The sequence below is a fragment of the Dipodomys spectabilis genome, unplaced genomic scaffold, assembly GCF_019054845.1.
Source record: "Dipodomys spectabilis isolate Male_0828 unplaced genomic scaffold, ASM1905484v1 ptg000165l, whole genome shotgun sequence".
NCBI classification, from domain to species: domain Eukaryota; kingdom Metazoa; phylum Chordata; class Mammalia; order Rodentia; family Heteromyidae; genus Dipodomys; species Dipodomys spectabilis.
The window spans coordinates 2,110,717-2,231,285 of NW_024870842.1; the positions used below are offsets into that span (position 1 = coordinate 2,110,717).

The window sequence follows — 120,569 nt, forward strand, 5'->3', positions numbered from 1 at the left end:
CTCATGGGACTTTCCTGCTTGGGCTGCCTTCGAATTGTGATCCTTAGATCTCAGCCTCCTGAGTAGCTAGGATTACAGGCATGAGCCACTGGCATCAGGCTCTTTTTTCTTAATGTAGGTATTTATCAGTATAAACTCTTAGACATGTTTTTGTTTTGTTGGTGGTGGTGGTTGTGGGGCCTGAACTCTGGGCCTGGGCACTGTCCCTCAGCTCTTCAGCTCAAGGCGAGTGCTCTACCACTTGAACCACCACACCACTTCTGGCTTTTACTGCTTATGTGGTGCTGAGGAATCAAACCCAGGGCCTCATGCATGCAAGGCATGCACTCTACCACTGAGCCACCTTTCCAGCCCTTAGACATGCTTTTACTGCAGCCCATAAGATTTTTTGTTGTTGTTTTGCTTTTGTTGTTGTTATGGACTGTCACAAGATACTTTTTGATTTCCAGTTTGATTTGGTCAGGTGAGCACTTTTTTCATTTCCACAAGGTGAGAATTGTCAAGTTTTTTTTCCTCTTCTATTACTGACTTTAGTTTCATAGCATTAGATTTAAAAAGATACTTGATAAGATTTTGGCCTTTTAAAATCCATGAAGATTTGTTTTGTGGCCTAACTTATGACCTATCCTGGAGAACATTCTGTATACACTTGAAAGAATGTGTTTTTTGTACAGTTACTGTGCATGTCTGCCAGGCCCACTGGGTCTGTAGTGTCACACCAACTTGTGATTTCTTATCTGAATAGACAGACATTGAATAATGTTGAAAGAAATATATCGATGGTTCCTACAGTTACTGTATTAATTTCCCCTTGGCCCTGTTAATATTTGCTTTATTGTTTAGGGGCTCTGAAGTTGGGTGCATATATATATATATCTGCAAGTGTTATGTTCTTTTGATGAATTGACCCTTTAACTATTATAAAGTGGGCTTTGTTGTTGAATATGATGATTTTTTTTTACTTAATATCTCTTTTGTCTAGTGTAGGATTGGTAATCTCGCTCCTTTAATCCCTATTTCCTTGGAATATCAATCCCTATGAGAATCCTGAAGCTAAGGTAAAATAGCATATGTGTTGGTCTTCTTTAGGTCCCTCCCCCTTTTTTTTTGCTACCAGTACTGGGGTTTTAACTCAGAGCTTAGGCACTGTTCTTTGGCGTTTTCATTCAAAGCTGGTGCTCTACCATTTGAGTCATAGACCACTTTTGGCTTTTTGGTAGTTAAATTGGAGATGGCTTTGCCTGCGTCAGTTTTGAAACTTAATCCTCATATCTCATCCTCCTGAGAATCTAGGATTAAAGATGTTAGCCAGTGACACCTGGCTCACTGGGCCTTTTACTGGAGAATTGAATCTCTTAAAAGTTTAAATAGTTATTGATAGGCAAAGACCTGATATTGCCATTTTATAAGCTGTTTTTCTTATTGGTTGATAATTTCCTTGTTCTTTTCCCTCTTCTGTTGTCTTCATTTGTGATTTGAGAACTTTTCTTTTTGAGACAGGGCCTGATCTCAAACTCAAGACCCTCTAGGCTGAGCCTTCTGAGACCTGGGATTATAGCTGTGTGCCAGTGTGCCTGGTGATTTGAGCATGTCTTTTATACTGGTCTGCTTTAATTCTTTTATCTTTTTCTTTTATGGATACACTGCTATATTTTTATTGTGGTGATCATGAGTCTTCCACAAAATACCCTTCAGATCCCAATTAAAGGTGACAGAAGCTTAACTTCAACTTCATCAAAAACTCTACATTTTGCCTTCTGCTACACTCAGATTTTGTGTTTGTGATCTCACAATTTATATCTTTTACACATTATTAATGTAGCTTTAGCTATTTCAAACTTTTCTTCTTTTAACTTTTTTTGCTAGAGTTAAATGTGGCTAACATACCACTATTCAGTCTTAGAATGCTCTGATTTTGATTATTCTTTATTCATTATTTACACTTACATTTTCATGTTATTGGTTGACATTCTTTGATTTAAGCTGAAAGAATCTCCTTTAATATTTCCTTTATGCAGGTTGAATGGTTAAAAAATATCCCCACATCTTTTGTTTGTCTAGGAAAGACCTTTCTGTCCTTCTTTCAGAGGACAGCTTTGGTGTATATAATATTCTTGGTGGACAGTTTTCTCCCCTGAATTTTGTGTGTTTTAACATCTTCTCCTGGACTGTAAGATTCTGAGGAATCTGATGATAGTCTTATAAACGTTCCCTTGTGTATGATATGTTTCACTTTCTCTTGCTGCTTTCAAAACTGTCTCATTGACTTTTGAAAACTTATGTTCATGTTGGTGAATATCTCCTTATATTCTATATTTAAAGTCCTTTTCGGGTTCTTGAATGGACATGCTCATTTCCTTGTCTTATTTGGGGAGCTTTCTGTATTTCTTTAAATAAGCGTTCTGTCCCTTTCTCTGTTCTTTGTGGGGATTCTACGACATAGCATTAGAGTATTGTTTATTGATGCTGTCACATAGGCCTATTTCATTCTCTTTTCTTTCGGATCCTTTGGCTGGGTAACTTCAAATGGCCTATTTTTGAGCAGGCTGATTCTTTTGCTTGCCTGGGTCTCCATTGAGACCCTCTGTGGTATTTTTCAGTTGAGTCATGTGTTCTTTAGTTCCAGAATTTGTCTGGTTCTTCACTATTGTTTCTATCTCTATGTTGAACTTCTAATTTTGTTCATGTATTACTGTTCTCACATCATTTAGGGTCTATGTTGTCCTGTAGCCCCATAGGCTTCTTTAAGACAATTATTTTAAGTTCTTTATCAGGCAGTTCATGTATCTTCATTTCTTTAGAAATGATTCCTGGTGAGTTATTGTACTCTTTAATGGTGTCATATTTTCTCAACTATTTGTGATCTTTATAGTGATGCCTGTACACTGACTTAATAAACACCTCCTCCAGCCTCTGTAGACTGGCTCTGGCAGGGGAAGCCCTTTGCCAATCAGCTTATCCTACAGTCTGGGTTGGCAGGTGGTGGTAGGGTCCACAGGCAGGCTAGCCTGTGGAATCCTCAGGCTGGAATCCTCAGGCAGGCTGGCCATGTCCTTGGGTCAGGGAAGAGCTAGAAGCTAAGTCTTTGGAGCCAGGCTGATGTTGAGACAGACCTTAAACCAGGGGAGGATGGCCTCGTGTTGAGATTGTCCTAGTGCCTAAGTCCATGAGGGTGGGCCTGATCCTGATCTACAAGTGCCAGCCTGGTGCCAGGCTCTACTTGTGCCATAGAGTTGGGCCTGGGTCTGAGATCATGGAGGTCTCAATGATACCTGGGCCCAAGGACATTGTCTCTGTGCTAAAATCTGTTCATGTAGGCATGGACTATGGCCTGTCCATATGGCTATCACAAGAGCATTCTTGGACCTGGGGACTTCTTGACCCTGTGGCCACACATGTCTAATCAAGGATCAATGTCAGGCCAGACTGACATTGGGACCAGACTTTTCCTTGGGCCAAAGGAATAAGCTTGGTACTAGATGTGGTCTTGGAGCCTGGGCCTATAGGAATGGCCTGGTGCTGGAGCAGGCCTGGAGCCTGGGGCTAGAGGACCAGGCTGGTACTTGGATGGTCTTAAAATCTGGTACTAGGGTGTGTCTGGAGCCTGGACTTGTGAGGTCTAGCGTGGTTTGGGCAAGCATGTAGTCTGGACACTGGTATGGGCTTGGCACTGGGGAGGGGAGGATTGGAACGTGATTCTGTATGGCCCAACTTCTGGGCCTGTATGGCCAGCTTAGTGCTCTTGCAGGATGAGACTAGATCTTTAGGACCAGTGTGATGCTGGGGACCATCTGGAACCTGGAGCCTTGGTGGTGAGCCTGGCTCTGGAGCTCATGGGATGGGCCTGGTTCTGGGGCTTTGATCAAGTTACCTACTCGTTTACTTTCCTTCCCCCACAGAGGGGAATCCCTGTCCATTGTGCTATCCAGGGTTGGGGGAAGTGTAACATGCATAGCATGGAAGTGTCCTTCCTACCTCTGCAATAAGGATCTCTGTCTGTCTGTATCTCTCCCTGTCCCTGTCCCTGTCTCTTCCTCTCCCCCTCCTTCCTTCCCTCCCTCCTTTCTTCCTTCTCTCTCTCTCTCTCTCTCTCTCTCCCTCATTCTCTCTTTCTCTCTCTGTCTCCCCTATAATCTCTTTACCATCTCATCCAGTTTTGGCCATTCAAATATAGCTTCCCATGAATGAACTGCACTCCTAGCTCCTGAAGAGGGAAGATCCATTGCACATCTGGGGACAGATGACCACCATTGGTCCAATTGGTCATTAGAGGGATGGTGAGATGGTGGAGGGGGAAGATGTGCTGTCTGAGCAAGGAAATCCCTGTGGTCTGGGACCTCTGAGGCTGCAGTTTGCTAAAGACCCACCCAGCTCATGGTGGACCCTACTCTGGGAACCACTTGCCAGGCAGACCTGGGGTTAAGCCTGCACCTCACTTTGTAACCCTGGGCCAGTCTGTGTGCCCTAGAGCCTTGGGTTTATCCACTATTGAATGTGAAAAACACCCTGCCTCATAGGACTGCCGTGTAGGGTAGATAATGTCTGTGCATCTGTGCACATAGTAGGCCCCGCATGAACATGGGGTGACTTCAGTTTGAGGGAGGCAGTGCTGGGCTTCACTTTTCCAGTGTAGTGCTGTTGACTCATCAAGATAAAGGACAGATAAAGCTAGTGTCTCTGTCATATACTGTCACTTCAAGCCAGTCATCTGGTTGTTCCCTCCCAGTACCAGGAGCAAGAACTGGTTCAGTGCAGGAACTACTGGGTAAACAATAGTTTAGTAGCAGTTGAAGAAGAGGAGGAGGAGGGGGAGGAGGAGGAGGGGGAGGAGGAGGAGGGGGAGGAGGAAAAGTAAGAAAAACCTTCAGCAAATGGATTTGTTCTCTTTCTCTCTCTCTGCAGAAGTCTAATAATATCAGATATTTGCTTGTTTTTTGTTTTTCTTAAGACAGAATCTCACTATGTAGTCCACACTAGCCTGCTTCAGCTTCCCAAGTGCTTGGGATGACAGGCTTGCCCCACACATCTGGCTCAGGTGTTCTGATTTTAAGTGAGTAATGTTAGGTATCTGATATAGTTTTCAGCCTCTAAAAGATCTTCTGCAGTGCACAGGTAGCTCACACCTGTATCCTTAGCTACCTCCAAGCTGAGATCTGAGGATCAAATTTCAAAGCCAGCCCATGTAAGAATGTCTATGAGACTCTTATCTCCAATTAACCAGCAAAAAGCTGGAAGTAGAGCTGTGGCTCAAGGGGTAGAGCACGAACCTTGAGTGAAAAAAAAAACAACAACCAAGGCCCAGTAGTGGTGCGCACGCACGTGCATGCACACACACACACACACACACACACACACACACACACACACACAAAGAAATCTTTCAACCTTTGGATTAGTATTTAAATAAAGTCATTGAACCCTCCTCTGAGCTAGGCTGGGAGGCTGGGTGCCACTTGGAAAGCTGCTCGCTAGTGGAGCTCTGGTCCAAGCCTTGGACCAGCTACAGAACCTGGCCCTACCCCCTCCCCTCCTGCCACCCCCTCCTCCTCCGCCCACCCTCCCAGTGCCGTGCCAGGGATGACTTCAGCTGGAAGACAAAGGGGCCTTCATGTTCAAAGGCCGGCAAGACAGTTCATTCTCCATCCTCCACAAACAAACAGGGTGGCTTTGATCTGAGTGGGGGAGGAGGCTGCAGCTCCAATTAGGAGATCAGCCCATAACTGGGCTAAAGAATGTTTGTAATAAAATAAAAGATCTAAGTGGTTGTAATGAAGGGTAATAGAAAAATAGTGTCACTGGGCATTCTCTCCCAGTTGCCCTATTTGAAGTGGATTAGCCACTGGTACAGCGAGGGGTTGGGGTGAGGCCCCCCGCCCGCTCCATGCCAGGGTGGGGGCACTGCTGGGTGGGCACAAGGGGACGCCAGAACAGTGAGTCCTGCTGGGTTTGCTGTGCAGTCATTTGCGTCACAGTGTTCCCTTTTCATCTGACACATGTAAGTCAAGATTGTCCCCGGAGACCCTCCCTGGGAACACGGTCCTGCAGTCCTGGGCCTTAGTCTGCCTTGTCCCTTTACTCTTTGGAGCCTGCCCCTTGGAGTCAGAACTGCATTACAAGGGCTTGTTCTTCCCGTTGGTAGAAACTGTCATTCCCTGAGGCTGAGGACTTTGTAGACCCAGGGTAGATGGGGTGGCTTCCATCTTCTTCAGCTTCTGCACACACTGTACTCAGGAAGACCGATGGTTTTGAGGTATCTGATCACACAGAGAGAGGCCCCAGTGGGCTTTCCAATGTGGCATCACTTTGTATTCATCATCAGGGCTGCTGTGCAAGTATGCTTGGTCAGATGCGCACTGCACAACCCCAAAGGGATGCGATTCAGAACCAAGGCATTCCCATCCATTTTCCTGGATGAGAACACTGCATGACAGTATTTGGGGCCCCAAGTAGGGAAACCAAGGTTCAAGGAGGGTTGAATAATGGTATTCCCCCCCCCCCCCCACACACACACCCTGACAAAATGCCTGAGCCTCCTGGGCCTGCAATTGTTGTGTCACCAGCTCAGGAAGCAGCATGGAACAAGCATGCATTATGGGAGTTCTGGGGCTTTATGTAGCTTAACTGTGTGATCCTCACACACTTGGAAGGTGGTTATGATCACCACCCTCTCCATTTTACTCACTAGGAAGCTGGCAGAGCTGTGACTATTTCGGGCATCATGGTCACCCTATATGATCTTGTCACCTTGGGCCCAGCCCCCACAAGCTATAAGAACATGGGTAACTCATGAGGCCTCTCTTCAACTATTCCATTCTCTGAAAGTGGAGAGCAGCCAGTGCAGCAAATACACTGTGATCTGAAGTGCTAATGTATGCTCTGGGGGTATGGCTCAACTGGTAGAGAGGCTGCCTAGCAAGTTCAATCCCAGTACTGCCAAAAAAAAATAAAGTCATAAGCAGACATATAACCCTATATGTGGGTGGCAGAGATTGGGAGATCTTGCTTGGTACAGTTGTGTGGCTACCATCATGGAAAAGCCAAGTCAGAGGAAGTCAGCCTAGACTTGGCTGGAGCTGTGGGACTCTACCTCAAGAATAATCAGTGTTAAAAGGGACTGGAGGTGTGATGCAAGTTGTTGAATTAGCAGGAAGTCCTGAGTTCAAACCCCAGTTCTCAAGGCTGGAGATGGCGATCTGCAATTCCAGCTGGGTAAGAGGCAGGCAGGAGGATCAGGGCTCCACAGTATTATTTCCAGATATTATCAGGACCACGAGGAGATGCCTGTATGTAAATATAGTAAGGAGCCTGCAGGCTCAAGACCTGAGAAGAGCCCATGTTTCTGACCAAATCTCCAGCATCCCAGCAGGAGAGACTCCTTCCAGCTTAGCCTTTCTGCTCCTTCAGGTTTTCCACTGATTAGATAAGGCCCACCCACGTTGGGCAGGGCACTCTGCTTTACTCAGTCTATGGATTCCTATCTTAATGTCATCCAGAAACTCCCCCTCAGACACACTTAGGCCAGTAGCTGGGAGAATATCAGCACACCCTATGGCCCAGTCAAGTTGGTGCATAAAATTCTCCATCACAGCTGCTTTGGTAGCTGCTCCTCAGGCCCTTTTGCCTGTTGTTGCTGGAAAGCTGCCGAGGAGGGGCTGTGGAGGGAGGACAGGCTTGTGTCATTTTGGCCACCATTGTACCGTACGTAGCAGCTCCTACACCCCTCTCTTGCTCTCTTTCCTTGTTCCTTCCTCAGGCTCTCCCCCCTCCCCCCCAAAGTTGTCTACTCTCCCTCATTGCAGTCGCAGACCTTGGTCTCAAGAGGTCCCAGCCCCCTGCAGGAACTGAGGACACCTGCCATCGTATCCCACCTGGGCTGTGGGCTGGCCTGCAACCTTCTGTTTTCATGATAGAATCACCAGGTGTTGGAAGTGTAGGGACTTTGGTGACAATTGTGAAACAGTTGCAGAAAGGGGAAGCAGGAGCTGTTTGGGTTGCAGTCTGGTCTTCCCATGAGTCCCCAGAAACAGTGGATGTGAAGAAAGAGGGGTGAGTGTCATGATGGGAGTAGGTATGTGACAGTGTGCATGTCACGCGAATGGGAACCTGTGTCCTGCAGCCTGGCTTAGGCCAGCGGTATGCATGGGGCCTTGGCGTCTCCCTCCTGCAGACTCAGTGCCCTTTGGGCCACTCTCATGAGACTAAAAAGGGTGGTTCTTAGTAATCCTGAGAAGTAGAGTGGGGTCCAGGTTTTCCTGGGGATTGGTGGGCTGTTGAGAGGGAGCCCCAGGCCCAGCTCAGCTTTTCTGCTTCTAGCTGTGTGCCTCCTTGGAACTCAGCCCCTGGGCAAAGTTTCTCTTCTCTGAATAAGGAGGGTGTGGCAGGCTGGAGGCTTTTTCCAAACACCAACTCTCCGAGCCCACATCTGCCCCCTGGCCTTGGCAAATGAGACAAACAAGGACATTGTGGTGATTGTTCATAAAATTCAATGTGCTCATTTTAATGGACCTTCCCTTCTTCTCAGATGACGTCCTTCCTCTTTTTGATATTCCAGTGCCCTTTTAAAAATCAAATGATAGCTGGATTCTAGAGGCTCATGCCGGTTATCCTAGCTACTTAGGAGGCTGAGATCTGAGGGTTATGGTTTGAAACTAGCCCAGGCAGGAAAATCCATAGGACACTTATCACCAGTTAACACCAAAAAGTCAGAAGTAAAGCTGCTGGCCCAACTGGTAGAGCACCAGCCTTGAGCAAAAATGCTAAGGGAAAGAGTCCAGGTCCTGAGTTCAAGCCCTGGTACTGGTGCACATGCACATACACATGCATGCACAGACATAAAATGAAAATTCTGCGTGTTGGCGTTGGAGGTGTGGCTCAGTTGGTATATAGCATTAGCCAATGGGCCAAAGTGTCAGGTACCATGTTTGAGTCCTGCTCTTAGACCTAAAAAAGATTCTCTATGTACTTGTGGGTAGTTTTGACAAAAGGCAGCGTGGTAACAGGTGGTGCCTAGGTCTGTGAAGGCCTAGAGGTCCCCAAGACCCTTTCCGGGGGGCCCATAAGGTCACAGCCACTTCTGTGATGAAACTGAGCTGCCCCTTGTCCTCCCGCCTCACTGATACATGCTGGGATGGTATGGGAGTGACGGCAAATGTGCCTGCCGAAGTCCTGGCATGTACCGGGCCATGATGCTCACAGACAAACACCAGAAAAGGAGACCAGATCACCTCTGATGTCCTTGAAGCAGGAACATTTGTGAATCTGTTCATTTCTTTGACCCTGGAGGTTGGTCCATTTTACCATTCCGTGCAGCTAAGTGAAGCATGGAGCACTTTCCTGCATTCCAAAGCAGGAGGGTTGTCACAGGAAAGCACAGCGCAGCTGAGTTGGCAGCTGACCTTGCTGAACACCATTTACTTGAATAGAACAAAAATGACAAACAGAGAAATTATGTTGTTCAGACTCACGCATCGACAGACATTTCCTGAAGATGAATGAAATGTGCCTATCACTTCTAAGAAAATAATAGACTATGTGTATTTTCAAGGAGAGAATCAAGCTTCCAAGATAATTGAGAAGTGACCCCAGAGAGTTGACCCCCCCAAATACTGTCTCCCTTGCCCTATGTCTCTTCTCTCCTTTCCCGTGTTTATGGTGTTAAGTAGCTCCTCCATCCTGCCTGAAAGGGGTCTGAGGATTAGGGGTTACAATTGGAGGACATGTGGGGTAGGCCTAGGCCAACCTGCTGTAAGAATAGCTCCCAGGCCCAGCAACTTAAACCCAGGGCTCTTTCTCCAAGATGAAACTCCAGGTTAAGTGGGAGATGGTTGACTTGACTTCAAGAAGTAGCTCTGAGACCCCAGGAACTCCTTTGTCATCCTCTGCCTCCCCAGAGCCGAGTTCAAACTGGATTTCTGCTCCTGCCTCAGTGATAAGACCTGTTAGAGCACTCGCTGCTGCCAGGGAGCCTGTGTGGCCCCTCTGCTGCCGAAAAGAACAAGAGAGAGTATGTACCAGGAGACAATAGCATTCCTGCTTCAACAGGAATAGTAGAGGATCATGGAAAATGAACTGGCAAAATAAATGTGCCACTTTTGGCTCTCATAAATATGCTCAGGTGAAGGCTCAGAGAGGCCCAGGTTGACTCAGCATGTGGGTATGGCTGCCTTTCTCACCTAGTTGGTCTGTATGTATATCTAGACCAAGTGTCCTTACATTTCTCCAAGTTTCTGGAGAAACTTGTCAGGCCCCAGAGGGACATAAAGAGATCACCACCATCCTATAAGGGGGTGGGGACTACCATTCCCAAGCCCACAGCCTTCCTGCCACACTTTCACAGCTATTTCAGGAATGACTTATCAGGCCCAGGACCCCCTGGACAGACGAGTGACTCCCTACGCAAGATGACACCTGATTACCTTGACAAGTACTGACAACATTTTTTGTGTCAGTCCTGGCGCTTGAACTCAGAGCCTGTGCACTGTTCCTGAGCTTTTGTTCTCAAGCCTAACACTCTATCACTTGAGCTTGAACTGGAAATATGAGTCTCACAGACTTTTCTGTCCAGGCTGGCTTCAAACCATGATTCTTAGATCTCAGCTTCCTGAGTAGATAAATTACAGGTGTGGGCCACCAGTGTCTGACTTAATCATCAACATAGTTTAAGCAAGAAGATATGGGCTAATACAATAGGAAAGCAGCAGAAGGACATAGCTTCCATAGCTTCCAGAAGGTGACCTAGGGAGAGGGTTACCAGCCCTTTCCATTCACATGTCCACTCAAAGCCTTTTGGTTGTAGGTATAAAAACAAACACACACACACACACACAAACAAAACACCCTCATTTGAATGTGCTTACACAAGTAAGGAGGATTTTGTTTTTGCTCATCTACTAATTCAGTATTTTTAGGGCAGATCACTCCGTAGCCCATTCCTGGTACCAATTTCTCTATCACTTGTGGTCTCTGGTCAATGAGCAGCAGCCATATGCTGTGAGTCTTTGGGCTTCTGTTGGAGTGACCTGGGACCTTCAGACAGAGAACTGAGGAGAAATCCTTAAGATGCCTGGCAGTGAAGAGGCCACTGCCTAAGGTGTCCATTGCAGCCATCTCCTGCCCCTGAGAGCCGGACTGTGTGCCCACTGCAAGAAAAAGAGAATGTACTAAAGCAGGGAGACTATGACAGAAAAACAGTAACAGCAACAAAATAAACAATTTCCATCATGCCTGTTAACCTGCCATTTTTGTGTGTTCAATAGATTATGTTTTTATCTCAAGATTAAAGGTAAAACAAAACCTGATGAAGAGAGTGTATGTAGTGGGACGGAGGGCATACCGTTGTTAGAAAATTTTGGCCCAATACCTATTAACTATGTAACCTTGGCCAAGTTACTTCTCTAAGATTCAATTTCTTCCTCTTTAAAATGAGAATAAAAATTCCTTGTAGGGCTGGGAATGTGGCTTAGTGGTAGAGTGCTTGCTTCGCATGCATGAAGCCCTGGATTCGATTCCTCAGTACCATATAAACAGAAAAAGCTGGAAGTAGTGCTGTGGCTCAAGTGGTGGAGTGCTAGCCTTGAGCAAACAAAGCTTGGCGACAGTGCCCAGCCCTGAGTTCAAGCCCTAGGACTGGCAAAAACAAAACAAAACTTCCTTGTAGGATAGCTAATTAAGGTGCCAAGTACATGGGAAGAACTTGAAGTAGAATAAACATTGCAATAGATGGTGGTCATGTGTGTGTGTGTGTGTGTGTGTGTGTGTGTGTGTGTGTGTGTGTGTGTGTGTGTGTTGTGTGTGCACACATGCACCCGCACGCATGCGCATACCACTATTAGAACTTGAACTCTGAACCTCATACTCTCATTTGGTTTTTTCACTCAAGGTTGAAGGTCTACCATTTGAGGTACATCTCTACTTCCATCTTTTGGCTGGTTCATTGGAGATGAAGTGTCTAATGGACTTTTCTGCCTGAGTTGGCTTTGAACCGTGATCCTCTCTTCCCAACCTCCTGAATAGCTAGGATTATAGACATGAGGCACACCAGTACCTGGCTAGTGGTGATCCTTTTTATCATTGAAATTTTCTACATCTCCACTGTCTTAAGATGGGCTCCTAGAAGCATATCCTTGAAGGCTGAGAGAGCGGGGCAGGCAGGGAAACTGCCAAGCCTGGTCCCACAGAGGGCAATTTTGGCTTATTCCCACAGTTAAACTCTAGGGATATGATGTATAGTAGCTCAGAGCTGCAAAAGCAGAGACCAGAGCTGGGGTATTGACACTTCCAGGATGCCAGCCACTGGCAGAGATCCCTGGAAAGCTGAGGGCTGCTGTTGAGAATGGGACTTGGGTGCTGGCTACTCAGAGTCAAAGCATGTTACAGGGTAGAGAAAGGGGCAGAGGGGAGTTGGGTCTTCTTTCACAGACTTAAAGCAGGTATGGAGGTAAGTAAAGCTCAGCAGCCTCACTCCTCTGGGCCAGAGCTTACCTAAGGCTCCAGGGCTCTGCTTGGATCAGCTGATTTGCTCAACACTTACCAATAGGAAACTCATCAAACCCAGAGGCATGATGATATGCTCAAGTCAAAAACTGGGAGCATTTTTTTAAAGTCCCAAACAGGGCATGGTGGACCATATCTGTAAATCCCAACACTTAGGAGGCTGAGGCAGTGAGGACAGCCTGGACTATAATACTTACCCACGCTCACAACAACAGGCAAAACAAAATGCTTATTATCCCCATCCATGTTTGGAGGGGGTGGAGGCAGGTGGGGGTTCACAGCTGGCCACAGGCCACTAATGCTCCTTTGGTACTTCCTGAGCACCTGCTCTGAGCTCAGAGACAGGAAGGCCAGGTGCCTCTGGGCTGCTAAGGGACAAAGTGTCATTTCCCCACCGGGACACCAGGCAGGGCCTCAGGAAAGACATGGATTTTGCTTGTTCTTGAAAAGACCTGCATTTGCCCAGTTGGAAAGCAGTAATCAAAGGGGCTTTATTGGTCCCCTAGTCCCAACATTTGACATTCAGTTAATTCATTTTGATAATATTTATTTGTAAAGTACTCACAGATCATCTATTATATGCCAGAGAAAGTCTGAGGGCTTTATAAGCACAAACCAAGTTCGTACCTAGATGTGAGGGATGTTTATAGAGTTTAGACATCCTGTGCCTGTGTTCTGTCTTTCTCAATTGTCACATAGCTGTTGTCTTTCCCCATACTGGCTGGGCATGGTTACCAGGGGGGTGCTTTCCTCTCCAGAGAAGTCAAGAGATTTGGATTTTACTCCCAAATAGCAGTGACTTTAGGTCCTGTCAGTGGACAGATCCCCAGATCGGGCCTTCCTTTCCTCTATATCAAATCTGTGGCCTCTTCTGACCCTACCTACCTGCCTTTTCCTGCTTCCTGTCTATTAGTCTTAGTGAGATTTTACAGCTGCCTCTGTGCTCCTTTTTTTTTTTTTTTTGTCGGTCAGTGATGAGGCTTGAACTATGGGCCTGGGCACTGTCCCTCAGCTCTTCAGCTCAAGGCTAGCGCTCTACCACTTGAGCCACAGAGCCACTTCCGGTTTTTTGGTGGTTTATTGGAGATAAGAATCTCACAGTGTTTCCTGCGTGGGCTGGCTTTGAACCACGATCCTCAGATCTCAGCCTCCTGAGTAGCTAGGATTACAGGCATGAGCCACTGGTACCCAGCTTTTTTTTTTTTTTTTCCAAATCAGGGTTGTTACCAGATCCTTGACTGGTTCAGAAGCAGCTAGGAGATGGAGTATTTTCTTTGGTTAGTGGTTCTCAATTACCATCACCTGCTGTTACCAGTCAGCACTTGCTGTGGTTATGCTGTGTAACAAGCCAGGACCCCCCCAAAATGTTTATTTTTTGCCACTGCAAGTCTTTGATCAGCTGAGTTGACTGATGAACTTGACTAGTGTTGGTGGAGTACAGATCCAGCTGGGGGGCTGGGGTTGAAGACCCAAGATAAAAGGGCAGAATCTGTCTGCAGAGGCCTGCCATGGAAAATTGCAGAAAGGCCAGAGGACAGAATGGAAATATGCAGTGTCTCATAAGGCCACTTGGAACTGGTACCGTGTTCTTTCTATCCATACTGAATTGAGCAAAATGAGTCACATGGCTAATTCCACACACTGGAAGCCCCTGAGCACTGTGAGTCAATGAAGTAGACAAAGAAGAATTGGGGTAGAAGTGGCTTAATGGACCATACGAGTTTTCTCTCAATCTGACTCCTGGATTCCAACCTTCTGAGCAGAAAGTATGCATTTTGAAAAGGCACCCTAGTTATTCCAGTGTGCTCACCATGGGACAAGGGTTAAGTGTTCATTATGACAAGCCATGAGGGCTTTGAGCAGTTGAGAGACACTATCCATCCTGAGCTTGATAAATAATTCCAGGAAATAGAGTAAGGCTGATTGATCAGTTCATTAGCAAGCTGTTCCAGAAAAAACAGACTAGTTGATGGGAACTTGAACCCAGGGCTTTATATCCTTTGCTATATAATAAACCACCACAAAGTCCAGTGGCTTAAACAACACCTGGTTTATTAGCTCCTGGGACTTTGTGGATGGGCGGGGCTCACTGGTAGCTCTACTCTGTGTGATTGATGTCTTCTGGAGCCATGTCACTCAGGAACTCATTAGGGCTGGACACCCTAATGGCAGAGCATTCTCTGCCCACTTGATGTTTCCCTCTGTTGTCAAGGCCCAGGTCATGTGGTGAAGACGGTCTTAGGATTCTGAGCTTCCCTGAGATTGGCCCTTGCAGGGTAGCCAGGAGATGTTGTATGGTAAGAATCATCTTCCTGCTGGGCACATGGAAGTAATCCTAGCTATTCAGCAGACTGAGATCTGAGGATCGAGGTTCAAAGCCAGCCCAGTCAGGAAAGTCCATGAAACTCTTCTCTCCAATTAACTACCAGGATGCCAGATGTGATGCTGTGGCTCAAAGTGTTAGAGTGAACAAAAAAGCTCAGAGACAATGCCTGGGCCTGAATTCAAGTCCCATGACTGACAAAAATAAATAAACAAATAAATAAAAGAATGGTCTTCTTCCAGCTCCTTACTCTACTGGCTTTCCTTCAGGATCTATGGCTTCTGGTCTCAATGGCACCAGTGTTCTAGGGCTGAAAGTGATTGCTAAGTTGCTTCTAGGATGATTCACTCTCTTCTTCCTTAGTCTTGCCCAAGAGATCAAGTTCATCATTTAAAAACATGTCTTAAGCCAGGCATCAGTGGCTCATACCTGTAATCCTAGCTACTCAGGAGGCTGAGATCTGAGGATTATGGTTCAAAGCCAGCCCAGGCAGGAAAGCCCGTGAGACTCTTATCTCCAATAAACCACCAGAAAACCAGAAGTGGCTCCTATATGTAGTCATTGTTCTTTTCCTCTGAATGCCGGGTCATGGGGATTAGGTGTAGGGAAACGCATGGAGGCAGACAATCCCAGACTGTGTTCCAGGATCACCCTTAAAAAGCATGTGATTGTGCGAAAGCTGCTGCATAGGTTAGAGAATTACAATTCCACCTCCATAGAGTAGGGCTACTACCCTTCTGAAGGACCCTGAGTTCTGTGCATTGGAATAAGTCAATCAGGAGAACATTTGACCTTCTTCAGTAAGCCCTTGCTCCCTTCCCACTCTTTCCCTTGACCCACTTGCTCTTCCAATCCAGTACCTAGCTGAAGTGCAGCTGCCAATCAACTCCATTTGGAAACAGGCTTGAGCTGCTGACAGAAGTAGGAGCAATCAAACTCAAGTCCTGATTGGCCCACAAATGTATGCATGATCAAGGCACCAATCAGATTCTTTCTCAGATTCTCCATGAGTTGGGAAAGGATAGTTCTCTTTTTATATTCAACGTAAATTTATTAGGTTGTAAGTCTGAAGCTGTCCTCTCAACACCTGGGTCATAGGAACCCTCATGTTCCTTTTTGCTTGGGCTCATTTTAGTCACTGTATCTTACAATCCAAAAAATCCTGAGAAAATATTACTTTTGATGCTTAATGATAATAATAGAATGACAGCTACTTTTATTGTGTAACTGCTATTTTCTAGGATCTGTTCCAAGCTCTTGTATCCTCAGCTCATGGTTTATCTCAATCTGGGTTATTTGCATATGACCAGTGACATGTTCCCGCTGCCTTTTATCTCCTTGAGGTTGCTCTGTCCTAGTATTGCCCAGAACACCCCAGTCCATGGCCACCTAACTGACTTGTCAGTGGGTCATCTCAGACTTAGTGTGTATCAGCGATTGTGAGGTGAATGGGATATGGAGGTGGGCCTTGGACAAAGTTGGCTGAGAACTGATCTTTGGGGGAAGTGGTTGTATAAAAGTGGGTAAAGTCCTGTTCCTGCTCACCTGTAAACCCTACCTTCAGGCCTTCCTTTCCTAAGTTGGCTTTTCTACTATATTCATTTTTTCTGTTAAATTCATTCTATTATTTTTCTATTATATTCATTACATTTTTTCTATTAGACTCATATTTTTATTATATTCATCTTCATGGAAGTGGCGCTGTAGCTCAAGTGGTAGAGCGCTCGCCTTGAGCTGAAGAGTTGAGGGACAGCGCCCAGGCCCAGAGTTCAAGCCCCACGACCGACAAAAAAAAAAAAAAAGTACCTGAATAGCTATTATATTCATCTTCTGTTGCTTTAACAAAATACCAAAGGCTGGGCCATTTATCAAGAAAAGAGGTTTATTTAGCTCACAGTTTTGGAGAGCGAAAGTTCAAGATCACACAGCTCCATCTAGTGAGAGCCTCCTTGGCTATGTCACAGTATAGTAGGTAGCACCATAGTGAGGTGGCTGAGAGGGAAAGAGTAGTCTCATGGCAAGACAGGAGGGAAGAGAGACTCTGGGGCTAGGCTTACTCACCCTTCCTTCCTTCCTTCCTTCCTTGCTTCCTTGCTTCCTTCCTTCCTTCCTTGCTTCCTTCCTTCCTTCCTTTCTTTTCTCTTTCTTTCTTTTCTTTTACCTGTCCTGGGGCCTGGGTACTGTCTCTGAGCCTCTTTGTTTTCAAGGCTAGTGCTCTACCACTTGAGCCATAATGCTACTTCCAGCTTTTTCTGTGATTCATTGAGATAAAAGTCTCTCATACTATCCTGCCCAGGCTGGCTTTGAACCGTGATCCTCAGAGCTCAGCCTCCTGAGTGACTAGGATTACAGGTGTGAGTCACCAGCACCTGGCCTGCTCTTTTTCCATTTAAAATTTTTTTAAAAAAATTGTTATTATAAAGGTGTAACAGGGGTTACAGTTACATAAGCCAAGTAATGAGTACATTTCTTTTTGGACAATGCGACTCCTTCCCTCACTTTCCTAGTTTTTTCCTCCAGTCCCCGTTCACAAGTTGTACAATTCATTTTCAACATCGTGTTTAGTGGGTACCACTGCTACGTTTTTTCACCCTTTGTCCCTCCATTTCTGTGGCCGCTTACCCTCCCAAAGACAGAGACGTGAAAAGTAAGTCAAAGAAAAGAAAACAATAATAACAACAAAAAACTTTGTTTCCATTTCCTGTAGTTCATTGCGATAAATACCACAGAGGCACATAGGCTTTGCACCTTTGTGTTCTTCCCCTAGGAGTTCTAAAACCCAGCACTACCAAAAGGAAAAATTAGTTAAACTGTAAAAAAAGTTAAAACATGACTTATTTTTACCTAAAGCTAGAGATATCCAGACTGTTATGTGATCCTTAGAACATTGACTGTATACAATTAACTATTTTTAAAGTGTTTTTTTAATTATCATTAAGAGGGCCAGGACAATGTCTCAATGGTAGAGTGCTTGCCTTGCATGCATGAGGCCCTGGGTTCGATTCCTCAGCACCACTAAGCAGAAAAAGCCCGAATGGTGCTGTGGCTTAAGTGGTAGAGCACTTGCCTTGAGCTGAAGAGCTGAGGGACAGCGCCCAGGCTCAGAGTTCAGGCCCCATGATCCACACACACACACACACACACACACACAATTATCATTATGTAAAGAACAGGTTTGGTTTGGTTTTGTGTTCTAGTACTGGGACTTGAACTCAGAGTTTGGGCACTATCCCTTAGCTTTTTCGATCAAGGCTGGTGTTCTGCCACCTGAGCCACAGCTCCACTTCTGGCTGGTTAATTGGAGAGAAGAGTCTCAGGGATTTTCCTGCCTAGGCTGGCTTTCAACCTTGATTCTCAGATCTCAATCTCCTGAGTAGCTAGGAGTACAGGCATGAGCCATTGGTTCTCTGGTTTAGTGAGCAGTTTTGGGAGAGACTACAGCTCTCCCTGCTTGAAGCCCTGTCCAGGTGTCCTGTGCTGTTCTGTTTCACCTCCCAGGCATCTTGTGAATTCCAGGGCCTTTCCAAGATTCAATGTCCTTTCAAATGTCCCCCAGAGCTATCTGGGCCCCCTGCAGTTCCCAAGGACCATGATAGCTGATACTGTCCTCTGACTCTTATCTTCTGGCAGGGGGAGGCAAAGGTCCAGAGGAGCCACAGGGAGCAGTGGGGAGGGGCTCCAGGCCTGATTCCCAGAATGTCCTCTCCTCTGCCTTGGTCTCTTCTCTCTCTCTCTCTCTCTCTCTCTCTCTCTCTCTTTCTCCTTCCTTCCTTCCTTCCTTCCTTCCTTCCTTCCTTCCTTCCTTCCTTCCTTCCTTCTTTCCTTCCCTCCTCGGTCTCTCCTCTCTCTCTCTCTCTCTCTCTCTCTCTTCTCTTTTGGTTATTCTGTGGTTTGAACTCAGGATCTTATGTTTTCTAGGCAGGTGCTCTGCCACTTGAACCATGCCACCACCCACATTTTTGTTTTCATCCTGATTTTGACAAGATCTCACTGATACATTTTACTCAGGTTGACCCCAAACTTGCAGCCCTTCTGCCTCTGCCTCCTGAATAAATGGGATTACTGACATTGTTATATGGGAATTAGACTGCGAGATACAGACAAGCCACATTTTGAGACATTGAATTGGGAGTCTTTATTAGAGAGCCAGTGCCTATGAGCAGACACATCCCCCCAAAACTTATAGTCTTGAGTGCACTCAATACTCTTAGACAATTGAGTCACGACAGTAGTAAAGAGAGAGCAGAAAAACAATCTCAACAGGCCAGATCAACTCTAATGGAAAGTTGAAGAAGGACACTAAGGTGACCTGAGGAGAGTCAAGAGACAGGAGGCTTGACACAATAACTGCAGGGGTGGTGGGCCTAAATAAGGTCCCAGTCAGGGGGGCAGAAATTCAGACAGTCTCCCGAGTTTATGGTATATGTCTGGCAGGCCCAAGAACCTATTGTCTGTGTCCCTGCCCCCATTTCTAGGAATTTAGAGCCTATTACCAAAGGATAGGGGCAGAGAAGAGGAATTTCACCTCTAGGAGTTTTTGCAAAGTCCCCATCATCCACCAAGATGCCAAGACGGCACCAGTTAGATCCAGTATCCACAATTCTTTAGGAGCCACCCTGCTTGGCCTCCCCCTGTCTTTCTGAGGCCAGTTTGATTCTCTCTAGGCTTGACTTGTCCCCACACCTCCCCTGGAAAGATTCCAGCCAATGGGGGAAGGAGGCTGGGTCCTTGTCCCTGCTTTCTCTCTTCTCTCCCCCATTCTAGGATCTAGCACCTGAGGGGTAGAGCCTGGGCCCACCTCACTCCACAAGGCGTATAAGTCCGTCACTTTGCTTCTGTGTCACAACTACTAGAGAGATCTGCTGTGTTGTGCAGCCAGTGAGTTCCTGGAAGGAGTCATCTTGATGTCTGAAAGTGGGAGCCATGGAAGGTTGTATGCAGGACAGGGGCATGGGCCCTCCTGAGCACGGTTCCATGGCGATGATTATACTGACCAGCATCCGTGGCTGCTAACCGTCGGGAAGCTGACTCTAGGCCAGGCTCTGTATGTCATTTCACAGATGAAGGGAGTGAGAATGAACAGTCAGCTAGTGTCACCTGGCTGCCAGACACAAAGGTCAGAGCTACCTCATTTAGCCCAGAATCCCTCTCCCATGCCAGCAGGCCTGGGCATCCCATGGTAATCACGAAGATGGTGTGCCAGGCCTCATTTATAGATGGGATCACCAAGGGCAAAAGACTGCAGGTTTTCTGCTTTTCTTCAACACTTTGAGAGGCAGAAGGTCTAGGCAAAGCAGGATTGGAAGCAACACCTACACAGGAAAGAGGGGTCGAAGGGAAGCCCAGCCCCAGGGATTGTATATACCTCCATGAATGTGTCATTGAAGTTTGTCTGTTCTACCACAGGACTAGCATGAACAATATTAATATTTATTTATGTCAGTGCTGGGGTTTGAACTTAGGGCCTGGGTATTGTCCCTAGATTTTTTACTCAAGGCTGGTACTTTACCACTTGAGCCACATCTCAGCTTCCAGCTTTTTGCTGGTTAAGTAGAAATAGAGTCTCAGGGACATTTCTACCTGGGTTGGATTTCAACAGCTTGGCATGTTTTTTTCTTTGTTTGTTTTATTTTTCTAAGATAAAGTCTTATCTGGCCTTAAACTCACAATCCTCTGCTTCAGACTCCTGAGTGCTGGGATTTTATGTGCCACCACATTTGGCCACACTTTTTAAAGTGCTGTAATTTGAAGCTTGGGACATTTCATATAGAAACCCAGATTTTGTTACTCTTCAAGATCTGATGCTGAAGCAATGGAGGGCCCGCAACTAGCAGGTGGTCTGGGCAGCCATCGTCCCTGCATGCTGGGCATTTGCTGTCTAGTCTGCCACCAATCTTACCTGGTTGGCTGGACTCCATTGTTTGGGTTTTGTGCCCTCTCCTGGGGTGATTTGACCTACGGCTCCATGGAGCTTGTGGCAGGCCTACCAACCTCCTGGGCTTCAATTTGGCTGTTCATGATCAAACCATGGTCTGCATCTGTGTCACAAGTGCCCCTCACCAGGACAACCCACGGGGGTGCCCTCCAAACATGCCAGGCTCACAACCAAGCCTCCAGGGTGTCACCTAACCGATTCACTCTTCCTCCTCTGCCTTCATGAGCTAGCCCTCTGCCCGGCTTCGGGGGATGAAAACATACACACCGTTATTAGAAGCCCAGATCAAAGGCGGCATCCCACAGCCTCTTCTCAATGGTCTCTTTGTGTAGGAAAGCCTGCCAGAGAGTTAGAACCCAGGGAGAGAAGGAGGGGCAGGAAGGGGCACAGTACAAAGACACTTGTCACCCGAAGAAGTGGCAGAAGATGATGTTGAAGATGTGCCAGGTGGAGGTGTGCCCTGCTTGCTTGCTACTCAGCCATGCAAATGGGGAGTCCTCCTCAGTTTTGGGGGAGAAAGATGACTGGGCCCTGGGGCAGGGACAGCATCTGTTTCCCCTTGGTCCTCAAGTCTGTCAGAGTGTCAGAGAGGCAGTGACCTTGTCTTGGACACTGAATCAGAAGAAAGAAAATGACAAGTATGGAAGGGAGGGTGCTGGGAAGGAGGAGATGCCTTGGGGCTGGAGATGGTACGGTATGCCTTTGGTCAGATACATCTGTTCCCTTAACCATATGCCACAGCAGATCTTTCTAAAACCCTGCTGTGTGTCAGACGAGTATGGAGAAGGTGCAGTAAGGGGCAGAGCCACAGCGAGGGTGAGATTCTGTGCTGTGACCATGCATCGAGGGAACAGGTACCCACCACCCCCTGGCTTTTATCAGGCCTATCTCTAGGGCTGGAGGAACAAAGACTTGCTTTGAGAGCTCAGGTGGAGATCCAGGGCCTGTCTGGCCCCCTAGCTCCGGGGAGGAGGCTGGAGAGCAGGCTCTCCAGGAGGGAGAAGCCATGGAACCCAGTGGGGCCTAAGAAGAGCAGTGGAGACAGACTGGATCTATAAAGGCACTGGTGGTGACTTCTAACTTTTGCAGGCCCCCGGGCTCTATCCTGGACTCCCTTCTTCTCTTTGCCAGGGTTGGGTTTTCCGCTTACAATACCAGCTTGCGTCTGAAGCCCATGGATCTGAGTGCCAAGTGTGTGAGTGCACTTGATTCCGCAGCTCGGGCCCCCACAGGTTTCATGATATGCTCCAAATGTGCTCCTCATCTTCCTGGACCTGCAACCCACCTTGCCTCACCCGCCTACAGGCTTCAATGATTCTGTTAGTGGCATATCCTGCTGCCAACCAGGAGGCCGGTTTAACCTTGACATCCTCATTTTCCCTCCCACTCAGGGTCTGATGTATTAGCCACTCCCGCCACTTTGAAGTTCATTCAACACCCAGTGCCTTCCACCACCTCTGCTGCTCTCACCCTGTTCTAAGCCAGCACTGTTTTGAGCCTATTTCCTACTGTCACCTCTCAGTCAGGTACTCTGTTCTCCCGTGTAGTCCCCTCCAAAAGCTCCTGTTGCACTGGAGTAATGTGAGAGCCCTTGTTGAGGCTCCTGAGGGTCTCCTGATCTGACTCTATCAACTTCACTTCATTTTCCCCACCCCAAACCACATCACCTTGCCGTCAGACCCAGTGCCTTCTTTGCTGCTCCCAAAGCATTTGCAGCCTGTCCCTGCCTCAGGGCCCTTGTATTTGTTGTTGCCTTGGCCTCTGCCTGCTTTGCCCTGATTTCCTTATCCATGTGTGGACACAAAATTAGAAGACAAGTATATGTGGGGACTTGAGGAAGGCCAGGTGATCCTGTGGGATGGAATGGTGCCATCTTTGAGCATTTTCAAGTCTGCTCAAAGGTTGCCCTCTGTAACCTCCTACCTTGGTAGTTTCTCTTCTTCTTTCCAAGCGGGTTTTTTTCCCCCATAGATATATCATTGACTTGTTTATAATGCCTTCCTTGTTAACATAGAACTATTTTCATTTAGTGGAAGTCCTCCCACAGATACTCAATGGCACAACTTTATTCTTACTAAAAAGATACCTATATTTCTTGATTCCCCCTGCCCTGCCATCTGCCTCACCCCTAGGCCCTGAAGCTGTTACAGACTCTATGTGGAGATGAACTCCACAGCTCCAATAGAAAGCTTTCCTATCTACAACTTCAGCCCCACCTGGGAGTTCCTTAGCAATGCAGATTCTCAGGCCTTGCTGCACTGAATTTTAACAAGGACCCATACCTTTGCACACCCAATTCCAAAGAACCTTTGTCCAGGCTACTTAACACCAGTTTCTAAAAGGAGAAATACAGGGCTTCCAGGAACCCAAGGCCAGAACACAAAAGAGGCAATATCAGGGACAAAGACAGTTGTCTGCCCAGGTGTCTGTCTCCACATGGCTCACATCTGTGCTAGTCAGACTTTTGTTGCTGTGACAAAATGCCTGGCGTAAACAACTTATAAGGAGGAAAGGTTGTTTTGGCTGACAGTTTCAGAGGTCTCAGTCCATGCTCATTAGGCTCTGGGTTTCTGGGTAGAACATCATGGATGGAGGGGTATGGTGGAGGAAAACTGCTCACTTCATTAAAGCTAAGAGGCGGGAGGGTGGAGGGGGCGAGAAGGACTGGAGACCCCAAATAACCTTCAATGGTAGGCCACCTATGAGCTACGTCCTCCACCTAGACCCCGCCTCCTATCAGCCCATTCAGCTGTGAACTCACCAGTGGTCTACATGCTTATGATCCAATCATTTCTCAATAACACCACCAGCTGGGGACCAAGCCTTTAATACTTGAGTCTTTTGGGGGGACCCTTCATATCCAAACTATACCTCCATCTCTGTTCTTGTCTCTTTCGGTTTCTGTATTAACTCATATAGACTACAAGCAGCTACTCCATCCCCCTAGACTACCCAAAGCACTATTTACCACCACCCCCCATTCAAATTTTATGAAGAGATTTTTATTGGCTAAGCTGGTGGATGAGACATCCAATCAGCAGTGGCCAAGTTGTGAAGCAGTTAAAGGGTACCAATATGGTAGCTATATATTATGGGGTGGAAGCGGGGAGGGGTGAAGGAGCTGAGCTGGGAGGAAAGGCTGGCAATCTGGGCAAATCATCCGTGAGCTTTGCTGTGGTGATGGCTTTTCTTTCATTCTTCTAGGTGTGACCTAGAGATGCCTCACGTATCATCACAGAGGCTGAGGCACCAGAAGTGTAAGGTTTCTTAGCACCAGCAAGCTGTCCTAAAGCACAGTAACTGCAGACTGGTGATGCTCTCCCACAAGGAACCTTTCCTCCTCAGCTGTCTCCCCTGACCTGTCCTTCCTGCCAGGCCTAGCATAGTTCCTAGACTTGGTTCTTGGAAGGATGACTTCGAAGAAAGTTATCAGATATAGCATGTTCCATGAACACTTGGCCTGGCAGGTATAAGAACCCTTGCTTCTGATGCTTTCCTCTTAGAAAATTGAAACACTTGACTGATCATTGAAGGCTCTGACAAGTCCTGCAGAAAAAGAACTTGTCTCCCTGCAGCTAAGCCAGGGTGGCCCAAACTTTCTCATGGAGCTCTTTCTTTCACAAAATAGCATCTTTCCAAACCAGTGTCCAGTGGAACTCATTTTGAGAAATAGGATCCTTCCTTTGACATTACAGATGGTGACACTAGCTGTGGTAGGCAGGCCGAGGTTGGTTGCGTTTAATTGGCGAATACAGGCTTAAAAAGATGGCCTCTCCTTGTCTTTTGTAACAGCAGTGTGGAAATAGAGAGGGTACCATCACTAGGTGAGCTTCTGGCTGGGCAGGAGAACCTGTGTGAGAATGCACTGAGAACCTTCCCTACAAGTGGGAGCTGGTGCTACGAAAATCCAATGCAATTCAACCAAGGTTCCAACAATGCTTAGTAGCTATCTTCTGGGTTTTCTGTCTGTCTGTCTGTCTCTGTCTCTGTCTGTCTTTCTCTGTGTATACTGGTGCTGGGACTTGCACTCAGGGCTTTGCCTTCTTCCTTGTTTTCTTTCCCCTGCTCAAGGTTAGCCCTCTACTGCTCAAGCCACACCTCCACTTCCGCATTTTGCTGGTTAATTGGAGATAAGACTCGCATAGACTGATGGATGCCTCTTCTTCCTATCCTTTCTCCACTGGCCAACTGTACTCTGCCTGTGGCCTGGTGCTCTGTGGACGATCAGTGCTAAGCCATCTTTATGAGTCCTTCGTATTGTCCTGTGCCTCTAACTGGGGAATGTGGTTAGGATTTTTGTGAAGGGCTTGGAGCAGTGGATGGAGTTGATGACAGCTGCCAATTGCACAGCTTCTCCACCTCACAGGATACGCTCCTTCCCCAGCTCCTGTTTGTCTCTCTCTCTCTCCTCATACTCTGGTCTCCTGGAGACCCTTCTCTTACCTTCCCTAGATACTGCCTCCATCATCCCCTTCCAAAACCACATCTCCAGGCCACCTAGCAATGCCGAAGCTCCCCAAAGGATGGTGAAATGAAGTATCTCCAGACCCACTAGGAACCAGTGGGGACTTGGGAATGAATCTGTTCCTTTGTGTATTCCAGCTCACATTCCTGGCAGGCCTCTCATGGTCTTAGGGATCTCTTCATCCCCAGGCTAAGTGAAAGATTATGGTTCTCTCCTTCAATACAAAGTTCCACTATGGGTGAGGCTGTGTTGGGCACTACATCCAGATGTATACAAGCCATCCAAGAGGGTCTCTGGATGGGAGCAGCTTCTTCATGAAAAGTAAGGCGTGCATGCCTGTGGCTGACCCCCTGTAATCTTGGCTATTCAAGAGGCTGAGGCTTGAGGATTGAGGTTCAAAGGCAGTGTTAGAGTGTCAGTCTTGAGTGAAAAAGGACATAGCCTAGGCCCCGGATTCAAGCTTTCATGTACACACACACACACACACACACACACACACACGGAGGAAATGCCAAATGTGGGCAGGGAGGAGAGGGGAGGTAGGGGTGGGAGAAAAGAGGGGAGGGACTCCCCTGGCTGTTCTGATCAGAATTGAGCTTTTCAGGCTGGAAGGCCAAGGAGGGCTTCCTCTAGGAAGTGGCATTTGAAAGGGGCCACATCAGATGGCTTAAGTCAGGGTATGTGGGGAGCCAACCAGGGCCATGCAGATTAAAAAAAAAAACCATCTCCCAGCTCTTGTCTGACAGATTTCACCAAAACTAGGCTGGCTAAACCTCCAGCTCTGTGCAGCCGCCTGTTCTAATCTTTCCTTCTTATCTCTTTCTGGCCTTCCTCTCCCATCTTTTCCCCCAAAGGATGGTAAATCTTCAAAGAAAAAGACATGTCACTGTAAATATACAGACCAAGAAATGGGCTAGATAAATTATTAAAACACATAAAAGACACTGAGTTGTGGGGAGGGAAGCCCTTGAAGGCCACACGGCCACCCCAGTTGGATGGCACGTTGATGGCATCGGGGGCAGCCCCTCTTGAGAGTCCTGGTAACACTGCCCTGGTCCCACCCAGGCTCATCTTTCTGATTGCCACCCCAGGGCCAGGTGTGTATGGTGGTCACAATTACAGGAGATTGAAGTCCAGGTCCCTGCTGGTCTGGGATGTCCAGTGTCAAGGTAGAGAGGTAGAGTATGTGTGTGTGGAGGGTGGGGGGGGGGAGGAGGTGGGCTTTGTGTCTGGCTGGACTTATGGGATTTACTTCCCCCAAGACTCAAGCTGGTAACTGCAGTTTTAGTTCTTGCTTTTATCTCTTTTTGAACTGTAAAAAAGAAATTCCCAAGGGGAAGAAGGGATACTGTTTTCTCATGAAAGAAGAAAGCCATGGCTGGTTTAAGGAAGCAACCAACTTTCTAAGCATGATGAGAAAGAGTTTGGCTTTGATTTCCATGCACCCTGGCTCCAGTGGGATTGTGAAGGACAAGGAACAAGCTCTGTCTATCCTTGCAGGGGGCCTGTAGGCCCCTCCCACCGCGTCAGAAAAGCAGCCCCTAACCACAGCTAGGCTCTGCTCCATTCTACTCCATCTCCACAGGGCTCAAGGGCTCAGATTCCCACTGCTGGCGTTGGCCTCAGATCATTTCTTACTGGGGAGCTATCCTAGCTTCTACCTGCTGGATGTGTCCAGAAACTTCCAAAGATCTCTGGGGGTTAACTTGCTTTATAATTTCCCACACTATTTAACTATTCATTATGCTGGTTGTTTCTTGCCTGTCTTATACCCAGTACCCAGTCTGGCCCTATAAGAGTGGTATATGTCCATTTTGTTCTCTGATAGATCCTTTAAGAGCTTGACACGGCTTGCCAGGTAGCTGCCACTCATTTTTCTTTCCAGGTGTGGGGACTCACTCTTATGGTGGGATATTATTAGATTTGGAATGTGTTGAGGAAACCTGATCTAGCAAATAAGAGCATGAGTAATGTAATTAACAGATGGGTTTGGTTTGACCAGCTGTGTGACCTTAGGCAAATAACTCTGCCTCTCTGAGCCTAATAGGGCCCTTCCTTTTTGCAGTTACAAGTCTGCAGCAGAAAGTGGTTGTGATACAGGACAATGTCTAGCAATAGAAGTTACTGGATAAAGAATGACAATAGTACCACTGTCTTGTGGGATATCCCTCAGCATTGGAGTACCTACTAATAAGATTGGCTTTTACTTCCTCTGAACAAGGTGTGTAACAGAGCTTGAGGATGGAAGGAAAGGATTTAAAACATTTTTTTTATTGTGAAAATACTGTAGAGAGGGGTTACAGTTACATGAGCAAGGTAATGAGTACATTTCTTATCCAGCATTGTTGCCTCCTCCTTTGTTTTTCCCTTTCGTGCTCAGATAGATTGTTTAATATGGTAGTGAGTCCCTACCTGCTGAAGATCATTTGCAGTGTGCCTACTCTGGGTTTAAAGATGTGTGGTTTTTGTTATTGTTTTGTTTATCTAGATAGGGTCTTACTCTGTAGTCCCATTTGGCCTCCAACTTCCAAGCCTCCTGTCTCAGCCTCCCTAGTGCTGGATTAGACAGGTATGTACCACCAAAACACAGCTTGAGAAGTATTTTGAATATAAAATATACATGACACTTTAAAGGCAGTGGAAAAGAATGTAGAACGTAGTGCCTTATTATACATTGAAAGCATAGTTTGGGTATATTGGTTCAAATGAAATGTATTAATTTTACCTGCTTTAAAAAATTTTTTTTAAAGGTGGCCACTAGGAGGTTTAAAACCAGAAATGTGGCTCACATTACATTTCTATTGGCGCTTTAGAGTGTACGGAAAAGGAGCAGAGTCGCATCTCCATTTTACAGATCATAAAACTGAGGCTCACACGAAGACTTCATTCCAGAGGGTAGAGCCCAGTTGGGGGTTTTCTTTCCCACACCCAGGCTGCCTGATACCAGGGAGTTGCTCAGTACAGGCCTGCTGTGTCCTCAGCGGGGCAGGCATTCTCTCTGAGAACCACAAAGGTGGGGTGGAACCCCTTGATGTCGCCCTCCCCTTCGCAGAGACCTCCCCAGACAAAACAAACAAGCCCTTGGGTCTGGCGAACTTCAGCAGGGAGCGGAAACCAAGAAAGATCAAAGACCCAGCGGTTACCCTCTTCCCGGCCATGTAGCTTGGCAGCGCGCCCCCACCCCGGCCGGGCACCCACGGGTCCCTAGACGAGGAGGTCCGCCTCTGAATACTTGTCGTGTCCATGCTGGACTCGCACGGACCTGAGGAGCAGCTGGGGGGGGGGGGGGTCCGGGGCTCCCAAATTAAAAATTAAAGAGATTGGAGGAGGAGTATGGGGAGGAAAACACACCAACATTTCTGCAGAAGAAGGCAGAAGTGGAAGACTAGGAAGGAGGCACGCAGCAGCTGAGATCGGTTCTCCCTACCTCAGTTTCCCCACTTGTAAACTGGACTCCTGCCCTGCCACTCCGCGAAAAATGCAGAGAGGAGAGAAGGCGCTGTGCAGCGAATGAGGAAGTGGTTACTCGGTGGAGCTCTGCACCCCAGAGAGTATCGGTCCCAGGACGCCTCCGGGCTCGAGCCTCCGCACCCGGTCCCCACCCCGGCGGCTGGCCAGAGACCACGGCCAGAGCTGGACGCCGAGCTGGCCTTCCCCGCCCCGCCCCCGGCTCGCAGGCCCCGCCCCGGCTCGCAGGCCCCGCCCCGGCTCGCAGGCCCCGCCCCGGCTCGCAGGCCCCGCCCCGGCTCGCAGGCCCCGCCCCGCGCCAGCCCCCGCCCACTTCAGGCCCCGCCCACGCCTCGCCGCGGCCCGCCTCGCCTTTGATGCGCCGCGCCTGGCCAATGGGCGCGCGGGGAGGCGCGGGGCCGCGACGGAGGGCCGGGGGCTCGGCGCGCCCGGGCGTCAGTCGGGCCGCGGCGACGGCGGCAAGAGCGTGTCCCGTCGCCGCCTCCGGCTCCGCTCGGCTCCGGGGCTGCTCTGGGAGGAGGACAGCTTAGACGAGGCGAGGCGCGGGGCCCGCGGGCCGGGCGCATGGCTTAGGGCCGCTCCCGCCGCCGCGCCCCCAAGCATGGGGAAACTTCACTCCAAGCCGGGTCAGTGCCCCCCGCCCCCCGCCCGCGCCCGGCCGCGGCCCCGGCGCCCTGCCCCCCGCGATCGCTAACTCTCCCTCTCCTTTCTTTCCGGCTCCCGCCGCCGCCGCCGCCGCCGCGCGCGATGTGCCTGCAGCCGCCGTGTGCAAGCGCAGGGAGAGCCCGGAAGGTAGGGGCGCGCGGGGCACCGGCTGGGGGAGGCGCGGGGGGAGCCCCGGGCCGGCGGCCGGGTGGTCAGGCCCGCTGGATCTCATCCCTAGGGCCGCCTCGACCCCTGGTCCTGGCAGCCAGCCCCCCCAAACCCGCTGCCGGAGCAGTCCTGGGGCCCCCTCCTCCGTCCGCCCGCCCCCTCCCCGCGGTCCTGCGCTCCCACTTTTGATCCTAAACCTCCTCCCACTCCCGCGTCCCCGCCCTCGGCGCTCACTGGTTCCCCCCTTCTGACTCCCAGATGCCTTCCCTCAAGACCCTGCCCCTCTCTTTCCGGCCCCCAGCCCCTTCTCCGGAGATCTGGCTCCGGAGCCCCCCGCGCCCCTCTGCCCCGCCGCGCTCTGCTCAGCCGCCCGGGCCTCCAGCGCTCCCTGCTCCCCAGGTTGCCTCTCGTTCGCGTTTGCATCCTTGCCCTGGGGTTGCGCCGAACCCCGTTCTCCTGGCGTGCCCGTCTCGCTCCGATCCTGCCCCGGCTCTTGACGCCTCAATGATTCTGATCTCGGGGCTCTGCTGCACCCCTCTTTGCCTCTGCTCTCGGCTCTCTGGTAACTTTTGGCTGGGCTGCGGGTGGGAGTGCCCAGACTCAGGGGCCTCCTGTCATCCTCACCCCAGGTGACAGCTTCGCCGTGAGCGCTGCCTGGGCTCGGAAAGGCATCGAGGAGTGGATTGGGCGGCAGCGCTGCCCGGGCGGCGTCGCAGGACCTCGACAGCTGCGGTTGGCAGGCACCGTTGGTCCAGACAGCCGGGTATGGTCCCCCACTCTTCCCCACCTCCACAACCCCTTCGAGCCTCAGGGATAGATCTTCTCACCCCAGCTGCCCAACTTTCAGCATCTAGGTCCCCAAATCCCTTCTTAGTAGCCCCATGTTCCACAGGCATGACCGGTGCCCCATGCTATGGGGAAACTTAGGGGTCAGGGGAATCCTAGCCCAGTTGGAAGCAGAGCACTTTAAGGGGGGCGGGGTGGTCCTAGGTGAGGAGGTGCAGGTGGTGGGGAGGCTGGTCTGTGCTGGAGGAATGGGGGTCTGCCCTGACTTCTGCTTGCTTTCTGTGGCCAACAGTCAAAGAGTGGGAGGTGTTGGAGGTGGGATAGTGAAGGTTCTAGCCATGTCTGGTGGAGAGCAGGGCTGTGCGGGCCCAAGATCTGTGGCCACTTCCAACTGGGTCTGTGGCATTCATCAGTGCCATCTGCCATCTAAGTGGAGAGCTTGGGGTGCTGAGACCCAGTGACCCCTTGGTGTGGCCCTCAAGGAGAAACAGGGCCTGGCCTCACTATACTGCAGCCTGGGCACAAGCTTGTGCCTTCAGCCAGGGGCTCTCCAAGAGGAGGAGCAGTGAGTGTGACAGGGAAATGAAATGAGGGAGTCCAGCCCCAGTTCCTGGCCTGGGACTGGCGTTCACAGATGTCCTGTGAGCTCCAGAACTCTGCACGGGGCTTTCAGATGGTCTGCGTGGAACTCTCACAAGCTGAGGATCAAAGGATGAATCAACTTTTTGATGTGACATTTAATTTTTTTTTTTTTAACTTAGAGGGGGAACAGACTCAGTCTCGGGTCTGGTTAGTTCTTTGGTCTTGTCCATGGCTGGGGAGAGGCCAGTGAAGTGTACAGATGTGTGTGTGTGTGTGTGTGTGTGTACGTGTACGTGTACTTGGGTGGTAGGACCTGGCAGCTGTGTTGCAAGGCCAGTGTTGTGTGTGTGTGAGTGATGTTCTCTGTGTCCGGGAGATGCTCCTCTCTCTCCCTCCACTGCTTTCTCTTCTCTGCTTCTCCTCATCTGGGGGCTGCTCTTCTGGTATAAAGGTCAAAGCTTCGTGGGTGGGGGACACTGTGCTTGGGGCCTTTCAACAACAGAAGTACAAACTTCTCCTTCCCCCTATGTTTTAGTTTTTGATCTACTTATTTATTTAAAGACCAATGAAAACGATCCAGTTTAGCCATATGAACAAGTATATTTGCAGCTCAACTCAGAGGCCAACTGAGTGGATTTCCATTAATCAACTTTGGGGTTTTCTTCAGCCTGTTTATTTTTACAAAGTATTCCTGCTGAATGACATTTATTTGTAGTCCCTTTCTTTCTTTCTTCTCTCTCTCCTCCCTCCACCCCCCCTTTCCTAAACTGCCAGGCAGCTTTTGCTCCATGCTAGAGGGGAAACTTGAAATACAGCAAGGGCTTGCTTCAATTGACTTTTATCTTCAAAGCCATAACAAATGTTACCCGCATGTTTTTGGTAGGTCTCCTTGGCATCCAGTCCTGGAGGAAGGGAGGGAGGAGGGAAGAAGGAGAGGAAAACAAAAGTCTGTCGTTTTTAATTAAATAGTAGTGTTCCCAGCAAGAGGAAAAGTTGCCATTGGGGGAAATGAGAGGGGGTGGGGAGGGGGCCCCTGCTTAAGCCTGTGGCTTTGGTGAAGTCACGGAATTTTGTTCCCTGGTTTCTTCCCCCAGCTGAGGACAGCATGGGAGGGAGCTCACTGCCTCCCTCCCTCCTTCTCTCCCTCCCTCGCCTGCCCTCAAACAAACGCTGAGGGGTCATTAATATTTGTTCAAAGTACTTTTGAAGATGTGAGGCATAAAGCTGGGGGAGGGGCCAAAAGGGGGGTTGGAGGGTAGACTCGGCCCTCAGAGATGTTGAGTAGGGCATCTCTGTTTCTTGGGAGTTGGTCTTAGTGACTGGCATCTGGATGCCTTGCTTCTCACCTGCTGTGGACTAAGATGGTCCGGATTGGGGATCTGTAAGGGTGGGTGGGGAGTCTGTAGAGGGAGGTGGTCAGGATAAGCCAGGGGTTTAAGGCAGTGTTGTAGAGACCTGTGAGGTGTTTTTAGGTGGTGCCTGCAGGAATATTTTTAATCTTAATAGGCACCTTTTAAAAAAAAATCAGAAAGAACTAGGGCGTCAAGCCAATAATTTTGTGGCTATTATCACTTAGGATGAAGCTAAGTTACAAGAGATAGGCTAAAAGCAACTCAGAGAAAATTACCAAGTACAAGTGCCATTCCCAGGGAAGTGAGAGTGAAGTGCCCAAAGACTGAGGTTCTGGACTGGACAAGTGGGCATCCCCTGCAGCTCTGCTTCATTTCCTGCATTGCCACTGGCAGAGGAGTGGCTGTTGGATCGTGGCCTGCTATCATCAGGATGGAGTAGGGCGTGGGTTCCTAAGTCTGCTGCCGTCCAGCCTGGCAGCAAGCCTCCAGCCAGCCCAGGCATGGCTCTTCTGTCTCCATTTCTTCACCTGGCCAGTCACCAAAGTGGCTGGGACACATTAATGGCTTATCTAACTAGCATTATAATTATTGCAAGGATAACTACTATTTGTTAAGTGCCTGTGCCTGTGTCATGCACTTTGCTTACATTATCTTAATCTCCCTGGAACCCTCTGGAGTTACCAGCCAGCTGGTATGAACCAACTTTTCCTCCCTCCTGAAGTACTTTCTAGGAGAAGGGAAGTTGCGTGTGGCAAAGCTTTCTGCCACAGCATCTGCCAGCAGTGGGTTGTGCTGCTGACTACTCAGGGAGGGGCGTCTTGCCCAGCTACCCAGCGTTTCCACATGAGTTGTTTGTGGTGCAGGTCTGTATTGCATGTAAAGTCCTGGCGTGTGAGGAGAGGAGAGATGGCACGGCACTAAACTAAGCCTGTCCTTCCGAATATAGACATAAAGGAAGTCAGGCTTAGAGCAAGCCATTTTGCTATATACCTCAATTGGCTCATCTGCAAAATGGGTGTTTTAGTACTTTCATCCACAGTACAACAATGGCAGATAACTCTTCAAAAAGAGTGGAACCTGGGTGGAGATGGAGGCCGGTAAGCAGGGATTGTGATTCCAGGGCTCCCTGCGCCCCTCAGTACAGGCTCACTTGAGCCAGCTAAGGCCTGGCTGCTGCCTTTCCGTGGTATCTGCTGGAAGTAAGTAGGAGGCCTACAAGGACCCTGAAAACAGAACAATAGATTGAGCCATGCATATGCCAGAGAGACACATGCTAAACAGAATTAGAAGGAAAATGAGTATAATAATCTCCCAGAATAAAATGTCGGATATTGGAACAGCAGCAACAGGCGGTTTCAAAAGAAAACCACGTGGAAATGCTGGGTGTGGGGAAGGCAGACTTCAGCTTCATATGGATGGGGAAGCAGAGGACTTCAGGTATGAGGCAGTAGAGTATTAGGGCCTTTGTGCCTCTGTGCCTCTGTATACATGTGTGTAAGTTTGAGTGTGCACTATAGATTTATAACAGTCCTTCCCTCCCCTCTTCCCCCCTCCTCCCTCCTTTTCCCAGAATGCTTTTGTTCTTTTATAGCAGCACTGCTTGCAGAAATAGACTGGAGTTGGGGGCAGGCAAAACCCCTTTAGATCAAAGGCGACTGCCAGGCACTTGGGTAATATGATGAGGGGCACCTATTGCATTTTGATATTTGAGGAAGATTAAGAGGGCACAAGCTTAAGGTGCCCTCTGGGATGCATGGGGCTAGGTGGCAAGAGTGGAGGCTGGCCCAGCTGCTGCTTGATGCCAGATTCCAGGGGAATTACCCTTGAATGATAGCTGTTGGCACAATTAAAAGGCCTCGTGTCTTCACACATGGTAAGCGTTAGGCCTTCTTACGTGGTTTCAAAGCTATGTGCCGGAAGGTGGACTTGACAGTTGAGGTAGAGCATAAATTAAATATTTGCTGTTTTGAGAATTAAAAGTTGATCGCTTTGAGGCTGATGGGGGCTTAGGGTAGAGGTCCTGTGCCTTACTCGCTGGCGAGTTTGAGTTCTCTGTGCAGGATCTCTTGTGCTCTCAAAACTCAGGGCTAGCTCAAAGGCCTGGAAAGACTGAGTTGGCGCAAGTGCTAGTGGCTTTCTCATAGGTCACTGCGCAAATGTGGGAAAGGATATCTCCTGCCCTAGATCATCTGCATGATGGAGTGTCTGCTGGACACCTTTACTTCCCTTCAAATCTTTTCCTTTCCACAACTCTTCTCTCTTTCTTCCTCTCCCTCCCCCTGTCCTTCTCTTTCAGTACTGGGGTTTGAACTCATGGTCTCATATTTGCTAGAAAGATGTTTTACCACTTGAGTCACTCCATAAGCCCCCTTTTATGTTAGTTATTTTTAAGCCAGGGTCTTCTTGCTTTATACCTGGGCTGGCCTGGACTGTGATTCTCCTAGTTGTGCTTTCCCACATCTCTGGGGATGACAGGTGCATGTCTTATAAACTTCAGGCCTCCAACTTCCATTTCACAATCTTCATTTCCCAAGTAGCTAGAATTACAGGCCTGAGCCACCACACCCAGCACTCACCTTTACTGAAGGGATGGATGAATGGATATATGTTTGCTTACCATCCCTGCCTCCTGCTTCTCCAACAGCATCTCTACGTCATTCTGTTTCCTAGTTCTACTCTTCTAAGGTCTTACATTCCCCAGTGGAAGAATAGACCTAGGTCTTTCAGGCAGCAGTTTAATTTACCAATAATTACTTAGCATTAGTTATTAATCAGTAACATTGATAATGATCAGTAATGACTTGTTACTCATCCCTTGGGGATACAATGGAGAAAGGACACATGGCTTCCAGTCTACTGAAGGAAACCAGGAGTAACAGGTGCCCAGGCCTGGAACAGGCAGTGGGCTGAAGGCACTGAGGGAGAAGGTGTGGGAGGAAGGGAGTACACTCTTTGACCTTGGAAACGAGGGTGGTGGGCTTGCTGGGAGGCCTCAGTGTCAGGCAGATGACTGGAGGCGGGTGGAGGGCTCAATCTGAGAATGTCCTGCACATGGGCTGATCTTGGGTACCTGTTCCTCTGGTCAGGTGCAGGTCATGGGTAGTCAGCTGCCAAACATGTTCTGGAGCTGATGAACTTGTAGCTCTCTGGAGCTGTGTTGGGAGAGGCAGTCAGCTATAGAGTTAGAAGCTGAGGAGTGTGTGTGTGTGTGTGTGTGTGTGTGTGTGTAGGAGGCAGGGGAATAAGAGGTACCTCAAGAGCCAAGTGACGAGGCAGTAACAGCCAATCCCAGGGAGAATCCCCTTGAGCCTGTGCCTGTTTTCCCAGCCCAGCCAGGGGAAGGGTGAGCAAAGTGGCCCTTCATCAAGGGATCAGAGGTGGGCCCACAAGAAGCCTGGCTTGCTGGTGGTCAGGGGTACCGAGGTTCTCAGCTAGGGTTCTTGTAGCTTTACTCTGTGCTTTGCCTGGGAAACTTTTGGAATTTTTAGGTCCTTTGTTAGATTCCAAGGCAGGCGCTTCTGGCTGCTGCCTCCCTGGCTCGCTCGCTTGCGCACATGTGTTTCTTTCACAGCTCTTGTCTCTCACAGACATTCTTCTCTTCCTCTTGCTCCCACTCTGCCCCCTCCTTCCCCTCTCTTTCTCCCCCTCTCTTCAAGGAAAGAAAAAGGTCTGTTTCTTTCAAACAAAATACCTGCCCTTCTATCTCCAGGAGAAGTGAGGCAAAAGCCTAGAACACCCTGGAAGAAATGCCAGAGAGCTGAAGGCCTCGGTTGTTGACTCTGTGCTCAGGGCTTTGATGTCACCCTGTTCCGTTTATCCTGGGAAGCTGCCTGCAGCCTTCTGGCCTCAGACTCCTTGTGGAGGATGGCCCGGCTCCTGCAGGGGCTGGAGGAGAGGCCCGCGTGCTCCCTGCTCCCCTCAGGCGCCTGGCCCTGCTGCCTCTCCTGCCAAACCCAGGTTGGGTTGGGACCCTTTTCTAAACACACACTTCCAGAGGCATAAGTCATTCTTTGATGACTGTCCGGGCAAGTGGAGGGGCTGTTTATCCATGTGGGCACCCGCCCTAGGCCAGGCACAGGGAGGAAAGCCTCAGGTTCCTTGCTGAAGTCATCCTTAGCCTCAGTGTGGCACGGGCCCTGGCCGGCCAGCTTGGCTCTGCCTGTGCTGCTGGGTGGGTCTTGGGCTGGGCTTATTCAGTGGGCCCTGTGGAGCTGGCCTGGGCTTTGCTTTCCTTGCTTGCTGAGCCATATTGGTTGTGGCACACGTGCATGGCTCGGTGTGTGGTTCACATGTGTTGGAAGGTGTTGGGTGGGCTTTACAGACAAGACATGAGCCCCTCTCTTCCCTGAGCCTTGGATTGTACAACTGAGAAGCAGGATAAAATCATCTTAATTTAGCAGTTGTTCCACAATTCATGTAGTATGTGAGTACCCACCCTAGGCCAGTGTATGTCTGCTCTGCCACTTAGAGCATAGGCCTTCTCATGAAACAGGCCATGTGGCAGGAAATATATGTGTGTCAGTATGTCAGTTCTGGGGCTTAAACTCGGTGCCAGGGCACTGTCCCTTGGCTTTTTCAACTGGCTCTCCCACTTGAGTCACAGCTCTATTTCTAGCTTTTTGGTGGTTAAATAAGAGATCAGAATCTCTTGGGCTTTCCTGCCCTGGTTAGTTTCTAACTTTGATCCTCAGAACTCAGCCTTCTGAGTAGCTAGGATTGCAGGTGTGAGCTACAGTGCCCAGTGGAAAGTATAAGTATTTTAAAAAACAAATTGCACAATTTAAGTGGCAGTAAAGACTCTCCAAAGAGCACTGTGTGCTTTCTGAGTGATTAGTCCTCATCGGAGTGGTCGTTGATACCACAACCTCTCTGCCATGTGCTATCCTTAGGATGTGGAAACAGGAATGCTTGCTTTTCTCTGCCTTGTGGAAATTAGAGGCCAAAAGCGGGGCTGGAAGCATGGCTCTAGTGGTTGAGGGATTGGAACTAAATTCTTGTCCATGCTTCTAATTTTCTTCTCTTTTTGCATTGGTATGGGTTACCTGTGCAGTTTAATAACCACCAAGAATCATGTTGTTTATTTGGCTGTGATATTTTGCTTCTATTTCTTGCTTGCTGACAAGATTTTGTGTGTGTGTGTGTGTGTGTGTGTGTGTGTGTGTGTGTGTGTGTGTGTGAACTTTGGGGATTGAACTCAGGGCTTGGGGGCTATTCCTTATTTGCTCAAGGCTGGTGCTCCACCACTTAAGCCATCATTTCACTTCCAGCATTTTGCTGGTTAATTGGAGAGAAGACTTTCTGCTGGGCCTACCTTTGAAACGTGATCCTCAGACCCTAGCCTCCTGAGTAACTAAGATTACAGGCATGAGCCACTAGCACTTGGCAGCTGAGATTTATAAAATCAAGAATAATAGCTAAATTTCACCAAATGCTATCGAGGTGTTCTTTCTTGATACGAGCTATGTTTGTACATATGATTTAACATTGCTAGATTTCCTAGTGTTTAACTTCTTTGCACTCCTAAATGTAGTCTCTCTTTGTCACTATGGGTTACATGAGAGATTGGAGAGTCAGTGCACCCTACCCGTTGGTCTCAACCAATGGGACACTGAAAATAGGTGACAAAAAATTTATATCTCTAGGGTCTGGGAAGGTGGCTTAGTGGTAGAGTGCTTGCCTAGCATGCATGAAGCCCTGGATTTGATTCCTCAGTACCACATAAACAGAAAAAGCCAGAAGTGGCACTGTGGCTCAAGTGTATAACACTCGCCTTGAGCTGAGAGCTGAGGACAGCTCCCAGGCCCAGAGTTCAAGCGTCACAATCAACAACAACAACAACAAAATACATCTTTCATGTAAAGATTCCTGAAAGGAGATGGTTCGGGCAGAAGAGAGTTTATTATTAGGAGAACCAAACCACTGGTCTGCACCAGATGGAGGCCCGCAGAGAGAACTTATAGCTCCTGGGGTGGGTGGGGGGGAGGGAGAAGGTGTGGAGGGAGAAGGGCTGAGGAGAAGGGTGCGGTCCCAGCAGTTGTGGAAATGACCTCAGAGCCTGGGGGACCTCTCACTTTCCATCTGAAGGAGGCATAACCCGGGCAGAGGAGGAAGTTACCTCAGAGGATGAGGAAATGACCTCGGAGCTGGGTTCCTTTGCTGACTCAGTCAGGTGGTTGATAGTTACAAATGATTACTGGTTGGGGGCAGGTGATTTCTGACAAGGCTACTGTGCTGTGTTTCACGAAGGATTGGGGGTAGGGTGGGGAGGGCAGACCTAACCTCTAGCAACCATACTTTATTCTTGCTATTATTCTTTAAAAATGAGAGTATAATGATTTACATTGTACTAGGTATTATGGATAACAGAAATGACTTAGAGTATAGGTTACAAGCAAATAATACACATAATGGACACTGGCAAGTTTGGGTATCTATGCAGGGAACTGCTCCCCCTATACTGAAGTGCACAATAACATTCTTTTAAAATGTGATTGTTACTGTTGTGCAGATCTTTTACCAGGTTAAAGGACCGATGGTGGGGAATGAGGACAATGTTAAGGGAACTTCAAGAACATTGAGTCACAGGTGGTCTCAGAGGGTATCTGGTTGAAGCTGAGGCACAGGGGTGAGAGCAGCCAGACGGAACGAAGTTTGTCCACGTCCATGTGGACATTGGTAGGTGGGGAAACACCTGGAGTGCAGAAAGCCAGGGTGAGATGTTTGAGAGGTGATGGTAGTCAGGCTCCGGGCCTGCTGGCATTCTCTGTGTTATGGGCCAAGGACTTGGTTGAGAGGGAAGATCCGAGCAGGCCCTGTATGAGGCCTGCAGGAGTGAGGTGGGTGGGGGAGGAGGAATGTGGGGATGGGCTCTCAGTTGTATAAATACTTCGTAGGATAAAGAGGAATCAAGTGACACACTGTTGTGTGGGCTCTGTGAGCATCTGCATGGCTGCACGGGCCGTGGTATGGGGCTTGGTTCTCTGGGGCCAGCCAGGGAACCCTGGAGGAGGCCACAAACAGACAGGGGAGCAGGAGAAGTAGAATATGCTACAGGGCTAAAGAACAGGGACCCTAGAGATTTGTGTCCTTAGTTCTAAACCTGGCTGCACTGTTTTCTAATCTTGGGTCCTGGGGCATTGTGCCTGACCTCCATGTCAGTAGAAAACAGAGTGGAAACAGGTCTATTGTAGAAAGTTTATCCAAGAAGACCCCCAGAGCTCCTGAAATCATGCCCAGGGGAGGGGAAACCTGACCTGGATGGAAGCTGAAGCTCCTCAGGCTTAGCAGCAGCAGGAAACAGAAAGGGTGGTGAGGAAAAGCTGTCTGTCCCTGGTCAGCCCTTGTGGGAGCAGCTGCTAAGCAGGGTTTAGGCGGCAGCCTGGCAGAGCTGCAGCCATAACGGTAAGTGGAGTCAGCCATGGTACAGAGGTGGCAAGGATGCAGGAAGAATTCCCTTTCTCTTCTCATCTTCTTGCCAGGGTCTCCTGTGAGCTAAATCTAGAGGAAAACAGGCAAGGGAGCCCAAGAACTTAGGTTGTAGGGGCATAAGGCAACACAGGGAAGGAAGGGGGTGCATAGGCAGTAGAATAATTGTCTTTGGGCCTCAGTTTACACATCTGGAAATTGGGACAATAATAATAATAATGTTGCTTGCTTCTAGGCATGGTTGGGGAGATGCCTGAGTAAAAGAACCATGACTTCCGGGCACATAATAGGGCACAGTTCAAGTTAATGGTTTAAGTTGTAAAACCACTAGACAGGCACACCATGGGTGGTTGGGAGGCTTTTTGAAGGAGATGGCCTGTGAGGAGCGCTTTAAAGTGTACTCAGACAGATCAGGGATCTGCAGAGACCAGAGAGGTTGAATATTATTGAGTGTAGCAGGCTGGGTGGGAGACATCTGGGAGGGGTGGGGATCTGGGAACACAAGCCCTGCCTCAAGAGGGCAGTATCACTCAGCCCTAGCCAAACTTTGCCAGCTGGGAGCAGCTCTGGCGTTGCCAACACTCTGACGATGAAGAGGATCCAGACATCTAGGTTTATATAAAACCTTTTCCATGTAAAACATTTTGATGTTGCTTAGGGGATGCACTTAGCACCCCAGGACTCGAGAGGCTGAGACAGGAAGATGGTGGGTTCAAAGTTAGCCTGGATGGACTACATAATCGCGCCATTTTTTTCTTTTCCACAACCAGTTAGTTTTTAGAGAACATTGTCTTTGGATGACCCAGACAGCTGAAGTCAGCCTGGGGTGCCTAGCTTTCTAACTTAGTCTGTAAAATGTATTTTATGTGTGAACTCAGGGCCTCCAACTCTCACTTGGCTTTTTCGCTCCAGGATAGCTGTGTTCTACCACTTGAGCCACACCTCTGCTTCAGCCTTTTTGCTGGTTAATTGGAGACAACAATTTCATGGATTTTTCTGCATGGGCTGGCTTAGAACCTTGACTCTCATATTTTAGCCTCTTGAGCAGCTGGGATTACAGGCGTGAGCCTCTGGCGCCCTGTAGTCAGAGAGTTTCTGAAAGTGCTGGTGATGGTGGATCTCAGAACCTAAGGGCACACAATGAGTGTTCCACGTTGTGTCTGACACTTCCTGTCTTCTCTTGTTAGATCCTTGTATCTGCCACCTTCATCATTCCCCTGTTATGAAGATGAAACAAACTCTAGACTAGGTGGCCTTGGGCCTAGTAATAGCTCATTTTGCCATTAGCAGTCTTCAAACCTATGTAATGAGTAGAGCAATTGTTTTTCCTAGCAGTCTGACTTTGGTGTCTGAGATATTAGGGCAAAAGTTTGTGTTTGGCGGGCTGGTGGGCTGCACCCATTGGGGTGAGTGGTGCTGCTGGATGCTGTAGCCCAAAGGGAGCCTGCGTTTAATCCCTGCAAACTTTCAGCGCTCAGCTTAGAATCTATTGGTCATAGGACAGTATGCCATCCTGGAGGTGATGGCCAGGGCTATTCAAGTGCCCGGCCCTGCATATGGAGCTGGGGTCCTGGCCGGGGAGGGGCAGAGCTCAAAGAGCCCTCTTGTCAGGATAGGTCTGTCTGCCTTGGGCTAGGGGAAGGTAAGGTGGATGGGACCACAGCCACGCTGCTGAGGATGTTTTTCTAAGTTCAAGGGGCTGTGTGGGCAAGGGGGCCCTTGGCTTAAAGCTCTCAGTTGCAAGTGGCTCCACTAGTTAGCTGGGGGCTTAGGGCTCCATACCCACTGTACATCTCACCTCCAAAGGGCCCTTGATCTTGAATTTTTGTCTTCTACATGATCTAGATAGACAGCAAGAGCAAAAAGATGATCCAAGAAAACTGTGATTGAGACGAACAAAATTGCCTTTCCATTGGTGCTGGAGGCTTCTTATTCCCTGTCCTGGGAAGTCCACAATGGCTCCTGCTTGGGCAGCCCTGGGCCAGTGCCTTCTTTCTCACTGTTATGTGGCTGCAGGCTTAGTGCCCAAGCGGGGTATACCTGCCCACTGAGAAGGAGGCGGTCATTGAGTAGCTGTGATGCCAAGGCCCTAGGGCCCACCCTGTCTTGAGGAGAAGGTAGGTGTTTCTGTTGCCCATATCTACTCAGGGGGAAACTGGGGCTTTAAGAATTCTTTCACCTTTCCCAGAGTTTCTTGATCTGGAGGTGGAGTCTCATTTTAGCAAGAGGTAGATTCAGGTTGATCTGATGTTAGATGCATCTTTTAATCGGTGTAGATGGTATTTTCTTTTTATTATATGCTACAACATCATATATGCTATAACATCATATGGCCCATGAAATCAATCAATGTCTATTAGACCAGTATTTCAGAAAATGAAGTGGAAATATGACAAAGGGTAGGAGGAGGCTGGGGGCTTCCAGCTGGTCCAGGGGCAGAGCAGCAGCCTAGCAAAGCAGGTTACTCAGAGTTCAAACCCCAGTACTGCCCCCTTCTCCCCAAAAAGGACAAAAATCAGATAGAGTAAGAGTAAACATTTGTTATAATTTGTATGAGTTTCAACACATACTTTCTGCCTAAGCTTATATGTACAGGAGGCCATTCTAAATGAGTTATTACTGTAGGTCATGACAGCAATGAGGAAAACGGTGGCATTCACACACGGCGGAGGGCCCTCAGCTGGTTTCAGGCCCTCACTCTCCTTTGCAAAACTGTCTCTGGAACAAGCTCCCTAACATCTAACTCTAGGCCTCCCTTTTATTTCCTTTGGCTTTTGACTTTGTCTGGGGGCAGATACCATGATAACGCCATGGGTGCTTTCCTGCCCACTCCTTTTGCTTAGAGGGACAAAAAGAATTGATGGTCAGTCCCTTGCGGGTCCTGTGCCCTCACCCCTGAGAGCCACCACCTGAGTGTAAAGAGCAGCAGCCTGGGCAATGATAGGGCTGAGTCTTGGGTCCTGGGAAGCCTGTGTGTGGTCCAGCTTTGCTGTTGGGGAGGTGTCATGGGCTCTTGTGACTTTTGCTCTCTCCATGTTAGAGGACAAGTGTTCGTTGTTTCTGTCTTATGACAAAAGGTTCAATACTTAATTTATTTGTGTATGTATGTGTGCGCATGCGTGCTGACATTGGAGCTTGAACTCAGGACCTGATCACTGTCCCTAGCATTTTAGCTAAGACTGGCTGTCCACCACTTGAATTCCATTTCCAGGTTTTCACTGGTTAATTAGGGATAAGCATCTCACAGATTCTCCTGCATGGTGTCGAACCGTGATCTCAGATCTCAGCGTCCTGAGTAGCTAGGGTTACAGGCGTGATCCACCAGTACTCCTCAACTTACTGTTTTCTGTTTTGTTTGTTTTTGATTTGTGTAGCTTCATGCAATCTGGGCAGAGCTTCTCAGGTGTGTGGTCCATGATCCCATTGTCCGTTGAGATGCCAGGTTGAGGGGACAGCAGCCACTCTCCTTTCCTGTGGCAGGGCCTCACTTCTCTCCAGGTGGCCACCCTCTTCATGGTATGGCAGTTTTGGAGAGCCACATTTATATGGTGGCTGGCTTCCCTAAGGTTGGAACGTGGCTCAGGAATTGGCAATCCTGAATTGTCTAGGAGAAAGCAAATAACACGTCCAGCTTGCACTTAGGAGAAGGGACAGTGCAGCACACAGACGCAGGAACATGGTACTTATTGGGAACATGGACAGTCCCACAGGAAGAACATGGTTTTGTAGAAGACAGACTCTGTTCAGGCTGGGAGGGAAGTACCCACACTGGCCATTGCCACCCGACAAGCTAGGATTACAGGCATGAGCGACTGGTATAAGCTAACACTTTCTTTTTTTCCCCTTCCTTCCTTCCTTCTTTCCTTCCTTCCTTCCTTCCTTCCTTCCTTCCTTCCTTCCCTTCTTCCCTCACTTCCTCCTTCCCTCTCTCTTTCCTTCCCTCCCTCTCTCTTTCTCCCTTCCTTCACAGGGCCTAAAGGCTATCCCTGTGCTTCTTTTCTCAAGTCTAGCATGTTCTACCACTTGAACCACAGCTCCATTTCTAGCTTTTTTGATAGTTAAGTGGAGATAAGAATCTCACAGACTTTCTTTCCCAGGCTGGCTTCAAACCATGATTCTCAGATCTCAGTCTCCTGAGTAACTAGGATTACAGGCGTGAGCCACCAGTATCTGGCAATACTTTCTTTTAAAAAGTTGGCTCTGCAACTTGCTTTTTAAACTTTAGTGCATCATGGAGCTGTTCCGTGTCAGTGCAGATGGTCTTACTGTCGCTTTTGGGCTGTTCTTATAAAGATAGCCATCTGCCCTGCCTCTTTTATTAGCCATTGAGGTCATTTCTTGACTTTTGCCCTGAGTCAGCTTTAGGTCGATGTTACTTGGTTATGGCGTGTTCTTCTCCATGCCCCATGCTGTGACACACACTGCACACACCTTGATGTCATCTCCGGATATGCCTCTACTACTTTCCTGCTGAAACCAGAGCGTTTGCTTCTGACTCTGCCTTCCAAATCCAGGAGAGGGCCAGCTTCTGGAAGGAGTTTGTTGCCCCCTAACTGTGACCTCTGCTGTAGCTTCCTGAGGACTCTCGGTTTTAAGTCCATCTCAGCTGTTTACACAAAGGCAGGTTATTAGCTCTTGTAACTACAGAGCAGACTTCAGGCACAGCTTGATCCTGGAGCTTAGTCTATACCTCAGCCCAGTGGGTTGGCCTCATTTTTAGACAGTGTCTCTCTGGATAGTGATAATTTGTCCAGGCTTCTATCTTCAGCTGGAAGAGAAAGTTCTGGTGAACGCCCAGGCTTGGTGGGCTTCTGTTCTTCTGACCTGGGCCATATGCTTACTCTAGAACCAGACCCTGTGCCCTGAGCAGCCCTGGGGCACAGCTGGAACTTCCCTAAAGAGAAACTACATTTGGGCCACACGTTCAAGGCTAGCTCTGGAAAAGTTAGTGAGACCCTATCCCAAAAAACATATAAAAAGGCTGTGGATGTAATTCAAGGAGTAGAGTGCTTGCTAAGCAGGACCTGGGTTCAGTCAACTCTCAGTACTGACAACAAACAAACAAACAAATACCACCACCCTGTAAGGAGAAAGCTCTGAATGGCATGGGTAGGTAGGACCAAGAGCCCTGGAACAAGGTGGGCGGGGACAGGACCACCACGCACAAAGTAGCTCACCTCTGAGGAAACTGCTTTTTACCATTGGATTTTAGAAGAGCTTTGGTGGTTTGCCACCTCCTCCAGGCAGCCCACCTGGGTTATACCCTTCCTCTGAAGCTCCTAGCCTCTCTGTGGTGGTGATTCCTAACCCACAGAGCATTGGCAACAAGACTGGAATCTACTGAATCTGATAGTGTTTTCTTCCTCAGGTAAATGCCCTTATACCCTCCCGTCCAGCTTCAGGATATCCTGAGCCCCCAGGTTCAGAACTCCTGCCTTAGTTTGTATGGATTTTTTCCTTTTTAACCTTATTAATTTGGTCATCTCCCCATCTCCCTGTGTGGATCTTTTCCTAATTCATGGAGCACAGGGCTTGGATGTCGACATCAGGCTTGGGGTTATCCTGTACTCTTTTACTTTGCTCACCTCTAAGTGGGGAGCAGACCCCTCTCTTGGAGTTGTTTCTAGCACATGGCTACTTACGACCTAGGATATAACATCACTCTGGACATGTGCTGGTAGCCCCATAAGTCTTCTAGAGCTGCTGATGCCTTCTAGAAGTTTCCACAAAGTGCACATGCCATCTCTTCCAGGCCTAAATTAGCCATGCAAGGGGCTTGCTGTGTGGTAAGAAAGAGACTCAGGTAAGTTTGTTTGTCTGGGGCTCCCCTGGGATGAACCTCCCTCAGCTGCAGATTGGAAGACTAAGGCCCCAGTGGCTTCCCTGGGCATCTTGGGGTTAGCATGGTTAGTGAGTGGACATCCCTGCCTTGCTTTACGAGCTGATCTCTTCCCTGGCCAAAGACAGAATACGGGAGCCAGCTCACCTGTGCACTGTGGCCACTTGCAGAGGTGCCCTGATCTCAACGGAGGCCTTCCCAGTCCCCAAGCCCAACTGTGGCTTTACTGCCTGCCTGGCAGGACCTGGGCCAGGGTGGTGGGTATTGTTCCGGTAGAAATGTGAGCTGGTGCTTTGCTCTGAGCGCATTAAGACACAAAGTCCCTGTGGTTAGCAGCAAATTAATCACTGTGCTCAGGAGAGACCGCCTCAGTAGACATGACTTCATGAGCTTGTCATAATGTCTACCCCTGCCGTATTTCACTCTCCAAGGATTTTCGACTTTCAGAAAAGGAACCACAGATAGAGTTACCAAGTTTTACAGAAATATTTTTACTGGGCAGAAGATTGCTTTATGGTGAGAGCCAGTTATTTTAGGAGACAAGCAAAGAGCCCTTTATTCTCACGTTCTGGGGGAGGAAAATATTATGCTAGAAAGCTGGCTTCTTGGATGGGCTGTGGGAGAGCCTGGCTACATTTCTGGAGTCTGGAGTGGGTGTCATGAGATGCTGGAGGAGGCCCAGGGCCCCTAAGTGTGTACCCACTTTTCTTCTACCTCCCTGGGAACTTGTGGTTGTTTCCCACCCTAAAGATATGGAGCAGGAAAGGGAGGATGTCAGAGCTGAGCTCTGGAGCAGCTGGAGATTGGGAGTGTTGGGGGGGGGGGGCAGGTGCATCAGTGCAGAGGCCCCCAGCTGGAGATCCAGGGGTATGATCACAGCTGGCCCTGCTGTTTATTAGCCATATGCCACTGGTTTCTTTCTTCCTTTTTTTTTATACCATTGGTACTACCTGGTGGGCTGGTCCTGAAGATTAGACATGAGCTTTGTTGTGCATTGTGTCTAGGATGCTCAGGTGATAGTTGGGGCAGAAGGTGGGTCTTCAATTATAATTCTTTTTGGGGGGAGTGCGGATAGTAGGGCTTAAACTGAGGATCTTGTGCTCTTGCTTGGCTGTCTTGCTCAAGACTGGCAATCTACCATACTTTCACTTCCAGCCTTTTGCTGGTAGAGATATAAACAGTCTCATGGACTTCCTGCCCTCGCTGGCTTTGAACTGCAATCCTCGGATCTCAGACTCCTGAGTAGCTAGGATTACAGAAGTGAGCCACCAGTGCCTGGCTCAAACACATTCCTGAATCCCCTCATCTGCGACTTCCATTGCTGCTGCTGATTCTTAGGGAAGTGGGCCATAAAGTGGGAGACTTGAACTCTGAACCTCTTAGCAACTGGCCTTTGCTGACCTTGTGCTTCAAGCTCCAGTCAGCACTTGTGCTCATGGGAAGAACCAATTTCTCCCAGATGTTAGAGGGACGATGATGGGCCTCCTTGTCCAGGGGAAGATGAGTCTGCCCTTGTGCATGGAGGCTTGGTGCTCCCCCTACCCATGTAGAAGAAGGATGCCTGCCAAAGGTTTTGTTTGTGTCTGGAGCAGCCTCGTGCCTGATAAGGGTGCGGCATCTTTGCTCCTGTCTTGCTCCCTACCATAATCCCTTTTAAGTTGGGGTTAGGGAGGGTTGATTTATTTCCTTCTCCTCCCCACCTCCCTTTCACTATTTAGAATGTGAGGGAGAGTTTATCTTGTTCTCCGGGAGATCTATTGCTTCAATTCTGGAATGGCATCCAAGTTTACAGAATGGAGTCTGTGCCCAGAGCCTCTGGTAAATATTTTGGGAAGTTGGATTCCGTTGGCATTATGGCCCGTGGAGGGAGCAGTGGCTGCTTTCCATGACTAAGTGGTTGAACCTGGACTTCTCTCATAGTACCTGAGCACAGGCTTCATATGGAGGCACCTTTGTACCCAGAATTCTGCCTGTCTTCCAGGTTCCCAGGATTCCTTGTGTTGATTCTATCCCCTGGAAGTTTCCCATGCTTCTACATTCCCTACAAATGCATATGCACTTGATCCTGTCTGGTCCTGGGAGCTCTGCTGCTTTTTCTTTCTTTGCTTCTGCCATGTCTGCCCTCCTCCTTCCTGGTAGCTTTGTACCACCTTGCTGATGCGTTCTGAGGTTGGCCATGTCAGATTGGTGGGGGCTGAGCAAGATCCATGCGCTCAGTTTCTTCATCAACAAAATGCAATCGTGCTAGTGAAGCATCTCCTGGGATGCACATGATGAAAAGCTAATGGGAGGAGGGTGGAGGGAGCAGCCTCGGCTGCTGAGCAGGAGGGTTTGGTGAACCATCAGTCATCCTTTGGGAACCTTAGGACCTAGTTCCAGGTTGCCCCTTGGCTGCCCAAAGTTGTAGATATTTAGTCCCTTCTGCATATAACTTAGGCACACCTTTCTTGTATACTTTTAATCATGCCTAGATTACTTAAAATGCCTAAGAAACTGTAAATGCCATACACACAGTTGCTACAGTGTACTGCTTAGGGACTGATGACATGAAACATGCCTGTACATGTTCAGTACAGATGCAGTCTTTTCCATCCTGGGGTGGTTGAATCTCTGGATGTACTAGCTTTTGCTTCTCCTTTGGTTCTAAGTTGCTCCAGGGCAGAGGCCTGCCCTTAATCGCCTGTACCCTGTGGAGAGATGTCTTGTCCAGTAGTCCTGAGAACCTCCTGAGTGGACCAGTAGACCAGCTGGTGAGGAGTGATGGAGATCCAGGAGTAGAGAAGTTCCTTGGGGGCTTGGCTGTATGGACACTGGGGAAGGAGGCTGGAGTTCCTGGGCCCCATGGTCTGTGGTGACCTTTAGTCTATGGGCCAGCAGGTGTTGAAATGGGGTCATCTGGATCACAAAGCACAGGGGATTCCAAAGCCTTAGTGTGGGAAAAAGTTACTCTTAACAATTTTGTACAGCTCATTACAGATAATGACACTGCTTTGAAATGTCAGTATTTTTGGATATATTGGCTCCAATCACTTTGTTAGAGTATGTTCAACTGTTATTTTTTTAGTGTAGCTGCTAAAAAATTGGCTTATGTTCTGTTCGTGTTGACCCGAGGCTCTCTCATTCTTAGGGAGGACAACCTGTGCCTGCAGGAAAAGTTAGATTTGTTTTTGTTTTTGTTTTGTTGTGCTGGTGTTGGGGTTTAAACTCAGCCTTGCACTTGCTCGGCTTGTTTGCTCACTTGGCACTCTACAACTTTAGCCATGCCTCTAGCCTGATTTCTTTTTTTTTTTAAAAACTCGTTATTTTGAGACAGTGTCTGGGGTTTCTCTGCCAAGGCGATCTTCAAACTTCAATCCTCTGATCTCAGCCGCCTGAGAGGCTAGGATTACAGATGTGAGCTGTCTATGCCAGCTAAAAGTTGGTTCTTTAGACCTTAAAATCTTAAAATTCTTTAGACCTTAAAATTTCTAAGCTGTCAAGCACAAATGCATATGAAATACAGAAGCAGGTACACAGTGTATTTGTGGCATTGACCTTTTATGGTAGGGAAAATAATCGTCTCTGTGAGGAGAGGAAAGAGGTGGACAATGAGATATGTAGCTCCAGTACTGATGTCCAGGTGTAAGGCCTTATTTGTTGGGTGTTCTCTGAGTGTCTTCATCTGTGTCTCAGTTTCCTGATGTATAAAGTGGGCGTCAGGAGGGGACTTGGTGCTCAGAACTGTAATAGATTAAATGAGAGGTCTGTGATACACTTAGCTCAGCTCTTGGCTCACAGAAAGTAGGTAACATGTTGGACAGTTAAGTTATTCATATTCTGGGTAACAGGCATGGCTTGGAGTCCACACAGGGCAGGACATTACTTCCTATCTGGGCACCATGCTGCTGAGCACTTTGTACTAAGAGAACATGGCTGCAGGTAGACCCCACTCCAGCCTTTGTGACAAGATGTATGAGGTGTCACACTGAGGCTGGCCAACGTGGCCCTCTGTGGGCTCACATTGGCAGCACCAGTGTCCTGGGGAAATAGGGTAAAGTGGAGGAGGGGCTCCTGCCAACTGCCCAACTTACTATACAGTTGGATTACAGGTCCCTTCCCTGACTTTGGGAGGTGTCAGTCACCTGGGAGTGGCCTTGGCCACAGGCACAGCCCTCCTCTGCTGAGATAACCCAGGGATGGGCAAAGACTGAGATTGCCCTGTGTCCTGTGCCCTGGAAGAGGTGATTTAGAAGTGGAAGGTAAGCTGGGCATCTGTGGATCATGCCGGTAATCTCAGGAAGCTGAGATCCGGAGATCATGATTTGAAGCCAGCTCTTATCTCCAATTAACCACCACAAAAGCCAGAAGTGGAGCTGTGGCTCAAGTGATAGAATGCTAGCCTAGAGCAGAAAAGCTTAGGGATAGCATCCATACCCTGAGTTCAAGCCCCATGACTGACCAAAGAAAAAGAATCTCGTGGGGGCTGGGAAGATGGCTCAGTGGTAGAGCGCTTGCCTTGCATGCCTGAGGCCCTGGGTTCGATTCCTCAGCACCACATAAGCAAAAAGAAAAAAGCCGGAAGTGGCATTGTGGCTCAAGTGGTAGAGCGCTAGCCTTGAGCTGAAGAGCTGAGGGACAGCGCCCAGGCCCAGAGTTCAGGCCCCATGACCGGACCCAAAAAAAAAAAAAAGAATCTCGTTTGTCCACTGCTTGCCACTGTCCCTGTCCTGGCCTCAGATACCATCAGATTAACCCTGGAGGACTCTGGCAGTCCCTGAATGTATCTTCTACATTTCAGCCAGGCTGATCTTGGTTGAGGGAAACATCCCATCCCATCCTACCTCAGGGCCTTTGCATATTCACTTTCTCTGCATAAGATGCTGCCCTACTCCCTCCCTGGGTCTTTCGCCCTTAGGGTTACAACTTCCGTGTCTGCAATTTCCCCTGAACCTCACTGGGCCAGTTTTCCTCCTTGCTGGGGTTTCTTCTCATCATACTCTGTTCCTTCTACTTCTGTGGTAGTCATCACCATTGGTGCCAGGGAGTGGCGTGCGTGCGTGTGTGTGTGTGTCTGTGTGTGGGTCTGTGTGTGTGTGTGTGTAGGCTGGAAGAGGTTCATCTTGATGATCCACAGGATCATCAAATGTGTAGCACTCTGGAGGTGGCCAGCACCCTCTCTGAGCTCAGTCACTGAGCCAGTCCAGGCTGTCTGGAGTCTGTCCTGTCTTTTGTGTGTAGAATCACCTGAGGGGATGAGAGAAGAACTGGCCTGGTTCAGCCTTGACAATGCTAGGCCAGGAGCCTGAGAGCTCTATAGAAACATAGGGCTGTGTCCGCCCATGGTCCCAGAGAGGGAAGGGAGACTCCCAGAGGACCAACAGGATGTTGTTGCACAGCATGAGGGTGGGCGGGGGGGCACACAAACAACTATGGACCATGCAGAGGGTGGGATGCAGGAGGCTCTCTATAACCCATGGGCACGTGTGTTACGCACGTATAAAACATCCACATATAATCCACTTAAATTTTGAGTGTCTTTCTACCTCTTTGGGGTAAGAGCTACCATTTTGATTTCATAGCCATAAACCTGTGGCTCGGCGTGGCACAGGCTTTTCTCTGGGTCACCTGGATATGTAATTACAGAACTCACCAGCTGATCAAAATTCAGGCTCTTTCCTCTGCTTGTTCTGTTTCTTCTATATTTCTTTGAGGTCTTGGTTTCCTCACCTTGCCCAGTGTACAGCGCCCAGACCCTGAGTCACCCTTGATGTCAGGCTCCGGGCTGAGGGGTCCTGGGAGGGACTGTTTGGTTGACACTTCCAAGGGGTGCTGGACCTCACTGGTGCCTTGGCTGGCCAGGCGACATGTCTTCCCCCCAGGGACTAAATTTAGGATTCCTCGGGTCTTGGCTGGACCTCTTAAGTTTGGAAAATCTCCATCGTGTTCCTCCTGCTGTTGGTGGTGGCCAGAGGCCGGTGGCAGCTGAATGACAGTCCTGCCATTTCCTGGCCAGCTCTGGCCTCAATTGATCTTGTCGGAGCTAATTAGTAGCTGGCTCCTGGTGGGTAGAAGCCTGTGTTGGGTGTGCCAGGGGCTGGGAGGGAGGGGCTTCCCTTCCCCATCTTGCTGTGTGTCAGGCACAGGCCCCGAGATGGAGGTGCTGGGGTTTTCTTTGGCACTTACTGAGTAAATGGCTCCGTCTCTCTTTTCTTCTGAGCTCTGTAAAAATAAAAAGTTAAAAGACCCTAAAGTTTGAGCAGTAAAACCAAATACATGAAACCAAGCTGTTTCCATGTGGAGGCCACGGGCTGTGAACACCCAAGTTTGAAACTTCCTCTCTTTGGAATTTATGGAAGGCACAGAAACTTTTTCCTTTTCCCTTTAAACATCAGAATTGGCTCGGGGCGTTCTTTAAAAGCATAACCGGTGCTGCTCACAGCTTGATTTAGCACTGCTTGAACACAATAGTGACTTCTGAGCCGGCTCTCTTCAGAGAGGGCCACGCGGCTGCTTCATGACACCAGTAAGGAGGTGTGTGTTTCCCCTTCACCCAGAAGAGTAGTCTAAGATCCATCCGCTCTCTGCTGCCCTCCCCCAGTAACCCAGTTTTCTCACTGCAAGAAGAGAAGAGAAACTTGCTCAGAGCTGCTCTAACTAGGGGCTGAAAGCAGAAAAGGCTTTAAAAAAAAACCAGGGCCTTGCATTTGCTAGACAGAAATTCTACCACTTGAGTAAGCCACGCTCTTAGCCTTTTTTTCCCTGTAGTAATTTTAAAGTTAGGGTTTTGTATTTTTGCCTGGAATTGGCGTTAGACCACCATTCTTCTTACCTACCTTACCTTTTTAGCATAGCTAATATTATGAGTGAGAACGGTCATGTCCAGTTTGTTGGTTAAGATGGGAGTCTTGTTCATTTTTTGTCTGAGCTGGCTTTGAACCATGATCCTCTTGATCTCTGCCTCCCTAGCAGCTGGAGTTACAAATAAGAACTATTGTGTCAGGCCAGGGAAGGGTCTTCTGAAGGGGTCATGTTACTGGGAGATGGACTGACTCACAGGGCAGGCAGTTCTTGGACTGCTTCTGCTTCTTGGATCAGAATGGCTGAGGGCCAGCTGGAAGAACTTCAGCAGGAAACTGATTGCAGGGGCAGGGGGAGAGGAGGAGATGGGCAACTACAAAGAAAACTGGTCTGGGTTTCTGGAGATAAGTTTGTTGTCCTGGGGTTCTGGGAGAAGTGTTAGAAGGAAGTTATTGGACAGGTGATGTTGGAATGGTGACCCCAAATATCTAGGACTCTCTTTACCTGTCTGCCTATGTTATGTGTGCTTCTCACATCTGAGGTTCCTTCGGGAGCTCTGGCCCAGAGTGTGGCCTTTCTGCTCGGTGAAGGCTTGGTTTCTCATTTCTCCTTGGGCTTAGCAGTGGGCTGGGTATGCTGGAGCTTGTGACCTGCACCTGTGTTTAGTGGATCTCACAGAGTAAAAGAACTTAATAAGTGCTGGGGATGAAGCTCTGTGGTGGGTGCTCTGCTAGCATGTATGAAGTCCTGGGTTCTAACCCTGTGCCCCAAAAGAAATGTAACTCATTGCCTACGTTTAGAAAGGGAGACATGGTACATAAAAACCAAGGTTTTTGAAATGGAAGTGGGAAACCAACTCACCTGGATGTGGGTATGGCTGGCACTATTTACAGCAGGGTTATAAGCACATGGAGCCTTTGGCAGTGGCTGGGTATATTCTTCACTGGTATGACAGTGGGAGGTACTGCAGGCAGTAGTGGGGAGTGGCTGGGTGTCCCCACATACCCTACAAAGACTTACTGTATGAGGTCATGAACCCTGCCTCAGGGAAGCACGTGGGCCCCACTCAGCTGCAGTGCCTACCATGTCCATTGCCTGGTCTTGAGAACATTCCAAAAGCTCCTGAGATTGGCTGGTAGTTTCTTGGCTTATTTCTTTCTTCAAAAGTGGGAGTGTATGCTAATCTAAGTACCCCCAAGAAGCCAACCTAGGCCTTGACCAAACCTGGGACAGATAGGTGCTTGGTAGCTAAGAGAAGTGTGCAAAGTGTTGTCAAGTCCAGAAGAGAGTTGATGTGAGGGCCTTGGTTACTCCCTCTCTTCCTCTACTCAGTCAGCAAAGCAGATGCAAAGCCCAGGGCTGAGAATGACTCCTTGAAGTGAGTATTGACAACAGATGATGAATAAGATTACATAGCCAAGTGTCTATGGCTGAGGAGCACTTTCTCAGGAGAGCCCGCCCTGCCTGGCACAACAGTCCTGCCTGCCCTTGGAGAGAGCGGCTTAGCGGGATGGATTTGCGATGGTAGCCCCAAGTTCTTTCGAGATGCTCCATTGGCCCATGAGGGCTGCAAGCTGGTCCCATGGTCCTCAGCCTCACAGCCCTCAGAGTTAGGGTGCCCGGAGGGCAGCCTGAGCCCCAGCGTACTGCTGCAGGACCAGGTCAGAAGCGATTTGGGGAGGAGGAGAGCAGTGCTCCAGAGTAGGAGGGGCTGGTGGAAGGGGCGGGGCAAGCCCCCACCTCTTCACCTCCCCACCAGCCCTCACGTGTTCCTAGACATACTCTGAATACTTGAGAATACCTTCTTAGAGTTTGCTTGGCAGGTAGTCTGTTTTTCCTGTAGTCATTTCATTTGTTACTATTTTTTTAAAGAAAAAATCACTTAATTGAGTTTTGAGTAAAAAACGGTACCTATTTAATATAAACAACTTAGGAGTTGTGGATAGGGGTATACTATGAAGCCATCACTACCACCATAGGCCTATCTGTCACCTCTGGATGTTTCCTCTGCCTCCAGCATCATCATCATCATCATCATCATCATCGTGGTTATTGTGTGTGATATCAACACTTAATATATCTTATACAACCCACACTTCCTCACATCTCTCCTGTCTGTTTCCCCATCTACTCTCCCATCCTCTGCCCACTTTCCCTCCTCTCCCTCTTCCACCCTCACTTCTCTGGCTACTTTCCTCTCCCCTGTTCTTCCCCCTCCCTTCTTCTCCCTTCCCCCTTGCCTCTGAAAAACCACTAGTCTGCTCTCTTTCTGAGTTTTATATTCCACCTCCAAGTGAGACATGCATTTCTTGTCTTTGCAAGTCACTCTTGGTCAAGGTAATAAGTGAGCCAACATTTGAAAACTTGAACCAACATTTAAAAAAAAAACAACAAAAATAGGTGAGTTTCACTTGGTCATAATGAGCACCCAGGGGTTTAACATCAACCTTCATCTGGTCGACCTTCCAGTGTTCAGATGGGTTGCAGGTAGGAGGCAGGGCTAATTCCACTTAGCAGGTATTTTTCCTGGATTGCTTTGCCTGGAGCTATTCACTGGGATGAGCATTGCTTTTCTTGACCCATGATATTTTTCTCTTTCTGTTCATGTTTTTAGATGGACTAATGCAATAGAAATAAACTTGATGGTGCAGTGGCCCGACTCATTAGAATTTTCATTGACATTCACCTACTAGTCCCTAAACAGGTGGCTCATGCCCTTACGGTTTTGTTTTGCTGGCCCAGGCAACTTCCATATTGTGGCTCATTCTTCTGCCAGGGCCTCTGGGCTCTGCTTCTAGCCAACAGAGGGCCAAGATCAACAAGATCTCAGCACAAGACCCAGGCCCTACTTCTGTTCATGTTCCCTTAGTGGGAACTAGTTCCATGGCTCTAATTTGATGACCATTGAGGCAGCCATGTTCCAGTGACATAGCTATACACCTAGAAGTGAGGGCTGGGATCCTAGGAGTGGGGTCCTGTCTCTATCCCAGCCTCAGCCTGAGCTTCTGTGTGGCTGGCGATGTCTCCCAAGTTGGTTTTGTCTAGCTTCACATTCTAGAAGCTTCTACCTCTTTACCATGTGGAGTGGCACTGCCTCCGGAGGCTGTTGACACTTGGTTGAGGGGTGGGGCTTACACCCAGCCTCTCAGATGCCTTCACTGTGCCCTGCTGTGTCTGTCTGTTTGAGAGGTGGATGCAGGAGGTCCCTCACCATTGTGAAAGTGCTCAGGTCCTTGGTAGCCAGAGACCCTCTAGACAGCTTAAGAGGCAGCCTGGCTATGTCTGGGTCACTGCTCCAATGGTACCTCATTGGGTCAGAGGAAATGCAGGTGCCATTGGGACCTCCTGCTGGAGTCACTTTGCACCCATGGACTCATCATCAACAATAAACTCACATTGAAAGGAAGCCCTGGCTGCTGACCCATGGCCATGGAGAGACCCTAACAAGGCCATCCCTGGACACACATTCCGTAGTTGTGCCATCTCTGCTTGTCTGTCCATGTGGGTTTTCTCTGTTCCTGTTATTTGTGGTGGTTCTTGACAATAAGCCTTGTTTCTGAAAGGGAACTTCTGGACTGTGAGCACCACACCACCATCCATCCTCTTTGAAGACTGGCCTCCCTGGCTTCCCACTGTGTGCCAGCCTCAGAGCTCACCCTTCACATGTGCCAGGGCAGCCAGAGTAAAGGAGAGGGTGTAGTGCTGGGGTCTGCACATGACTAATTTGTGACTTTGGAGGCCCTGGGGCGTGCAGTGTCACAGCAGGTTCACACAGGGGATGCAGTGTGCATGCTAGGTGGGTGCCAGGGAGAGCACTGCCCTGCACATTGCCTCTCAGAGATTTCCTGGCAGCTCTAGATGATAATAGCCATTTAAAGAGTGTCACTCTGTCACCTGTGGGCTGAATCACGGCTTCAGGAAATTTTTATTTGACCTACTCAACTTAAAAAGAAATTGAGCCAACAGTAAAAAGAACAAACCATGTGCAATCTCGCTTAAAAGTTCAGATTTATAACTTTGCCTTTAAAATGGGAAAAGCTTGTATCTCTGTTCCCTACCCTCCCTTGTTTTCTTTTTTCTTTCCTCCTTTACCCTCCTCCTCCTCCTCCTTTTCCTCCTCTTCTTCTTCCTCCTCCTCCTGTACCTCTTCTTCCTATGCTCACCCCCTCCTCTTCTTCCTCTGCTCCCCGCCCTCCTCCTCTTCCTTTTCTTCTTTTCTTGTAGCACTAGAAATGGAACTCAGGGCCTTACCAAGGACTCTACCACTTAGCTATACCCCAGTCCTTAATGCAAACAGGATATCGACACGTAGCTTAGGCTCTGAGAACTTGTGATCCTGCTGTTTCTACTTCATGAGGGCCTGAGATTTTCATAAACTTTAATTTCTTAGCCTGGCAGTATTCAGCTAGAGCTAAGGGTGGCTGGCTTCTGGGCAGGGTTGTGCCCCCCTAGAGCCCCTTGGTGCTCACCAACTCAACAACTTGTTCTCTCCATGGTCTTCACCATAGCTCTTGGCAATTTTTTCCTTCTGCTTTTTTGCTGGTTTTGGGCTTGAACTCAGAGCCTTGGTGCTGTCCTTTAGTTTTTTCACTCATGACTGTTACTTTATTATTTGACCCACAGCTCCAATTCCAGTTTTTTGCTGGTTAATTGGAGGTAAGTGTCCCCTGGACTTTCCTACTTGGGCTGGCCTCAAACCATGATCCTCAGTTCTCAGCTCCTACGTATCTAGGATTACAGATATGAGCTCTATTTTTCTCATGGAGTTTCTTTTTTTTGTAATTTTTTTATTGTTATTATAAAGGTGATGTACAAAGAGGTTACAGTTACAAAAGTTACCCCCTCCCTTGCTCTCTCCCAGATTTTCCCTCCCATCCCACCCACAAGTTCTATAGTTCCTTTTCAACACAGTGTCCAATGGGTACTGTTGCTGTATTTGTTCACTCTGTGAAGAAGTTTCTTTTATTCAAATATTTGTTTCTTGCATAGAAAAAATGCCATCAAAGATGGGTAGGTGAGGGAGATGAGCTACTTTATTCTAAAAGGACTTAGCTTCTATCAATTCTTCACTGAGATTTTGCCCCCCCCCCCCCTCCCCATTTGGATTCTGCCGCTTGATCAGAAGCAGCTTGGGTGAGGAGAGCGAGTTGAGCATGAGCACCTGCTGTGTACAAAGGGTTTGTGGTTCTTTATACTTTAGGGGTTCATAGAGCTGGCGATTACTTTTTCAGATCCAAAATGAAGGGTTCCAGGTTGCTGTGAGCATACAGGGCAGACAGGTGCAACCCAGGAGGGCAGAATTGTGTGATTAGATGTGCACAATGTCCACCATTTTCGCCCATTTGAAATGACTGCCTGCGTCCAGAGGCAGAAGCATGCCACTAACTGCCTAAAGCCAGGAGAGATGCGTGTTTGTGGTCCTAACCCTGCAAGGACTGGTACTTGGGATGGAGGGGGGTTGCCGAGTCCCTTCTCCAAGGTGTGTTTCCTGCCTAGTCATGAGTCTGCCACTTCACCAGTCTAGGAAGACAGCTCGTGGACCAGATGCCAGCCTTGATCTGCAGAGCTTGATGAGATGCTTCTGGAAGGCCAGAGTACTTTGCCCGCCCAAGGATGTCTTAACTAATTAGCCCATTAGAGCCGATGGGCCTCAGATCATGAATCTGGAGCTGTCTGCTAATTATGCCATGAATGTGATTTTAGTTAAACGATTAAGGGCTCTCTCAGGGCTGTTCTCTGTATAGCTGTCTCCCAGGCTGAGCCCAGAGCCCAGCCAAGATGAGAGTCACTTCTGTTGTGGGAGGGAGAGCATGGATGCCAGGGCCTGAGGGATCTGGACATTGCAGGTGCTTGTTTCCAGATTGAGGTCCTTACAGTGAGTGTGGCTGCATTCCATCTGCAGGTGTCCCTATGTGTATGTGCAGGAAGGGGAGTATCACCATTTAGTGATCCTCTCACACATTCTAGGAGGGGCCTCATGGGGGCCTTGGGGTCCCCAGGCACTGCTGCTGTCTTGGACTTTATCCTGACCATGAACTGTCTGTGCTTCATTGTGTGTGTTCCACACATGTCCTGTAGCTTGATCCAGGCTTGCTGTTTCTTGCAAATGGGTGGTAGAATGCACTGTGGCTCCACCTCAGGTTTGGGGATGCTGTATACCTGCCTGTCAGGCTGTGCGGAGGAGGCTAGAAATGTGCTGAAGTCACTAATGGTATTTCTTTGTCACTCTCTAATCTATAGGTAGACTTTATTCCCCTATCTGGAATCTGGGTAGGTTCAGGGCCTGCTTTAACCAAGAGGAAGCAGCAGGAGGGACACCCTTGACATTCCAAGGTGCCCCCTGTGAAGTCTAGGTCATGTTGGAGAGGTCATATGGAGAGGGTGGGGCTCTGAGACAGAACAGAACAAAAGAGAACCCAGCTCATCCAGCCTTTTAGCTGAGCCCAGCCTCTCAGCCATTCTGGTCAAGGCCTTAGATCAGACCGTTTGGGGATGCCAGCCCAGAGGGTTTCCTGATTCAGATAGCCTGAGCTTTTATTTGCCTGCAGCCACCCAAAACTTGGCTGTAATCAGCCAAACATGCAGGCAAAGCCCAGCAACACAAAGCATCTCAAGATGATCAAGTGAGGTCTGTATGTCTCTAAGTTTATATAGCTGTGAAGGCTGGCATAGAAGGAATAGGTGTATCCCTTGGCACATGGCACATAATTGCCTCATAAGTAGGTTAGAACAAGACACCAGTCTCTCATGCCTATATTCTTAGCTCCTCAGAAGGCTGAGACCTGATGGTGGCTTGAAGCCAGCCCAGGAAGAAAAGTCCATGAGACTTCATCTTCAATTAACTAATAAAAAGCCACACTAATAAAAGCTCAAAAGAGTAGAGCTCTAGCAGTGAGCAAGAAAGCCAAGCAAAAATGTGAAGTCCTAGCATTAAAAAAAAAGTGCTGGTGGCTTATGCCTGTAATCCTAGCTACTTAGGAGGCTGAAATCTCAGGATCACAGTTCAAAGCCAGCCAGGCAGGAAAGTCTGAAAGTCTTATTTTCAATTACCAAGCAAAAAGCCAGAAGTGGCTCGAGTAAGTGGTAAAGCTTGAGAGAAAAAGCTAAGGGGCAGTGTCCAGTCTGCAAGTTCAAGCCTCAGTACTAGCACACAAAAACAAAGAAAAATAAAAGATAGCTATAGGTAAGAGAGCAATTTGGGAGGAATGGCTGCTTCCATTTTGGGAGCACTGCACAGAGTATTTGGGCTTGTAACTGTAGTTGTGGCTTGGCTCTTCTGTGGGTATAGTCGGCAGTTTGTAGGACAAAAAAAAAAAAATCCTGACCTAAACACAGGTGCTCATTGACCTCACTTAAAGCAAGTGGTTTTCTTAATTCAAAGGAGAAATTGGTTGAATATCCATAATCTGGAAGTGTTGGGTTGAACAGATCAGGGTTGGGTGGACCTGGGCTGAACTAGGCTGAACTAAGTTGGGTTTGCTTGTTCATCTGAGGACAGTTTTACCAAGTTAGCTAGCAATAACCTGGTCTAGTGTAGAATTGGCTAGGTAGGATAGAAATTTCCAACATCTGAAAGTTTGAGCATCAGCATGATGTCACAAATAGAAAATTCCATGCCTGACCCATGAGAGGTTGCAGTTAAAAGACAGGCACAGTAAAAATACTCTGTAAATTGCTTTCAAGCTATGAGTGTAAAGAATATATGAAACATTAGTGAATTTGGTGTCCCATCCTCAAGATATGTCACTGGGTATATGTAAATAGTCTAAAATCCAGACAAGATATCCAAAATACTTCCGATGCCAAGCATTTTGGATATATCAACTACCTTATTAATTCTCAGGAAGTTTTTTTTTTCCTATCTAAAAGTATAGTTGGCTATGTTCCAAAGCATCCCTTAAACCTGGTATCTTAAAACAGCCATTTGTCAAACATCTAAGAATTGCTTGGAACAGTGCCCTTGATCTGTACTTAGCTCATCTGGCTTAGGCTGGGCTGATCTGGGTTGATGTGGGCCATTGTGGGCTGAACTTAGATGATCAAAGCTTAACTTTCTGGATTGAGCTGATCTGAGTGAAATGGGTTGATGGCTTGATCTTGCCTGATCTAGGTTAGGTTGAGTTTGCTCAGGACTGCGTTGAATTGGTCATAGTTGAGTTGATTTGAGCTGAATTAGGTTGAAAAAGCTGCTCATATGGTAGAGCAGCTTCCGGCTTTCTGGTAGTTAATTGACGATTTGAGTCTCATGGCCTTTCCTGCCCAGGATGGCATTGACCTTTGATCTTCAGATCTTAGCCTCCTTAGAAGCTTGGATTATAACACCTAGCACCAGAAGCTGCATTTTCTTCAGCTGTGTTGCATACCCCCCCCCCCCCCCCCGAAGCAAGCTCAGGCATTTGTCATCATAGTGGCAGGCTTGGGAGGGGAAGAGGGAGCCCCAAGTCGTTACCAGGGTCCAATCACATTTACACATTTACTACTACACAGTGCCAGAGCAGGTCACGTGGCTAAGCTTGGGCTCAGCGTGGAGGATAGCGCAGCAGGATGAGGACTGAAGCGATGGCTCTCCTAGTGCATCAGCCACAAAAGCTGGGTTGAAAGGTCTTTCCCCTTGCCACAGGCCGTAATGGAGTCCTATTTTTGCTACTCTTCAAATGTGTGACTTTGTGCATTATTTATGCTGTATCCCAGTTTTCTTCTCTATAAAGTGAATATAATACAGAGCTGTTGCACAGGTTTCAAAAGAGGATAAATATAAAGCATGTGACACAAAGTCTGACGCTGAATGGGCTTTGGAAAATGGTGCTATTAAGATATCACCTTCTTGCTAGGTCATAGGCACACCGGTAATTGCCATCTCTGACCTTCTGGCCTTCTCTTCCATCTCAGGTGGATTCAGCTGAGTCCTTGCTTTCTTGATTATAGGGAGCTGGGGCTGCCTGATTGTCAGATGTGGGCTTGGTTGCTCAGATTCACTCAGAACTTGTCCCTTAGTGGGATGTTGCTCCCGTCCTGAAAGAAGGTTCCAGAAGGAGTAGATGAGATACCAGTCATCAGTTTGAGCTTTTGAGAAGTGCTGCCTGCCACTGGTCAGGCACTAAGAAACTGAGGTCACTAAGGGGCCTTCCTGATGTTGAGTGTTGGCAGGGACCAGGGACCTTGTCCACTCAGGTTGGCCTGCTCAGGAGCTGGATGGAGCCTGTGGAAGAAGAGAGGCGCCCAGCAGCTGGGCTTCATCAGCTCTTGGATACACGACCCCTGCCGGCCGAGGAATTCTGGCTGAGGCTGAGGAGAGGCTGCTTTGGAAGCACATCCTTGGCCCGGGAAGAATCTGAGCGCCCTGGGCAGCAGGCCCAACTGGGGACTTGGAGCTGGAATGCTGGGAATGGCAAGCTGGCCTGACTTCTAAGGCTTAGAGCTGGCTCTCCAGAGGCCTCCTTGCCTCCAAACTCCAGCCGCCCAGTGTTTCCCCAGCACGGCCTGCCCCCTCCCCTGCCTGTCCACTCTCCCCAGACTGCCCCCCTTCCATCTGTCCCATCTCCCCTCCCCACAAGCCTTGTCCCCAACCTTCCCCCTGCCCCCTGACCTCTGTTCCCTCCTTGCCTGCCTCCTGTCCTTTCCTATTTTGTCCCTTCCCTTGACTGCCTCCCCCCCTGCCTCCCCCTCCTCTCTCATGTTCCCTCCACTGTGCTTGCTCCCTGCCCTCCTTGCCTTGGCCTGAACTGGACAGGGTAGATAGCAGATTTATTTCCTTTCCTGCTAGAAGTTCAAATGGTTCTAAAAGCCATAGCAGCCATGGGGACAGTGACAAGCCCAGTTTCCAGACTCAGGTCAGGAAGCAGGGTTATATAGGCCCTTAGTCCAGAACTTCATTGTGTGCTGGTGCTACTTAGCCAGAACACCTGGTCCATTCATACCTGGTCTGCTCACCTGCCTTACAGGGATGCTCTGGCCACTCCTCTTCTTCCCTTAGTGACCATCTGCAGTGCTCATTTTGTGCTAGTGCTACTTGCAGGATGATTTCATTCTCAGCATAGGCTGACATCTGCCCTTGTGTTCCATCAGAGCCTAAGGCCTAGGGCATTGAGGGCTAGGCTTTGACCTTCTTGTGTGACCACGGAAAATTCTGCCTGGGCTTGCTGTCTCCAGACAGCTACGTGTCAGTGGGAGAAATGTCTCTAGCCTGACACTTTAGTTCTCATCATAATTTGGAGCTGCAGGTCCCAGAAGGTGCCAGTAAGGGCCTAGTGAGTCATGGCCAAGGCCACTGGTAATAATGGCAATGATTTCTGGGGCTTCCTGGCTTGGAAGCATGTGTCACCGAGACACAGAGGCATCCGCTTGTATTTGGGGGTGTCTCCCTTCATTCACCAGTGAGGGGTCTCTCAACTCTGCCTGTGGTCTAAGGGCCACCTGGAGCCAGGTATGATTTGTCCAGGAGAAAAGGGCAGTGCTTAGGCAGGAAGGTCAAAACTGTTCAGACTGTTAGATCCACAGAGGCCCATGGCCTCTCCTGAATACATGCTATGACCGGACTCACTACCTAAGAGGCCTCTTCCCTTGATGGATAGAAGGAGAGTAGAATTTGGGCATTGTAGCCTTTTGTCCTTCTCTGCCTTCAGGTAGTGCCTTCTTCCCCTGCTCAGGGGCCAGGCTTGGAATGGGGCAGGAATGGGGTGGGGGCTTCTTGCATTCATCTGTTAACTTACTGGAGGCTTTACTGACCCCTGAGTTCCTATTCCTTTCCCAGTATGCAACCAGCTCTCCTGCACCCAAGCTGTGTGTCCTGGAGCAAGTTACTGAGTTTCAGCATCTTCATCTGTAAAATGGAGATAGATATGAGGCATGGTGGAGCACACCTGTAATCTTAGCATTTGGGCGGCTGAGGCAGGCAGATGCTGAGTTCCTGGACAGCTTGGTCTACATAGCAAAGCCTGACTTGCAAAATAAATAAGTAGACTGGGCGCAGTCCTTACGTCTACAATCCCATAAACTTGGGAGGAAGAGATCTAAAGAATTCTGAGAGCCATCTAAGTAAAACAACAAGAGTATATCTGAAAAGTAAAACAAAAAGGGATAGAGGTCTAGCTCAAGCAGTAGAGTGCCTGGACAGCAAACATGGGACCCCAAGTCCAACTGCAGTATTGCAAATGAATAAATGAATGAATGAATGAAATGGGATAGCCACAGTCCCTACATCAGACTTCTTGTGAATACCAAGTGAGTTAGTACATGCAAATTACTTCCATGTATTAAAAATAAGGTTGATGCTAAGTATAGAAGTATCAGCTCTATGTTGTCACCTTTGGCTTTCTTTAGGGCTTCTCAAATTCCAAAGTGTCTGCATGGGGACCAGATAAACGTAGCCAGGGTGGGCCCTGAGACTGCTTCCTCACAATATCTTAGGCTAAACTCCACACTTTGAATTTTAAAGATTTTAACCTGAGTGCGAGTAACTCATGCCTCTGATCCCAGTTACGAGGCTGAGTTTGAGAATCCTGGTTTGAAGCCACCCCAGGTAGGAAAATCCATGAGATTCTGATCTCCAGTTAACCACCAAACAGCAAGAAGTAGAGCTATGGCTCAAGCGGTAGAGTACTAGCCTTGAGTGGGAATGCTCAGGGACAATGCCCAAGCCCTGAGTTCAAGTAACAGGAAGGGCCAAAATATACTTTTTTGGTGCTAATTTCCAGATCAGTTCCTCATATGTCCAGTGGCCAGGACTCATGGTTTCTTGCTCAGGTTTCTTACCTGCTCTGTGCTTCGGTTCCATCATTGATAGGCAATGTAGCAATGTCTATTCTGGTCACTGTGTCAGGTAAATGAGTTCATAAAAAAAATGAGTTAATAAAATGTCATTTGGTCCTTTCCTGCTTTGCTGTGATTTCATTGTGCCTAAAGGTCCAGTGTGTGTGGGCACACACACACACACACACACACACACACACACACACACACACACACACACACACACACACAATCTGGATATGGTAATGAACACATGTTATCCCAGGTGCATAGGAAGTAGGAGAAAGGAGAATCATGGTCCAAGCTAACTTGGGCAGAACCATGAGGACTCTATCTGAAAAAATAATTAAAACAAAAAGCAGGGTCAGAGGCATGGCCCAAGTGGTAAAGCACTTGTCTAGCAAGCTTGAAGCCTGGAGTTGGATCCCGAGTACCAAAAAACATAAATTTCAAAATATATTTCAGAAATTTTTGTCATAAAAATGTTCAGATATACACAAAAGCAGAGAGAATGTGGAGCTGAGTTCCCAGGAATCAGCCACCAAGCACAGTATCCCAGTCAGCTTTCTGATTCTAACAGACAGACTGTGCCTTCCTGTACCAGCCTAGTCTGGGAGCTACCTTGAGGGGGCTCATCTTTAGGCTTCCCCGGGTCAGGTGGAAGCCCTCTACAGCGTGTATGCTTCTTCCACCTTGTATTACGGGTAATAGCCTTTTGTTTTTTTCAGGACCCCTGGATTCAGCCTCCCTGCCCTGTACTTATATAGACACCAGACCAGCAGTGCCTGGGGCACCATCTTCCCAGTAGGAAGAGTTTCCCATGCTCCTTTGGCTCCTTCTGTGTGCTCAGTGAGGGCTATGGATGTGCAGAGATGGCTGTTCTTATCCTTAGGCTCAAACTTTCTTTCCCCATGGGCCTCACGCTCACCTTTGTTTGTTTTGGCCCTGTGTAACCAGAGTTGATAGACTACTTCCAATGAACAGCATTCACAGTTTCAAATACTTGGTAGACCTGACTTAATCCTCACAGCTGTTCTGTAGGTAGACTTTGTATATCCTCCACCACCCAGAGGAGGAAACGGAGCCCCACATAGCACCAACCTCCATCCTCACCTGGCCTGAGTCAGGTCTCTTGCCTTGCCAGGCTGCTGCTCCCTGTAGTATCATTATGGGGTTCTAGCCACTAGGACTTGTCCTGTTTTTAAAATTAACCTGATAATGATTATTTTTCAAGGCCCAAATTTCCAAGCTGAATCTGCTGGGGTCTTTCCTGAGGGATTCTGTGTTTGTTGATGATTGCAGGCAGAGACAGCTGGAGTGGTCTAAAATTCCAAAACATTCTGGAATCCACAACTTCCTGAGTGCTACCCAAAGCCACGTGTGGAAAATTCCACACCCTAAAACTTAATGGCATGTATCAAACTATTAAACTATTATATGAACTTGCCTTCAGGCGCTGTCTGCAAGGTATATGTGCAACGTGGCTGGACCTGGTTCCAGAACTGCCTCTGTCCATGGCCACTGCAGCCAGTGCTGTCTAGTTGAAGAATCATGCATCTCCCCAATTTCTTTCCTTCTCTCTCAAGGACCTTTGCCTCCTTGAACAGACAGAATTGAGGATTGGCTGGTTTGCCTTCAGGATGGCTTAATAATGACAGCAGAGCCAAGGGAGGGGAGTGGCCTGTGCTGGATGAACTGACCCTGTCTGCGCTGTGGCATCACGGACCCTGGTGGCAGGAAAGCCTTTGAGACACTCTCTTGCCCTGTCTTTTCCATTTGTACAAATGGGGGAAACTGAGGCAGAACACCCATTCTCAAACCGGCCTAATTTCCCACCATAATAATTGATTCAGCACAGCCAACAGGACTGAAAATGCTCTAGGGCAAAACTTTAGAAGGCCTTGAGTTGGTGGGAATGGGGGCCAATGATGGCTGCTGAGCAGGTGGGGGAAACATATGCTGTTTGGCTTGGGATGTGAGCCAGGAAGCGGACCTCAGGCTGTAGGCCTGGCTGGACCAAGAAGTAAGCAGAGGCCACCCTGGTGTGGGGCTGAAGAGCTAGGGTGGGCCAAGCCCTGAAGGGCAGGGCTGCCATCTACTCAGGAGTGGAGCAGCCTGGCTCTGCATGCATGTGTGCATGCATGTGCATGCTACTCTAGAGTGGAGGGCCTTTGCACCTGCCCAATTTGCATTTGGATAGTGAGTTGGCTGCCATGGTGGATGGAGCTGGCCAGGCTGTAGGAGACGCCGGCCTGGATTTTGAGCAGAAGCCAGGGCCTGTGCTGGAAGAGATAGCAGGCTCCAGGCCAGTCCATGTTGGCCCCAGATCAGTGAAAGCTGTCCTGGGGCCAGTGCGTTGTCGTGGCCACCACTGTGTGGAGCTGCAGGGGGCGTGGTGCTGCTGAGCAGGGCAGAGCCTCCTGAGGCTCCTGGAGGCAGTGGCTCCAGTATGTCCAGGTTCTCGCCCAGCCTGTGCCCTCCCCACTCCCACACAGCCCTCCTCATCCCTGCTGCCCGTGCCCAGTGGGATTCTTAACACACAGGGCAGATTCCCTGCAGAGGAGGAAGAGGGAGGTGCGCTGTTCGTTTCCTGTCTCTGTGTGTGCTGGGTGGAGTGCAGAGACTTCAGTGGTTGGAGGGAGGAAAATGTACAGACCCTGGCCTCACTGAGTCGGCCGCATTCATAAGGTCACCGGTCTGGGGACTGTCAGTAGAAGGCACAGCTCCCTGTCCACACTGTACCCGCTGCTCCGTTACCCCTGCCTGGCAGCTCAGGTGCTCCTGCTGTCTCAGCTTACTCATGCTCTTCCTTCCCTCTCAAAAGTGCCCTGCTTTAGATAGTAAAATTATATGGGCACTTGCCATGGGATACAGTCTGTAGTATAAAGGCTTCGTCTCGGAGGTGGCCTATTGTGAGGTGGTGGACCCTTTAAGAGGTGGAGCCTAATGGAAGGTCTTTAAGTCACTGGGGGCATGCCTTCTCTAAAAGGGGTAGGCTCCCTCCACGTTCTCTTCTGCACCTTGGCCATCATGTGAGTGGTTTACTCTGTTGCTTTCTCTTCCTCATTGCCGTCATTGGTGCCCAACCAGAAACTTAAGAGCCCTGGATCTGTCTCATCTAGGACTAGATCTCTAAACCCATGAGCCTTTCTCTTTGTAAGCTGGTTGTCTCTCATGGTTGTTAGGGTGATAGGAAGCTGCTGGCAAGGCACCCCAGACATGGATGTGTGTCTGTGTTTTATAGCTGAGGAAACAGGCTTAAGGAGATTCAAATTCATTGTTCTAGATGCTGGAGTAAGATTGGACAGAACTGAGGTGGAAACTGAGCCTCTAGGACTTGAAAACCCAGGCTTTCCCATAATCCCACTCTGGCTTTCTCCATGAAGGGTAAAGCTAAGTGTTCGCAGGCATTGACCCTGTGTCCAGCCCTGTGCTAGGGAAAGAGGAGGACTGACTGTATAGGGCTTATCACCAGCCCATGGTAGAAAAACAAGCTCAAACTGATTTAACGGAAAGGAGAGACCTAGTGGCTCATCCCACTCAGTACTCTAGGGGATCTACCTCGCTTCCGGCATAGTTTGATCTAGGGCTCAAAGGCTGTTGTCAGAACCTTTTTTCCTTTTCCTCAACTTCTTGGGTCTGTTTTCCTCGGTGTTGATGTCTTTCTTGCTTAGAGTCTTCCTGTCAGGCGGTAGAAGGTTCTCAGCAGTGTTAGATTCCCATACACCTACGAGAAGAGATCCTAAAGTTGCAAATCCCTAGCTTGGCTAAAGCCATGCATTGGTCATCATTGGTCAGACATTGGAGTCTGCTGTGGCTCTGCCACTCTTTGGCTTATGACCCTACTCAGGTCCTCAGTTTCTCCATCTGGACCCAGAGGAATTTTTGCTAAAGTTTACAAATGGACTTGTAACTGGTAGTTTGTGCTCCCCAGTGTTCAGTGTTCCACTTTGAGTGGCATTTTCTGGGGAGCTTCTTGCAGGTCAGGACCTTTCCCCAAGGCTCTGCCTGGCTGGACCCCAACCTGGGGTGTAGGACTGCCTTGGCCTTTCTTGTACTGCAGCCCCATGGTCCTCTTGAGAACCTCACAGGAATGGTACCCTCCCAGCTGCACCCCTGCCCTGCTTTCCCTGTACACCGTTAGTCTCCCCATCTGTTAAGAGGAGTGACACTCACTGATTTGGCCTCTGTGTGCTGTTGGGAGGTTCAGGTGTGCAAGGATCTCTGCCATATACTTTATGACACCTCACAGCGTATGCCAAACCTCCTAGAACCTTCCACGGTCCACCCAGTCCCCTCACAGAAGCTGCTGCCCAGCCTGCAGGGGCCCACAGTGCCTCAGATATCCCCTACTTTTGATCTGTGGTGGGGTTGGGATGACCCTGGGTCTTCACCATACTTGTTTGACATGATAAACTAGCCTTCTGCCATGTCTGGAATCAAACCTGCCTGCATTACTCCATAAGGCTGAGTCCGCAGCCTGTTGCCTCTGAGGGTACAGTCAGAGCAGCAAGAAGCAGACAGGGACTGGCTGGGCCTTCATGGCCCAATGAGCAGCTTGTGGGGAGCAGTGCAGGGAGTGGGGATCTAGTAGAGGCCTGCAGCCTCACCTTCCCTCTTGGCTGCAATCAGAAAACCTCCCATCTCACCAGAAACTTGCAAGACTTAGCAGGCAAGGGCTCAGGCATTTCTGGAAAGCATCTGCATGTACGTCAGCATAGAACCAATTTGGTGCCCATTTCGGCTTGTTTTTAGTGTGTTGCCTTCAAAGTGCCTGGCTTCTCTTTCTTCCTGTATAAGTGACCTCACGTATTCACGATGAACAGCTGGGATCCAGCCCCGGGCACCACCTCTCAGAGCATTTTGGTGCCTGTCTGTCTCTCCAGACGCGTGTCTCTGACCCTGATGCCACGTGGGTGGTGTGAGTGGCTGCAGTCCTGTTCTCGGGGCAAGGAAGTGCAGTCAGTAAATATAGAACTGTGTGTGGTGTCCAGCACGTGCCTGCGGAGCCTTCCTCTGTCTTGCGTGGATATGTGGGCTGTCCCGCATGGTGAGGGCCCCAGAGAACACGAGGCAGGGACAGGATGAGGGAGTGCCAGGGCATGGACTATGATTTTTTTTTAGAGGTTTGGAAAGACCTTGTCCAAGTTGCAGAGTGACAACAAAACCCTGAAGGAGGGGCAGGAGAGAGAAATACTCTGTCTGGAGGAACATTCTAGGCAGAAGGAGTGGCAAGTACAAAGGTCCTGGGGTGGGAATGTGCCAGAGATGAGAGAAGACAGAGGCTGGAGCGCAGGGTAGATGAGGTGAGGATGGGGTGAGGGGAGCCGACGGGATGCCAGGATACACAGATGGACTGAGTGAAGGGTGGAAGAAAAGCAGCTGTCAGATGACTCTAGGGGTTGGGACAGAGAGAGCTGTCCTGTTTGAAGTCAGGGAATTCTTAGAGGGGTACAGGTTTGGGGGGTGCCCCGAGTCAGCTGGGATACACACCGTTTGTGGTGGCTGGTGAGCATTTGGTGGTATGACACAGGCAACAGGCCACATCATGGTTTTACTGGAAAACAGCTTTGTTTGATTATTCTATTTTGTCTTGATTTTTCTTGTGAAGGCATTGCATGTTTTAGGGAAGAGAACTGAAGCAACTTAAACAGCCCAGAAAGCTGGCCAGGCACAGGAGACGGCTCCATCCCCAGCTTCACTGCACAGCAGAGCCTCGGCCTGTTTTGTGTATCACCTCCACTCTGGTGTGTGGGTGGCAGAGGGCCAGGGAAGGCACAGGGCTCTTGGGGTGGGAACACCACACCGTCCTGTGGGAGAAATGGAGAGAAGGTTCTCAGAGCTGGATTGTAGGGCGGGAGGACAGAGCCAAGATCTGCAAAAGTGATCCCTAGAGGGGCTGGGAGCAGGGCAGCCAGATGCTTCTCTGATGAGGGAGGCTACGTGTGTGTATGTCTTCCCGTCTACGCATATATGTGTGCATGTATATAAGTATGTAATATATATGTGCATGGCATGTGTCCATGTGTATGAGCATGCATGTACTTGTAAGTATACATGCACATATTGCACATGTGCATGCGTATCTGTGTGCCTGTGTATGCTTGTGGGTACACACGTGTGTGTGATGCATGCCATCCATGTCCACCTCTGTATATATGCATCTGTATGTTTTGTATGCATGTGCTCATGCATAGTGCACTTGTGTACATGTGTGCTTCTATACGTATGTACATGTGTATATGTATATGTGTGTCTGAGAGTTTGGCTTCGGCCCCTCATTATTCCCTAGAGGCTCCAAGATGTATGAGTAGAAAGGATCATGTTGTATCTCTGTAGCTCTGCTAAGAAAAGCAAGAGGCCTGATCTCTTGCTCCTGAGGCTGGTGAGGGATCCCAGAGTCTCCTGTCATTGTGGGTTGCTCACTTGGCAGGCTGCTGCCCTGGGCAGTAGTGTGCATCCTTCCCCACAGTGAGGTGACCTCTGTCCATCAGTGAACAATGACAGCAACATTCTTAAGTGACCTGGATCACAGCCACCCTGCTCAGCAGGGCACACAGGCTGGACCTGGGCAGCAGACCTGGGGACTGGCCAGGCCAACAGCTGCTGGTAGAAGCAGCCCAGTTGCACTCTGGGCAGAGGTGCCTGTGGCCCCCGGGCCTCTTGTTATAAGTTTGGCTGTGCCACATGGTGGCCAGCAGCCAGGGTCAGCAGTGTGGTGGGCATTGCCTGGTGTGGTCAGTGAGAGGGGACTAGATCAGAGGGCAGAGATCTTGCCAAGTGCTGAGGGTGGGTGATGGGTGGAGGTAGAGTTTCTGAGGCCTGAAGGATGGTTGAGACAGGACTGTCCAGCTTCACTGCTGTCTGATCCCTGTAGCCCTTGGTTGGAGGGGAGAGTGTGAAGAAGAAGAAAGAAGAGGGAGCCGCGGCTCCTGCAGAGGACATGCTAACTCTGCCAGGCAGTGGGCCGGGTGCTTTCCTCCATTCTCAGCTCCCTTTCACAACACAGGGGAAACTGTGGCATACACAGGTGTAGTCATTTGTGAAGAGTCTCCTAGTGTTCACCAGAGGAGCCAGGCCAAAACTCACTGCCCACTGCAGTGAGTCTGTCACCCCCAAGCCTTCCTCACAGCTCATGAGGATGGGAATAGGGACTCCTAGGCTGTGGGTGTTTAGTTAGAGTCTGCTGTCACCATTATCCATTACCAATATCCTTTATCTTCATGACCCCAGTTGTTCCTACACCCCAGCCTGTTGGCTCTGGGTTTCCTTTAAGAAAATACCTCTGAATTCAGGCTACTTCAAGGAAGAGTCCAGCCAAGCTAATGGCTGGCCTATTCTCTACAGTCTGCCCTGCACTGAGTCACCCCTGACCCTGCTGAGATGCCACAGTTTGAGATGAGAGCATTCTGGGTAATCAGATTTACCCTATCTGTCAGTTTGTGCCTGATTTTTTCCATGGGCCATTTTCCCCCCATATTTAGAAATTACAATCCACACCAGGTACCTGAACCTTGGGGAAGAGCCTGGAACCTCCTGCTGTGCACTTGACTTCCTCTGGTATAAATGGCCTGACAGGGGGTCAGGGTAGGGTGGGGGGGTGGAGGGGCGGAGGGGCACAAAACTGCGTTTTCAGATCCTTTATCCATATAGTTCCCAGAGCATGTTCCCTGGTCTTCTGGGTGTTGGAACTGGAAGTGCTAAGTGGGGGAATCTTGCATCAATGATTTTGTCTGTATTTGGTATGAAGTGTGGGGGGTGGGGGGGGAAGGGTGTTCCTTTGTGCTGGTCCTGGGGCTTGAACTCAGGGCCTAGGCATTGCTCCTGAGTTTGTTTGTTTGTTTGTTTTTCTCTCAAGACTAACATTCTGCCACGTGAGCCATAGATCTACTTTCAGTTATTTGGTGATTAACTGGAAATGAGTCTTATGGACTTTGCTGCTGGGGTTGGCTTCAAATCATGATCCTCAGATCTCAGCCTCCAGAGTAAACTAGGATTAGAGGTATTAGCCACTGGTGTTCAGTTTGAATTATGTTTTTTAAAAAACAAAATAAAACTAGTTCTCACACCCATGATTTTACTGATCTTGTTCAAGAAAAGGAGGGGAGAGGGAAAAGGAAAGGAAGAAGGGAAGGAGAAGGAGGGAGGGATGGAGGGAGAGAGGGGTGTCCAGTTTATAGAGAACTATTAAGTGCTCCCAGTAGCTTGAATGGGACCTCACTATGGAGCAAGTTGTGAAATGGCAGGATTTGGGGTGACAGCAATCTGAGGAGCAGACTTTGGCCACTCACTCTCTGTGGGGTCTCAGGCCTGACACCCACACCCCCTTGCATGCTCCCCTCTGTGCTAAATGTCCCCCTTCCCAGCACCAGACCCTCCAGCCCAGGTTGGGAGCTCAGACGGAGGCCCAGACATGGGGAACCGAGGCTGGGTATACAGTGAGGGGCACTCGGATTACATTTTGAGCAGATAAAAATAGTTGGGAGCAATGTGAGGAATTTTAATCACAGTTCCATGTCTTTGGAGCCTGGAAGGCTGCTCCTTGAGGGCTGAGGCAAAGGCCAGCCCTGAAAGTGGAGGGGGAGAGGAGAGAGGCTGTGGCAGGGCCACCATAGAGGGGTGGCAGAAGCCTCTGCCCACAGCTGGTGTCCAGGTGTGTCAGAAATACCAACTGCAGTCTCAGGAGTCTGTGACCTGGCCCTGGGGGCCAGGGGAGGGAGTCTTCATTTAGTACCAGAAGCTCAACCTTGCTGTTAGTGATGATGAAAGTTTAGTGGTTCTTTTTTTTTTCCTTTTTTGTCCCAGTACTAAGCTTGAACTCTGGGCCTGGGTCTCTTAGTTTTTTAGCTCAAGGCTAGTGCTCTGTCACTTGAGCCACAGCTCTATTTCTGGATTTGGGGTGGTTAATTGGAAATAAGAATCTCATGGATCCTTCTTCCTGGGCTGGCTTTAAACCACAATCCTCAAATCTCAGCCTCCTGAGTGGCTAGGATTACAGGCATGATCCACGGGTGCCTGGTTAGTTCAATGGCTTTTATAACCATCCCAGATTGCAATGATACAAAGAACCAATCAGGTTCTGCTTGAAGGGCAGCAACCTGAAGCCCATGTGGTGCTGTCTCTGCCTTCTTTGCTCTGTGTGAGCGAGCATCTGACTGAAGCAGAGCTGAGACAGGACGTGACAGGGTCCCAGGGGGAATGTCGTTCACCAGCTTCTGCTAGGAGGATCCCATGGCTGCAGCTGGGATGAGCACTGGGCAGACTGAGCCAAGAGCCACTGCTGGTGACCTGCGGCTGTCTGAGGAGAGGCTGCCCACACTTCTGGGGAACAGGTCCCAATGCTATTTACAGGGAGGGAGCTTGCTCTCTTCCTGTCCCTGGGGAGGATAGTATCTCTAAATCCCTGATATGGAGTCAGAGCCTCTGGGAGCCTTGTGTCCCATCTCCCCAGCCCTGGGATGGTGACAGCCTTTGCTTCCCTGGCCTGTATGTTGACCTGATGCGGACAGCTCCCTAGTAGTACCTTTGGCCTGCTGTGGCTGTGAGTAGAATGGCTCTGGGGACCAATCAAGGGGGAAACTGGGCAGAAAGACAGAAGTCTACAGGTTAGAGTGCATGGTATTCCACACTGAGAAAGAGGCCCAGAAAGCGGGGCTTGCCTTCCCTCTCTCTTCTGTTTCCTAGGGTGTAGCTCTAGAGGAACCCCCATCCCCCAAAAAGACCAGATCATTGATGAGGTTCGGGGGAAGGAGCTAGAATTCTAGCATGTTTACAACTGAGCAGGACCTTGAGCTTCATCAAGCCTCCTGCCCATTCTGGACATAAGAAGGCCTACCTGAGCATTCTAACCTGCCTTGCCACCTTCTCTGGAATATTTGGCACCTGTTACTTCATCTGCTGACTTCATCTTCTGAAAAAGTCTTGTTGCATCAGGCTACGGTCACCTAAAGTAACTGTAGATGTATAGCTATCCCTTTGTATATGGGGATTCCACATACACAGGCTCAACTGGCACTGGATGGAGAAGAAAACATTGTACTTGTACTAACATGTACAGCATAATATCCATTTGCATAGCATTTATAATGTCTTGGGTATTACGAGTAGTCTAAAGATGATTTAAAGTCTTTGGGGGCTGGGTATGGTGGTCCATGCCTTTAATCTTAGCACTTGGGAGAAGGAAGGAGGAATGTGAGTTCAACTGCAGCCTGAACTACAAAGTAAGACCTTGTCTCAAACAAACAAACAAAAAAAAAAAAAAAACAGTAAAAAAAACAACAACAACAACAACAACAAAGGGGCTGGGAATGTGGTTCAGTGGTAGAGTGCTTGCCTAGCATGCATGAAGCCCTGGGTTCGATTCCTCAGTACCACATACACAGAAAAACCTGGAAGAGACGCTGTGGCTCAAGTGGTACAGTGCTCGCCTTGAGCAAAAGAAGCTCAGGGACAGTGTCCAGGCCCTGAGTTCAAGCCCCAGGACTGGCAAAAAAACAAACAAAAAAGCAAAACAAAAAAACAAAAACAAAAAACAAGCCAGGCGTCAGTGGCTTACACCTGTAACCCAAGCTACTCAGGAGGCTGAGATCTGATGATCTCGCCTCAAAGCCAGCCTGGGCAGGAAAATCTGTGAGACTCTTATCTCCAATAAACCACCAGAAAACCGGAAGTAGCACTATGGTTCAAGTGGTAGAGCGCTAGCCTTGAGCTGAAGAGCTCAGGGACAGCGCCCAGGCCAAGAGTTCAATCACCACAATCGACCAAAAAAAAAAAAAACCCTCCCCCCCAAAAAAACAAGGATTTTGTTTGGGCCTCCCATAAGTATCCTGGAACCCATGTCTGAAGGAGACAGAGGGACAACTTTCACATTGAGCAGAAATAGAGCAATTCTAGCAAGACTGAGATTTCTGATGCTGCCCTTGCCTCTCCTTGCAGGTGAGGATCTTCATCCTTTACTTGTACCTATGTACAGGTATGTGCTGCGGCACTCTCCACGGCAGGTGGGCAGGTTGCTCCACCCTTTTGAACCTGTACGGTGGTGTTCCACGTAGAAAACCAGTTTAGTGTCTTTTGGTGGCAGGTGAGGTGGTTCTGACTGTTCGCTAATAGGAGTCTTGAATATTGCTTTGAATTTGAATGGGCCTCATTGTTGCCCCTGTGTATTAGTCCCAGAGTGGACTGTTGGGCCTTGGGTGATTGTAAGGACCAACTGGAGACATTTCCAAGCACATGCCAGAGGAAGGCACTGCAGAAAGATAGGAGTTGTCATTTTGTGTGTCCCAACTTTGTACCAGATGCCCCCTGGGCATCTTCTCTACATCTCATGTACCCTCTTTGACGTCTAAGTCCTCATTTTTTAGCCCAGGAAAAAACGAGGCCTGTGCATTTGCTGCCTCTCAGCTGTTGAGGGTGAGGGGGCCCCCCAAGCCAGGTCTACACGGTGCTGGTGAATGGAGAGGCCATGTCCTACCTCCTCAGAGGGGACAAGAGGCCTAGGAAGGCCTGGCAGGATGGGGAGAGCGAGCCTGCCAGGCATTTCCTGGGGCAGCTCCAGGCAGGCTGCTTGGATCTAAGGGTTAGGAGGCAGCCTTCACTCAGCCTTCCCTTCCCACGAGCATCTCAGCACTCTGCTTTCCTAGAATGTGTATGTCCTGCTGGGTTCCATGGGCACCGGGAATTGGCTTTGAAAGCCTGTGGCACCACATCTGTGAACTCTTAGAGAACAGAAAGATTGACACAGACCTGCTGGGGCAGTGGGAGGGGAAGTATGACGTCTTCAAGACAAAGGAAAATCCCCAGCCCACGCCAGCCTGCCCCCCACGGCCCTGCTTTGATGTGGTTTCCCCATCCTGGAAGCCTTATAAGGCACTGAGCCCTGCGAGTCTGGGCTTGGGGCTGGTGCTGGCCGCAGGAGCTGGCCTCCCTTCCTGGGGCCCAGTGTGGGGCAGCGCGCTGGAACTTGGGAGGCCTGTTAGGTCCTGTTTCCCAAGAGGCCACCAAACTAACTAGTCCCCTGGGCTAGAGTTGGAGGACCCAGGAAGGGCTTTCTTCAGAACTTGGAACTATCAATTCTGGAGGCCAGCAGGGAAGAGGCCTGGGACGTAGCCAGAATGGTGGGGACAGAAGAATCGAAGGATGGTCACTACATACCAAGCTCCACTCACAGGCTGCTCACAAGGAGGGGCCATCATGAAAGTGAAGGCTCAGGCACTTACTATCTGTGTGATGTCAGGCAAGTCCTTTGACTGCGCTGTGCCTCAGGTTCTCATCTGCAACGTGAATCCTTTGAGCTGTCTCTCAGTGATGCGGTGGGGATTAGCTCAAGGAATAAGAGAGTGCTGGGCAGGCTGAGGCTATGTCCTCAGGAGTCCATGAGGCAATCTGGAGGCTGGTGAGTCGCTCCATGCCTCGCAGCTGTTTGCTAATAATGGTAGGAGAAGGGATAAACAGTTGTCACCAGTGTGTCCGACTCCACTGCAGTACCAGGTGATCAGGTACGAGGCTGAGTTTCCTCACAGCCACCCTGGGATGTCACATGTGTTGTCTGGCCCATGTGCAGATGGGCAGAGCTTGGGAAGCAGAACTTCTTCACAGCTTTGCTCAAGATCTGTCTGATTCCAGTTCTGCTCCCTCTACACTGGGCCCCTGTGGGTCTGAGTGACTCCTCTCAACAGCCCCTGTCTTCCTATAGGATAATGCAAAGGGCCTAGCACCAGGGCCTGCATGTAGGCTCTCAAGGCTGCACTGGAGGGCAGGATCATGTCCCTACATTGTGGGGAGGTCCTGAGGGCTTTTGAGGTCCACTGGGAAGAGGAGAGCACTTGATCTCTGACCACAGAGCTGTTGGATAGGACTTTTTTCCCCTGTACTCTAAAACATGTCTCCTGTCCCTGTCTCTTGTCCTTCTCAGCTGGTGTGCCTACAAGGTGGGCAATTCTACCTTGGGCTGGGTGCCTGAAGCTGACCAGGAACCCAGTTGATAGTCCACAGCCAGCCTCCAGCCTCTTGAGGGTTTACCTCACTTAAACCCAGGACCATTGGCGCCCAGGCTCTGGGATGTATGAGGAATGCTATGCATGGCTATCAGTGTCCTATTCTGTCTGGTGTCCCTGAGGATGGGGAATGCTTATCTGTTTGTGATTTATAAATGATTTATTCTTGGAGAGGTGGAAGAGCAGAATTGTTGTGTCAGTCGTGGTACATTAATGCATGAAGAGCCTGGCATGGTGCCTGGCATGCAGGTAATGCACAGGGAATGTGGTTCATTTCTGGGTCCATTTTACAGATGAGTAGACTGAGGTATGAGAACAAGAGTGGGCTTGGAGCCCCGGACATAACCCGGGGCTGGCTGATCTGGGGTTCAGTGACCCCACTGTGAGGACCATGGCACTGTTCAGTGTAGACCCTGTAAAATATGGCAGAGTGGACATGCTGGCTTTCCATCATGGTGGAGCGTCAGTGGGCCAGCAGGTCAATGAGTGCTTGCAGCTACAGAGATGACACCCGTTAGTGGTAAGAGGCTGCACCCAGAACTGGCCAGAACTCTGCTTGAGCCCTTCCCAGCCAGAGTACTGGACTTCATGGTGGGTGTGAAGCAGGTGCCAATGTAGAGCCTTCACCACTCCTCCATTAGAGTGGCATCTGGACTCTAAATTCCATCAAATAGGGTCTTAAAAGGCTGTCAGTGCTGACCTAGGATGGACGTCTGTTTGGCCTGTTGCTGCCCCTGGAGGGAGGTGGCAGTGGTGTTTGCACATGTGTGTGCTTGTGCACCTGTGTGTGTGTGTGTGTGTGTGTGTGTGTGTGTGTGTGTCTATTTCTACTTCCCAGCATGAAAACCAGGCTTTAATTGGCTGTTGGGGCGTCCCAGCCGTCTGAGGATGCCACCTGTATGTGTCTTTTTTCTGTCACTGTCTCCAAGCTCCCCTGTCAACTCTGCTCTGTTAACACAAACAGCCAGTTTACAAGCCTGGGAAATGTTCTGCCATTATAATAATTGGCAGAGGAGGAGAGTGTCGAGCATAGCCTGGTTTTGAAGTAAATGGGGCACCGAGAGCCTGGAAGGCCACATTTTAACCACCGTTGGGAAAGAGGGCAGTGCCCCGGAGAGATTTCAAAGAAGACTCTGAACAGAACAGACCCATCCTCATCCACAGAACTCAAGGCTGTTTATCTTTAAAACAAGAAACCAGAGAACAGGAAGCCGACCCCCAGCGGCGGGGGTGTCTCCAAGATACTCCTGGCCCTGCTTCAAGCATTTAAGGTGCAGGGATTTTGTTGTTTTTCTCACCAAGGAGCGGATGTTTCTCCTTTTTCTTTTTGTTCTTCTCACAAAGAGAATTTGGTGACAGCTGCTGCATTTGGGCTTTTTATTGCTTGTCCTTTCATGGGTTTGAGGGGGAATATTAGAACATCCTTGTAGGCATTAAGAGAGAAGGTGGTATAATCCCCCAAATCTTATCTGAACCCCCAAGAGTAGTATTTTCCAAAGTGGATTGCTTGGATCATGAATCACATGTGCTTTTGAGAAGCAAAATCCCATGGTCTAAATAGAGTTGGAAAATGCAATATATACCAACGTGTAGAGATTCAGTGCTATTAACTACAATAAAGGCTCTGATAAGTCCTGAACTAAGAGGTCTTATTTAGCTTTGTCTAAAATAATTTTCTTTGATACCCAGACTCTTTGTGAGAGAAAAATCAATAAATATAGAAGCTCCTTTGACAAGCTTTAGTCTCACTTCTTGCATATTTGCAGTCATTCTTCTTAGACTTTTAGATAAATGCTGGATAGCACAGATATTTCGCTGTCTGTGGACCAGTGAAACTTTCCTCACCCTGAGTGCAGGGACCGTGCTCACCATGGATGAGTGCGGTGTCAGATACCGAGCTCACTGGCAGGGACAAGCGAGGGCTAGCAAGAGTTAGGCCAGTGTCTGCAAGGCAGGTGCAGGATGAGATGTGGTGTAAGTGGGGCTCAGCAGGACCAATATGCAGTGAAGTCATTTTGGGGAGGGAAGGAACCCACCCCGGAGCCCCACGGGTCCTGGAGGCCTAACGTTGTTGAGGAAAGGGCCAGACCTTGACCACCTCTTGAGGCCCACAGGAAACATGCTGGGCTTGGTGCTGTGAAGTTGGCTAGCTGATGGATAAGGGGCACTTTCTGATCTTGCCTAGGGGTTCCCAGGGGAAGGAGATGATGCCCTCTGCAAGATGTGGGGTTCTAGGCAGCTTTTCTGGTGCTATACAGAACGCAGCTATGGCTGACTAGCCACATGTACTAATGTACTGGGCCCACCCCAGCCCCCTGATCCCATCAGGATCTCATCTCCACTCTGTGCCCAGAAAGATGGACACACCTCCCTCATGTCCCTTCTTGTCTTCCCCAGGAGCTCGCGGGTGACGTTTTCCGAGAAGCACTCAGTGAGGAGGAAGAGGAGGACTTCCGGCTAGAAGGTACTTGGTATTCATGCTTCCCCTGCTTCCCCAGCAGCAAGGTGGGGAAAGAGTCTTGTTAATGGTGTGACCTATGGGCCCCAGAAGACTGCAGGCTATGCTATGACTCACAATGGGGTGGGCTGGTGAGGGGGCAGGGGGAAGAGGAGGAGGAGAAGGAGGAAGGCAGGAGGTCCTGTCCCATGACAAAGCCAGCAGAGCCTGATGTCCATTAGCTGGGCATTACAGGCTCTCACAGCCCAGCTTTCCCCCTTTGGGAACATCATACTGATATCAGCTCAAGTGTGGGCCACCCACGGGGCATTGGTGGGCATGTAGGCTGAGTGCTACATACACACATGCAAACACACATGCAAACTCAGTCAGCCTGCCCCGTCTTGTGTCCATTGCTCTGGCCCTGTTTCTGAGAGACATGGGGGTCTGGTTCCTATTGCACGGGCTTGACCTAGGGCAGGTCAGCCTTCCCAGCCTTCCACTCATTGTTGGCGGGGAGTGAGAGCCTCTCCCTGCATGGGGCGCCAGGCGGCTCAGGTGCTGCCCACCTCAGGTAGCAGAAGGAGAGGCATTCCATCCCTTTATTCAGGGTGAGAAGAGACTTACCAAGCTGGAGAACATGAAGAGGAAGGACCTCAGGCTGGAGAGCTGAGGGCTGGGATACAGAGGTCCTCAGGAAACCCTGGGTTTTAGGCTTTGAGGGGAGAGTAAAATAGTAGAGGTAGCCTAGGCCACCTGGGCATGGAGGCCCCATCCAGCCTGGTTGCTGTTACAAATGGAGGCTCTTGGGCACTTCCCCTTGTATTTGAGCAAGTTCTCCTGTTGACTCATATGCACACCGCTCTTGGAGATGAACTTGGAAGATTTTTCTCAGCTTCCCAGGAGTGGAGGCAGGGGATGCATGTGTGTATGTTAAGCTTTGCTTGCGTCTGAGCAGGCCCCAGGTAAGGGCAGGAATGTGGGGATGGAAAGCTTTGTTTAGGCTGTAGGGTTCCTTTACCCTTACCTCATGGAGAGGTGCTGGGACTTGGTGCTTCATTCACCGTGTTCATCCACCCACCCTGAGCACTGCTTGCATCCTTCCATTCATCCTCTGGTCGTGTCTAGCTCCTGTCCCGCATCTATTCACCCATCAACCTCATCAGTCCTCACAGGTCCCTATCGTTCACCTCTCACCCTTACCCTATGATCAGCATCATTCACTTGATCACCCCATCGCCCCCATTTGTCATCCATCCATTGCTCTTTCTTTCATCCATCATTTACTGAGTCCCAGTTAGAGCTGAAATCTGGGACTCTGTGTGTGTGTGTATGTGTATGTGTATGTGTATACATGTCAGTACTAAGGCTTGAACACAGGGCCTGAGTACTGTCCATTAGCTTTTTTATTCAAGGCGGCACTCTACCACTTGAGGCACAGCTCCCTTTAGTGGTTAACTAGAAATAATAGACTCCTGGACTTTCCTGCCCAGGCTGGCTTTGAACTGTAATCCTCAGATCTTGGTCTACTGAGTAGAGACAATTACATGTGTGAGCGACTGGTGCCCATCTCCTAGGGACTTTCTGACCCCTAGGCTAAGTCTGAAATCATGTGACTGGCTTTTTTTTTTTTTTTTTGATCTGGTAGTGGGGACTGAACTTTGGGCCTGGGAGCTGTCCCTCAGCTCTTCAGCTCAAGGCTAGCGCTCTACCACTTGAGCCACAGCACCACTTCCAGCTTTTTTCTTTTTGCTTATGTGGTGCTGAGGAATCGAACCCAGGGCCTCATGCATGCAAGGCAAGCGCTCTACCACTGAGCCACCTTCCCAGCCCCCATGTGACTGGCTTTTAAGTGAGAAGTCCTCACCTGAGCATAGGTGTGAGAGGAGCCATGATCCTGGCTCCTTCCTAGGAGGCAGTGACTTGCTGTGACACCTGGACGGATCCTTCCCCCTCTGTCACAGGAGAGTGGTGACTTGGAGCTGGGCTTGTAGGTGCTTAGAGACATGGGCACTGTGTGGGAGGACCTCGGTCATCCTCGGCCTGGTAATGGGTACCAGAGACCAGCTCCGGTCAGAGACAGGTTGGGAGGTTAGTGGTACTTAATCAGATCCCGAGGCCCAAAGCTTTGTGTCAGGCTGAGCACCTTACCAACAGTGCTCAGGGATTATGAAGCCTCTACTGACCAGGGAAGGGCTTGGAAGCCAGCAGCCTGCCTCAGTTTCCCAGTTAGAGTTTGGGCTAGATTGCTGGTGGTCGTTTTTCAGTCTCTTAGGTCAGCTAGAGCTTACACAGAAGAACAAGATGTAGAATAGTTAGAACTGGTTTCGGAGCGATGCAGGTGGTATGATGTTCACAGAGGAAAGGCTCAGGCCATCATTGGTGTCCCGTGGGACCCCACACATGCCTGTCCTGTGGACAGAGGGCTCTCACAAGAGTTCCTTTTGGTCAGGGGAGGGAAATAAAACTGGAAAGATTGGGTGGAAAAGGCTGCAGTATTATGTGTCATGAATGTTTGAACTTTAGCAGTAAATGAAAGAGAAGTTGCTTTGATTTGGGGCAGGTGGGCACCTGGACCTGTCCGTGCACCATGGACCCCGAAGGCACCTTTGGTACTGTGGCCTGAGCCTGCCCACTCCAGGGTAGAGATGTAGCTGTAGATGCCATTTGGGTGAGGGCAGGTGCCACAAGTCCTGATCACACAACTGTCCACCTGCCTGGCCCTGGGGCTACAGCATGCGTCTGTGCTTCTGGCCCAGGAAGACAAGCAGGGTCCTGAATGTTTTCTTTGTCTTCCTGTTGGCCAAGTTCATTGCCTCTTGGCAGGCTGGAGGGCTGTTTAAGGGAGAGAAAAGGCCATCTGAGGCGTGAAGATAAAAAGAAGTCTTTTAGCCATCCCAGGAGAGGATGGCTTTAGCTCCTGTGTTGTTCCGTGAAGCCGGCCCCTAATCCCGTGCCTTAGCTGCCTTAACTGGCCAGCTGGGAGCGGCGAAGGGATTAAGACGGCTTGGTGCAGGGCTGGCCCAGCTCCTTTTGAACTTAGGAAAGAACAAAGTAAACATCAAAAGTTCCAAGCTGGAGCCACAGGGTGGGCGTAGCTGGCTGGGGAGGTGAGGGAGGCCTTGGTGGGATAAGGGAGAGGGACCCTCCCTCTGCTGACCTATCAGGGGTCAGGGCCAGTGTGTGTGTGTGGGGGGGGGGGGGGGTTGCTTCTCATCTCCAGAACCCACCTGCTTTTACCTCTGCAGCAGAGCAGCAGAGTATGGAGCCAGATGGCAGCCATCATCATGGCTTGTGCCCAGAGGTGAAATTCAGTGCCAGGCTTGCTTGGCAGACCCTTGTCACCCTGTGTGGCCTGAAAAATTGCTGTGCCTGAGAGTGTCCTGCTCTCAAGCTCTTCCAGACTCAATGTGGAAGAGAAAGGGGCTGAACTGTGTCCCTCTTGCTGTTTACATGCAACTGCCCTGCCCCCCTGGGATTCACCTGCCTGCCTGGGACCCCCTCCCTGCCTGGGACTCACCTCCCTACCTGGGACTCACCTCCCTGCCTGGGACTCCCTCCCTGCCTGCAACTCACCTCCCTGCCTGCAACTCACCTCCCTGCCTGGGATTCCCTGCCTGCCTGGGACTCCCTGCCTGCCTGAGGCTTCCCTGCTTCACCATCCAGGCTCACCTCACATTTTCCCCACACCTGTGCCCACCTGTTTGCATCATGCATAGAATGAAACTCTGCAGAACCCGCTCAGCCTGCTGCTTCTGCTCTTCAGGCTCTTGGAAGGCCACTGAAGTCCTATGACCTCCAATTAGCCCTGCTGCCCATCTCCTCTGGCTCTGTCTGCACATGGCCTCAGACACCAGGAGAGCATCTCTGCTCCCCTGGCACCAGAGTGGAAGTCCAGAACTGCCAACTGTGCCAAGCAGAGCAGAAGTGCTGGGACTGAGAAATTTTCCATGCGTCCTGAATCTTTCCTGAATCATTTGCCCAAGTGGAGGCACTTCTCACTTTATTCTAACTCCCATCAACCCCTCCTAGCCTGGCTTTATCACTATCTGATTTGTGTCTTCAAACAAGTCACTTGCTTCTTGGTGCTTTAGTAAGGTAGCTTGTGTGAACCCCGAGAACAGGGTTCGAGAGTAGCCATGCATCCGGCCTTTTCTTGGGTCCAGTTGGGGTTGATGTACTTCTGTCACCACCCAGTCCACATCAAAGGAGGCAAGTACCAAAAGTTGCTTTGATCCTGCTCTCAGACCTGGGACACAGCACACAGCCTGCCATGCAGCAAGTACTCAATAAACACTCACCTTGAGTGTGTGTCAACACTCGAAAATCACGGAAATCAGGTGCCCCCCCCCCCCTCAAGCTACTGGGCAGGTCCTGAGTACACACTGTCTGGGCCCAGGCTGTCTACCTGACCTCCCAAGGGGTGTATGTGTGTGTGTGTGCATGTGCGCACGCACGTATGCCTGCATGCATGTGCTGGTACTGGAGCTTGAAGTCAGTGCCTAGGCACTGTCTCTTAGGTTTTTTGCTCAAAGCTGGTGCTCTACCACTTGAGGCACAACTCTACCTGCAGCTTTTTGGTGGTTAACTAGAGATAAGAGTCCCACAGACTCTGCCCAAGCTAGCTTTAAACCGCAGTCCTCAGATCTCAGCCTTCTGAGTAGCTAGGATAGCAGGCTTTTGCTATCGGTGCTTTGACCATTGACAGAACTGGGGAACTCTTTAGAAGCGTTTAATTCCTTCTGCTGTAGTTGAAAAACTGAATCCCAGAGTGGAGAAGTGACCTGGCCAACATCACACAACAGATAGAACAGAATGGAGGTCTCCGTCTCCTCAGTATATTCTCAAGACTGCTACTGCTCTACGGGGTCCTGGATTCATACCACAAACAGCAGACCCCACTGTGGGCCTTCAGAGGAGGGCAGACTGGGGATAGTAGACCGGCGAATGAGCTGACAGGCGTCTGGTGTGTGGCTCTGCCAAGAAGTATGGGGAGAGGAGGTGATGCCTAAGGTGATTTGGATGCCAGGAAGAAGCCAGCCGTAGGGGAATGTGGAGGGAGAATGAGCTTTGAGTTTAGAACAAAGGCCAGAGTGGCAGGAAGAGCCAGCTGGGGAGTTGGGTAAGGCAGAACCACACCCTCTTTGGGGGGAAGTAGGATGAGATGCTAATTGAGCATACAGGTGGATGGACCACTGTGGCTGTGGCTGCCTGGTGGCAGACAGGTGGAGGTTGGAGCTCGTACCAGCTCAGGGAATGAGTCAGGACCAGACACTTACTGTCCTGTTCTGATGAGGCCACAGGCAGTGGCCCCAGGCAACCCCACTGAGCCCCAAGTGGGGAGGAGGACCCCTGGGAAGTAGCATAAACCCCTGAAGATGAATGGGAAGGTGGGCTCTGCCCAGTTGGAGGCTGGCTTGTGGGGGGGTCAGCGGGCCGCACGCCTCTCCTTCCATTCCCCCATGGCTGAGTTTCCGCAGTGACAGGGAGAACAAGAGGACTTTGTTACCTCCGTAGTTTCTCTCCGTCTGTTCTTCATAAAAGCTCAGCTTGAAGAGTGGAAATTCTGACTTGTGTCAGATACCAAGAAGGTTTTAATAGTTTCAAGTAGCTCGGGGTTAGATTGTAAAAGTTGAGTTCCATGGTGTGTTGTAACTCAGATGGCGGGGGGGGGGGGGGGGGGGAAGTGAAGGGGGAGTGCAAAGGGGAAGGGATGGGGAGGACAGGGGAAGGGAGGGGGGTGTTAAAGGGAGGCTCTTCTCTGTTCCTGCCTTTCCTAGGACTGTCACCCTAGACCCTCAGAGCTGAGTGGCTGAAACCTGCTCGCTGAGACGTTGAAGCCAGAGTACTGTGTGTGTGTGTGTGTGTGTGTGTGTGTGTCTGTGTGTGTGTGTGTGTGTGTGTGTAAGTCTTTTCCCCTCTCTCCTTTTAGCTATAGCTGTGTCTACAGCAGAGGGAAGTTCATCTGGGCACAGCCTTGGCACCCCTCTGCTCTCAGGAAGCATGGAGAAGCTGAAGATACCCGGGCGTTCTGTGTGGGGCAGACAGCTGTGTTGGGGTCCTAGGGGGCTTTTCCTGAAAAGCAGGAGCTTGGAGTAAGAACTAGGTCAGCCAGGATCCTCTGGTTCTCTAGGAAACTCAACCCAAACTCACTGGAATGTCTGGGTCACAAGTCATTAAAAGCTTAGGATGCAGTTCCCTAAAATACCCCGGCCAGGTCTAGAAACACAGGCCATGGAACTAACACACACACACACACACACACACACACACACACACACACACCTGCATTTAAGTGTATGCACATGTGCAAATATATGTCATTACAAATGTGAATTCATACTCATACATCGAACACACGCATGCATGCACGTGCACATGTCCACGCATGTCCACATGTGACTACACACATGCATGTGCATGTGCACATGGGCTCCAGAGATCTCACTCCCCTGACTGCCTCTCCCTCCTCTTTCTCTCTCATCCTCTGCCCTGCTGTCAGCCTGTCACTGCAGGGCCAGCTGGAGGCTCCCTGGACATCTGGAAGGGGCTTTCCAGTGGTTCAGTGAGGGAGCAGGCTGGTGCCCCCTTCCACCCCCAGCTCCAAGCTCTCCTGCAAGCTTGGTTCAGATCATGGCTCCGCTGGCTACTTTGTTTTGACAGTAGCTGATGGTGGTAATGAACCACCTACAGTGTGCCGGGCACTGTGCTGTGGGCATCGGCCACAGTGAAAAGAGTTGGACAGTCATGTGTATCGATGTAGCACAGGATTCCTCTCTGCAGTGTGAAGCCCCGATTCACAGGGAAGGGGGCTCAGGCTGTATTCCAGGGAGAGCAGCACAGACACAGGGACCATATGGGAAAGCAGTCCCATATCCCACAGAGTGTGAGTGAAGACACCGCAACTAGAATCTGAAGCCTTTGGCCTCCTCCTTCAGAAACATGCAACCTTGGAGAGTTTTCAGCGGGAAAATGACTGATCAACTTTGCTTTTTTCTTTTTTTTTGAGACAGAGTATCACAGTGTAGCCCAGGTTGGCCTTGGACTCATACTCTTTTGGTTCCACTTCCCAAGGGATGATAAGACTACACGTGGGCACCATCATACCCCGATTTCAATTGTTCACTTTCTTTTTCCAGAACTAAATTTGAATCCATGGCCTTACACTTGCTAGACAAGCACTTTCCTACTTAAACTATGCCCCAAGCCTTTTGCTTTTTTTGTTTGTTTGTTTTTGGTAGCTGAGATTACAGGCATGCACGACCACACCTAGATTTCAGTTTTACTTTTTAAAGCATTATTTCTGCTGTTGTCAAATGCCTGAACAGCAACACCCCTGCTCAGTGTTTATAAGAGGACTTAATGCAGTCACGAGTGTGGCTGCAACCTCCCCAGCAGCTGCAGGCTGGCCTCCAGTATATGTGGCCATGGGACCAACAGTTCTGTGTCTCTCTCTGGTCCCCACCCTCAGGAGGGCCTGATGCAGAGAAACCATTTGCCTGGAATGCACACATGATAGCTTTCTCTTTTTACTGGCAGCAGACTTACCCACCTAATTATGTAGGGCAGAGGCTAATATTAAAATTCATCTACATTCCCTCTGACAGCTGCTGCTGGAGGACTGGGGACACAGAAGCATCCTGGCAGGGTCCCCTGAGACCAAAATACTTGGAGCAGATCATGTGTACGTGGCCAGTTGAAAGGGGGCCAGGGGCAGGTTAGGATGTGCCCAAACTCCAGCAAGGAATCTCTGGCTTCTGTTACATCTGACATTGTACCCACCATGACGAACATGCCAGGTAACTGTGCTAAAGCAGACACGGGCTGGACATTTGATAAGCCAGAAGTTTCTGGTCTCTCTTTAGAGGGACCAACTTGGTCAGCATTGTGTTTCCAGTTTGTCTGTTGTTTGTTTTCTTTTTCCCAAAGCTTAATATCAACCAGGCTTTTTCTGGATCGTGTTAAAGATAAGCTGGCATTTGTTGATAGCACCAAGGGATTGGATTTCCGCCTGCATAGGAGCTACCTCCTTCCCCTGCACAGGGTCCCCATCTCCATGTAGGTGGGTCTGATGGGTGTGCCTTGCACCCTAGCCTTCCTCCTGATGTCCTAGGAGTTGGTGCTTCTGGATACACTATGGTAGGTTCTCTACTCTGTGAACCCATGGGACAGGCTGAGCCTGGCACTTTTGGGGCAGTGGCCATAGGGCCTGCAGTGTAGGAAGTGTGCATTGTGTCTGTACAGATGTGGAGGTCTAGGTGGGGCTGTACACAAAGGGGCTAGATTTAACAAGGAGGACCACGCCCTTCCATCTCAGATACACTTGTAGCAATTAGGAAAGCTGCTCCTCCTCCACACCTGCCTGCCACCTGTTGGAGAAATGTCATCAGCTATACCCACATCCGTGGTGTTGGTCTATTAAGTGGGTCACCCTCCACCCCACACCTCTGGAATTGTGCAGTGCACAACCTGCCCCTCTGAGCCTGTCTGCTAGTGACCCCAAATGACCCCAGTCATAGAGCAAGGTGTGTCTGCTCTGGGTAACTTAGGGGAAAGAGGCTGCCAAAGGACAGGGTAGCACCAGCTGTCAGCAGCTTAGTCTGGGTGGGCTGTGCCAACCTGCTCACCAGGTCACTGCTGTCTGCCAGAGTAAACAGTCCCCCGAAAGTGACGGTGCTCTCCCCAGCGGGTCCCCATTGGCCATGGGAGGGTGGAACCTGTACCCTGCTCTCGCTTGCCACCCTTCAGTCTCTGCTTTCTCTCTCCTCCTCTTTCCCTTTTTTCTAAACTGGAGGAGGGAGAGGGAAGAGGCTGTCTTTGATCTCAGTGGAAGAAAAAAGTCTGTTCTGTTCAGGCTTTTGGCTAACACAACAAACAGTGTTTAAAATTTAACTTTGCTTAATTAATTAGTAATTCTGTTTAATGCTGTCTGATCTCCCTCCAAAAGGTATTTTGAAGCTTGAGAAGGGAACATCAAAGGGAGCCGGGTGAAGATGGTCAAGTAACGCATTTAATCTGGCAGTTGCTGGGGGTGGAGAGCAGCCAGGTTGAGAACGTCTTTGGTGAATACTGAGCCAGACTCCTTGTGGCTCTGGCCATGATGTAAGGAGGGACAGGGAACAGCTTCCAACCGGCAAAAGCTTCCCTAACAGCCCCCAGACTCAGTTTTAAGGAAGCAAAGTTAACATCTTCCTTCTTCCATGGCTGTTGTGTCTAGTTGGGCAGGTTGTATACTGCACAAAGGTTTCCAGTCAAATAAGCAAGTCTTAGGTGAACTCCACTCTGCACCTTGCTCATCAAGTATGTATCATGGTGGGGGTAGGGGTCTGCAATCACCTAAAGTAGTGACCCACAAACTCTAGAAAAGGCACATAGTGCTTATCTTCAGCTTTGTAGGCTATACAGTCTCTTGTGAAACTCAGCTCTGCTATTGGGAAGAGAAAGCAGGCAGAGAAAAAGTACATATACATGAGTGTGCCCCAATAAAACTTTATTTACAAAACCAAGCTTTAGGCCAAGCCAACTTCTAGGGTCTAGTTTCCTCGCAGTTTCTGCATATCATCTAGGCTTACCAGGGAAATGGAAGATGGTTGGCTGCATCCTCTGTCCATCTATTCCTTATTTTTCTTCCTTCATTCTCATTGGCAGGCCCTCTTGCAGGCAGTCTGCCTTCAAGTACAACATTTTTGGAGTGTGCAAAAGCCTGTCACTCCCAGGGTTTGGCTGGAAGTGTGGATGAAAAGTAGAGAATGGACCTGGACACTGATTGAGGCCTGGCTCAACCTGTGTCTTTCTGAGCCAGGCACTGGTAATCTTTGATACTCAGGAGGCTGAGTTCAAGGCATTAAGGTTTGAATCCAGCCCAGGCACTAAAGTCTGCAAGACTATCTCAAATTGAGCAGCAAAATGCAGGAATAGAAGCATGACTCAAGTTGTAGAGCACCAACCATGAATGAAAAAAAAAACAAGCAAGAGCATTAGACCCTGAGTTTAAGCCCCAGTATGGGCAAAACAAAACCAAAAATAGGCTCAATGACCTTTAGGCTCACCGTCTGCCTCATGCTGCCTGCCCATGAGCTGCAGATGGCGGGTGGGCACCTGAGTCCCAGTTCTGACTCTGGTCTTGGGTCTGTACGGCTTTTGGTTAGTTCTCTGACATCTTTTTGCCCTGGATCAGAGGGTGAAAGATTCCTTCGGTCCTCACCCTAATGTCCTAGGCTGGATCAGTCTTCCTGCCCATTTGTGTCTAACTCAGGCTGGGAGGGTGCTGGTGGCTTCACTGAGCACCGCTGCCCTGTGGCTGGGTGGTGTTCTTGTCTGGGATGGACAAAGGCACCTGTGGAGAGGACAGTCCTGGTCATGCTGGTCTTTGGGGAAAACCCATGAGGCTGGAGATGAGAAGAGAGGAGGGGACAGGAGAGGACTCGAGGGCAGCGGGCTGCTGGCCCAGTGGCATCAGGGTGCTCCACAGCCTCCAAGAACAGGCACAGAGGGTCCTTATCTTGGGGTTTATCAAGTGGAACATGAAAGGCAATTGAACCTGAAGGTGCTTGTCGGATAACTTTCCTTTGAACTTGCATCTGGGTTTCGATGAGCCCTGATGGCTGGCCTCTCCAGCAGGACCTCTGCAGGGGGGCAGCAGGAAGCAGCTTTGAAGGGGGAACTAGGCTTTGTTTTCCTTTTTCCTCTTCTCCTCCAACAGATGTTGCAGCCTCCACATCAGTGGTGCCCCTTCTTCAAGGGGCACTAGTGACTAGAGGGTCATTTGGATCTGGAATGCCAGCGGGGACTCTGGCTCAGCCAGCATTTATTACTGTGTTCAGTGAGCACTTCTTCCCTTGTTGCTTTCTCCTGGCCTTCCTGTCCCCACAATGTTAGTGTGGGAACCAGCAGCCCTGGGAGGGACACGCCGTTGTGGCCCCATCTTACAGAGGTGAGGACAGGTCTACAGGCAGCCGGTGCCTTGTCCAAGGCTACTGGGACCTGCCTTGTCCAAGGCTACTGGAACCAGCCAGGGGCAGAGTCAGAATGACAGGATTTCCAGTACCCCATCAGTTGGGGTACTCCTGTTCTGCTCAGCTGTGCCTGCTGGAGATGCTAGAAGCTTCTAGAACTGAGGACAGTCCTGGAGAGCCCAGGAGAACCCAGATCCTGGCTTGTGGGGTAACAGGAGGACCACATGCCTTGTGCAAGGCAGCTGTGCCCAGAAGGTACCAGGTAGATTCAGGACAGGGCAGCTACTCTGCTTGACAGTTCTTAGATGTTTGCCTAGTTGCTCTTTTGGTCCCCGGGGCTGAGGTGCCCTGGAGTGGAGCGGATGGTTGGCTTTGGGGGAGCAAGAATAGGACTTTTGTCTGCAGTGAGGGTGAGCCCCTGCACCCTTCTGCAGGGAGTGGGGGAGTGCACTGTTCATTTTCCTCCATGGAGGAGCTGGGCCATAACTGAGACCACAGGACCTCTGGCACTCCTGATGGCTCTAGGGTGCTGTGTCCCTGCTGTGCGGGCCTGCTGTGTTAGGGAAGGGGTTCCCAGGTTTGGCCCAGAGGGGAGCCATGATGGAGCTGTGTGCCAGGTCAGGCAGTTGCTGCTGTGGGTTTCAGAAGCCTACAGCTTCCATCTGGAAAATGGGGCTGGTAAACCTTCTCCCAGTAAGGGCAATCTATGAATAGCAAGTACTTAGCACTGAGGAGGCCTGGCACAATGCCAGCACCATCTCTATACACACATGGGGACCCCAAGTTTCCAGGGGTGCCACAAGGAGAGCTATAGCTAACTTCCAGGAAGGGCTCTACCCCAGGACAGGAATGGGTGAGTGGATGAAGAGGGGCTGGTCCCACCTTTTGGGGAGGTCCCCACACTCCCTCCTAGGGTCCTGGCATGTACCTCGTTTTGCCAGGCACTGACATATCAAGGAATCCCAACCACATCTTCCTGTGTAGTGGGGAAATCTCTTCCTTGTGGGGCCCTCTGCAGCCTGGTCACCCCCTGGTCAAGATGGATGGGGAAGGCTCCTGGAGTAGAAATCCATACTCCTTTTTCTGGTGCCAGTTCTGGAGCTTGAACTCAGGGCATGGGTGCTGTCCCTGAGTTTTTGTGTTCAAGACTGGTGCTCTACTACTTGAGCCACAGGCTCCACTTCAGGCTTTCTCAGTAGTTTACTGCAGGTAAGAGTCTCATAGACTTTTCTGCCAGGGCTGGCTTTAAACTTCAGTCCTCAGATCTCAGCCTCCTAAGTAGCTAGGATTACAGGTGTGAGCCACCAGTGCTGTCCTACCACTTTTTGTGTACCTACAAAACAGAACAGCAAAACACTGCCCTAGGGTTCTGGAGGACATTTAATGAGGGAAGAGCCGAAAGTATGTATATTCCAGGAAGTAGTCCCAGAAGTGTGAGACCCCTATGAGACACTCAAAACTGACAGAAAGGGCCAGAAGAGGCTTGTGGGCAGGGCCAAGACTTGATAGAACCTTGATGGAACCTTAGGGCCTAGCTCTGGGATGAAGTGCTGCCCAGAGTTCCCCTCCTGGCACTTGTTGGCGGTACCCACAGGAAGGAAGTAGCATTAGTAGGTCAGATTTTACATCCCCTCTCTGCAACTGGGGGACATGAAGAGCTGTGGCCTTTGGCAAAGGGACAAGGAGGACCCTAGTAAGAAAAGGCCAATTTCAAGGCCCAGGTGGGCAAGTGTGCACGCAGATGTGCATGCATGCACGTGTGTGTGTGAAATATGTGTGTGTTGATACACATTGATTCCTTTCATTAACCCAGCTGAGTTCAGTTCCTGTCACCCCCCCCATACACACACACACACACACACACACACACACACACAGAGTAATGTACCTCACATTGACTCAGGTGGGTGACAATTTTCAGGAGGCTGAAATGTAGAGAAAACCATGGAACTGTGTAGAAAATAGCCACAGTCCCTCTCTGAGCTTCAGAATCTCCTCTGTTGCCCAACACTGGTTGTGCCCCTCTGTGTGCACAGAAGGCACAGGCTGCTTGTGCGTGCTGCAGATTAGGGATGAATGGGGGTCAGAGAGGTCCATGGGGGAAACCTGTGGCCAGTGTGATGCCCTGTGGAGGGGCTCCCCGGGGTGGCCCGGCATTACCAGGGCCAGAGAGTCAGATCCATCCATGGGCAGAGCAGGGCAGCAAGGGCCCAGCACGCTGGCGTACATGTCATAGCCACTCAACACCTCCATCCCCCTTCACTTTCCCATCCACCTGCCCCACAGTGGCCCTGCCACCTGAGAAGACTGACGGCCTGGGCAGTGGAGATGAGAAGAGGATGGAGAGAGGGAGTGAAACGTGCCCAGCCTCCAAGAAGCAGCTGAAATTTGAAGTAAGTGTCCTTGCCTCTTGCTGGGCTCTGGGGAGACAAGCTGCATTTCCCGTCATGGTGGCACAGTGCCAGGCATGGAGGCCCCTCACATCCCCTAGCCTCGGTGGGAGATCGCTTCTGCCTCTCTCCCTCCCCCCACCATTCCCCAGGGCTTAGTGCTGCCCCTCTCAGCTCAGTCCTGGCCTCTCTGTGAAGTGGTAGCCAGGGCATCGGGCTGGGTTCTGGGTAGGAGCCCAGGATGGGGAGTGTCTAGCGTTGGGTGCAGGGAGACAGGACTCTGGCCCAACAGTAGCTGTTCCCTCCTTGGCCTCAGTTTCCCAAAGCTGATCTGTGGCAGTGATGATAGGGTGGGCGAGGTGAGGCAGAGGGCTCTGGGCATGTCCCCCAAGCTGAACTCTGAGCACTGAACCCCTGAGTGCAAGAGCAAGAAATGGGAAGGATGCTCAGGGAGCCAAGGGGGTCTGAAGGGCGCTTCACACAGAGGGACCAGCAGGAGCAAAGGCCTGAGGTGGAGGTGCAATGCCCGCACACCTTGTGGGAATCAAGCTCATTGCAGCCTCCCGGGGTGGGGGTGGGGCAAGGAGACCTACACAAGACAGGTAGGGTCAGAAAGGTCACCACTGTGTATGCATGTGTAATGCATTGTCTCTGCATGATGCATGCACGTGTGCGATACACACATAGGAGTGTGCTGAACATAGGAGTTATTGTCTGTGTGCAATGCATGTGTATAGGTACACGACTTGCAGGTAGGTGTGTGGTGCACGCATGTGTGTGATGTATATTTGAGATGCGTGGTATATGTATGTTGCATATACGCAGGTAGCCATGAATGCATGGGTTGTATGATGCCATGGGAAGCACTTTCTGGAGGGCAGAGGAGTCCTTGGCAAGTGGCAGATAGGCAGGCATGTCACAGTTGAGCACGTGCAGACTTTGAACTCACCTGTGCCCACCCAGAGCTGCAAAGGAACTGGTTTCACTCGCATGGCCCCATGCTGGCTGGCTTGGGCACACTCCTCCAGATCTTGCCCTCTCCTGGGGCCTGAGCCTGTGGTAGAGATGACAAGCTCCGGTGCTGGCTGCTTTGCAGCAGGAGGATAGGCAGAGTGAGACAAGAAAGGACAGAATGACCTGGGACTCCTGTTGTTAGGTTCATAGACTCTTATGGCCTCAAAGGCCTTGAGTAGAAATAGTGTCTCCCAAACAGCCTTCTCTAGAACTGTCTGTAATACTCAGCTGGCCTTTGTGTCCAGGCCTCTGGTAATGGAGCTTGCCACCTCACAGTTCAGACTGCCAGAGGTGGACCCCAGGATCTCTGTGAATAATGATAATGGACTTCCTGGGTTAACAATTACAGCAGACAGTAACAGCCAGTATCACTAGCCAGGTGCCAGGCACATGGTATAATAACTATCACTCCTCCCACTTCCTCTTAGACAAGGGTGGGGTGTGCGCTGTGTATTGGGATGATGGCAGGAAGCCAGTGAAGGGTGTCCACATGGGGCTCATGGGCAGCAGGAGCTTTATTCTGTGACAATCCCCTAAGTATGTGTTCAGATGTGTTGTGTGGGTGAGTAGGGGGTGGGGATGTTCACCCCAGCTGCAGGAACTTTGAGGAGCCAAGGGCTATGAAGCAGGATATTTCATTTCCCCAGCAACCTTACAGGGTGGATAGTCGTTTCTCATCATTTATATGAGGGAAAACTGAGGCATCAAGAAAGAGCAACCTGCCCGGACTCCCACAGCTGTGGAAGACTAAGTGGGAACCATTAATTTGGGCAAACCCTGGAATCTTAGCCATGAATGCCTGTATTCTGTTGCTACCTGCTTCAGGCAGCTGACCCCAGGGGCCTTCCCGGGCCATCCACGTCACTTCCCTGTTGCCTTCCAGCAGCTTCTAGCCCTGGGTTCAGGTTTTGCTTTTTTTCTTGTGTTTCCTTTGTCTTTGAAGATTGGAGATTGCTGACCCCCCAGGTCCTCTGTCCCTGCGTAGTCCTCTGCTCCTTCTTCCCTGGTATTGGGGAGCACAGGGGCTGTCTGCCCATGGCCTGGCCCGTGGCAGGCCTGGCTGGTGGGCTCATGCATCATCCTTCAGCCACTGTTACAGCTGATAAGTGACCAGCCCTCCTGTCTGTGTCCAGGAGCTACAGTGTGATGTGTCTGTGGAGGAGGACAGCCGGCAGGAATGGACCTTCACCCTGTATGACTTCGACAACAATGGCAAGGTCACTCGGGAGGTGAGTGTCTGGCTCTGCCTCCTGGCAATTGCTGGGCCCTCGGGCCCTCAGGACAGGGGCCTGATCTCAGGCCTGGGAGTGGCAGGGCTTGGGGGGAGGGTGTGAAGTGGGGACCGTGGAGCCACGGGAAGGGGGAGGTAACAGACAGGAAGGGGCAGCCTGCTTCCTGACACTTAGACTGGGCAGTGCTCTAGATGGAAGGGAACAGGTATAGAACACAGGCCACTCCAGAACCTGCCGAGCTCCTTTCTCTGCGGTCCTGAATCTCTAAGGGTGGGGTTGAGCCACCCCAAGCCACTTTACCCCTCTATGCTGGAGCAGAGCTTTGAGGTAGGGGTGGGTATCCAAGGCCACAGGGCTCCTGCCATTGGCTGAAGCCTCATTGCTATTGCCCTTGGGGTGTGTGTGTGTGTGTGTGTGTGTGTGTGTGTGTGTGTGTGTGTGTGTGCACATGTGCGCTAGTACTTGGACTTGAACTCAGGATCTGGGCGCTGTCCCTTGGTTTTTTCATTCAAGGCTGGTACTCTACCATTTGAACCACAGCTCTACTCCTGGCATTATGGTGGTTAGTTGAAGAGTCTCATGGACTTTCTTACCTAGGCTGGCATTGAACTGTGCTACTCAGATCTCAACCCTCTGAGTAGCTAGTATTAGCTACTCCTGGTAGACCTGCTGTGATCACAAAGCATGCCCCCAGGCCCTGTGAGGCCTATGATGATGCTTGTAAGATGGCTGTCGGTAGACCTCCATCTGCCCATGATGCTCCCTCTGGCTTCCCAAGAAATGGGCATTGTGCCATGTGGAGGAGCTCTAGAGAAGGGAGGGAGGGAGCAGAAATGTTCTCTGCAGGCCTCATTAAAGCTGGGATGGCCAGGTAAGCCAGGAGTAGCCATGGAAGCCTGACTCTCAAACTTGGTCTCCGCAGTCGGAGTCCAGCCCCCACCTTGTCGGGTCTGTTCTTCCAGGGGTCTGTTAAAAGTTACTCATTGAAGCCAGGCTACTCAGGAGTCTGAGATGTCACAGTTCAAAGCCAGCCTGGACTAACTACTCAAAAACCAGTAGCGGAGCTGTGGCTCAAAGTGGTAGACTGCTAGCCTTGAGCAAAAGAGCTCAGGGACAGTGCCCAGGACACTGAGTTCAAGCTCTACAAGTGACAATTTTTTTCTTAAGTTATTGGTATCAGTATCAGTGACTGAAGATTCACAGATGGTTTGGGGTTTGGGGCTTCTCAGAGATGATCCTCAGCCTGCAAATAAGGGCATGTCAGCTGAGCCGATTGACTGCCTGCCACTCACTCCTCCATGGGCCCCCGTGGCCCCTCCATGCTCACCACCATGGCAGCATGGAGATCCCCTCTGTTTCCTGTGCTGAAGGGAGGTGAAAGACGTACAAGTTCTGGGTTCATGAAGAATCGCTGGACAGATGGGACTGTGGGGTCTCTTGCATGCAGAAAATACATTCCAGAAGTTTCCAGTATTATTTAAAGCAAAAACTGCCCCTCAGACAAATGACTTCAACAGATACCCAGAACCAAGGGAGGACTTCCAGTCCCAGTCAGAAGCCAGATTAGAGACCCTGGTGTTTTGGTTTAGAGGGTAACTGAGGCCCAAAGAACAGATGTAGGATGTGAGGCAATCTGCATATGACATCTGTCGCCCCATTGATTGCCAGGGTTGATTTAGCTGACCTGGCTGGCTAGGAGGGTGTCCCCTTCCTCACTGCTCCATGTTTACCCCCCCCCCCCCCGCCCCCTGAAGCTGCATGCTTGGCTGAAGAGGACAACCATCCCTGATAGAGGAGGCCCCGTCTTCAGCCAAGGGTGTACGAGCAGGTAGAACCTCCAAACAAACTCTCAAGCACAGATGTGATTTTGCTCAGTTTCTTCCTCAAGACGGTCTCGGTCAATGTGGGCTACCATGACTGAGGAGCCCAGGCGGGGGAACTCCACAGAAGTAGAAGTGTCCAGCTTGGAGGCTGGACAGAGGGATCAAGGCACTGGCCCATTTGGGTCCTGGTGAAGCCTTTCCTCCCAAATGGCCTTCTCCCTACATCCTTTTGTGATGAGAGAGAACCTAGAGACACAACTTGCTGCCAGATTGTGTCCCCAGTAGCCCCTCTTCCTATCAGGACCCCAAGTCTATAGGTTAGAACCTCACCTCTATGAGCACATTCGGCCATAATCACCTCTCACTCCAACCACAGGGGGGTGTTGGGGATTCAGACTTCAATAAAGGAATGGGGCCAGGGGCCATAACTCAGTTCACAACAGTCACACATCTGCTTGTCTGTTTCCTTCTCAAAGTGCTCATCAGACCTGAGTAGATGCTGCTGCCACCTCCACCCCAATATTCCCCGGGCTCACCTCTAAGTCCTCTCTGCTGCTTTCCTGGCTAGTGCTTTCTGTGGAGTTAGGGCTAGCGCTGCCCTCGCAGGACAAGCTGAAAGCGTGGGGGTGTGGGCATCCTGGGACACCAGTGATAGATGAGAGTTGTTTGTGCCCTCAGCTGTGGATGAGGCTGCCTGGCGTGGGCTCCATGCCATCCCTAAGAGGGTCCTGGTACCCCTGAGCTTAAGTGGTTTGTAGCCACAACCCACTCTTGAGGTTTTCTTCCGCTGTTTCCTCCTTCTGCCACCTGGCCCCTTGCTTCCCCCAGCCTTGCATCTGCATTCCCCCAGCAGTGCATAGGCAGCCAAGCCCTTGCTGCTGTGTTAACGATGCTTTGAGCTGAGGCCCATGCAGGCACCCGCTTCCTCCCACCCAGGACATTACCAGCTTGCTGCACACCATCTATGAGGTGGTCGATTCCTCCATGAACCACTCCCCAACATCCAGCAAGACCCTGCGGGTGAAGCTGACTGTGGCCCCCGATGGGAGCCAGAGCAAGAGGAGTGTCCTTCTCAACCATGCTGGTGAGGAGCTGCTTTGTGCCCACGTGGGGCTTTGTTTGGCAGGTCCTGGAGGAGCAGCACAGGGACAGGAGGGTAAGAGAAGGAAGGAAGCAACACAGGTGGAGACCCACAAAGGGATGTAGAGGCAGGAGATGGCGTGATGAGCAGCGGCGGGGAGGCGGGCTAGTGCGAGGAGCCAAGCTACAGAGTCTCGGGGAGGAGACGCTTCGTCCCCAGTATGCTTTAGTCAGCATTTGTAGAGTGTCCCCCAACTGTTCCTAGTTTAGTGCACCCTCTACTTAGCCTGAGCCAGGGGACTGTCCTATAGAGCCATAGCAGAGCTTCCATGGGCATGTTTCAAGGGCTGCACACCTGGGCAGACCCTGGCAGGGCCAGGAGCAGGCAGCTCACGGTCATTCCTTGTGCTTCAGACGTGCAGGGCACGAGGCCCCGAGCAGAGACTAAGCCTGCTGAGGAGCTGCGCAGCTGGGAGAAGAAGCATCGAGCCCCCCTCAGGTACAGTGGGCACAGGCAGAGGGGCCAGCCTGGGACCTGTGAGCATGTATTAAGCACCAGCTGGGTGCCTGCATCTGAAGGATTCCAAAGGGACTCCATTCTGGGCTCTTTGTAGGGGGCCAGTGGTCTCACTACACAGATTCACAAATAATGAGCTGTAGCCCTCATCTTGTCATGCTAAAACCCGTATCACCAATGTGATTTGGATTCAGCATTTGTGGGGTATCCCTGGCATGTTTCCCCGTGCACTGTTGGTGGGGTTCAGGCAGTATCCTAGGACCTACCACGATGGTGCCTTGGGAGGACGTATGCTCACTGAAACCCAGTGAGACAAAGATTCAACACCTCCTCCCTGTGGGGTGGCTGGCCGCCCAGCAGTTAAGAGGAACCTGTATTTGCAGGCATTTGAGCTTCAGAATTGTGGCACAGCTGATGTGCAGATCTGTTCACACCTGGTGGACCAACAGCACGGGTGGGGTAGGGCTTTCCCCATGCAGGGAGAAGAGGAGACAGGCCAAGCCGGGGTGCCATGTGAGCACACAGAGGGCTAGGGTCAGAGATGTCCCGGGGGCTGGAGCTGTGTGGAGAGAATGACCAGGAGATGGGAGCAGACTGCAGAGGTCCTGCAGAGGAGGGAGGCGGGAGGTCAGCATCCTTTGTGGGGCAAAAGAGTGGCTGTTGCGGTACCTTCTCCTTGGAGAGCCTAGACTGGGTTCGGGGCAGGTCGTGGAGCTGCCAGCCTGAATGCTAACAGCTGGGCCTACCCACAGCCCTTGGAGAACCAGGCCAAGGTCAGCTGGGTGCCTGCAAGTGGGCATGTGTGATTCAAAGCCTGAACTGGGAACACCTTCTGATTTCAACAGCCTGACATTTGCTTTGAGCCGGTTTGGTGTGAAGTCCCTGACCACCCTTCTGAACACAGAGAAATCAGTGCACTGACTAGAGATGTCTGCTCCCTTGACTCCTCCCCAGATGAAGAGGGGTGTGGGCATTTGTCCAGATTGCGGTACTCACTTCTGTCCCCCACCACAGGTTCCAGGGTGACAGCCGCCTGGAGCAGTCAGCTTGCTACCACCATTGCGTAGACGAGAACATTGAGAGGAGAAATCACTACTTAGACCTCGCCGGGATAGAAAACTACACGTCCCAGTTTGGGCCAGGTAAGAGGCTCCTGCTGCAGGAGGCGAATGTGGGCAAGGTCTGGATGCTCCAGGCTGGGTGGTGGCCACTGTTCTCCTGGGCTGGGGGAGCTGTTATGGACTGGTCAAGATGCCAACTGTAAGAACATTTTCAAGCTGAGCGCCAATGGTTCATGCCTGTAATCCTTGCTGCTCAGGAGGCTGAGATCTGAGGATCACAGTACAAGCCAGCCCAGACAGATAAATTCAAGACTCTTATCTCCAATTATACAATTTAAAAGTAGAGGTATGGCTCAAGTGATAGATCACCATTCTCGATTGGAAAAGCTAAGCAAGAGCTTGAGGCCCTGAGTTCAAACCCCAGGACCTGGAGTTTGAAATCAAAATAAAAGTAATCCATGCACAAAGTTAAACATAATCCAGTACTGCCTGAGGGCTTAGAACACAAAGAAAACCATGGTTCCTTGTCCATCCATCCCAGCCCAGGTCCAAGCCTTGCTTGGATGTTCCTTGGTCATTTCACCCGGGGAAACATTGCTTCCTCTTGTTAAGCTAATTTCACTCACCCAACTCCCCTTTCCCTCCCTCTTGGTGCATTTAATTTATTTCTATATTTCCATCAGAAAGCTTACAGCTCTTCCTCAGCCTTCTGATCCGTTGGTTATTAGTATTCATTGCTGTCAATCTTTCCCAGCTCCCTCCCAAATGAGAGCTACTCTTTCTGAAGACTCACCTCGCCCCAGCTCTTCCCAGGGCAGTGGGGCAGTGGCTTTTATCCATCCTGGTGGCCTGGGGGCAGGGTGATCTGGGGTGCAAGCCCAGCACGCAGTAGGTGCTCACTAAATGTTGTTGAATTGATTCCTAGGCTCCCCTTCAGTGGCCCAGAAGTCAGAACTGCCCCCTCGCACCTCCAACCCTACCCGGTCTCGCTCCCATGAGCCAGAAGCCATCCATGTCCCCCATCGGAAGCCCCAAAGCACAGACCCGGGCTCTTTCCACTTCCTTGACACCCCATTCGCCAAGGTCTCAGAGCTCCAGCAGCGGCTCCGTGGCACCCAGGACGGGAGCAAGCACTTTGTGAGGTCCCCCAAAGCCCAGGGCAAAGGCATGGGTGTGGGCCATGCTGCCAGAGGAGCCAGAAGCAAGCCTCCCTTGGCACCCTCTGTCCCTGCAATGTCCCCCGCTGCCCACCTGGCCACCAGCCCAACCCTCCTTCCTGTTCTGGCACCTCTTGGGCACAAGAAACACAAGCACCGAGCCAAGGAGAGCCAGGCTGGCTGCCGGGGCCTGCAGGCACCACTGGCCACAGGTACCGTGCTGGGGCGGGAACACATGCGAGAGCTGCCTGCCGTGGTGGTATACGAAAGCCAGGCTGGGCAGGCAGTCCAGAGACACGAACACCACCATCACCATGAACACCACCACCATTACCACCACTTCTACCAGCCCTAGAGCCCCCGTCCCCGGGCCCTATCCGCCATATGAAGGACCCTCCCCATGCCCCCTGGCGTTGTTATTCTATTAATTATTGTTATTATGACGATTATTGTTATTAATAATTATTGTTACTCCACTAATATTTAGCTAGCCTTCATGTAGAAGATATATGGAAACACAGAACTAAAACTTTTTATTTATATGTCGTGGGGAATGCATAACTCACCCAAGAAGTGACTCTGGGTTTAGAAGGGGCCTGTAAATGGCAGAGGCATCCTTAGGGGGCCCCTTGAGCTGTGGAGTCTACATGGATCTTCCCATCTTCCCCTAGTGCCATGGGAGCCCTGGGGCCAGTCTCTGGCCTGGGCCTTCCCTGGCCTGGCATCAGAGACCCTCAAGATCTCCAGAGGACAAACAGCTGCTACCTCGTAGTGTTGTTCTGGTTTGATTTTGTCCTTAATTGACTGTAATGTGCTACAAGGGATTTCAGCGGACTGCCAGCACACCACCTCCCTGCCACTGTGTTTTTATGTCCCAACCCAAAAACTTTAGGAATCTTTTCTGGCGTTACCTTCCCTACCTATCCAGTGGGATGTCATCCTGGCCCAAGCCAGCCCCATCTCTCCTGTTCTGCGCTCCATGGAAACATCCCCCTCCACCACTCCCCCACTCCTCTCTGCATCTGGAAGACCCACCCATGTTTAAGGACTGTCTCTGAAACCAGCCTTCTCATTTTGGAAACCGTTAGAAAGAACCAACCTCATAAACAAGCATGGTTTTCCAAGGTTGTGTGGTATTGGCTGTGATGAGAGGGTGGAAGCCTCAGGTTTTACCAGCTGTGAATATGCGCCCACCTTTGTGGTTCTCTGAACAGTCTTCTGCATCTAGAGGTAGATGCCACCTACTGTGTCTCTGTATCTTTCTAGAAATATATGTTCTCAGGTATCTTTGCTGGGCACGTAGAAACCAGTGGTCAGGCTCTCTGGCTGCCTCTGGAGCCCAGATGTGACTCTGTGTCTGCTGGGGTGCTGGATGTCTGTCAAGTACACATAGTCACCACCCTGTGAGTAGTGGTCTTTCCTGGAGGGTTTAGGGGATACAGACTAGGAAGATGCCTTTGTAGGTACAGAAGATTGGAGGAGAATGGGGACAGTGGCCAGAGGGGGATCCCAGGGTCAGTGTCCTTAGCAGGGCTAACCTTTGTTTGGCCAGGACCTGGGGAGACCAGGGAAAGGTCCACTGTTAATCAGTTGGGATTCCTACAAAATCCAGATCCCTCTCAGACTAGGTAATTTAAGTAGATGTAATCATGGGGTTACTGACAGCATGAGGCTTTTGAGAGAGCACAGAATTCTCAGGCTGTCCTGGGTGCCACTCCCCTCCCCCTAGCCCCATTAGGGGCGAGGGAGAAGCATGGAGTATCTTTTACACACGGGACTAAAAGTTTGAGGAAGCATCTGAAGGAGCCATGGTTTTCACTCCAGGGATGCAGCCAGCTGTGAAGCCTTCAGGAAACGCACATCCTCGGCTTCTTCCCCACATGCTCCAAAGGCACCTCTGGCTAGGGAGCCCCAGAGTGTGTGGGTGCAGGTTCCATGGGCACTCTTGAGAGCCAGATGAATTAAAATCTCCTTCCTATGGCTTTCTTGCTGAGAATCCCTTCCCATAGCCTCCATTTGAATTGGAGTTGAACATGGTTGGAAGGCAGTTCCTCCTCCTGAAGGCTATGGTCGTGAGTTGTGTCAGTTTTATTCAGTCCTGCTGAGCAACCTCACGCTCAAAGAGGTTAGTAACGCCCCAGAGACTACACAGTAAGTGGCAGGGCTGGGTTCTAGTATTTTCCATGGAATTCCCTTAGCCTCTATGAAAAGGGTGTAACCACTGGTTTGGGACTTCCCTTGCTTGGGATTGTGGCTTTCTTCTGTTCAGTCAGGATCCAACTCAAAGTAGCTATAATCAAACCAGAGGGAGGCAGATGGCGCTGTTGGAGGTGACAAAATCAGGTGTGTGAAGCTGAGCGGAGCTGATTCTTAGCCCTCCCTTTTAGGACTCAGACTTGTACCTCCAGCCAAGTTGGGGTTCTAGCTATTAGCATTCTGAGGAAATTCCACTGAACAGTTCTGATTGGCTGGGCAGGTACCCACTCCCCCCCCTCCCCCGACCAATCACCATGGCTCATCTGGGGTCACATATCTATTCAGTAGGGGATAAAGTCAGCACCAGAAGGCCACAATGAACATTGACCAGGAGTTGGAGCCCCTGGTTTGACTGCAGCTCCTCAGCCTACACACCCCCAACTCCTGCTGCCAGGAAGTGCCAGGTGTTGACTCCTGCCCTACCCCCGATAGGATTCTTTTATTTCTTGGTAATGGATTTACCCAAGTTTTTAAAAAACATATCATTTACAAAATACAGCAACATGTACACATGTAAGATTAGATAGCGTGAAAATCCATACAGTAAGAAATAAACTTCCCGTCATCCTACCCCAGCAGCATGATGCCAGCTTCTGGGTGCCTTCCGGGACCAGTCACGTAGTGTGGGGTGTGCTGAGCACAGCCCGCTGTGCCCTGCTTCCCAGGTTCCAGTCCTGGGTCCCTGGCTTCATCCTGCTGTACTTCAAGTGCAGTCAGTGCCGTCCCTCAGTTTCCCCTCAGTGGAAACTACCCATGTTATCTGTCCTTCATTCTCAGAATAAATGCATTTATATAAAATAACTCCTTGTTTACATTGGGTTAATTTAGGCACAAAGTTTGAAACAGAATACTGCAGAGCGATCGCTAAGCCCTCCATTCACCATTTACAAATGCTGACATTTTGTACTATTTCTTTCGGATCTATTTTTGAGAAAGAAAACCCTGAAATTGTTGCTTAATCCCCTTCCCACCCCACCGTTTTATTTTTATTCAAGCAGCATAGCAGTCGTGCATGCTTAGGCCCTTTTCTCCTCAACTGAATATATTTGGAGACTTCCCTGAGTCCCCCCGCCCCCCAACAGCTGCTTAGCTTTTGCCTGCTTCCAGGCACTGTCGCCTCCCATCAGGCTCATGGGTCATCTCTCATCCTAGGCTGTGACAGCCTAAAGGGTCCTTGTACAGGGCTTGTCTTGGTGTCTACGCACACTTCCAGTGACCAGAAGTGTCAACACTGAACAATGGAGTTCAAGCAGGTGTGATTTTGATTTTGATGTTATTATAAGTGGCTTCAAAAAGTAAACATGTATCAGTACTTACAAATTGAGAGGAAGGAAGGAAGAAAGGGAGGGAGGGAGGGAGGGAGGGAGGGAGGAAGGAAGGAAGGAAGGAAGGAAGGAAGGAAGGAAGGAAGGAAGGAAGGAAGGAAGGAAGGAAGGATGGGAAAAAGAAGAAAAGCACATTAGGAGCATCCATGTTTCTTGTTGAGGTTTTGAGTGTGTTTTCCTGCTGGCTGGTGAGGTGAGAAGTTTAGTCCTGTTTACAGATCTGAATTCCAAGAACAGCTGCTGCTTTCCTGGCCCCTGAACTCAGAGCCTGTGAGTATTATGGGGCCTGGAGTAGTTACCGGGAGCTAAGGTCAGGACTTGTGGCTTTGGAGGCATGTGTGCATGTGCACTTGGCATGAGCTGGTCCGCTGGGAGGTGTGGGCTCCTGCTGCTGCTTCCTGGCACTGAGGACCTGTGGTGTGTTCAGTCCCTAGAGCAGCATGGTCTGTTCTCATCTCAGGAGCGTGGGAGTCGGTCCCCAGAAGTCCTCAGGGCTGGAATACAACATGCCAGCCATGCCAATTGAACTTTTTGGCAAAGGGACCAGCTAGGAGCAGGTTCTTTGGCTTTCTCCCATTTTCTTAGCATTCAGCTCTCAAATCATTGCTGGATCCCAAAGAAGGCATCTACAGAGGTGTGAGGAGAATGGGGACCAGCCTACATCTCCTGGAAGCCATTCAGTACTCTAGGAATCAATGTACTACTCCATGTCAGTGGGTTGTGAAGATCACCCATTGCCCTCAGCTTCATCTCTACACAGAAAGGCTACCCCACCACCCAGCAGATGCCCAGGGGATGCAGGCCTCCAAGGACCCTGAGATAATCTTGCTCCTTGGCCAGTCCTGTGATACAACCACCCTCCCCAGACTCAGTATTCCCCTTTTTCTGGATATGAGCAGGACTGGGCTCAGAAGGTCAAATACAGAGGCCTGCCACTCTAGGGACTGAATACACCACAGGTCCTCAGTGCCACCAATTTGGTTGACATCTTAAAGCCATGTCAGGGATACCTTCTCACTCTGCAGCCCCACCCTGCATCTGGGGCTCTGATCTGGTTTATTTGTCTCATTACCTTCCAGGCCAGTGGATCATCAAGCTCAGCCTCTTTTACCTGGGTGGTTTTCTCCTGCAGAGGGCTTTGTGTCTTCAGCATATCCCCCTGCCCTGGTGCCGGGTCTCCAGAGAAACTGTGAAGCTGCCTTCCACTCCCCGCCCCCTCCCACTCTAGAATCCTCATGAGTTTAGTGTGTAAGTCTAGCAGAGAGACAAGCAGATCTCTACCTACAACATAGGAGAGTTTGACATGGGCCAGCCGTTGGCCAGGGGCGAGAAGGGCAGAGTGGGCCCCACACACCAGTGACTCTCAATCTGTGATGGCTGAATTCACAGTCACCTGGGAGAATTTTCCAGAGACCAATTCCCAAGCCTAACTCTTGACGATGCTGACCTTCAGGTCCTGGGTGTAGCTCGGGGATTTTAAAGTATTTCAGCCTCCCATGTGGCTTCCTGTGGAGCCAGCGGCATCGACTGCAGATGACCTCAGCGGAAAGACCTGAATTCAAAGCTGGAGGCATCTCCCTAGGCACCTGGTTACCGAAGACCCCAGACCTAATAGGATTGATTGGGTGGGCTTGGGTGTAGAGCACAGGACCAATGCCTTATCTATGTGTTTCTTAAGATATTGTCTCTCTCTGTAGCCCAGGCTGGCCTTTCAAGAGTCTCTTGCCTCTACTTAATTCAGTGTATGACAAGGCCAGTGCTTTTAATAAGCTTCCTGCCTCCAGGAGCTGGTGTTGCAGCTAAGCCTCTAGGCCTGTCTGAGAAGCCCAGAAGTCTGTGGCTGGGCCCAAGCAAGGCCCAGCCTCTGTGAGTATGTACACTGAGGTGGCAGGAGAGGCAGAGGAAGCCTCCTGCTCCTGCCCCACCAGAGACCTCCCAAAACATAGGTGTTGGGGTAAGTGACCATGACCGCACCAAAGGATGGGGGGACGTGGTGACACCTCCTCCCCTCACTATAGTGCTACATGCACCCCAGGGAATCAGATCTTCTGAGGCCAGATGGCTTCTAACCAGGGTCACCCAGGTGGTTTCTGGGTGTAGACCACCCAATCTCTGCCTTGGCTCAGGGTGCAGCCCTGAAAATAGAAAATTAGATTTGATCACTCACCTCTTGAGAGTGTCTCTCTCCAGCCTTTGCATTTGGCCTATGGCCCTGGGCCAAAGCCAGCCATGAGGAACAGCTATCTGTGGCCCTGCTTGGCTGTACTGCAAACTCAGGCTAGGTTTGGGGGTTATGTGTGGACAGACCCTTCAGAGAGCCCTTCCAGTCTCCTTTCAGGGAGAGAGGTGGGCCAGGAGGGCCCTAGAGGCCAGAGCTGAGTGTGGGTACAGGGCGACTCAGGAGCCCCAGACCTCACCTGGACCTCAGGACAAGAGCAACACTGCACAAAGCAGGATGCTGCCACTTGAGCTCTGAGGTCCCCTGCTTCACTAAAATAACTCTTTTTCCAGATATTTCTGATGGTAAAATTCAAAATGAGGTCATCAAAGATGACCTATGCTGTTTTCTTTCCAGGGTGGCCATTCTTCCTGTAGGCACCTTAGGCAGGTGCCCAGCAGGGAGCAGACAACAGGCTTTGTTGAGGATCCCAACTGGTCCTGAAGTTGACCTTCCTGGGCCGAAGCCCCTGCAGCCAGGGTGCCTCCTGGGGTAAAAGCAAGGGCTACTTCCAGCAAGGGTGGGGAGGGTGGCTGGTAATAAATACAAGAGCGGATGAGATGGGGTAAGAGGCAGGTAGGAGCAGTGGCCATTGCCATCCTGCACTGTCCGTCCATGACTCCAGCCTGTGAGTCCTGACTGGAGGGTTTTACATATACAGAGTGAAAACATTGCAAATAAAACTTTGGAAACACACTGTGTTGCTTTTTTAATTTCACCAAATATGTACTTAACAACAACAACAAAGAATAGAAAAGAACCAAGCACCAATGGCTCATGCCTGAAACCCTAGCTACTCAAGAGGCTGAGATCTCAGGCTTACAGGTCAAAATCAGCCAGAGGCAGAAAAGTCTGTGAAACTCTTATCTCCAATTAACCACCAAAAAGCCAGAAATGGAGCTGTGGCTCAAGTGATAGAGTCGACAGATTTTGAGAGAAAAAGCTAAAGGACAGCTCAGTTCCTGAGTTCAAGCTCCAGTACCAGCAGAAAGGGCAGGGCAGGGCGGGCCTGAGGCTGACTTGCCTGGAGCTCTTCCCCAGGGAGCTTCTAGGCCCCACTCCCTGCCTCCTTCCCACAGCCAACGCCCTGCTGGCCAGTCCATAGCTAGTGTGGCCCAACAACTTGTCACGTTTGGTCCAGATTTCTAAGACCTAAAGTTTGCAACTCTTAAAATCAGGATTTTTAGCTATTCTTGTAAAAATCAGAAAACAAGATTACCTTGGGACCCCATCCCCCCAGGCAGCAATGTGCAGGAACTAAGTAGTGTTCACCCTTTCCAATGGCGTACATACTTCCCCCTGGAGCCCCTCTACCTGCCCCCCAACCCTTCCCCAGCCTCCCTCCCAATACCGTGTAGCTCACAATTCCTAGGGCCTCTCATATTCAACCTTGGAAGTCACCCATTAAAAACTAGGCCCAATCAAGGGCTGAGTGGCTAGTGGCTTGGGAGGTCCTTGTGGGAAGTCCTAAACCCTTGCTCACAACATAATCTCATTCTTCCTTTAGGTGGGACTGGGTTGCCTCGGGTCGCTCTGAGGGTCCTGGTCTGTGTGAGACTGCCACCCTTCTTAAGCTAACGCTGTGTTAAAAGTGTGTCAGCCACACAGACTTCCTGGATTCCCAATTGGCTGTGCCATTGTGAGCTACTGACTGTGCACCAGTCTGGTCATTTTTTTTTTTTATTGTGAAAATACTGTGCAGAGGGGTTACAATTACATGGGCAAGATAATGAGTACATTTCTTATCAAGCATTGTAGCCTCCTCCTTTGTTTCCCCTTCCCATCCCTTCCCAGCCTCCGCCCGCCCCCCCCATCCAGTCCCCCCCCCCACCAAAGTTGTAAAGTTCATTTTCGACATGACAACTTGTACTTCTCATTGTTGCAACGGGTCCACCTGTATCCTTATTTAAACGACTTGTTTTTCCCCTTCCCCTCCACAAATTATACCTACATCAAATACAGTGGAAGCAGGGGTTATACTGTGGGGGAGGAACATACAAAGCAACTAAGAAATAATCTTATAAATGCGTTAGAAACAAAATCATGAAAGAAAAAAAACATTTAAATACATATCTTAGGGTTCATTTTCCTAACATCACCTTATCTGACCTTTTCTGCTTGACTCAGACATATACTAGATATTGCAAATAAGGGAAACCATGGGACCTATGTTTCTTCGGGCTTGGCTTACTTAATATAATTTTATCCAAGTCTTTCCATTTCCTAACAAATGGGGCAATGTCATTCTTTCTGATGGAGGCATCAGTCTGGTCATTTTTGAGCCTCACTTTACTTCTCTATAAAATGGGCCTAATGCTTGGCTTCAGCTCCAGGATCTTTGGATATTTCATTGGGGCAAGAAATGCAAGAGGACAATCTTCCACATCAAGCTCCCTGAAACAACATCCCTAACTCTTTTCAGGCAGGAACAGAAGGCTGCTGGCCTGAAGGGGCTCTCAGTGGGTCGAGGAGACTCTAGCTCTGGTCTTTCCAACCCAGGTGCTGGCTGTAGCTCCCACAAATCTGGGAGGATGTGGCCTCAGATTCTCAGGAACTGGTGTTTTGAATTCTGGTCATTTCATCTGTGGGTAGAGCTTGAGAAAGCGGTAGAATCCAGTAGTCTCCTACCTCTGGGCCTGTCCTTGTCCTCAAAGAACTGGGTATGAGCTGACACACCAAAATTGCTGGGGAGTCAAAGTTGTCATAACTACTACTTACGGAGCAGCTACTGTATGCTGAACTTATCACTTATGGAGTGCCTAGTATGTGCCAGGCCTATATTCCTGATAAACTCAGAATAGTCTTGTAAGGAACCAGTGGGGAAACAGTTACAGTCTAGAAAAGCTACTCACCAAATTTGCCATCGATTCACAGAAGGCTTAAACATAATCACGGTGTATGGGGATGAGCTGTTAACACTTGACCCTGCCTTCCAGGGATAGTGTTAGCCAACACTGACCAGGGCTAGTCCCAGGCCTGCCATCACCCTGCTAGTTCAGGGAATATAGGGGAGAGAGTTCTGGGAATAGGGCTATGGTCTGGCTGAGGGCCCTTATAGTCCCCGTATTCCCAGAGCTGACCACATTGGTGACCAGAGTCAGTGCAACTCACTTGGGACATTCATTGTATTCTGTGAAGCTGCTTCAAACATTGACTTTGTGGATACTGAGTGGTCACTTCTGGGTTCGTGCAGGGTGAGGATCCCACTAGCATGGGTCACAGCACTGTCACATCTAACACATACACCGTACATGCCTGTCACAGCTTCTTGGTGCTCGGGAATAGCAGATGTCTCTTCCACACAGAGCCCAGGGCCATTGTAAGTAGCAAAATCACCAGCAGTAAATGAACCATGAAAATTCCACTACTCTGCACGTGTCCACAAATGACCATGAAAATGCTGGAAATGCTGATTTTGGTGTTCCCAGTACACTGTAGTGAATAGGCAAATTCACAATACAGCAAGTGTGAGTGGCGAGGATCCGCTATCCGCACTTGTTCATGCCACGGGCACTGTCTGCTTCTCTGAATAATAAGGGTATTATTTTCCAGTCCCAAGGGCCCAACGAAGACAGCTGCTTATCAGACGGCTGCTGAGCAACTGAAGGACACACGCTCTGGGCCTTCCACATGGACCCCAACCTGGCCCAGCATGGCCCCAGCAAGGCCTCTGTGGTGACTGGGTTACAAAGTTCCAGCAATGGACTGTTCTCATAGTCAGATCCAGTAGTGTGTCCCTTCTGACATGAGGCAGAGGTGAAAACTGGGGGTATTCTAGGGGTTTAGAATAGAGGGACACAGGGGCTGGTCTGTGGGCTCTCAGTCCATGCTCTGGGTGGCCTTTGGTGGCTAGGTCCCTAGCCAGATCCTCCCTAGGTGGAAAGAGGCCTCAAACCACCTTAGCCCAGCTCACCAGGTTCCCTTTCCTCTGACTACTCAGTCTGCCATCTGATACTTATTTGGTATAGAACCTTTGCCCCAAATGGAGCTTTCCCTCCTTCTTCCTTACCTCCCTCCCTACTAGTAAGTTTTGTGTGTATACTCATATTGGGGATTGAGCTCTGGGTCTCTCACTCTTGCTTGGCTCTTTTGCTCCAGGCTGCCACTCTACTATTTGAGCCACAAGTCCACTAACAGCTTTTTGCTGGTTAATTGGAGATGAGTCTTGTGGACTTCTCTCTTCCCAGGCTGGCTTCAGGCTGGGATCCTCAGATGTCAGGATCATGAATAGCTAGGATTGCATTCGTGAGCCACCAGCAACCAGCTTCCTTCCTTCTAGAGAAGTCTTGACCACTGGGCCCCCTACTGTCTTGCTGTGCAGTTTAGTATAGCATGTCAAACTCTGGGTATGACCTCTCTCTCTCTCTCTCTCTCTCTCTCTCTCTCTCTCTCTCTCTCTTCCTGCAAGAAGCCACCACCAGAATTGAACTTTGGGACAAGATTTAGGTAGAGCAAAGAATGAGTCAGATTTTTCCCTCACCACTTGGACTGGAACCTGCTAGGGCACAGCAGGCCTTTCCCTTGACCACACCCATCCAATAATTATCTCCATCCTCCATGCTTTCCAGTCTTTAGTGATCAGCTACTACATGCTAACAATTATACTCCAAACTGAAAAAAAATGCATATCACACAACTTTACTTTCTTGGAGCCTGTAGTCTAGTAGGGAGTTAACTGTCATATAAAAGCTATGTTGTTGTGTCAGAACTGAACATTTGAAATGATTGTGAAATGGAGTAGGAGAAACATTAGAACTTATATGCATAGGAAGGAACTTTTTGAAAGAGTCCCAGAGGCACAGCAAATAGGAAAGAAACTTGTCAGATGGAATTACATCAAAATAAAGTTTCTGCACAACAAAGGATATAGAAGATAGCCAACAGACTGTGAAACAATCTTTACCAGCAATCCTTTAATAGACCAAAAGCCTAAGTTTGTGGAGGGGTTCCTTAGGTGGAAAGCTAATGAGGACAGCTTGTACAAAGGCCCTGAGGTAGGAGAGAGAATGAACCACTGGATAAATATAGAGGCTGGTGATAGCCACGGGATAGCCTGGGATAGCCACGGTCTGGGGGTTATGGTGGATAACGTGCTCATTACCCTGAGAGAAACTCACCAAAATACTGGGTGGGAAGCAGGGGTAGGATGTGATCCTGGCCACTGTGTAGAGAGGGGATTGGAAGCAGCATCCTGAAGAGACCCCCCCCCCCACACACACACACATTGTAGGGTACTAGGGTGATTCAGTGGACAGGGTACACTGAGACCCCACCTCCATGGAGGGCTCCTGTCCCGTTTTCCCACATTCTCACCCATCAGTACTAGAGTCCCTGCTGTCAGATAGCATTTTTTAAGTGGAGGAAGAAGAGAGAGAAACAGACAGACATGGGGGGGGGGGGGGGAAGACAAGGCCTCTTCTGCTCCTGGTCCTCTTGAGTCAGGAAAGGAAGGGCCGACTTGTGTTCCTCTGCCAGGCAAGGGGGCCCAAGAAGGAGGCCACTATCGACTTAAATGTGGGGGATTTAAAAGGCCCCTATGTTCCCACTTTGTGCTTGGCTTCTCACAGACAGCCCAGGACCTTTGAAGTCGGCCTGGCCCAGTGGGGAGCGGGCTTCTGTGGAGAGGAGCTGCTGACTGGGCGGTGGAAGGGGCCAGGGGGGTGGCTGAGACTCTATTAGGCATGCTCAAGCAAAAAGGAAGGCAAATCCAATGATAATGTACATCTGTTTCAGGGAATTTATAAGCTTTGAACATTTTTTATGGGCAGATAAGTGGGTCCTTTTCTTACCATAACTTAGAACTTCAAAGCTGAGTGTGTGGATAATGCAAATTGCTGAAATATGAGATTTTTCCCTACAAAGAGGTTTCCAAAAAAGACAGGAGGAAAGAGGAGGGGTGGAGGGAGAGAACGAAGGCTAATTGATGCCAGTCTTTTATGTATACAGCGAAAACAGGACAGAAATTGATTTTTATGAAATAAGAAATTGATGGGAGAGACCTAGAAGGAGGGGGAAGCTGTTGGGCTTGTGTGTGCGGATGGAACCAGGGCCAGCCTTCCGCCCAGGCAGAGGTCAGCTCCAGGGACACGGCGTCCTGTCTCTGGGGGCCATAATGGGGACATAGGGCACGGCAGTCAGCCCAGGCTGTGTGGGCGCCTGTCCCCAAGGTGTGGGAAAATCGGGGAAGGCACCCTGGAGGAGAGGGGCTTTATGAGACAAGCTTGATCCTGACTGGAGGAGGGGGAAACATCCAGAGGACACAGCAGCCCGCTTAGGGCCTTGCCCATGTCCCCCATACCCTTGTGCTACCCGCATCTCATCCCCCCAAACAGCCCTGAGGCCTTGAGATCAGGACTGTCGTAACCACTCAGTATACACGTATTGAATGAACGGATACATGAAGAACGAATGAGAGGGCAAACTGAGCTGTTTGGCATGCTCAGCCTGCTGATGCTCCCCCCATTTCTTTTATCCATGGGCGGAAATGATGTGAGAGTGTGTTCTTATCTTTTCTGCCTATAAATCATTCATCGAAGCCAGCCTTGGCAAAGCCACCACCTTTGCCAGCAATTGGGCCAGAAAAGGTCACGTGACCCTATTCCAGCCAATGGCAATTGAAGGGAAGTCTACTGCGGCCCAAGATGAGGTTGTGGTAGGAGCCATCTTGCTAGCAGCCTTAGGCCTCCAGAGCATAGGTCCTGGGGGGCAGGGGGGGGGGGCAGCACTGGGGTAGCACTCAGGCAGTACTTGGTGCTCCCTCTGCCCCCACCCCCACCCAGGCTCAGTTTTTTTGGCTTTCCTTGGATCAAGATCCCAGAAAAGATTTGAAGGTGAGTGGGAAAGTAGACAGAAGGAGAACTTGCAGCTAGACACCTTTGAGTCTGCTGAACCAGCCCACACCAGAGGTCCATGTCTGCGACTGGAGGTCCAGCCATTGCTGCTCAGATCTGAGATTATCCTTACCGGTGCAGCAGGCTGGTGAGGACTTCCAAGGGCTAGATGAGGGGGCTGGACGTCCCCTGGAACTCGGTAAGGACCCAGGAAGCCCAGGTTTAAGGCAGGTGTTGCAGTGATAAGAGGATCCTGGGACGCGGTGAGGGCCCGCGAGGTCCCTGGGAGAGCTCTGCCCTCCTCACACCCTGCCAGAGCCCAGGGAGCTTCCACACCTGCCTGAGCCCCAGTTCCCAGTTCTGTGACATCTGCTCTGCCCCCACACAGACTTCCTTTTTCTCCCTTCCGTGCTGCTCACTTCTGAGCCCTATGGTGGACTCACCTATGAAGCCACAAATTGCCGTCTTCCTCTTCCCCCTCATACCCCTCTCCATTCTTCCACTGTCTTCCCATCATCCGCTCCACAATCCTTGCCTTGCTTCCTTCCCCCCTCCTGTCACGGTTAGCACTGGGTCTAGCACCCTCATGTCCAACCTCCCGCCCACCTGTCCTTTTATCTGCTGAGTTGCCATTGACTGTCTTGTCCCTAGATCCAGGGAGTAGTTCAATAGGCTAGATTTGGGGATTTCTTGATTGTGTTTTGGTTTGACAGTAGTGGGAGTTGAACTCAGGGCTTTGAACTCGCTAGGCAGAGCTCTACTGCTGAGCCACACCTCCATCCGTCTTGACTGATTCTCTGTATACTCTCCCTCTCAGAGATCCCTCTGTCCTGGTACTCGCTGCATAGCAGGCTGTGTGCCCTGTATTCATTCTCTGCCTTTTCCTTGGTAATAAATAGACCTTTGGATTTGAGTTTAAAAATACAGAAAACTTCTCGGACAATTCCAACTAAATTTTATGACTACATTCATGGATCGTGCCTTAGCTCCTGAGACTCTTCCTGCAAGATGGCTTATTTACACCTATCCTCTTTTTTTCTTCTCTGTCTCTTCTTCTATTCTGCTTCATGGAGAGCAGATGTGATGGTTGGAATTCTAGCCACAACTTTGAATCATGAGGATATACCAGATCATGACAATACACCAGAGATGATGAGGTCTCTGGGGCCTGAGAGGACCAAGTTCTCTATTCTAGTGTGGAGGCTCTGTGTACAGCATTACATAAAGGAGGAAGAAAAGTTCTCACTTGTTTGAACCACATTAATTTGCAACCATGTCAAATATAAGTGAAATTGTGTATCTGACGTCACCCTCTCCAGCCTCAGGGCCCCTTGTAGACCAGAGGGCCTTGCTTAATGGTGCCATGTGTGAGTACCTGGGACTTCTCTTTGATACCTTTGTAACTTTCTGTGAATTGATCATTCCTTCAAAGTATAAAACAGGTGGTGTTAGCTGCTACCCTTGGCCTTTTCCATAGACTTAGTTCCTGGAGTCTCATCTGCTCCATGGCCTCCGTTCTAGGCAATTCCCGTGGCATGATCAACCAACCTCACCATCATACCCCATAACTCATTCCCAGGGCAGCAGAGAGACAATCCAGCCAGCAGCCTGGATCAGCACTTGGATACCTCCTCTACTCTTCCTTCTTCCACATCTCTGCCCCAGCTACCAAGGCCATTCCCTCCTCCTTCCTAGAGTGCATGCCAGCCCCTCCATCCTGGCTGCTGCTCCCCGACAGAGCCCTCCCTGCGCTCCCAGCCCAGGGATCACTTCCTGCAGCCTTCCTCCTCCTTCTGGTCCCCCTGTGGATAACACACCTGCCAGCTGAACTTCCTGCTGTAGATCATCCATGACCCTCTGGACAAGGCCCAGCCCTGCCCCTGGAGACTAGCCTGATTTCCTACCTCATCTCTCCTCATTCCATCTTTCCTCTTCCCTGTGGCATTGCGGGTCAGGATGGTCCTGGGACAGTGGAGGACACACTGCTCCCTCCCCACCCTTGTTGGTTCTTGCCATTCCCCCAACAACCTCCCCACCCCCCGGTCTTAGCCTACATTCCTCTAGGTGCAACTGACCCAAGGGCCTGAGGCCTGAGGCGTTGCTTGAGTGTCACCAGGCAGGGGTGAGGGAGTGGAGAGCCTCAAACCTTGGTGGGACAAGCCAACAGCGGCATGTGCTGCTGAGGTCACCGCAGGAGCAATGATCCTCTGGGACAAGGACAAAGTACTGGATGCACATGGAGGACGCGAGTCCAGAGCATGCGCCTGCTGCTCCCAGCCACATCTCAGGGTGCTTCTGGGCATGCAGGTGCCCCTTACTTCCAGCTAAGCTGGAGAAGACATGGAGATAGGCCAGAAGACTGCTGGAGTAAGGACGTGTGTGTGTGTGTGTGTGTGTGTGTGTGTGTGTGCATTGTGTGTGTGTGTGTGTGTGTGTGTGTGTGTGTGTAGGGGGGGTCTCTAGCACCCAGAGCTCTGGGTTCAGTGATGCCTGTCTTCAAACCCAGCTCTTCCAGGGAGCCCTGGTTGACCCTGGCACCCAGGGTAGGCACCACGCTGAGGCCCCCTGCACACCCCAGCCACACTGGCCCGCTGGGCACCAGGCTTCCCCTGCTCCTCCTGCAAGATGCCTCTGAGAGTGAGCACATGGGCTTTGGAGCCTCTGGTGAGGGGCTAAGGAAGCAGCTCTGCCCCCTGAAATGGCACTGTGACAGCACTGACAGCTCAGGCAGCACAGTACTGACTGAGCTCATCCAGTTCACGGCACTCTTAGTTCATCCAGTTCACAGGACTGACTGAGTGCCTCAAGTTTGTAGCACTGACTTAGCTTATCCAGGACACAAGACTAATGGAATTTCTTGAGTTCATAGTACTGACTTAGCTCATCCAGCACCCAGGACCGACTGAATTCATCCAAAGCATGCTGACACCTAAATCTGGTTCCAGTTGGTTTGGGACCAAGTCAACTTGGTTAGAAGAAGGCACCACTCACCCCATAGCCCATCACACCTCCAGCTCATGCCTCTCCCGTCAGCCCTGTGGAACTCTCTAGATGCCTTCTAGGTGGGGCAGGGCCCTGGTGAGGTGGAGGGTTGTGCGAGTAGCTAGAGACAGTCTTTACACAGCGTGCCAAGGGTCACATGGCAGCTTCCCCACGCAGGGTCACGCACAGAGAAAATACAATTTCCTGATAAAGTAGAAGAGGCAATTACACTAATGAAGGATCGTGTGTGCTGATTTGAAAACTATAATTAATAGGCATTCATTGTCTAGTTAGAAGTTTAGTGTGGTGTGGGCTTGGAGGCCAGCGTCAAACACAATGTCATTGTGAGCACAGTATAATAGACTGGGCCCAGATGTTCCTTAGAGCCCTAATGAGAGTGTGGCGAGGGACTGCTGTCACGATGAAAGACGCCACTTGCTGATCTACTCTTCCTTTAACGACGTCCTTCGGAGATGACGCTTTTCGCCGATGCTTTCATCTTCAGATAAGAAGCACGCAGCCTCCTGGGTGTTGACGTGGGGTCCGGTGTCTCGTGGTGGCAGTGGGAGCCCGTGGTGTGCTCTTCCACCACATCTGTGTGTGGACAGAGGGCAGGGAGGGATGAGAGGCTTCGAGCTGACTCCGCTTGAACCAGGAGCCAGTTCTGGAGATGCTTTGGGGATCAGGCTAGGCTGGCTCAAGTTGTCTTCAGGGGGCTAAGGCCAGACCCAGTTTATCCTGGCTACGCCAGGGAGGCTTTGTTCTGAGCCCCCTCTACTCACAGACACTTGGAAATTCAAGGGCAGCCTTGCTGCACCTGCCTCTCTAGGGGATGGGGGACCCAGGGCCGAGCACCGCACCTGCTTGGAGCTTATCCTCCCCAGGAGTGTGGTGGGGGTGGGAGGTTCCCATGGGAGGTTGAAGAGCAGGCAATGTGCAGCAGGTAGGTTGGGAATGTTTCTTCTGATCTCCCACAGTTCCCATGATCCCCAGTGCTCCCAGCCCCCTCCTCACAGAGCCTCCGGCCTGTGGGCCACCAGCAATGCGGAGGTGCCTAAGAGCTAGCCTGAACCTTCCAACTCTTGGCCTCTGTGACACCAGAGGGAAGGAATCAGCAGAATGTAGCCAAGCAGCATATCAGAAACGAGACGGGCGAGACTCTTCTCGTGGGGAGTTTAGCCTGAGATGGCTGATGGGACACAGCAATGATGGAAGGGAGCCAGGCTGCTCACTGGACAACAGGAAGGAAGTAGTAGGCGCTTCCTAGGTGTTTGCTTGCAGGGAGGGGCTGGCTAACGTAGGGTAATTGCCTATCAGGTCACAGGCACGGTCTCATGAGGAAGTACCTTGGCCTTGGCCTTGGAGGGATATGGGCAGTGACTTAGTCCAAGAACAGTTGAGTCTCTCCTGTTGTTGGTGTCATGACTTGCTAAACACCTGGGCCCTGTGGTTTGGTCTGGGCCTTTAGGATATAGTTGAAGGCCTGTAGGTGTTGAGCTGCCCAGAAAACACAAGGCTGGCAGAAGCATCACCTATCTACCCCCACTAGGCAATAGTCCAAGTTTGCCCTTTCTCAAATGGTCAGCGAGCCCTTGTGCAGAGCTAAGCATGTCTAGCTTGAAGGTGGAGGCGGCGAAGGGCACAGAAAGACATAGCCTCTTGACCATCCTCCTCACCCATCAGGTACCTCTACCGGCTCCAGCAAAGACTCGGCATTTTCAGCAAAAACGGTCTTCACTCTTTCTGCAAATCACTTAGGCAAATGTTAACCTAGACTCACATGTCAGAGGTTGTGAATCTGGAGCCAATCCAGTAAGAAGCAACTGTCATAGCCTTCAGAGACTCCTGATCTGCAGATGGTCTGGGATTCTGGTCTACCTGGTATTTAATGATAAAGCTGTGTAGAGAGTACAGGGATGGAGGCAGAAGGAAAATAAGAATTGATTTGTCTTTTGTCTCCTTTGCCGGGCGCTCCCTCACCTGTGTTGGGACGGAAAAACTGCAGGAGAGAAGCAGCCTGATTTGGTGAGCCACTGCATAGAAAAAAAAAGAGAGAGGCCCATGATGCTCTGAGCTCTGCTCAGTGCCACATTCTGGTATAGGTGACTTGGCCTCTCTTGGCTAAGACCAGGCACAGATGGAAGCCCGCCAGGCTCGAGGCCTCCTGGTCACTCCCCCTGGGGCCTCTCTTCTCTCCACATGGCTGTGAGGTTTCTGCGTGGGGGTCTCCTTGGTAGACAAGGCTCCTCAGGAGAATCCAGGTGGAGGCACTTCCATGCTTTGCTTCATCAACTCTTCCACATCGGTTCTCAATAAGGAAAACTGCACCTTTTACCAGAGCCTGTGTTGCTCAGTGCTGTCCTCCTTCCTGGGCAATGGAGCTACCCAGGCACATGGGAAAGCCCAAGGTCTGAGGTGGTGGGGTGGGAGATCCCATTTGGGGTGATGTGCTGGCCCAGCGCTTAGAACCACTGCTCTGAGGCCTCACAGGCCCCAGTTCTTGGAAAACCAGTTCCTCCATGAGACTTGCCCTGGCATTGGTGCCCATCCTCCGTGTCCTGCTCTTCCCCTGCTTTTGAGGACTCTAATCTCCACCCTGTACATCTCTGAGGAAGGTCTATATAGTAAACAGATTACTGAACCACATTCAGGTATGGCTTGATTTAGGAGCTTAAAAATGAATCATAAGCCAGGCATCCATGCCTCACGCCTGTAATCCTAGCTACTCAGGAGGCTGAGACCTGAGGATTGCGGTTCAAAGCCAGTCCAGGTAGGAAACTCCATGAGACTCTTATCTCTAATAACCACTCAGAAAACCGAAAGTGGCTCAAGTGATAGAGCGCTCGCCTTGAGCTGAAGAACTGAGGGACAGCACCTAGGCCCAGAGTTCAAGCCTCATGACTGACCAAAAAAAAAAAAAAAAAAATGATAACACACTGTCTCACTCCAATTTGGGCACCATTTTCTTAGTTTTTTGTAGGCTTCTGGAAGCTCTAGGCTTCCATCACCACAATCAAGATCAAATGTTCTCTGTCTGTGTAAAAGAGCCCCAAGATTGTTTTTCTTGGATGCTGATTGGTTCATATGCCCACCTCAATATCAGTCATGATGGCCACAGAGATCCCTATGGGCCGGGTCTGACCTAGGTATACAGTCTCAGAATTGGGGTAGGAGTCTATCCAAAGTTCTATCCAGGAGAAGAGAAAATGCAGGCCTGAAGATGGCCAGCGATTGGTACAAAATTATCAGCCTGCAAGGCGGAGGGCCTGTTCTCTGTGCCTACCTGGGGGCCTCCGCCTGTATCTCTCACATGTGTCTTCCAGATCCCAGCCGATGCCCTACCTTCTCTCAGGGAAGGGAAGTGGGCGGCCCCCTAACGCTCTCATTAGTCTCTGCCATCTTTTGTCACCTATCAGGGGAACAAGCTCTTCCTTTGATCATAGCAAAAGGAGAAAGAGTATTTAAAGTACGCCCTGTGAAGATTTGCTAAAGCAGCAGTGGCGAAGGCAGTCGCTGGCAGGCTCAGAGCAGAAACATGGTTTCCAGCACCAGATTTTCTTGTCTGAGCGTTGTCAAGCACTGCCAGGCCTTTGACAGCAGCACCGGAATATAAATAGACCAAGGACCTGAGGGGACGGGCAGGGTCTTGGTGGAAACTCTTTCTAGAAGGACAACAATCCCTTTGATCGTCAGGAATCGCCGTGTGCTAAGGCTGGGTGGTCAGAGGGGAGACCACACTGGGGCTGAGGGTCAAAGGTCTGAGGTTCCACAAACCTATGTATGAGTCCCAGGCCTGTTCCCCTCTCTCAGAGCCCCAGTGCCTTCTGTGGCAGGTCTAGATCTGGAGAACATACCTTCCTTCCCAGCGGACTCCCTTCACAGTTTCAGTCTGGCCTCCATCCACCTGGCTATGCTTTACAAAGATGGCTAAGTGTCCACAAAGAAACTCTTGCCCGCCCCTCCCCCCATGAATGAAGAGACCACACCACCATGGCAACAAAAGTGGCCAGGAAACAGCGAGAAGCAATACTCCTCCATTCTGGGGAACTGCTGCTCAGAGAGCGTCAAGAAGAGTCCAGAGCCCTCTCACTAAAAACAGAGACAGGCAGAGTGAGGTGGTGCTCATCTGTAATCCCAGAGACTCAGGAGGCAGAGATTGGGAGGATCATGGTTCAAGGACAAAGTGTTTCTGGGAGGCATCCCACCTCAACAAAATAATCAGGCATGGTGACTCAGGCCTATGATACACAGGAGGTTATGCTCCAAGAATGGCCCCTGGGGGAAAAACTTGGGAC

General features: G+C 50.0%; 1 protein-coding gene across 2 annotated transcripts; it reads left to right on the forward strand.

Moving 5' to 3' along the window:
* Positions 1 to 29,113: 29,113 nt before the first annotated feature.
* On the forward strand, positions 29,114 to 102,109 carry Nkd1 (NKD inhibitor of WNT signaling pathway 1). Of its 2 annotated transcripts, XM_042693430.1 has the most exons (10): positions 29,114 to 29,309; positions 29,443 to 29,475; positions 30,126 to 30,259; positions 79,395 to 79,461; positions 92,676 to 92,782; positions 94,927 to 95,022; positions 97,785 to 97,932; positions 98,343 to 98,427; positions 99,460 to 99,587; positions 100,432 to 102,109. In XM_042693430.1, exons 1-10 carry the CDS (start codon positions 29,285 to 29,287, stop codon positions 101,016 to 101,018), a joined length of 1,410 nt encoding a protein of 469 aa, XP_042549364.1. In that variant the 5' UTR covers positions 29,114 to 29,284; the 3' UTR covers positions 101,019 to 102,109. The 2 variants fall into 2 exon arrangements, with proteins under 2 accessions (XP_042549364.1, XP_042549365.1); XM_042693431.1 differs by lacking the exons at positions 29,114 to 29,309; positions 29,443 to 29,475; positions 30,126 to 30,259; positions 79,395 to 79,461 and adding an exon at positions 87,095 to 87,233.
* Positions 102,110 to 120,569: the final 18,460 nt, after the last annotated feature.

Excerpts from the sequence above, each read along its gene's own strand:
- Nkd1 (XM_042693430.1), top strand. The coding sequence starts at position 29,285 with ATGGGGAAACTTCACTCCAAGCCGG. Across the intron at positions 29,310-29,442 it reads GAAACTTCACTCCAAGCCGG|CCGCCGTGTGCAAGCGCAGG; the intron begins GTCAGTGCCCCC and ends ATGTGCCTGCAG. Across the intron at positions 99,588-100,431 it reads CACGTCCCAGTTTGGGCCAG|GCTCCCCTTCAGTGGCCCAG; the intron begins GTAAGAGGCTCC and ends ATTGATTCCTAG.